Consider the following 121,896-nt stretch of genomic DNA (forward strand, 5'->3'; position numbering starts at 1 on the left):
AGAGCCCGATGCGGGGCTCGATCCCAGGACCCTGAAATCATGACCTGAGCCGAAGGCAGCGGCTTAACCCACTGAGCCACCCAGGCGCCCTCGATCTCACCTCTTGACTAGAACGTCTAGGAGGGCTGGGGTTTGGTTGTTTCATTCAAGGCTGTGCTTCCAGGGCAGGAAACAGCGCCTGGTACAAGGCAGGGACTCAACCAACTCCTGTTGAAGAAACAAATGAATGACTGAAGGAATGAGTTCTCCTTCCTCCTTCCCCTGTGCCGGTCCCAGGGTGGGGTCCCTGGATTGTGACCCCCACCAGACCCAGGGCCCTCCACGTGGTCCGGGGGAGCCGCTGGGCAGGCTCACGGGTTGGCTGCTCTGCGCACTGGGAGCCGCGTCTGGGCTGGGCTGGGCCGCCAGGTGCCCAGGGACCTCAAGCGCAGCCCCGAGGAAAGGAGCCGGATTCTCTCATCACGGAAGCGTTTGAACAACCGCACAGGCGCGGAGCAGCCGCCAGTGAAAACGCAAGCTCAGAAAACAGCGGCGGCTTCTGCAAATGAGAGGTTTGCGTTGTGCCCTGGACTTCTGAGCAGGCATGGCCGGCAAGGGCAGCAGGGTCGCAGGCGGGTTCTCCGGGAGCCGCAAGGGCACGGGTCCCACGTGCCGGGAGCAGGTCCTGAACTGGATCCTCACCGGCCCCCCTGGTGACTCGGAGCCTCTGGGAGCCACATGAACATGTCCTTGTAAAGTTTGTGCCACCACCAGTCAGGCCGGAGCCCCAGAAGAGCCAAGGCAGTGACTGAGGCCCCAGAACCGCCCGGCCACCGGACTGGCAGGTGCATGGGGGAGGGGTGCCGCCTCCAGTCTGTGGGCCCACGGGGTGCACAGGGTACCTCTGCCGGTCTGTCCCCCTGTCCCATTCTCTCTGCCCTCCGGTGCTGTCTTCAGGGAGGTGACCTTCCCCTCCCGGTGCGAATGTGCACTCCCGTCCAGGACGCACCTGCCCTCCCCGCCTACCTTCCCAAGTCCCAGAGCCTGGAATCTCATCTGCCAGGCCTACTTGGGTGGGTCCCCATCCCGAGCCCATCCTGTGACCCCGGGTCTGGGGTCCCCTTGGATCCTGGCTGCAGGCCTAGGGGTGCAGAGTTTACGTCCTGCTCACAAGCCTGAAATTGGGGGTGGGGGGTCTTCTCCCAGGGAGAAAAGTGGAGGTATGTGAGGGGGGTGGGGGAAGGAGGGGTCAGCAAATCAGGGGAAGCCTCCTGCCCCCAGCCCCAGGACAGCAAACAGGGCTCTGCATGGAGACTGAGCTGCTCCCGGCCCCACGGCTGGCAGAAAGCCTAGCGAGTGTTCACCAAGGCTGCCTGTCTGCCTGTCTGCCTGCAGGGTCCCTGTCCTCACCCCCTGGCTGTGTGGGCAGCAGCTGCTTCCTGTGGGGGCATTGAGGTCCTGCTTGCTGACATGGAGGTGAAAATCACGTACCACTGTGTGTGCCTGTGATGGTGAGAACATCACAGAGTCAGGAGGAGCCGCGGTCGGCTGCTCGGAGACAGTGACTCAACCTCTGGCCCCGGGGGAGTGGACGCGTGGTGCCTGGGATGGTGTACGGACGACGGTGCCCGTCCCTCTGTCCCAGCTGGGCCCCCACCCCATCCTCTGGGGAGCACGTCTCTGAGGGGTTAAAGGGTAACGGTTAGCTCATTCCCACCAACCAGAGGCAGGAAGCTGGGCTAGAGCAGCATCACCTGCCCTTCCCCCTGGTGGTGGCTGGGGAAAAGCCAGACTATGCTTCCAGTCCAGGAAGGACCAGGAGAAAGCAGGGCCATGGGCAGGGGCAGAGGCAAGGGCAGTGCCTCGGGGCACAGAAGCTCGGGAAGGCGGGTGCACGAAGAGGATGAGGTCTCTCTACTTTCTGTGGCCACCCTAGACACCCTCTGTGGGGCGACGAGGGGCACGAGCAGGTCCCCATGGAGACGGACACAGAAGTGAGCTCCCACGTCCCGGGGGAAGGGAGCGCGTAGGGCGTGGCCCTGCCGTGGGCACCTGGCCCCGGGCCCTGGACGCAGGCAGAGAGGGGGTTAGGAGCCTGGACGCCCCAGGACGGGGATCAAGGACAGACTTAGCCAGAGTCCGGCTCTGCTGACGCCCCTCCAGGGGCACCTCACGTTCAGTTGCTGGGCGCCGGCTCCATGGGAACAGAGCCTTAGCAACTCCCACACATGTCCCCGTGGCACAGGTGGCATTCAGGAATTCAGCTTAATTTAGGAAAGGAGTCTCCTGGAGAGTCAGAGTCTAAAGCCACGTTGGACGCTGGGGCCTGAGGGTCCAGAACGGGTCATGACAGAGCAAAGTGGGTGAAATCGTGTGTGGGATGGGCAAGGAGCAGGCCCTGAGCTCCGGCCTCCCCTGTGTGGTCACAGCAGCCTCTGTGGTGGTGGGCGGCGGCCAGGACAGAGGCGCCCTGAGCCGTGACGCGGGTTACACTCACACAGTCCCAGACCACGGCTGCATGGGGGCCTGGGGCTCAGCACGGCGGGACCGCAGGGACTCCTCCCACCCACGGGTCAGGGTCCTCAGTGCGTGCCTCTCTCCCCCTGGCTTATTTGTGCTGTAGCCCCGGCCTTCCTCCTAGACACATGGCCTGTCGTGGACAGTGTGTTGCCCACTTGCATGATGACCCCAGGGCCTGAGGCCTTCTGGGATGGACTCACCACGTGTAAGTTGTGCTTCTGAGCGTTCGCTGCTGTACGCGAGTCACGTGCACTGCACTATCATCTCTCCTACGAGGTTGTTGGCTTATCTGGCTGAGAACAGTGCTTCTACAAACACGTGGGTTCTAGAGACCATTGAGTGGACGTGTTGGCTCTCTGTCCATCTGTCCTCAGACCGGGGTCCAGCAAGATGAACGGCAGTGCTCAAATGGGGTTGTTCTTGCTCAGCTGTGGGTGCACGCACGCGTGTGCGCGCGCACACACACACACACACACGCTCACACTCATGCACACATATGCACACGGTCCATGGCTGGATTCCACCCAAAGGCAAGACAGAATGACAGGAGAGTGAGGCCTCACCTTTGCCATGGCTCTGATCCGTTTCAGGCCCCTCCAGGATGCGGGTCCCAGACCTGTGCAACCCCGCCCTCTGGGCCAAAGCAGGCGCAGGCTCTGGGGTCTGCCGGGGGCATGCCAGGGAGGAGGGGCCAGGGAGGGGCGTCTAGCCTGGACCAGAGTGCTCGGGCCCACAGGTGTGACAATGTCACTACCTGAGCTGTGACCTTCGGGGGGACCTGAAGATTCCAGGGAGACATATTGGCACCCATCACCCCACAGGGACTCAGGGTGAGCTGTGAACCTCAGAGCATGGCCACAGACACATTCCCGCCAGGCTGGAGAGCCCAGCTGGACGATCCCACACCCTCTAAGAACCCTCTTGCTCTGTGAGGCAAACCCACAGATCCAAACGCATGACTCCAGAAAGAAGCCAGCCCCCAGCTGTATCTTCCGACACTCCTGTCTTCTGACACTCCTATTCCAGCTCTAGGAGGCAGGTCCTTCCCCTGCGCCCCAGTAGGAGCAGAGGGGAGATGGCGCTGGTGGGTATGCTCTCTGCCCCCAGGATTCACAACGCCACAGGGGCTGTCTGGGTGTGACCCGATGCTGGGCATATTGCTGGGCGGGGCTGTCCTGTGTCCTCACTGGCATGTGCCCTCCACTTCAGCTGTCTTGGCACATAGCGCATAGCGCACACTCAGTAAACTTGTGTCAGGGACAAGCCAAGTGTGGCTCCCTCCACTTAGGGTGTGCAAAACCCAGGGTCTCTGCCTTCTTCCAGCACCTGCCCTTGATGGCTGCAGTGCTGGGGCTCGCTAGACAGACTCTCCTGAGGAGCCAGAGAGCTGGTGCAGGGAGGGGGTGCAGCCGCGGGCACTGAGCACCAGGCGGCCTTCAGTAAAGGTCACTCTCCAAAGTTGGCACCTGCGGCTTTCCTTTCCCTGGGGGCTGACCCTCTCTGCCGCCAGCAGCTCTGGTGTATATAGGGCCCTTGCCTTTTCCTACACGTGAATGCTGTGACCTGGGTCACCCAGCAATGCCCAGCGTCCCTGGCCACCGCGTTATTTGGGGTTTGGGCATGCAACCTGATGCGGACCAATCAGAGTCCTATTCGGGCAGTTGCAGGAGCTATTGGACGAGTCGGGGGTCTTTCTGGAGAGCATGCGAGGTTGGAAGGCCTGAAAGGCTGGTGAGGTCACAGCGGGAGGGGACCTTGGGCTGTCGGGGACCGTGCGGGGCCTGAGGTTGAGGCCCACAGGCGACAAGAGGGAGGCAGGGGAAGCTTCCTGATGGCGCACGGCGGGCCGGCCGCAACACGCAGCCCTTCCTTCTGCGCCGCAAATGCCCCTCACCCGCCGACGGGGAGCCAGCCGGGCTGTCCCCCAAGCGCAGACCCTCAGCCTCCGGATGGCCGCGCTCCGCACTCCGGCCGTGCTTCCCGCCCCCACGAGGCGCCCCGGAGTGGGGTCCCCGAGCGCAACTCCCCCGGCGCGCGCCGGGTGTGAAAAACCCAACACCTCGGCGGCTGGTAAGTGAGGGTAGGGGAGACCCCACTCGGGTCGGAGCAGCCGGCGGAGCCCGGTCCGTGTGGGCGGGGCTCCGCGGACGCCCCGCCCCGGCCCGGCCCCGCCCACCCGTCGGAGGCGGCCCGGCCCCACCCCACGCCCCCGGGAAAGGGCGGGCCGAGCTCTGGGCGGGGCTGTAAGTGACAAGTTTGTGTCCTGAAGGGGGTGGGGAGGGTCTTCCCTGGGAGGGTCCGGGGCCGCCTTGACGACCTCGCGACACGCAGCGGGGCTGGGGTCCCGCGCCCTGCCTGCAGGTGGATGCTCGCCGGTCGAGTGGGCCGCGCCGGGTTCGGGGCTCCCCCGCGAGGAGCCGGGACCCGCGCCCCCGGGCCTCGCCACCGGGCGCCGAGCCGCGTGGACCGCCGAGGGTCGCGGCGTGAGAACGCCAGCAGCAGCCCGAGTCCTCTGGTTTAGCCAAACCCGGCGAGCCCCAGCCCCTGAAGACCGGCATCCGGAAGGGGGTCCCCCGGCTCCTGGAAGGGAGCACTGGAACGGGGGCGCCCTGCAGGTCCTCGCTGCCTGGGGAGCGCCGAAGCCACGCTCACCTCCAGCGCGCTTCAAATTGAAATGTCCCCAATTGGGGAAATATTTATTTGCCAATGATCAAGGAAATGTCACAGAAAAATCTGTTCAGTTGCGGAAAATGGCCCGGTCCTTGGCGCTGACCCCAGGAGGCAGGAGGAGAGCCGGCCCTGAGCACCGAAGCTGTTGGCGCCTCCATCCTGCCCGCTGGACCGCCAGCGCTTCCTCCCCTGCCTCTCAAGTCCTGTCCTCTGGGGGCTTCCTCCGGGCTTCCGGGAGTCCCTGCCAAGTGATGGCCGAGAGACGTGGTTTTGGAAGACGGGCCGCCCGCTGCTGTGCCCTGTCCTGCCTCAGGAGAGACAGACCACAGACTAGACGGTGTTCTCGGAGGGACCTGCCAGGTGAGGGTGAAGGGGGGGATCTGGGGACAGGCAGGGGATTGGGGGATGGGGGAGAGACACACCTCTAGCTGTCTCCCTCTGCCTGTGCCCAGAGAAGTACCCAGTGAGGAAACGGCCCTAGGTCCTTCCCAAGACAGCTCCTCTCTGGACATGCTGGTGACACCCAGGGCCTGCTTTTTGCCCGTGAAGTCGTCCACCCTCATGGTGAGCTAGGCCATCCCGGGCCCTGTGTCTAGGGACCCTGAGGCAGCTCTGGTTAGGAGCCCACAGTTAGAGGAGGCCCCTGCGGGAGGAGTGGGGACTGCAGATCTCCCAGGCCCCCAGGGCGGCCCCGGGGCGCTGACAGGACCGGAGGGCATAAAGGAAAGGTGGGAGGTGGAGCCGGGACCCAGGAGGGGACGGCAGGGAGCTCCCAGGAGGGAAAGGTCCCAGCCCCAAATTCAGAGTGTGAGACCGAAGGCACATTGCATCTTCCATAAACTGATCTTCTACTTCAGCCCGTGCAGCACGCGGTATCCATGGGCCGGAGTCCTCTGTGACCCATCCTCCCCCGCACTGTCAGGGGGCCTTACCCCCACAAACGGCTCTCTGATCCTGACAGCACTGAGTGCCGCTTCCCTCGAGCGACAGGAAGGAGGGACTCCCGGGGTATGTGTATCCATCACTCCAGGAGGAAGAGCTGATTCCAGGGCTGGGGCAGGAAAAGGGTGAGTGGGGAGGATCCCGCGGGGCCAGAGAGGGATCCCCGGTCCTGGCAGGGCTGAACGCATCCCCAAGCTGACAAGATGCCCTCCCCCCGTTATTTTTGCATATTAGGGTATGTTTTGTTTACTTCCTCCCCAAATTAAGTCCCATGGTTAAATAGAGTGCCAGGGGGACCCAGGGCAGGGACGTGAGCCAGAGTGAGCTGCTGGCCTCGGCAGAGAGAGTCTGAGCACGAACGCGCTTACACACCTACATCTATAGCCGCACATCTTTTTCTACAGATGGTAGCACGCCTCTGGACATTTCAGATACATCTCGAGGATCCTTCCGCGTCCTGAGGCTGCAGCGCCCTCGCCATGAGGAGATGGCAGAGCCCCGCTGCGCAGACGCCCCACAGTTCAGGTGGGTCCCTAACAACAGACGTTTACTTCAGCCTTTTGTCCCGACAAATAAGCCCACAATGCATGTCCTTGCACAGACGTCCTTGTGCACATTAGAGCATTATTTGTAATGCATGCTTGGAATGCTCGGAGAATATTGCACAATAATTTACTTAATGGAGCCCTATTTTTAAACATTTAGATTGTCTCCAATTTTTCCACCATTATAAACAACACTGCTATGATCATAAATCTTGGCACACACTCCTGATTACTTCCCTGGGATGAATTTCTAGAAGGAAGGCCTGGAGTGCTTTCAACCTTCAAGCTGCTTCAAGCCCATTTTGCAAGGGCTGAGTCAGGGCCGCCCAGGCTGGTGGAGCAGGCTGTGCACTGCTCAGGATGACCAGGAGGGGGCACAAGGGGGCTGAGGAGGAGCCCATGGTGCACAGGCCAGGTAGCTAGGTGTCCCCTGAAGCAGGGCCTTTTCCTGGTCTGCACAAGGGTGCTGTGGTCAGCAGGGCCCTGGCTGAGCTGCCAGAGGCAGAGTCTGGGTCACAGAAGCCCTGACTGAACCACCCACCTCAGGGACCAGACAGTCAGGGTGTGGAGTCAGCTCCAAGGACTGTCCAGTCTCATTCAGGTGACTGCATCGTCCCCGGTGAGAGGCTGTGTCATAGCTCCTGTCATGGTCCCCTGGGACTGTTCACCACCCGCAGGAACGGAGTCGCCCACCCGTCACCAGCTGACCGATGCCCGTCTGGTCCTCAGTGGACACTGTCCCCTAGATGCTCTGGTCCCTGGGCTCTGGAGCAGCCCCGCCCCTTGGGAGCCAGGCCCAGGCTTGTGCAGAGAGGCGCCCCCCACCCCGGCTGACCCCATGGCTCTGGTGCCTCTGCCCCGGGAGTGGGCAAGCCAGTCACATGGTCTGGGGTCCCCGCACTTCACCATTTCACTGCGAAGCTGGGCCCTCAGTAGTGACTGTGGTCATCGCAGAGCAGGGCCTGGCCGATGGAGACGGGCTTTGGGCAGGGTATCTTCGCAGACGATGCTCCACACCAGGGGCTGCCCAGTCCGTAGAGACAGAGAGATAGAGACAGACGGAGAGACACAGACTGAGGGACAGAGAGAGAAACACACACAGGGACAGAGAGAGAGGAAAGGAGGGACAGAGACCGAGAGACACACAGAGAGGGAGGGACAGAGAGAGACAGAGAGAAAGACAGGGAGAGAGGGGGGTAGAGACAGAAACAGAAACACAGATGGAGAGACAGAAATTGACAAAAATAGAGAGACAGACACAGAAATGGTGACATGAAGCCCTTGTACCACGTGAGGGCATCAGACCCTCTGAGAGGCCAGAATGAGAAGAGGGGGGCCGGGGGCGGGTGTCAGTGCTGGGGATGCAGTCGTGCGCTGGGGATGCAGTCTGCTGCCTGCCCCCAACACCCAACCCCTGACTCCCCGTCCAGCTTCCCAGGAGGCTTTGAGCTGCCACAATGGCTGGAGCGGGGAGAGACCTGTGCCTCCAGCAGGTGGTGACCAGGCACTGCCCCACACTCCCAGAAGACCTTGCAGCTGACCTCTCCCAGGCTACCCACAGACCCCTGAGGAGCAGGGCTAAGGAGGGGAGGGGGGAGGACTGTGTCCACGGGGACAGCCACCCCTTGGCCCAGAACAGTGTCTGCAGGCCGGAGCCCTGGCCCAAAAGTCTAGGTAACTCTATTCTTCGAGATAAGTTTCCAAATATTTAAATACTGCTTTGGATTTAAAAAAAAAAAAAAAAATCCTCTGTGGACTTTGACCCATCCCCAGCTGAATACAAAATTCAAGGAGAGAATTTACAGGTAGACATCTGTACTCCAAACCCCACCTGTGTCTGGGCCCACAAACCTGCACACCCAGCTCAGGCCTGTCAGATCCCTGAGTCCACTGATCCTCACGTCCGTACGCTCTGCTCCGTACCAGTGAGGCACCGAGGGTGGGGGTGAGGGGTCTTGGTGGGCTGGGTGGAGCCCGGGCATTCGGGGACATTGACCAGGGAGTGCTGGGGTGGGTTTTGTCCCAGGGTTGCCCAGCCGACCCTAAGGACCCTATGGCAGGGCCCTCAGAGAGATGGGAAGAGCCCCCCCAGCCAGCATTTCTATGCTGATCAGCCTCAGGCCTCACGCCTGGACCGCTCCCCGCTCTTCTGCATCTGGGTCCCGTACTGGAACCCCGCGGGCCCTCACCAGTTGACTTTTCCGGATGCAGCCCACCCCACACCGCCCCCGCAGGCGCCCTGGCTGAGTGCCATCACACCGCCTCTACATCCCTTCAGTGGGAGGACAATGGTCCTCAGTCACATCGGCCGTGGGTGGGCCACCCCTCCTCCAGGGGAGTGCATCCCGGCGAGGGCGCCCTTCTCAGTGCAGGCCTAGGGACAGGGAGGACTGGCGGCGCTCAGGCTCTCCCTGGAGTCTCTCCACTAGAGCCTCCGCTTTGAAACGCTATTGTGCATGTTCAACCCCCTCAAAAGCATTCAGAACGGAGACTGCAAAGTGCTGGCCTAAGGGAAAATGCTTTATTGGGTCTGCTTTTTCTGACTTAAAAAGGGCGGGCACATAAAGGCCAGACTTTCAGCTTCCCCCAGAGCCCCTGGGCACGGGGGCAAGGGTCCTCAATTCTAGAGAGAGGTGCTCCCAACCCCCCCTTCTAGCACTGAGTGACCTCCTGAGCATCACGTCTGGCCCCTGTAAGCACCTGAGTTTAATACCCGTGGTTGACAGGAAAAGATCATTTTCAGGACTTAAAACACTCAGGTTGCCTCAGGGAGACGGAAGGACAGGGAACTGGTCCACAGCCGGGTTGCCAAAACTGTATCTGCCCCTGGTGGAAGCAAATCACGAAGTGCTGGGCTCAGTGTTTCGGGGAAAGACAGCGTGTCACTGCTTTGCTTCCGTCCCTGATCTGGAGAAGAGGTTTGGCTGTGGTGTGGGCTCGGCTGAGGATGTCCCTGAAAGAGCTCTTTGAGGCCACCATTGCCACCTGGTCCTTTGCAGGTTCACTTGACAGAGAGCAAAGGTAACCTGGCAACAGCGGGAACGCCTCAGTGCTACCAGTTACAGACAGAGTCCCTCCCCCCAACCCCCCAGGGAAATGGTCGTGGCTCTAAATAAATTCCCCGGCCACAGCTGAGGCCACGTGCTTTCTGCGGTGGTGCGGAGCAGACATTCACCGAGTCATCTGCACGCCGGCGGACCCTCGGTCTCACCCCATCCCCCGTCCAGGTTTCCAACCTCGACACTCGCCTGTGCCACAGAGACTAGAGGATGACTGTGGCGGCTGCCTGATCGGAAACAGGGTCACCTGGGAAATGCCCGATGACAGAACCCCCTGGTCCAATCCCCGCCGTGCGAAAATGCCAGGGGAACTGCTCCCCGAAAGGCAGGTGTGAGCAGGCTCACAGCAGCGCCGTCTGTAAGACCCCCCAAATGCACACCGCTCCAATGCCCAGAAACAGCACAGTGGATAAATGAATGATGCTGTTACCGCGACCGGATGCTATCCAGCAGTGAGACAGAAGAGCCCGGAGAAGAACCCGTAGGAATGACTCGCAGACATTATCAGGACCAAGACACCAGATGCTACAGCATTCCGTTTATCTACAGTGTGAAGACAGGCAAAACTCAGCTACCGTGATATAAAACAGGGGACTAGTTCATTTCAAGAAGGAAGCCAATCAGTATATCCTGGTATATGGAAAAACACTGTAATTTTTAAGAGATTTGAGGGGATACTTCACCAGAGAATAGACCTACATGGCTGACAAGTACATGGGAAGATGTTCAGGGGCCGGTCGGCGAAGCGTCTGCCTTTGGCTCAGGTCATGATCCCAGGGTCCCAACTTGAGCCCCATGTCTGCTCTCTGCTCAGCGGGGAGTCTGCTTCTCCATCTGTCCCTCCCCCTACTGGCTCTCTCTCCTGTTCTCAAGTAAATAAAATTTTTTAAAAAATAGATGCTCAACCTCATTAGTCACTAGGGAAGTACAAATCCAAACCACAGGGGTTCACACCTGCTAAAATGGCTCAGACAGACAGGACGGACCACACCGCAGGCTGTAGGCATGCATGTAGTACAGCATTTGTGCAAGACTTTGGCGGTTCCTCGAACAGTTACATATGGGGCTACCACCATATGCATTGATTTCTTGAGGCTGCTGTAACGAACAACCACATATTCAGTGGCTTTAATGCAACACAAATTTATCATCTTGTAGTTCTGGAGACTGCAAGTCCAGAATGAGCCTTCAACGGGCTCCAATCCAGGTGCGGGTGGGGCTGGTTCTGTGGAAGCCTTGGAGGGGGGCGGAATGCTTTCTGCCGCTCCCTTCTAGAGGTTGCCACGGCGCCCAGCCTGCTTGCATTTTCCCGTGGTCTGCTCCCCCGATGTGCCCATGGCCACCTCCTGGTTATAGAGACCCCAGCAATCACATTGCACGTCCCCCCGATAATCCAGGCTCCCCATCTCTAGACCTTCAACTTCATCACACCTGCAAAGCCCCTCAGCCATCCGAGGCCTCTTCACGGAGCACGTGCATAGGCTGCTGCCCTCCGTGTCTAAGGGAACAACTTGGCCGGAGTTCAAGGCAACGGAAGACACGGGACAGCCGCGATCAGGGATCCACGGACCACACGTAGGTAACCACGCTTCTGTCTCTGAAGGCCTCCGGGGCACCCCAGGCCCGGGGAATGTCTGACCCAAATTTAGCCTGATGGCTCAACTGAAATGCCAGTTCGGGAATGGTGCTCGGAGTCCAGCCCGAATGCCACGCCAACCAGTGAGTTAAAGTATGACCGGGAAGAATTTGGTGAGGAGTAAAACACAGTCTCCTATCTAGTCAGCGAATCGGTGTGATCGGTAAATGAAGGTGACCGAAGCCGGGGTGGGACACGGCAGAGCTGCACGAGGCTGGCCCGCCTCAGAGCTGAGCACACGCCCCAGCGGGAGCAAAGATGCTTCCCAAAGGGCTGCCCCACGACGGCCCGGAGACTCTCACACCGAAGGGACAGAATGGGGATGACATGGGCCAGAGCAGGGGGGTCAGACGGGGCTGCTTATTTGGGGGGTTGTCTTGTGGCGGTTTCTGAGCCTAGCAAACAGCATGGGCCGGGGTGGGGGGTAGATCTGTGCATTTGGAGTTCGGTGTGTTGTTACTGCCCTCGTTTTGAAAGAGTGCTTTTTTCTTCCCTGAGCTTTCGAAGCTTCTGGAAATGACACAGTGGGAAGACAGAGAAATGGTCACTAAGGGCAGAGCATGTGGTCTTTACCATCAAACCTCCCCAGCCGATGCACAGGCTACCGTCTTCAGCACAACCCGGCTTCATCTTCAGACTCGGGTTACAACGCCGGCTTGAGGGGCGTCTGGGTGGCTCAGTTAGGTAGGCCCCTGCCTTCGGCTCAGGTCATGACTCCAGGGTTCTGGGATCAAGCTCCACATTGGGCTCCCTACTTGTTGGGGAGTCTGCTTCTCCCTCTCCCACTCCCCCTGCTTGTGTTTCCTCTCTTGCTGTTTCTGTCAAATAAAAAAAAAAATTCTTAAAACCAAAAACACACCGGCTTAAAGGAGGCGAGTCTGGGTTACACGGCACCCGAGACGCCGGCTATCACAGACACGATGACAGAGCTGGGCGGACAGAGACTGCATAAAAAAACATCTTGGGACGCCTGGGTGGCTCAGTTGGTTGGACGACTGCCTTCGGCTCAGGTCATGATCCCGGAGTCACAGGATCGAATCCCGCATCGGGCTCCCAGCTCCGCGGGGAGTCTGCTTCTCCCTCTGACCTTCTCCTCGCTCATGCTCTCTCACTGCCTCTCTCTCAATAAATAAATAAAAATCTTTTAAAAAAAAATAATTTAAAAAAAAGAAAAGAAAACATCCTAAGAAAACCCTCCCTCTGCTGTGTCCCAGCTGCGCAGGCGTTTCAGATGTGCACTCCCAGCTCTGAGCCTCTCAGCGACTGGGGCTGTGAGCGCCTCGCGGCCACTCCACCGCGGGCAGAAGCGCAGGCTCCGGGAGGCCCCTGCCTGTCCGCAGCCTTGGACGGGCCCACGAGTTCTGCACGGTGCCTTCTTCAGGAAGAGGCTGTGAGAAAACAAAATTCAACTCGCCAAACCCTAAAGGTCTTTCTGACTTGATTCAAGGGTTTGAGACTCGGGCGGCATCCGGCCAGCAGGACAGGAGCTCCGAGGAGCTGAGCGACTTTCACAGGCAGAGGGAGCAGGAACGAGGCCATCACCACACAGATCAGTGGGTTTCTTGGGCACCCAGGAGTCCCAGCCAGTAAAGCGTCCAACTCTCAGCTTCCGCTCAGGTCATGATCTCAGGGAAACGGGATCGAGCCCCACGTAGGGCTCTGTGCTCCAGGCTGAGTCGGCTTGGGATTCTCTGCCTCTTTCCTTCCCGCTCATCTCTCTCTCTCTCTCCAAAATAAATTTCTTAAAATAATAATAAACAAAAATAAAAGCAGTCTGGTTATGGCGACGTTACTCCCTTTTGGGGGAAGGCAGGGGTCTAACAGGACCCAAGCAGCGCTGACCAGGCTGTCCTGACAGACCGGCTGAAGAGTCCGTTTCTGGGAGGTCTGAAACTGTCATTGTCCTGGTTTGGGGACCTGAGGCTCGGCACACATGACTCCCCCCAAGGCCCACTGCCTTCTTTGTAGCACAGCCTCGTGGGGACTGAGTGGGTGACACAGATGCTCCGGGGTGAGGCAGCCACCAGTCCTCTCGTCAACCACTGCCTTGGGCCCAATGCTCCAGGGGGCTCAGCCCCTGCTTCCACCCGGCTCCAGCCAATGGTGGCACCACGTGGCTGTCGGAGGGCAGGAGGAGGGGGCAGGCCGTGGGCTTTCTCCATCATCAGATGTGGTTTCTTCCTCAGTTCCTGCCTCCAGCTCCCGCAGGGGCCCCGTCTGGGCTCCAGTGGGGGTCACTGCTGACCTATTCCTCCCTCGGAGCGTGGCGGGGGCTTGGGGCTGCCCGGCCCAGCGGTGTGCAGCTCTCCCTGGGACTCTACTATGTGCTCACTAACTTCCCTCCGTGGAACCGCCTGTTTTCCGAACCGAAACCTGACTGACGAAGCGCTCGGCGACACGCGCTCCTGTTTTCCAGCCAAGCACTTGCAGATTCACAGACCGGACGCCCCTCTGCAGTAATTATGTTTACGTGCTTCCCCCTCCCACTTGATTACACATTGAGCGGGAATAATGTAAAACGCAGCTGCTGGGGCTGGCTGGGCCTCCCAGCACCCATTCTCTGTTAGCAAGAGAATCTTCCTTTTATTCAAGAAGACAAAGCACCTCGCTAGAAACCCCGCTCTCCGCACCATCCGGCTCCTGGAGGCCGCCGTGTCATTTGTCACGGAACAAAATTCCCAACCAAGGACCCCAAGGAGGGGTCATGGATTTTTGTTGCCATTGGGATACAAATCCGTGTTTTCTGACACCCAGTGGGTATACGGGCAAGGTGGCATGACTGGTTCGCTTTTCATCACCCTGAACCCAAACTGGGACCCAGGGCCCGTCACTCTGACTTACCGCCTTCCTCACAGGAGCCCTTCCACGTGTGTAGAGATCAGATCCCACTCAGCTGAACAGAGCGTAAATGCAAGACAATGGACTGTCACGAAAATCTAGACATATGGACCCATTTCCTGTGACTGTTGACTTCCAGCCTCTGCCTGTCACCGTGCGTGATCTTAGGACAGGCATTCCCTCTGCCTCCCTCAGACCAGCTGTGACTAGTTAGCATGCGGGCGGGGCAGGGGACCCCCGGCCCGCTAGGTTCTTAGTCCCACAGATGAGGAACCTCCGCAGTGGGGGAAGGAGCTGCCGTCCTGCCCCAAACCCACTCTCCCTGTGAGACGCCGGCTGTGTCCCCGACACGCACTCCCCTGTGGGAACAAAGCTCACATAAGCTAGCGACAACGCCCCATCACAGAACAGGAAGGCGCCTTCCAGAGAACACAAGCAGCTTCCAAGTGTTTACAGCAAGCCCCCATAAGAAGTACGGTTGTGTGTGTGTGGGTGCAGCTGAGATTAAAATATAGAAAGTAGTAACAACTTACAGCCGGGATGTCCTTTTTCCTTTTTAAAGGCGTTAGAGAAAACGGCACTTGACAGTTTTGATCACCCACACAGTGACCCTCCCCCAGCTCAGCAACGCAAACGGGCATCTCAGGGTGACCAGGCATCCTAGGGTGACCGTCTGCCTCCCCCTCCCCCGCTGTAACGCCTGTAACTCCACTTTGCTTCTTTTTAACCTCACCAGCCACATACACACCCCTAAACACTACAGGGGGATTCCGCCTGTTTGCCTTTTATGCATGGAATCGTGCATGTACTCCAACACGGTCTGCACTTTTCTACCTTGCCTCCTTCGTTCAAGATCGTTTGCAGGGCCCACCAACGCTCTTGCCGACAGCGGCAGCCCGTCCCCCTGCGTTACATCCCATCACGTGTCTCCACACCCCGCAATTTACTCATCCCTTCTACTCCTGATGGACACGGGCTCTTCCCGGTGTGTGGCCACTCAATGAACGGCACCAGAAACATCTGTGTCCAGGGCTCCTGCTGTGGCTGTAGCAATAGACAAACTAAGGAAACAAATAAACAGAATAAAAACTGAATAAACCAAACAGAGGTTTTATCCACTTAGACCGCGAGGGGCAGATGAAGGTGCGCACTGCCGCCCGCCCCTACCCACTCTTGCTCACGTTGGGGCTTACATTTCTGGGGTCCAAACGGTATCCCACTTGCATTGCCCTGACAGAGATTAAGTTCCTTTCCATGTGTTTATTGTCATTTACGTGTCCTTTTTAGAAAAGCCTCTGTTAATCTTTCACCATTATTATTATTATTATTAAGAGAAACACTGCACGCACCAGTGCGCAGGAGGCAGAGGGACAGAGGGCATCTCAAGGAGATGCCCCGCCGAGCGTGGAGCACCAGTGCAGGGCTCGATCTCACGACCCTGAAATCATGACCTGAGCTGAAACCAAGTCTCAGCTGCTTAACAAACTGAGCCACCCAGGTGCCCTCACCCATTTTTTAATTATTTTTCTTACTGATTCATACAAGCTCCTTACATATTCTGCACTTCTGTCAACTGTAGGTGTTCTCCCCTCTCAACAACAAAAAGTCCTAAACACAACATTGGCAAATCAAACCCAGCAATATATATATAGAATAAAATATCATGACCAAGTTGAAATGATCTGGAAAACTCAGGGTTACTTTAACATTAGAAAATCAATGCAGGGCGCCCGGGTGGCTCAGTGGGTTGGGCCTCTGCCTTCAGCTCAGGTCATGGTCTTGGGGTCCTGGGATCGAGCCCCACATTGGGCTCTCTGCTCTGCAGGGAGCCTGCTTCCTCTTCTCTCTAACTGCCTCTCTGCCTACTTGTGATCTCTGTCTGTCAAATAAATAAGTAAATAAAATCTTTTTTAAAAAACAAAGAAAATCAATGTAATTCACTTATTAGATTGAAAGAGAAAAATCAAATAATCATCTCACTGCAAAAAGGGCATTTGATAAAATTCTACCATCTTTCATTAAAATACACACACACACACAACCTAATGAACTAGGAATACAAGGGAATGTTCTTCTGATAAAGGGTGGTCTCCAACAGCCCTGACCCTGAGCCACACTCAACAGTAGAGGTGGTAAAACCTTCACACTGAGATCAGGAACAGCTGAGCATGTGCACGATGTCCACGTGTCCACCGTCAGAGCAGAGGCGCTCATGCTACAAGGCGGGGTGGGTAGAGAGAGAATGGAGGAATGACTGGATGGCAAAGAGAGGGTAGGGCCGGGAAGAAGCAAAGTGGGCATCAGTCACAGACCATATGATTGCCCAGCTCAGGAATCCAAACCAAGCTACAGATAAAGAGTAAGAAAAAATGACGCTGGACAAGGCAGCCAAACACACCGTCTTCTCTGCAACAAGCTATTTGCAAGTGGGACTTAAAAGGGATTGCGAGTTTGCGGAGTAAACACTGACAGAACTTTCAACAGATGCATGCCTAGTAGATTGCAGGAGCAAACATCAAGGTGTCAGCCCTCCCCGGGCAGTCCCAGCAGCAACACGTGGAGGCTTCTGGGAAGAACTGGGCAAGCTAATTCTAAGATTCACTTGGAAATGCGGAAAACCAAGGGGACTTTTTCTTCGTGTTTTCATGCTGGTTACGAGCCTCTAAATGGATTCCATAGGCAGCAACGGACTGCGGCCCACAGTTCAAACCCCACTGAACCGGTTCAACAGCTAACCTCCTACGTCCCCCAACACACACATGCTTCAGCGCTTTTGTTTGAAAACACACTTGGGGCAGAATGGACATCCCCGGCTATCAGCGCTAAGACCTCCAGCAGCTTTCCAAAGGACAGAGTCCTGTCCTGTCCCCTCTTTACAGAGAAGAGAGGCTCAGAAAGAACGGAACTCAAAATTCCAGTGGAACTGAAATCAGGGTTAGAAGTGCAACCCAGGTCTTCAAAATCCCATGCCAGGCTGAAAAAGCTATCCGCACACGGTCTGAAGGCTTCCAGAATCCCTACAGGTCAAAGGACCATAGAACTTTGGCTGGGAGCGTTGGGCCTCACCCAGCTCCCTAAACTCCAGGAAAAGCTTGAAGCAGAGCCAGCATCCCACCAGACCTACAGGCGCCTAGGGCATCCGGTGGGACTTACCGAGCAACTGAGAAAGCCCACGATATGCCCCCTCGGTGGTAGCAAGGCAGCCTTGAAGAGCCAGACAGGACCATGGCTCTGTCATGTTCATTCCACAGACAGAAATCCATGCTTGGCCAACTGTGTGCCAGGCCCTAGCCCAGGAACTGGGGATGCTCAGCAGAACCCACAAGACTCCTGCTCTCCTGGAGCCAATACTGGGGGGAGCTATATGTAGGACGTAATGTGAGACGGCGGTTGGTGCTCCAAGGGCAGATCAGCCCCAAGAAGGGAGGACCAGTGCAGGAAATTCTTAGTGTGCACACCTACAGCCAGGCTGAAAAAGGAGCAGAGTTGGGACCTGGATGGGAAGCCTGGCCCAGACAAAGCCAGAAGAGTGACACAGCCAAAGAAATCACAAGAGCAAAGGCCTGAGGTAGAAACTGCTCGTGGCTCAATTTTTAAAAACCCTATTACCGTTTATACGCATTACCTTATCTCAACCTTATGAGCAGAAAGAGCTGTATTTCACGGACAAGAGATGTGGGCGGGCGGAAAGAACATCTACTTCACTGCCAGATGAGGAACAGCTCGGTCAGTGCTCGGGGCCCCAAGAAGTGCTTCTGCACTCCAGCCGCTGGGCAGTCTGCCCTGAAGGTCTAGACTGGACTGGAAGGTGCCACTCTCCTTCAGAATACACAGGTGGGAAAACCCAGGCCCAGGAGGAACGCTCTCGAGTAGCAGTCACTCCACATCCAGGTGGCTGGTCTCCCAGAACCAGGCCCTCTGTACCAATCTCGACTACTTTTTTCCCCACATGAGTCCCCAGACCCTGAAGCCGGGTTACCGGGAGGGCCTTCACGGCTTGCTAAGTAAGCCCTTCAGTTTCTGCCACGGAAACATTCCCAGATGGACGGGACCCAGAAGTTACCAGGGCCTCAGAAACCTGGAGTGACTGCCCTGGACAGGGCAGGGCCTTGCCCCCAACCCCGGGTCTCCCCAGCCCCCAGCCTCAGAGCTCCCTGGTCCCCCAGCTCCTAGCCTCAGAGCTCCCCGTCCCCTGAACCCCAGCCCCCAGGCTCAGAGCTCCCCGACCCCCCAGCCCCCAGGCTCAGAGCTCCCTGGCCTCCATGCCCTTGGCCTCAGGGCTCCCCGCAGCCTCTAGCCTCAGAGCTCCCCGGGCTCCCCCAGCCTCTACCTTCAGAGCTCCACGGTCCCCCAGCCCCAGCGCTCCCCGAGCTTCCTGCCCCTCGGCCCCTCGGCCCCCAGCCCTCCAGCCCAAGAGCTCCCCAGCCCCAGAATCTCCCGGTCCCCCAGGGCCCAGCCCTCGGCCCCCACCCATGCCCCAGCAGCGGGTAACCAGGAGACCTCGCCCCGGCGCAGGGAGGGGCCGCCCCCGAGAGCCGCGCACTGGGCCTGCGCAGCCCCCGCCCTCCTTCCGCGCAGCGCCCGGCGGGCCCGATGCGGGTAGCGCGTAATCCGGCGCCGCGCTTTCGCCACTGCTCTGGACAACGGTCTGAGAAAACGAACACCACACACGCGCTATCCTTTGAGCACATCAGCTCCTGCCGTGGCGACGCCTCCGAACGCAAAAGGCTAGAACCGAAACACTTCCTGGCGCCTCGAACGGCTCCGAGGAGTAGCGAATCTGCGGAATCTGCTCGCCGGAAGTAGGGCTGCCCTCGCCGGAAGTGGCGCTTCCTCCATTTTGTTGCCCGCTATGGCGGCGGTGTCGAGTTTGGGGCCGGGATGCGGCGCTTTTGACTGAGGGGGTAGGCCGGGCGGAGGCATTGGGGACATCCGCGCGGCGCAGAAGAGGACCCGCCTGGACGCCGGAGACGCTGTCATGTACGGCGCGAGCGGAGGCCGTGCCAAAACCGAGAGGAAAAGCGGCGCGAAGGAGGAGGCCGGGCCCGGCGGTGCCGGCGGCGGGGGGACCCGAGTGGAGCTGCTGGTCTTCGGCTATGCCTGCAAGCTGTTCCGGGATGACGAGCGGGCGCTGGCCCAGGAGCAGGGACAGCACCTCATCCCCTGGATGGGGGACCACAAGATCCTCATCGACAGGTCGGTTCCTCCCCCCACCCGCCGGTCCTCCCCTTCCCTCGCCCGCTTGGTTTCGTCTGATGTTGACGTGATGGCCAGGACTAAAGAGGGGCTCTGGGGAGCCCGCGGGGACCCGGGGGCCCCTCCTCTGTTCTTCCGTCCCCCAGGTTTCGGAGGGAGGGGGACGGTGAAACCTGCCCTGAGACACTGGCTGGAGGCGCGCGCCGCGCGTGTCGCCGGAGGGATCGTCTCTGCCCCTGCAGCCCCTCGCGACCCCCCACCCCAGTCGCTGGTTCCGGCTGGCCCCTCGGCGCGGTGGAAGCGGCCCGAGCGCCGGCCTCTCCCGGCCGGCGTCCTCGCGGGGGTCGTGCGCTGCCTCCCTGCTCGCGGCGCCCCCGCAGCTCCGTGCGGCGGCAGGGCGACCCCGAAACGCGCACGCCGAGGCCGCGCGGTTAGCAAACCTTTGGGATCCCGAGAGTGAGGCTTGAGCCTCGTGTGCCGCCTGCGCCCTCCTTGTGGAGCGCCGGCACCTGGCCCGCATGACATTTGAGTCCGCCGGCCGCCTCCTCCCCACCGGGACAGTCTGGCGGAGTGACTTGGTTCAGAGCGAGGGTGAAGGTGCCCGTCCGTTGGAAGCCGGTTGACTTGGGCAGACACTGGCTTTGCTGTTAGAGATAGTGTCCTTAGGGCTGGTTTCACGGTCTCTTAAAACCGAAGGGTGGAACTGGGACGCAGATGTGTTTCTTTTCAAATCAAACCTGCTTTAGGTCATCGCCCTGGAGGATGTTTAGCCCCTTTGGGCAGAGGGGACCCGGGACTGGGGATTTCTAAAGCTGTTTGGTTTGAAAAGGACGGCATTACATGGTGTAGGGGTGTTTGCTCCCCCCCCCCCCCCCATATTTTCAGTCCCGCTTTCCTTCTCCTCCTTGGAGTTTTGGCTTGTTGGTTTGGTTTTTTGCCGGTTTGGCAACTCTACGTCTGGGGCCCGGACTGAAAAGCTAACGATGACCAGCCATTTAACTGTGGAATAGTGTCTCCGAGTGAAGGAAGCCCGTCGTTTGATTAAAGCTGGATTCTGCCAAGCCCTGGGACATGACTGTAGGGATGACCTGTGAGCTGGCCAGAATGGACACATTCATGACCAAATAGGCCTTTTTCCATCCCCGACATTGCCGTTTGGAGTTAGATCTAGACAACAGTGACTCTGGAAGGGAGGGTTGCCGGAGCAGGTCTGGACCTGATGCTCCATGCTCTGCTCAAACATGCTGTGCCTTTAATCCTTAGTTTCTGTGATCGGTGTTGCCTGAGTTGTCAGGCAGCTCCTTTTCCAAAGTGTTACAAAGTGTTACTTGTGATACTTATTATTAAAGCTTGGAAAGCAATGAAGTCTGAGCTCCTTATGCAGTTTTCGGTATCATTCTGTACATGACTGGAGTGAGGGCTTCCAAAACTAATGGGGAGCAAACGCTACACATGTACATGTATAATATTTTCAAATAATGATCTACATTTGTAAGTTAAGGAGGTTTACAGCAAAGTAAAAATAATTTTGAAATTTAATAAAGTGCAATAACTTGGCTACTCTGGAATTTTGGCCTTTTTTTCTTGTAAATGTCTTTTTTTTTTAATACTTTTTGGTCCACATTACAAAAGTCAGCATTAAAAAGTCAGGCAGACTTTTGTTTGTCTCTCTCTGTTTGTTTTTGCAAGCCTAAATCTGAGTGTTTCTGACTCACTCGTTTATTATCTGATACTGCACATCAACAGCGGCTTCCCTGAATCTTTATGTTAAAAGCATAACAAAAAATGCCCTTCTTATTCCTAATTTGGCGACAGTGCCTGTTGGTCCATGCACATAAACATGGATGCGTCTTAACGTATGTGATTCCCTGGGGGTGTAAAGTTTAGAAGAAGATATTTATACTGCACCTGCTAATAGTTTTGCTCTGTTTCCAGTGAACCTCCTTAAACTGCACGTATATGTCACTGTTCCTATGTATGTGTGTCTCTCTATCACGTAACCCAGCACTTATTTCCTCAGCCAAGTGGCTAGGGGGCGAGCCTAGCCAAGATTTTACCTCCCATGGACGCAAGTTTCTTTGGTGAAGATCTCTCCTGAGAGTTCGGGACTAGCAGAAAGAAGCGAGGAAATTTCGACCGTTGGGTTCTTACGGATAGGTATTTATGTATTCGGTTTGTGTGAATGTAAGCTATGATATTTGACTTCTCAGAAAAAAAAATTTCTAGTTTTTATTTTTTTGCAAATGGCATTGAATGGTTGACCAAATCATAAACGGTAAGCGCTGCCAGTGAAGTGGGCACCATTTATGCTGTTAAAGGATTGTTTACCTTTAATTATAAGCCTTATCATATCATACAAAGGAATTTAGACTTTGTTAAGATAACTTGAGTTTTAAAAGTAGGTGAGATGTGACTAGCCAAATTAAATATAAATCCGACAAGATTCTTTTATGTTTGTTTTAATATTTTTATTTCTTTGTTTTAATTGGTAAGTATATATGTGAAACATCCCACACGAACCAACCTAGACGTTAACTTCTTCCCAGTGACCAGCGTGTTCATATTACAGATATGATGGGCGCGGTCACCTGCATGACCTTTCTGAGTACGATGCTGAGTATTCCACGTGGAACCGCGATTACCAGCTCTCTGAAGAGGAGGCACGAATAGATGCCCTGTGTGATGAGGAGAGGTATTTAGCCTTGCATACGGACTTGCTTGAGGAGGAGGCAAGGCAAGGTACTGCTCAAGAAAAACTTACTTAAGCAACAAACTTTTTAAAATTTTTTAAGTATTTAAAATTTACTCCCATTCATTTTTTTATACTCACTCTTTCTGATATTATCTTGACAGTACCCAGTGGATTGGAAAAACAGGAGTCTTTGCGTTCTGAGAGGACCTCAGGATAGTTTATATATAGAGAGCCACAAAGAATTTTCCCAGCTTTTGAGGGCAGACTGGGATTTGAAAAAACAAAAACCAAACTCTTTAACTGTTCTTCTTTAACAGTATCGTATAAACTAAAATTGATGTTCTTGTCTTTGCCTTAACAATCTTTAATACAGTTCTTAATCCCCAAATTTCTCAGCAGGAAGAAATTTTCCACAAAAGACGTGTATTCTGCTATCTGTGGTAAACGTGTACTGGCAAAAGTACATATTAATAGATGTGAGGTGTGAATTTGTAAAAACATGTTTGCCTCCAAAAGAGGCTGAAAAAAGTGTGTTGTATGCTTTACTGATAGCCACAACTTTAGAAATATGTAAAATTTTTCTCAGTAAGTTTCCATTTTTGTTAATAAAATTCTCATTTTTATTCAAGAGGAAGAATACAAGCGATTGAGTGAAGCCCTGGCAGAGGATGGGACCTATAACGCGGTGGGCTTCACCTACGGTAGTGACTACTATGACCCGTCCGAGCCCACAGAAGAGGAGGAACCTTCTAAACAGAGAGGTGAGGGGAGAACACTGCGCCAGGTGACGTAGCGTTGGCGGCTACGGTATACGCAGTGGGAAAGTCTTCAAGGTTCGGGTGCGGCCGCTGAGTACTTCTCACCTCACGGTGACGCAGGCACCATTAGCAGACGCCTTCTCGGAGTAGAACAGAGCTAGAAGCCAGAAAATTAAGTGTTCTTGGAGGTGGAAACTGATTGCAGGCTCATGTCTGCATTAGACCTCATTGCCTTTCATAGATTTTGCTTGGACTCCGGTAACTGGAAATGACTTACTCTGGAGTCTTTGTTCCTTAACTCATGAGACCCGGTGATTTGCCCTCGGGGTGTTGAGAGAGTAGAGTAGGCTGTAACTGCCCTCGAGTGAACCCCGTTTCCTGTGCCCTCCACACCTGAAGTGACAGCTGGTCTCAGCAGAAGGCTGGCTGTGGAGTCGCTTGCTGCTCAGCGGGGAAGAGCCGGAGGACCCTGCCAGTTGGACTCAGTAGGACCCGCAGCACGTGCGCCCGTGCGGTGGTACGCAGTCATTGTGATGTGAAATGGGACACTTTAAAATCCTCCTCTGCTGCTTTAACTCTAGGAACTTTGGAAATTAAAAAAGAGTGCCCCAAAGTAGCTGGACTGTGAGCACAGGAACATATACCCTGTCGCTTCGGTAGACTCTGAGAGCACCGTTGTCACAGCCTTGTGCAACGATCAGACACTAACATCGATAATGACAACGTGAGCCGGAAACTGTAAGGCTGGGTCACTGTGTGCAGGACACTCTTTAAGGGGAAGGAGAACTGTGTGGGGCACCAGCTGGCTCTGTCCATAGGGCACGTGACTCTTCATCTCAGGGCCAAGAGTTCAGCTCCACGTTGGGTGTGGAGCTTAAAATAAACAGATAAAAACGTTAAAGGGAAGGAGAACTTTAACATTTTGAATGTTTAACTCTATTTGAATGTTTAAAATAATGAACTAGAATCACATCAACCAGGGCTTTCGTGTTAGGGCTAACACTTGGTTGTTTGGGACTTAATTGGTTTCTCCTTCAGTTGCAAACCTCCTCACAGGTCTAAAATAGTTACGACCGCTCCGTGATGCACCATGGTCTGCCCAGCCTGGTGCGGCCGCCTGGGGGCTCCTGCAGCCTTCAGTGGACGCGCCGGAGGGCGGTCTTGCTTGGGTGCTTCCTTTTTGCCCTTCCCCTCCTCCTGCTCTCTGCGTTGTGTGCAGCGGTCACGGCTGTGTGGCTGTGTCCGAGGAGCTTGTGATAAGACTTTACAGCTGTCATGGAGACTGTGATCAGTTCAAGCCTCCTTACGGCATTTCGCGCCCTCAGAAGTGAGGACGCAGTGGGAATGTTCTTACAGGTCCAGAAGTAAGCGCTCGCTCCTTTGTCCACACTTACCTCTGCTAGAGTTCCGGATAGTAGATTCCGTTTTGTTCCCGAATCGTGTGCATTACGTCTGCTTTAAACACGTAGTGTTTTTCATCAGAAGGAAGGAATATGCACTATATAACTTTGTACCTGAAAAATGGAAATTTATAAAAGCCAAATGTCATTTGCAAGGTCAAGTGACAATCTTTGGAAAAATCCATAATACTAATTTCTTAACCTTCTCTATTAGAGCTGTGCACACTGCCACCATCGCCCCAGCCCGCAGGTTTTGTCAGAGAAGTGCCATGGGGTCACGGCCACACTGGTTTGTTCACGCAGCGTCTGGGCAGCCTCTGTGTCTCAACTGCAGAGTCGAGTAGTTGGCCCACAGGGCGCGTGTGGCCGGAAGTGAGCTTACCGTCTGGCATTGTCCCGAAAGTTGCCAACCCCTTTTTCACATGTCGGATATAGTCTCAGTATAGTTCAACTTCTGTATAATTACTGAAATTTAAGAATTTCAGTGTTATTTAGTTTGCCCTCGAAGTTACAGTATGCTTTCTCTTAAACATAAAGTTCTCTGTGGTATTTTATAATTTGTTTTCCTTTCTGTAGTCGTCCTCAGGACTTTGCCTTATATGCTGATTAAATTTTTTTGAAGATAGATTTATTTGAGAGAGAGCACTACAGAGCATGTGCCTGAGCGGGGCGGGGTGGGGGGGCACGGGGAGAAGGAGAATCTGGAGCCGACTTTGCCGAGTGCAGAGCCCAGCCGAGGGCGGAGCCCAACTCGGGGCCAGATCCCAGGAGCTGAGATCTGGCCCAAGCCAAAATAAAGAGCCAGCGCTCAGCGGACAGAGCCACCCAGGCGCCCTGCTGATCAGTTTTTCCAGTGAAAGTCGGGCCCATGTGAAACTTACCTCTCGGCCTTTTGTGCTTCGCTTATGCTAATGCAGGAAAACGCCACACATACCTGCACACAGTAGAATTCAGGTTGGTGCCCAGTACCACTGACAAGTTCTACTTCAGTGCTGCATTATTTAAAAAAAAAAAAAAAAAAGTTGGTTTTGGTTTTGGTTTTGGTTTTGTTTTGGGGGGTTTTTCGGTGCCATCAGCAGGTCTAAATATTCCTTAATTTTCAAAGTTACTCTGTCGTGCTGGCATTCTGGGGACACATGAAGCTTCATGCTGTAAGCTGGCGGCGGCGGCTTTGTGTCTGTGCACCATCCCCTCTTCCTCCCGCATGGCAGATTCTCCTTTTCCCGTTTTTTTTCCCATCATTATCAAAGATCTTTTTTGTGAGAAAAGGGGATTTGAATTTGAATCTGAGTATTGCAACGGCTGTGTGTTGTTCGGTGCTACTAAAGCCATTTTTCTGTAAATTAAGGTGTGTGTAAGGACAGAGCAGCCCGGTGTGACCTCGTGTCCCACACAGCTCTTGATTCAGGCTCCGCTACTCCGGGAGCAGCAGCTCCAGGCTCAGGGAGACTGTGAGATTTGAAGTTGCTCCTTGACGCTTTGCAAACCAGGGTGTCCGGTGTCCTGCAAACACACTGGGCCATTTGGGCCCTGCTGCCGGGCTGCGGGGCTGCTGATCGCACGAAGCGATCAGGTCTGAGTGTGTCTCTAGTTCTTAGGGGAGAAGAAGGCTGCCTAAGCAGAAACAGACGGGACGGACGGTGTTCATCCGCCCGTATCTCATCAGACTAGAATTCCCAGGTTTTTAGGTACAGTGAAGCCTGCTTATAAGCCCTCCTTGGCTTCGTAGAAGAATTAGATTTGATAGGAAACCTTCAAAATTGTTCATCTCATCAAGAAACCACATGTGGTGGATTTTTTTTTGTTGTTGTTATTGTTTTGTTTTGTTTTAAGTTTATTTATTTATTTATTTGTGAGAGAGACACAGTGAGAGAGAGAGCATGAGAAGCAAGAGAAGGTCAGAGGGAGAAGCAGACTCCCCATGGAGCTGGGAGCCTGATGCGAGACTCGATCTGGGACTCCGGGACCATGACCTGAGCTGAAGGCAGTTGCTTAACCAACTGCCTGAGCCACCCAGGCACCCTGGAAACATTGATTTTGGTGAAGATTGCATGTTTAATGGTTTTTTTTTTTTTTTGGCAGGAAAACCTAAGTGTGTCATGAAATCCTTTATAATGTTAGCTCTGATAAGTTTTCCCTTAGGTTTTTGTACATTTCACTATGTCCTTTCAGTAGTGATCCCCTGAGAGATTGTGAGATATGCAGGTCCCCTCTGATTCAGGAGGCTCTGACAAGCAGTGTCCTGTGTGAGCCACAGCGGATAGAGCTGTTTGTAGATGGAAATGGGAAAGAGGCGTCTGGTTATTGATGGTAGGGAGGTGGTTTGCGTGTGTCGAGAAGTCTTGCCCATTACTCTTTTTTTTTTTAAGATTTTATTTATTTATTCGACAGAGAGAGATCACAAGTAGAGAGAGAGGGAAGCAGGCTCCCTGCTGAGCAGGGAGCCTGATGCGGGACTCGATCCAGGACCCTGAGATCATGACCTGAGGCGAAGGCTGCAGCTCAACCCACTGAGCCACCCAGGTGCCCCTTGCCCATTACTCTTAAGGGCCCTATGGCTTGATGGTGAAATCAGCGTACCATCTGGAGGTCGGGCACCCGTGCTGTGCTGTCTCCCTGGGGATCCCACAGAAACAACTCAGAGGAGGTCTTAGTGCCACTGAAACACACAGATCACAGAGCTGGGAGCGGGGAGAACTGACTGCAGGCTGAGCGCTCGCTAAGCAGGGCGCATTGTGGGGAGATGCCTGGAGCTGGGTCTCCGGGAGAGCTCCGTGCCTCAGCGGCCTCATCCAGAGGGGGTTTGTGACGCCCAGCGGGCACATGCGGGGCGGGAGAGGAGACGGGCGCGAGTCTCTAGAGGTGACGATGCGAAGGGGAAGAGCCAGGGAGCAGTACTCACTGGTCCCTCTGTCGCTGCTTGCCGTTGGTGGCTGCCTTCCTTCCTGGTCGTTGTTCTGAAGTTTTATATTTTCTTTTTATACAGAAAAAAATGAGGCTGAAAACATAGAGGAAAACGAGGAGCCTTTCATTGCCCCCGTGGGGCTGAACGTGCCGCCTGACGTGGAGCTGGTACGTGTGCCTCCTGTCCCGGTGCTGCCCATCGTTCCCGCTGTGGGTCAGGAGCGGGGGGCACAGGGAGCCCGGCCGCAGCCCTGACGGCTCTGTAAGGTCGCGGTGCTGTCAGATCTGTGCGTCACGGACACCAGACCACACCCTGTCCTCCTCCGAAGAGAAAGGGAGGAATTCTAACCCAGAGCATCAGGGATTCAAGGAGCTGGCCCTTGGGGGCCGTAGGGCTAAGCCCGCACATTTACCAGAGTGGAGGAAGCGAGTCAGGGTGAGAGCGAGGAAGCCGTCAGCCACATTCAGGCCCAAGAACAGTCTCGATCACGGCAGTGTGGCTTGTGGGGAAGTGGCTTTGTCCTGACATTTGCCAGGGTGGCTTTGGCGGGGTCTTAAGGGAAATGCCTTTACCTTACCTTGCTGCACTTGTGCCCAGGCTTCCCGTCCCTGGGGACGAAGGCCCAGTGGCATCTCCAGGCCACCTGGCACTCCGGAGGAAGCCTGGGCGGAACTCGTCTGGGCTTGAGTGCTCTGCAGCTTGAGCCTGGCCGAGCGGCGCGGTTCACGCTCCCCTCACGCCACTCTTCCATCTGCGTCCTGAGGGGTTCAGGCTGGGTTACGGTGGGCGTCCCTGGGCGTCTCCTACACTCCCAGCCCTGCACTGGCTGCTTTGCATCTTCTGTGTCATGTAATGCTAACGGCCCATACGCTAGCTGCTGCGCCTGGCGCCCTTCCGCAGGAGAGGACTGTGGCCGTGGGGGGGAGGGCCGGGAGTGTTGCCTGGGCGCACTCCGCAGGGGCGGGGCGGGGGGATGATGTAAGTGTTCCGGGTGGTTTTTCCCGTGACATTTTTGTGACTGCATTTCTAGTGGCATGGACGCAGGCCTGCCGTGGTTCTGAGCCTCTGGGTGCATGGGGGGCCGAACTCTTGGTGGAAGGTTCTAGCCCCTGTTTTCACGTGTGGATGGCAAGTGGCAGAGCCTGCATCCGTCCCGTCCTTCATTTACACACTCACACCCTCCTCCTTCTCAGTCTTCGTGCAAGGAGGAGTGGAAATATCTGCCTTTTTTTTTTTCTTTTTAAGATTTTATTTACTGGGGCGCCTGGGTGGCTCAGTGGGTTAAGCCTCTACCTTCGGCTCAGGTCATGATCTCAGGGTCCTGGAATCAAGCCCCACAGGACTCTGCTCTGCGGGGAGCCTCCTTCCCCCTCTCTCTGCCTGTCTTTCTGCCTCTTTGTGATCTCTCTCTCTCTGTTTCAAATAAATAAAATTAAAAAAAAAAAAGATTTTATTTATTTATTTGATAGATCACAAGTAGGCAGAGAGGCAGGCAGAGAGAAGGGGAAGCAGGCTCCCTACTGAGCAGAGAGCCTGATGTGGGGCTGGATTCCAGGACCCTGAGATCATGACCTGAGCCGAAGGCAGAGGCTTAAGGCGCCCCATGTCTGTGGATTTTGCTGGCAGGAATTATCGTATTTGTTTCCCCGTTTCCAGTGTTCAGCTAAAGCTGAATGTGCCAGTTGAATGTCGGTTATCCTGAGACTTACGTTACTGGGCTTCCTGTGTGTGGTTCTGGGTTATATTCCTTCTTGTTCTGGAGTGTGCTATTTATTTTACATGAGAGACCCATTAAAAACAAGTTGGTCCCTTACCTATATTTAATGCTGAAAGCTTTTATTTAAGGTTGACTATATGGAATTTTATTTATTTTTATGTGAAAGTTTATTTTTAAACTTTTATGCAGATATAAATGTGGAAGTATAATAGAATTTATTGCATTGTTTACTTTCTATTAAAGTATTTAATGGCTCTGCATTCTCAGCCAGAGTAAGCGTCCCTAAGCTGTTTAATGGTCTCCTGGAGCTAAAAATAGTCGCTACCCTTTGGAGACCAGAATAGTAATTTGCCTTCTTGATGTTGAAGAGTTTCTTGTGATAGTATCGCAGAGCGGCCTCTCAAGTGGGACATTGTTTGATTCTGTGGAAACCATGTCTGAGCACTGTTGGGGCACTGCTGGACAGGGTCATCCCTTCGTACTGGCGTCAGGGCTTGGGGGCAGCGGTTGGTGGTCTGTGACTCACACTGTGATGTTCGGGGGACGGTGTGGAACACGGGGTGCTTGCAGGGGGGCTTCTGGCCTGTAGGAGGGGGGAGCGGTGCTGCCTCTTTGCGCGGGGGCCCCTCTCTCGGTAAAGAAAGCAGGCACTTGAGTATTCTTGATGCTGAAACTGGGCTTTTGGAGGAGAGCCTAATGACGGGATCCGTGGGATGTGTGAAGAGTGAGTAGTTAGAAATCGTGGCACTTGGGAGACAGATGTCGGTGGGTGTTCGAGACAGGCCGAGGCTGCTGGTGTCCTCCACGAAACCCCAGCAGCCCTCCCAGCTCCACATCCCACCAGGCCCCTACAGTGACCTCCCAGCTTTGTTTTAGCTTTTTCTGGCGAGTCTATGTGTGTTTTCTTGAGTTTCTCCCTTGGTATATAGCCTGGCGTCGTCTGTCCCAGGGTTGTGTTTTCAGCCTCTGTCCCCTTCTCAGGGACCCGGATGCCCATCTTGGTCACCTCCTGAGCTCTCCGTGTGCCTGGTCCTGATTCAGGGTGTACGCTGCTCCCACCTGCTCGTGTTGAGTTGTGTGCCCCCACACCTGGCGCACACCTAGAGCTCCGCTGGGAGTGGGGAGGGAGAGTTGTTCTGGTCAGCCACGGGGGCTGGAAGTGCTGCTGCCCCACAGATCCGGTCAGAAGTTCTTTCTGGGGGAAGCATACTCATCTGAACACACTTTATGAACCAGAGGAAGAACAGGGCAGGATTCAGTGTGTAATTGCCATCATGCTCAACATTTCCCCCTCTGGGTGAGGGCCGTGCGGGGACCGTTGCCGACCGCGTGCTCTGTGCTTTGCTCCTGTCCTCCGTCCGCGCAGCACGGGAGCCTGGGCAGTAGATGCGCTCGGCCGCCGTGCACTGGAGACACGTTGAGGTCTAGAGGGCTCAGAGCTCTGGCTGATGGGTGTTGAGATTAGAGTGTTGTTGTCATGAGATTAGAGTGTTGTCATCATAATTCAGCAGTTCTGTCACCCCAGGATAGGGGCGGGAAGCATCCTGTGGAGTTCTTGCCTTTTCTTTGGGATCAGTAAGGACTGTTCACGTGTGATGAGTGTGCCCCGAGTGCTCCGTGCCTGTGTGTTCTCCGAGCACCTTGTCTCCAACATCTGTCTCCTCGCAGAATGTAGTTGTGTTTGTGGAGTCACACACGCCACGAGGTCCCATTGTAGCCCCAGGATTTTGAATTTTGTTCTGGAAGTCCCTTCCCACTCCTAAGATTTTAAAAATATTTTCCTGTTTCCTGCTGTTGCATTTATGGTTTTGTGGGGTTTTTTTAACAATTGAATTGTGACTTGATGTAGTATTTATTTTGGGCTGTGAATGAAGTGGGCATTTGATTCTTCCTTCCCTGATCACAGCAGAGGAGAGGGCCAGCCCGGCCACCCCGGGGCCCACCACTGCTCACCCTGCCTCGCCTTCCCTTGCCACCCCATCCTGGTCCCTCTGCTTTTCTGGAGCTGTTGGGAGACCTGACACGGGCGTGGGCTTTCTCACCTTCTTCCATCTCCCACCGCCCACCCACAGTTTTTGGAGCTCTGTCTGTAATCCGGGAGGAGCGAGGAGGCATGAGCCTATCTTCTTGGGCTCGGGCACCTTCTTAAACCAAAGGCCTCCCTGTATAAGACAAGCATTTCCCCCTTTATCGTTAGTTTTTGTAACATCGTATACGTGTGTAGGTCCTTGAAATCCCACTCTGTGGAAAGGAAACTCGTGGTATAAATGGGAAAAGACCTGCGTAAGGACAGCGACATGAGGAGGGCCGACTCTTCCCACCAGGTGCGGCATGTTACCCACTTGCTCTGGGAGCAGGCCCAGAAGTGCGCTCAGCACGGCTCTCTCTGTAGTCACTGGCTCTGTGGCCGCGTCTTTTCACCACGCTGTTGTGCCATGAATAGGCCTCCTTTTAGGGATTTTAAACCAGCAGCTTAGTGTGGTTGGCGGAGAGCGCCTCTCCACAGAGGCCATTGTGGTTTCCTTTCAAGGTCACTGTTCTGAATTCACTGTTAATGATCGACGTGTGCGTGGAACACAGATCCGAAGATTAATTCTGCTGTTAGCACGAGCCATTGAAAGTCTGCCTCCGGATCCCTACTCCAGGCACAGTGGGCCTGTGACGTGGAATCTAGTTTATTTTGGGAACAGTAAATAACTTTAATTGTAGGTACTTATCCTATTTAAGTGTGAAGGACTGTATCACTTCAGGCATTAAATTTGAGAATTAAGGCGTTTACATTTTATGAAGGATGTGGTTCTGGAATTACAGAAAGCATCTTGAATACTTAACTGCCCGTTTTTAATGGATGATTTCCCACTTTATTTGCATGTAATTTCTAAGTGTTAATCTCTTCGTTATTATTAAAAGTATTTTTGGAGTGTGGCTTTCAGTGTCTGGTCTGACGAGCTCCATTGGTGGGTGGGAAGTGCCAAGCGTGTCGTGTGGTGGAAGGAACTTCGCGGCTTGGGCAGGAAACCGGTTGGCACGGTCTGATTCCTGGTAGTGACCTCACTTGGAGGCAGCAAGGTGGTGCCCTCTTTTCCTGCGGGTGAGACAGACCCTCCCTGTTGTGGCCAGACCGTGCCCACGTGGTGTGGGCATGAGTGAGGTGCAGGAGCAGGTGAGCACATGGGGGTTTCCTCAGATGCCCAAGAAGGCTGCTTCCCAAGCTAGGAAATCTAGTCCCAGCTCAGAAGGTGAGAGGAGTGTTGTGTAGAGCCTTGAGAAACTGGGTGAATGTGTACACCCTGCCTAGAAACATGCACATGCCCATAATTTGCATACAGCTTCTGAGGGTTCACAGCCTCCAACCCCATCGTGGAACCTGTTGAATGTGGAGGTACAGTGAGTTGGTATAAAAAAGGTTGCCTCAAGGCGTACCTAGGTGGCTCAGTGGGTTAAACCTCTGCCTTCGGCTCAGGTCATGATCTCAGGGTCGTGGGATCGAGCCCCACATCGGGCTCTCTGCTCAGCAGGGAGCCTGCTTCCCCCTCTCTCTCTGCCTGCCTCTCTGCGTACTTGGGATCTCTGTCTGTCAAATAAATATTAAAATCTTAAAAAAAAAAAAAAAAGGTTGCCTTCAGTTCTGCTCAAAGCTGGAGTGGCCTGCCTTGGTCTGTGAGTTTTCTCCCTGTGAGATACTGCAGAATCCAGAAACAGACCAAAGAGTCGTGGAACCAACCAGGGGCTGTTCAAAGGGGGCTCTTCTGACCGAAATGGGTCTCTCTCTCTTTTTTTAATTTAAAGATTTTATTTATCTGAGAGAGAAAGTGCAAGTTAGGGGAGGAGCAGAGGGGGAGGGATGAGCAGACTCCCCGCTGAGTGCAGAGCCTTCCGTGGGGCTCCATCCCAGGACCCTGAGATCCTAACCTGAGCTGAAGTCAAGAGTCGGCCGCTTAACTGAGCCATCCGAGTGCCCCTTGAAATGTCTCTTCATGTATTTGACAGGATAACGAGGTTTTTCTTCTGTTTTAAGTCATGTGGCCAGTGAAAAAGAGGAAAAATTGATCATGTGAATGTGTATGTTTTTCCATAGCCACCAACAGCCAAGATGCACGCTATCATTGAGCGCACAGCGAATTTCGTGTGTAAACAGGGAGCACAGTTTGAAATAATGCTGAAAGCCAAGCAGGCCCGAAACTCTCAATTCGACTTTCTGCGCTTTGACCACTACCTCAACCCCTACTACAAACTCGTCCAGAAAGCCATGAAAGAAGGACGCTATGCGGCGCCGGCGGGGGACAGACCCGAGGAGAAAAAGAGTACGTGCGACCGCGTCCCGTGTGGGCGGGGCCGTGCCGGGGAAGAGCCCGCGCTGCAGGGCTTCCAGAATGGTCACGCGGCCCACACTGTGGCGTCCATCAGACCCGCTGCTGGGGTTTAGGGTGGGGTGAAGCTCTCCTGGAGGAAACCTTGACAACACACTAGATTCTTAATTATTTCCAGAGACAGTGAAATATAATTAAATATTGGCGCTACCGGAACACAATCATCTGGGTTGGAAATTTTTCCTCTCATTTTGGCTGTTTGACGTTTCCCAGAGAAAAGAGGAGATCTGCCTCCTGGGATGGCTCCCGCCGTACACGCACACGCGGCTTTAGGGCCTGAGGCTAAGTTACGTGCGCACAAAAATGGAAGTTAGTTCTACTCTCCCTTTTTTATTCGTGTCTACCTTAAGCTGTTGTTTTTATCAAATACCTCAACTGGGAATTCTTACCACAAAGGCCAAGTAACTTTTGCATAATGTTCAGGGACAGCAGTCTGTCTGTACACGTCTGCTGAGGAAGCGGGATTTTCAGATCCATTTGTACAAACCTTGGTTACGGATCCCATGTTCTCGCATCTGTTAGTTTTCTAAAGTATCTGTTGCCTTGTTCTACCTTTCATCCATCAGCACGTTTTGCCATTTTCAACGACCCTAGACTAGGGGACGTTGGACGGCTATGCTGGGTGGGCCCGGGGCGCACGCCTGTCTTCGTCCCCCGCTTTCCACAGAGTGCGTCGGGCGGTAGTTCTGCGGGGGCTGCTCCCAGCGGTGCTTTCCAGGTGGAGAACTGCCGCACGGTTGCCTGCAGCCCCGCCTCTGTCTGCTTGAGTGTTCGCGTCGCGTAGCTGTGCCCTGTATCCCCCCACACACCAGAATCTTGAAACTCGCTTTTGCTTTCCAGAGTCGGGGGTCAGCTCTGATGATGACGATGATGAAGGAGATGGGAGTTACCTGCACCCGTCTCTCTTCGCTTCCAAGAAGTGTAACCGCCTGGAGGAGCTGATGAAGGTTTCGATCTTCTGTGTTTTTTATGCCATAACAGAACTGGTGTTAGTCTAGTTTTGGGAAATCTCGAAGCGGCCATTTTTTTGCTATCTTACTTTATCATCATCAAAGTCTGTTTTGCATTTTTGTGGTTTGCTTGGTGGCTCGCACTTTTATGGGTGGCAGTACGGTCGTGGCCATGCTGCCTTCCTTTCCCGAGTGGTTACTAGAAGGTGGAAGCCATGTGTTCCCTCGCTTCCCCTGGGACTCAGAGGAGCCACATAGAGCATGGCCACGGTCATTCGGGCTCTCTGCGTGTCCTGAAGCACGTCCACCATGCTCCGAAACACTGTGTTCTGGGGTTGAGTTGAGCCTTCTTGGCCACAAAAGGGTTCCCCCTGACTCTGGGTACGGGAATGATGTGACCACACATCCTCTCTGTCTGCAGCCTTTGAAAGTGGTGGATCCGGATCACCCCCTTGCTGCGCTGGTCCGTAAAGCCCAGGCCGACAGCCCCGCTCCCACCCCCCCCTCGGCAGACGGCAGTGCGCAGCCCTCCCAGGCGGAGTACGCCGCTGACTGTGAGTACCTCACTGTGCGCCTCCTGGCCTGCGGCCTGCTGCACAGCCAACCCAGCCGGGCCACACGACAGCCGTGCATGCAGCGCGGGGCCGGTGGAGGTGCTGGGAGGACTCGGTCCCTTGGGTCTTCGTGGGTAGCCGTCCTCAGTACGTGGCCTCATCCTGTCGTGCGCCCCTAATGGTGACAGATGGCTGCTCTGTGTGCAGTGTCAGCCGTGCCTTCCAGGGAGGGTGAAGAAGTAGGGCGAGGGCAGAAAGCAGGTGTTTGGGGACTGTGCCCTTCTTGGGAGGGCGCCCCGCCCCTCCCATCCAAGCAGCCATGCCTGGTGCCTCCCTTTGACCCTCACAGAGAGGATAGTGTCATGTGGTCTCCTGGCCTGCAGTGGGGGCTGGAGTCCGACATGCCACGGCCCTAACTGAAGCCGAAGCTCTGTTACGAAGCCCAAGGAGCGTGGACACTGGTGGGCTGCGGCGCTGTCCGCATGGCTGCTTTCCTGCAAGAGACTGAGCCGAGCTAGCGTGCGGTGTGCGCCTCAGCGTTTTGGCTCGTACGTTCCCTCCTGTCCAGCCTGCTTGCTGGCCTTTCGTCTTCTTAATCATCAGAAGATAATTAATGGAAGGCACATCTTGAGGTTCTGTTCTAGTAATCATTTGAAAGTATTGGAGCTCGGTCTCTTTTCCGACCTTTTTAAAGTTACTAGGAAGTTAACAGTGAACGAGGGCAGAGGCTTCAGGATGGCTGTGGGGGTTCGTGGTCTTGCACCAACAGCCGATTGGGTGATCTATCCCTAAAGCTCATCACAGTCAGAGGGCGAGAGGTCATCCAGAGAGTAATTCTCTTTGAAGACATGGGCTGCTCATTATTTGAGTGTCTGTATGAAAGAGTAGCCAGAGCCCCTGCGCCCCTGTCCTGGCGCGGCCCGCGGCTGTGTGTGACTGATGGGCTGAAGTGACATCTGCAGGCTTTACAGGTCAGTGACTTGAGGGAACTTAATGCGCGTATCCTGAAAGAGCCTTGTGAAGGACTGGGGGTTTGCAGTGCTCACGGCGGGGAGTGCTGTGTGGACGACAGGGCCCCATAGGTGAGTGGGAGCCAGGAGTGACCGTCGAAGTTGACTGAGTGGAACATCCCTCGGCTTCCGCGTTCTCCTGTTTCACACCCGTCGTCGAACTTGTGCAAGTGAAACCCCTTGTCCGTGTGCATGCACTACGCCTGTGGAGCTGTCCAACTGTCTGGCACGGAAGAGAGGAAATTCGGGGGCAGGGTGACCATCACCAGCTCGTCACTCTGTGTCACGGAGCACGTACTGTTCAGTCGCGAGGGTGGTGGCGGGCAGCATGTCCGCTGCCCCCATGGCATTGGGTTGGGGGACCCTGCCACACAGCTGGCCCAGTGGCTGCTCTGTGGCTTAGGCTCCCTGTGGGCTCGCAGAGCCCCACTGATGCCAGTCCCTCCTCAGACAAACAGCAGGTGCACCAGGTGCGACTCCCTGTGGGGGCCCCAGCCCCCCCCCGGAAGTTCTCCAGCAGGGGGCGCCAGTTAGCGTCCGCCTCCTCATGCCGCGCAGCCTCATGCGGCTGGTGTCTGGGACTCGCGCCCCGTGCTCAGCCTCACAGCTCAGCTGTCTAACCCAAGAGCTGAACGAACAGCGCTGACAGGACCCGTGGCAGCTCACAGGTGGATCGCGGCTGTTCCAGTCAGGGACTGGGTGCCCGAGTTTGCAGAGAGGCAAGACATCTAAAACGTTCAGGTGAACTTTCTGGATTTGCAGGTGTCGGCAGTGAGATCATATTTTGTAAAAATGCAAGGCAGGCCAAGAAAACACATGGCCCAGTGGGTGCTGCTTGTAGACATCACCTTATGGGCCGCAGGCGCGAGGGCAGCAGGCTGTCCCAGAGCTGCTCTAGAGCCTGTGCTCAGCAGAGGTCAGGGCTGCCTAGAGGCTAGGGAGGCAGACTGAGGTGTCTGCACTTCAGGCAGCACCTTGTTACTGAAGTGAGAGCCATCCCGTCGACGTGGGGAGGCCAGAAACTGGACAGCAGACGGTGTAGAACTGCACGCCTGAGCGTGGGCCCTCTGAAGCTGGGTTATGCAGAGGGAGAGGGGCCGTGCCTAGTGGGGACAACGAGAGCATCAGCCCCAGGGTCGCCGCAGTGGCCACGGTCCAGGGTCCAGTGCTCGTGGGGTGAGGCAGGAGGCCTGGATGGCTGGACACACCGATCAGTTTCCGGAAGAGCCCCAGCACAAGGACGTGTGAGCACCTGTATTCGGGTTTTCAAAGATGTTTGTTTTCGTCTGTAGATTCTATGATTATTTAAAAAAAAAAAATACAAAACAAAAATATGAAAGGTTTGAGAAGGAGGTGCGGTGAAGGGAAATGAGTCTGGTCAGGTAGTCCGTGAAGTGTTACAGGGGAGACCTCTTGGTGCCTGACGAGGTGGTGGTTCACACCGGCTCTGTGCTAAGAACCGGTCTAGAAGTGCTGCCTGCAGACCTGAACCATCTCATGACGAGGACACAAGCTGGGCCGTTGGCCAGTCGCCTGGGACGGTGTGCCGAGCTGCCCCCCTCCGCACTGGATGCCGTGTGGTGAGGGGCGCCGGCACCCAGAGCAGAGTTTGGGTGGCATCTGTGATGTGACGGCTCTCACGCCCCGTTCTCTTCCCTGGTTCTGCCCCGTCTTGTAAGCAGTTGTCCTTCCGTCCATTTGCGTAAATTTTAATTAAATATGTCCTCACAGTAGCTTCTGTGGAAGAAATCACTTCACAGGAGAGCTCTGTTGGGCAAACAGGCCCAGACTGCCGGAGAGGAGCCTCCCGGCCCTAGGGTGCAGCGTGTCCCGTTACCGGCTTGCCCTGCACGTAAACCAGGGGCGCCTTCTGAGTGTTCGTGAGCCAGAGCCCTGAGACCCACGCTCAGACGTGGGTGGGGAAGGAGGTGCAGACAGCCTGGACGAAGGGGGTCCCCGGGGAAGAGGCCGCCTTCTACCCAGCAGCCTGGCGGCTTCCAGGCGGAGGTGCTGCGTGGACAGCTCTCCGCGAAGTCAGCAGACTTTAACCAGTGAAGGATTCTGTTCTTAAAGCCAACAGATGACTAGATTCTAAGAGAAAAAAAACTGAGTGAGGAAGCAGAAGGGTCTAGCACACCAACAGCTTTTATAGTCAAATGGGAGAGAAAAATGGGCAGCAGAAACACAGGCTGCCGTGTGAGTAATTTAGGGAGGTAACATGGCCACCCAGTTTTTTCCAAGGTTTCCTCTCGCGGCTCTCCCGAATGGCATCGATCCTGCTGGCTCTAGAGCCCGGTCCACGGGGAGTGCGAGCCAGGGTCGCCGTCACGCCAGACCGCAGCGCACATGTGCAGGATGCCAGACGGTCGTGGGCCCTGGGCGGCACGCGCGAACACAAGAAGTGTAAGCCTTGGGGTGCGGTAAGGGTTTCTGTGCTGTTGAAAGTGTTATTTGACATTAGTGAGCTTGAAATCCTTCGTGATGGGAGAAGTCACCAGAGAAGCCATGCTGGTGGGACCTGCGCCGCGGCGGGAGCGAGTGCTGGTGGGCTGGTGGCCTCTGTCTGCCTCGGACCCGCACGGGGGAAGGGGCTACGGGAGTGTCCTCGCAAGCCAGATTTCTAGTGCTGGTGGGAGACTGACATGCCCCGTGTGCCCTTGGGAGAGGATGTCCTCTGGAGAGGACGGAGGGGACCCAGTCCGTGCACAGGGGCAGGGCCAGGGGTGGAGCAGGTGTAGAAGGAGAGAAGCGCCTCCAGCAGGTCAGCTGACCTGTAGGAGTGGGGCTCCGTGGGGACCCACTGCATCACCCACCGGGCTGTGCCTCTTGGACTGTGTTGGTGACTGTCCCCTTCCCAGAAAAAGCACAAGGACGGGTGCGATGATTCTGTGAGACTACCCCAGCACCCCGAGGGGCTCTTGCAGGCCTGTGCTGTTAACACGACGTCTGAGCACTGTCAGCTCTTCCCACAGGAGCCTGGGGCCCACGGGGCCCATCAGAGCAGGAGTCACCAAGCTTTTCCCATTCTTCCTATTAGCTCGTGATCAAGCATCCCCTCAGGCCATTGCTTGGGATTGACTTCTTTCCAGCGAGAGATTTTCCTGGTTGGAGGCATCCTTGGAAGAAAATCGTCTGTTTTTGTTTGGAAAGAATTCTTTCTAAAAGATCCTTAAATAGAGACGTGTAAAACTAACAATTCGCTTGTATTAGCTTGACAGTCATTCTCTGTTATTTGGTTCTCTCCTGCTATTTAGCTGTAAATCTTTGCTGAAGAGGGTCGTAAATACAGTTAATTATGCAGGAAACAGTGATACTGAAAAATTGCCCACTGGTGGTGCATGCAGTTTTTTAAAAATAAAATGCCAACCCAGTTTTTTCATGTTTCATTCTATAAATAGCTGAAGTGAAATGAAACCGTATTGTGTGGCTAGACTAGATATTTTCTTGTTTCTGCTATTTTTTTAAAGTGTGATTTTGCTGGAGTTGTTCATAGCATTTCTTTTTTCCTGCAAAATCATGACCTTGAAGTGCTTTGTTTACCTTTGAAACCCTTTTTTAAAAAAATGCCTATATTGTAAGTGAAGAGAAATGGAAGGAAGCAAGTAAAGATATTACCCAGGATTCCACCACCCAGAAATAGACATTTTTACCATGAGGCAGCGTCCCTGACGCAGCGGGAGACACTGACGTGAGTGTGGTGAGGCGAGGGAGAGGGGAAGCCCCCAGCCGGGGCGCCAAGATGAGCTCCGTGCCGAGCAGGGATTAGAAGGCTGGACGTCCAGACAGAAATACCCGTGTTAAAGTGGAAGTGAGCTTTTTAAATTTTACTTGAATTTAGCAGAAGACCCTATAATCAAAAACCAGAGGGAAGTGGTTGCTGATTTTTCAGATAAAAGTTTGTTCCGTACATCAAGAATTTTGTTCTGGAGATTAGGGGAACATTTAAAGAGATCGAGTTTGTAGATTTTTTTAAAAGCTCTGTTTTTATCTTAGATGTCCTTAATTAACTGGGAAACTGGAGGGAATTAAAATACTCCTAAATCGGGGCGCCTGGGTGGCTCAGTAGGTTAAGCCGCTGCCTTCGGCTCAGGTCATGATCTCAGGGTCCTGGGATCGAGCCCCGCATCGGGCTCTCTGCTCAGCGGGGAGCCTGCTTCCTCCTCTCTATCTGCCTGCCTCTCTGCCTACTTGTGATCTCTCTGTCAAATAAATAAATAAAATCTTTAAAAAAAAAAAAATACTCCTAAATCCCTTCCCTTTCCACCCCCAACTCCGGATTTTCAGGGAGCCGTGTTTGTGTTGTGCTGAGAGCGGGAGCCATGCCGCTGCTCGCTCTGCTGCCCTGGCCCTGGCCGGCTGGCCTCCCTCCTGAGGGCTGGGCTTCCGCCGGGGCGTCTCTGCGCATTCAGGCCTCGCGGGCCCATGTCGTGAGGGTCTTGTTCATGCGTTCTCACGTGCCCAAGAAGTGCCCCTGCCCTGGTGCAGACAGGAAAGCTGGTCGGGGTGTACAGTTCTCAGACAGCGTCTCCCTTCCCCACTTTGTAAGCCAGCATCCAGCCTGGTCTTTCCTGGCCCAGCCGGCTGCCGCCACCGACCCGTCATGTGGAGTTGTTAGCTGCTTGGCTGTCACGCGTTGCCCCTGGCCGCCATTCTCGGAGCTTGGTCACGTCGCTGAGCGCCGTGGCGGAGAGAACCATACGCGGTCCCATTGCCTGGAGCCCAGGAGCGCTGCCAAGAGGGGCTCTGGACTTGGACGTTGCTGGGAAGAGGAAGGGGCCGGCCACTCCCCCACCTCGCCGCCAGGGGCCTGGCGTGCTCTGGCTGGATGCCTGGTGACCTGGCGCACACTTCCCCGTTGTCCTGGAGAGAGATTCGGAGATTCGGTTTTGGGTCCTGGAGGCTGTTTTTCATTGAGTCTCTCTCATGGGTCCATCCATCTCTGTCCGTCTCCTTCCGTGTCGGTGACCAGTTTTCTCACTCACACCTCTTCTGTCCGTTGCCGTTTAAAATGTGTTGGTTCCGGAAAGGTGTGGTTTGGGGCCTGCCATTCTTGCAGTGCGACAGTGCGGTCTGCAGACTTGCTGGGAGGGTCCTCATGTCACGTTTTGGGTCCTGCAGGTCCCCAGTCTCTGTGGGCTGAGCACCGGTGGGAGGGCGAGGGGATGTGGCTGAGCTGCAGCAGACCGGGGTCACGGGTGCCCAGACTTAAATTCCAGGGGGCGTTTGTGTCTTGAAACATTCTGTTTTGTTTTCAGCGGCTGAAATGCAGAACCGTCGTGAGTTCTCCCGGGCTGCACGGGAGCGGCTGCAAGCCCAGTTACCCAGCCCCACTGGGGCCGTGTCCGGCGCGGGCGGCTCGCTCCCCTTTCCTTTGTGCTCTGTCGAATTCTCTCTCACCAGATTCATCTGCGGCTCCGAAAACTCCCAGCTTGCTTGTGTGCTGTTTTCGTCCAGACTGGTGGTCGCTGCCGGGCTATGGGGGCCGCACAGCTCTGCACCCATCCTGGTCGAGTCCTGCCCGCGCCGGCAGCTCTGTCCGAGCCTTTTACCCGACGCCGTGGCGCTTCCTTGACACCGTTGCGCCGCCTCCGAGACCCTTTGTCTTCCTTTCCAAGTGCAGCCTTCTCCGGAAAGCCCGTCTTGGGCTCTCCTGTGAGAGCCCCAAAATGCCCCCAAGCAGGTGTGGAGTGGCTGAGCCCCGAGTTGGCAGGCCGTCCCCACGCGCCTGCAGGCTCCTCCACCCGCGGTTCAGGTCCCGCGCTTGGGCTGCTCCTTCTCTTCGCCCAGAACACTCTAGAGCCTGTTTCGATGTAACAGGCTGCAAACCCAATACCGTATTGAAAACTCAAAACTTGCTGTGTGAGGGTCCCTGATGAAGGCTTTACGTAGTGGGTGGAGACAAGAAGCTTTCTAGAAGGTGTTATTTGCCAGAAAGAGAGCGATGGCTTTCAAGCACTGGCGGAACATCCCTGAGTCCTGTATTCCTAGGGCGAAACTGATGGGTTTGGGTGGTTTTCCAGCTGAACAGACAGCATTCTTTGTCACTGCGGCAGCCGTTCAGATTTTCACAGTCTAAGGCTTTGGTGACTGAGACAAGTCTCCTTTTGTTTTGTTTTGTTTTTTTTTAAACATTTTATTTATTTGACAGAACACAAGCAGGCAGAGCAGCAGGCAGAGAGAGTAAGGGAAAAGCAGGCTCCCCGCTGAGCCAGGAGCCTCATGCAGGACTCGATCCCAGGACCCGGGGATCTTGACCTGAGCCAAAGGCAGACATTTAACCCACTGAGCCACCCAGGCACCTGTTAAAGATTTCTTTTTTTAGATTTTATTTATTCATTTGACAGAGATCCCAAGTAGGCAGAGAGGCAGAGAGAGAGAGAGAGAGAGGGAAGCAGGCTCCCCGCTGAGCAGAGAGCCCGATGCGGGACTCAATCCCAGGACCTGAGCCGAAGGCAGAGGCTTTAACCCACTGAGCCACCCAGGCGCCCCAAGAAGAGGTAGTGTTGTAGAGTTTTATGTTACCTGGTGAGATCACCATGAAAGTTACTTATTCTGATCCTGGTCTGTCAGCTCTTAACTACCAGGGAGGGCCAGGGAGGGTCGTGATCCTGCTGTGCCCGCCCCCGGGGCCTGTGCAGTCACTTCTGTTACCCAGTGGCTCCCCCCTCACCTCCCTGCCCTGCGCCCTGAAGTCTCGCTTTAGCTTGAATGTGTAAAGGCACCTCATTTGTGATCTGGGAAATTGTCTGCAGTGTTGCACGTTTGTGTGTTTACTGGATGGCTGTGAACCCAACTTGGAGATCAGACCCCCGAGTGTTTGCGAATATGCCTCCCATCCTTCCCCACAATCCACCCGTGTCTCAGGAACCCCTGAACGTGTGGTCGCAGAAGGGAAGGGAATACAGAGAAACCCAGATAATGGTGGGCCTGAAGACAGTTGTTACTCCTGTGTCTTTTCCCCATATGTTTGAATATACTTTTGAAGTTATTAACCGCTGAGGTTAGAAGATTCCGAAAGTGTGACTTTTGAAAACAGAAACAAATATTCCGGTCTGTGGAGGGGAGGGAGGTGTAGCTAACGTGAATGAAGCTGCCAGGTGGGAGGCCCGCAGGCCGGGTCCGGCGCTGCCTGGGCATGTGCGACCAATCTTTACAGCCTGCTTTGAACCCCAGTTAAGTGAAATGTCATTCTTTGCGAAAAGACTGTGCTTCTTCCCATTTGTACACCTGTATGCCCCAAAAAACCACTCCGGTATTTTTATTATATTTGGAATTTCATCAATTAAAAGATGTGTGGGACTTTTTCTTATTCTCTGAGTATATCATGCCCCCAGTTTTGCCTCTTGGTCCACAAGGAATAATATATTTACTGTCTGGCTCTTTGTAGGAAACATTTGCCAACTCCTGCTCTATCCCAGAATTAGTGAGAGACCTTACTTGAATATAAATGTCTTCATTTTATTGACTTCTTTTTATATGAAAATCCTACACAGCAAAGACCAGTTTTGGCAAAATTCAGCTGTCAAGTATGTTGTTTGTATTCCTGGGAAACGTTCTTACATCCTGTTGATGCAGATCTGTGTCTGTAGCCCCCGCTTTCTGTCTTTTTGCCGTCGCCCCTGGGCTGGGCAGCAGACATCTTGAATCCACAGCTTCTGTGGCAGGACCCCCGACTTCCCCTCACACCCCCAGTTTAGGCCAGAGTCTTCTAGTCCCTCACACCCACGTGTAATCACATTGTATGCCCTTGGGGACCTCCGTCAGGATCTTCCCCCCCCAAGTCTGGCGCTCCTCACCAGGTCCACTCATGGTCTCAGCCGCTGACTGTCAGCAGCCTCATCTGCCGCAGCCCGTGGTCCTCGTGCTGCCTTCCTGCAGCCCATGCAGCCAGTGTGATCCTGAAGGTGAACCCCGTGTCATTATCTCTTTACTGAGAACCTCCTTGTGATTTCCCATCCCAATTAGATTCCAGAAACCCACCTCCACTGCCCCCCAGTCTGCTCTTCCTGTTCCTGAAATGTGCCTTTGACCACAAATCTGACCACAGGGCCTTTGCACGGGCTCCTCCTTGGCCTGAAACACTGTCCTCTCAGGTCAGACCTCCCCTGGCTGTGCTGACAGTCTTCCCCAATTCATGTCCTTCTCACAGGGTTTCATGTTGTCTTGGCCATTCTCAGAGTCTGAGCTTACTTTGTTTCTCATCTGATTTCCTTTATAGCCTCACTTGAAGCAGCAGGAGGGCAGGACTGGTCTGTCATGGATATCGCGGGGCCTCCAGCCCCTAGACTCCTCCCTCCTGCGAGGACGTATTTAGTAATGATGGCTGGATGGACACACGCAGTAATTCCTTGACGAGGAGTAGGAGTAAGGCTGTTTCTGGGCCACCTCCCTGGCGTTCAGGGGGCGGCGGAAAGTCAGAAGCTCGTTATCTCTCTGATTGTAATTAAGATATTTTTAAAATTATTTGAGTCCAAGTAATACACTTTGAAGTCATGTAACAAATGCTTTTTCTGAGAAGCATTTGTCGACCCCCCACACTTGTTTCACAGTTCACTTTCAGCCGTTTGTCCTTGCGCTCTTAGTGGTTACCCTGTGCCCCTCAGTCACGGGTCCGTACTGCTGGTTAGACTTTCCCGGTCATCTTCCTGCTGGTACGGGTGGTAATTGAGTTCATTTGTGCTCCTCTCACACCCCAGATTTTACTTACCGTAAGTGTTTCGTTTCTGGTTACTTGTGATTTGAACTGATAGATTAAATCTACTTTATAATTGAAATTCACAGAAGGATTCCGAAATGGCTTACTCATCAGTCTCCTCCCCTGACTCCTCTTAAGTTTGGGGCCTGTCTTTATGGCCTGCATTCACAGAGCCCCAGCTGTCAGGTGCTGGAAGCCGTCGCCCAGACAGAGCTGCCATGACTGCCCGGCCCGGCATCCGCGGGGCCGCCGGGTGGTGGGCTGCCTCTCCCGGCACATCGTCATTTCAGACGCAGCGGGTGACCTGCGGGCGCTCTTGGAGCGGTGCGCACTCCGGTCTGTTGCGGGTCATGCTTGGCGTTCCGGGGACACCCACGGCTGTTTGCTGAGCCCCTTCGCCCCCGCGCCCATGTGAAGGGGCTGTGCTTGCAGCCTGCAGCCTGCTGTTCTCTGGCTTCTTGCCGATGGCCCGGGTCACTGCCTGAGCTTCCTGGGGTGCGGGAATGCCTTACTCCTGCACTCTTGGAGCTCATGCTCCAGTGGCGTACGTGGGAAGGGGTACGCGGGAGCAGAGATATTTTAGTCCTCAAGTGTCTGAAGGTCCCCTCATTCTGCTCTTGCATGTGGTAGTTTGGACAGGCCTAGAACTGTGGTTGGATACTGTCCCTCCAGCTTTGGAAGATTTGGGCCTCCGTGTCCTAGGGGCCCTTGGTGCTGCTGAGAAGCCTCCCGCCATCCCACATCTCATCCTGTGTACGAAACTCATGGTCACTGAGCAGATGGGCACTGTGCTTGCGCCCTGCTGGGATTGGCAGTGAACAAGGTTCCTTCCACCGTGGAAAATCGTGGAGACGGAGTGCCTGAGAGCAAGTCACCGTGCTGGTGGATGTCGTTGGGAGGCTCTCCAAGCCAGAGGCCTGGGGAAAGTGGAATGGGAGAGCAGTGGGACAGGAGGCAGGGAGTGTGGCTTAGGCCCAGGTGGGGAGAGGGGAGGGTTTCGGGGTTGGGGGTGCGGCTCTGTCTGGTGCAGGCAGTGCTCCTAGAGCTTTAAGCAGGGGCCTGGGGGGGGCAGGGAGCAAGTGGTGCAGCTGACCTCCAGCAGGAGGCACTGCCTGAGAGAGTGGCTGTGCCGGGAGGAGGCAGGGATCCAGATCTGGACCTGAGCGAATTGTTTATCAGACGTCCCAGTGGGGGTGTGGAGTGGGCGGTTAATGTGCAAGGCAGCCCAGAGCTGGAGGTAGGAATTCTGGAATCCTCAAGCACACAGAGGGTTGAAAGCCACCGAACTCACTAGGAAGGTCCCCAGGGTGCATGGGGAGGACCGTCCACAGGACCCAGACTTGGACGGGTGAGGCGGTTCAGTCCAGGCCCTGGGGCCGCTGGGCACGCTCCAGCCTCCCGGCTTCTTGTGTGTCAGGTGGGTTGGTTCCACGGCACTCAGTGAAGCCGTTTCCATGCTCAGGGCACACGCACGCTGTTGGTCTTCCCCGGACTGGCTCTCAGACTGGCTCATGTAGAAGGGCTTGCTCACCAGTCCCGCCCCTGAGCCCTTTCAACGCCAGGTTCTCTTCTGGAGTCAGATGTGTATGAGATGAAGACCACATAAAGTATCAGAAAATTGACTCTGATTTTTGCGGGAAGCCAGCTGACTAGAAGAGCTTTGGAAGGGAATTAGGTGTGTTGCTCTGCCCCCCGCCCCGCATTAGGATGCCCCATCCATCTCCGAGCAGCTGCGGTCTGGGAAGGAGGGGCTCCCGAATGTGCCTTACACTCTGAAGCAGCTGGATTTGTTTTCTGGCAGCTGTGTCTGCCCTTAGGAGATGTAGGTGCCTGTGCAAACTTCTCTCTTGGATTCATTTGCAGTAGGCATTTGTGGCACCCCGGATGCTGATCAGGCCATCCACATCCAACTTCCTGTAAAGCCCACCCACCTCCCAGAAATTCGACGTAGAGTGTGGAGAGCAGCGAGCCTGGGGAGGTGTGTGATGTCCCTGAAGCCCGGTGTAGGAGAGCGCGGCTGCGGCCGTTCGGAATGCCACACCCCACCATGACGACGCGACCGGGAGCCTAAGGGAGCGTGGTGTTGGAGCGCCAGGCCTCTGGCTGCCCTGCCTGTGGTGTGGTCCAGCGATTCTCAAAACTGGGTGTTGGTGACCGTCTCTGAGTTGGGGGGGAAGGCATGTGTACAAAAAAAACCACGTGCTCTGACGGCTGTTTTCAGGGGTCTGTAGCGTCGTCGAGCCCTGGTCTTCCAAAAGCCTCTGTATCATCTAGTGAGGCCGCGTGTGCACATAAGCAGAGCATCTGGGAAGGCTCCCGGCCTGGCTCTCCGCTGGCTGCCCACTGGCTGCGCTCACGAAATGCTGGGCGCGTGCCTGCCGTGTTGCGCGGCTGTGCCCGCTGCCTGCCGCTACCTCGGATCCCGTGGTGGTGGGACAGAGGAGGCTCGTGTGTCGGGCTGTGGGTCACCATCACCGTCACACCCAGCCCCCAGAGCTGGGGGAAAAGGACAGAAAGGACCCTCTTCTGAGGCGTTTCGTCCCTATAATCCTCAAAGTGAGGATCCAGCTGAAAGGGGACCCGTTACACCCGTGTGGCACCTGCATCCCGCCTGGAAGGCCTGCTGGCCAGCGAGCCACCCTGCGTCTCACTAGGCGGCGGTGCAGGCTGGCTGGCAGCATTATTTTTAGGTAAACGGAGATCATCAAGCTCCTGTCTGCCTTTGCCAGACTTTGCTGGAAGGCACGCTGCACGGCTGTCGAGAGGGTAGACACTGGCTGCGCAGGTGGCTGGGGACACCGGCTCAGCGGGACCCCCTGTTGTGGTCCCCCGCGGACCAGTCCAGGGCGCAGCAGGTTCCGGCGTGCTCTCATCTTCCCGCCTCTTCGTGAGCTCCAGGGTGCTCTGAGAGCTTCCACTCTGTCTCAGGCAGCATCTCCCCGGGTTCTGAGCATGGGTCCGTGAGCAAGTCTGCCGGCTTGCCAGCAGCAGTTTTTAACCCTGGTTAAATCTAACATGGTGGATGGTTCAGGAAAGTCCTCTGGACTGATGGCTGGCCTGCGTGTAAGTACTTCCAGAGACATGAGGCTCAGTTTTGAAAACCATTTGCTGATTCCTGTGAACATGAAGAATGCCTCACCTACACTGGTAGTCAAAACTTGTAAACTCTTCTATTTTTATGCGTTCACATGGCTCATTGGTTGTGGCTGTGACTTAAAATGTACTTTGGCTTGCTTTCGGGCAGGAGGCTGACTGTCCCAGACAAGAACGGAGTGTCTGTCCTTCTACTGGGACGTGACATTCTGGACTTGGTGGTAACAGGGGTCCCGTCCCCTCCGGGAGACCATGGGCTGCATACGGGTATTCTCCGAGGCAGGTCAGGGTTATGCTCTGTTCTCGCCGATGCCATGGTGTCTCCTCTGTGGGGTGGCTCTGCCTGGGGGCTGAGAAGGACCCGGTAGCATGACTGCCTGAAGGCGAGTGGGTAGGGACTCTTAACTGCATCTTGCAAGGACAGCGTATCTGACAGAGGCGCAGGCTGTGTGCAAACGCCTGGCTTGGTTAGGAAAAGCTTCCACTGGAACCGCTGCGTCCGTCTGTCCATCTGACGAACACCACGTGCTCCGTGCTGGGGTACAGAGTGAACGTGCCTTTCCAGCCGTCCCTGCTGCTCCTGCCTCCAGCTAGCGGCCTTGGATGGGCCCCGCCCACTGGATCTGGGGCCGCGTGCCTGACTGTGAAAGCTCAGGGTGTCGTTGTGAATGTGTAACCGTGGTTGGTGTGTGGCATTGAGAGAGGACAGCAAGCCCAGAGCTCATGCACAGCTAACAGCGCATCACTGCCCGTGGGCCTGCAGCCCGGTCACCTGTGCATTGTTCCAGCCTTGTAGGAAGGCAGGGGCTGAGCTGTCCAAGCGGCCGTCTGCTGCTGTTTCCCGGCAGAGCACCCGTCACTGGGAATGGGGGTCGAAGCGTCTGCTGTTGATAAATGCTCTTATTAAAAGTGAATTCATTGGGCACCTGGGAGGCTCAGTTGGTTGAGCGACTGCCTTCAGCTCAGGTCATGATCCTGGATTTCCGGGATCTAGTCCCGAGTTGGGCTCCCAGCTCCTTGGGGAGTCTGCTTCTCCCTCTGATCTTCTCTCTCATGCTCTTTCTCACTCATTGTCTCTCAATAAAAAATAAAAATCTTTAAAAAAAAAAAAAAGAAATGAATTCATTGAAAATCAAAATAAAATTATTTTTAAGGTTTTGGGGTTTTTTTTGTTGTTGTTTTTTTTTTGTTTTTTTGGAGAGGGATTGAGAGTACGAGAGAACATAAGCATGGGGAGCGGCAGGCAGAGGGAGAAGCAGACTTGCCGCGGAGCAGGGAGCCCAGTGTGAGACTTGATCTCAGGACCGTGGGATCATGACCTGAACCGAAGGCAGATGTTAAACAACTGAGCCACCGGGGCGCCCTCAAAATGAAATCTCTAATTGGAAAGATCTTTTCACCATTCTGCAATGAAAAGGAAATTAAATCTTGGTGTAGTTGGAGCCATTTGCATATCTGTAACAGGATTAGAAATAAAATTCTTAATTAGATCATTGAATCTTCTGTGATTTAGCTCCTTTTCCAAAAAAATTTTTCCAAAAAAATGGTGAATAAGCTGATAGGACTTTTAATTATTGAAACAGTTGGCTGCTTCCCTACAGATATTTGCACATGGGCCCAAAATACATAGGAAACTGCCATGCGTCGCTGTCTGCGATGGCAGGGAGCCCACGACCTGTGTCCGTGGGGTGTGGTAGGCCCACTGCTGTGCATCTGGGGGGTGGGGCGCGTATGGTCATGAGCACAGAAGGCGTCACAGACATGGGAGGGAAGCGCAGCTCCCCCAGAATAACCAAGAAAGGAGCCCAGCGCTCAGCCACGTGAGCTCATCGGCCTGGTCGGCACCTGCTGCCGGAGGGGGGCTTCTCATCGGCACGTTCACCCTCCGCTGTCTCGTGTCCCCAGGCGTGTGTCCTAGCATTGCCTGCTTCCTCCAAATCGCTGTCCCCTGGACTGCCTGCCTTGCATTAGAGAAACCTCTAGAAAACGGTGCGGTTGCTGACGGCTGGAGTGACGTTGCACCTGTCTTCCCACAGCGACCGTGGCCGCCATGTACTACAGCTACTACATGCTGCCTGATGGCACTTACTGCCTGGCGCCACCCCCGCCGGGGGTCGACGTGGCCACTTACTACAGCACCCTGCCTGCCGGCGTGGCCGTGCCCAGCTCCACCGGGGTGACGACCACCGCCCCGCCGCCCCCCGGGACCACGCCCCCGCCCCCCCCAACCACAGCAGAGACGAGTAGCGGGGTGACCTCCACCATCACCACAAGGTAGGCCCACTTCTGCCCGTTGCCTGACACTTCTGGGCTCTTGGTTTGGGGTCTTCAATCTGGGTCTCTTGTAGGGTCTCTGTCGCCTGAGGGTTTAAGTGTCCAAATACCAGAGTTACGGAGTTGATAGTGCAACGGAAATCAGCGTGACGTAAACACTTAGAAGATTGACTCCCAGTGACTGCACATCACCCCCAACTCTCACATCCTCAGCACCCCACCGCCCCCCATAACTTCTGGGTCCTTAACACCCATGCCGCCCTGACCCCCCCCGCAGCTGGCCTTTCTGATGTTACCATCTCAACTGGGCAGAACTTCATAAAGTCAGGCGGAAGGGACACTGCGGTTATGTGCGGGAAATACAGGATTTTATAAAGTTGACCGAAGTGACTCCCACAAGCCGTAGGCAGGTGGGTGCTGGCGGCCGGGCCAGCTGGGCATTGAACAAAAGCAGATTAGACCAGGAACTGGGACCCTACACCTGTCTTATGTCAGCGTCCAGGGTCTGCAGAATGGGGGAGCGCACTGTGGGCGCTGTGTCAGGGGCCTGGGTGCCTGTGGTTGAAATTGGACCAAACACTCGGGTGTTTCTGCAAGGACTTCCCTTCCGATCGTGCTGAGAAAGGGGGCATGAACGGGCGTGTTGAAGTGCATGTCCTCTGTTTTAACGTGAAAAAGACTACGCGCGTGACTTATTCTTGGTTGCTTCTAAGAGTTGGCTTATCACTGCAGGGAAACATTAGGGGCAAAAATGAACCTGTTTTCGTGATTTTAAATCTTATTTTCCACAAAACCCCATTTTTATCATTGGCAAATGATACTTTGGTCTCTTTTCAAGGAACTGACTTTGTAGTTGAAGTTGTGCTCAGAGCCTCTGTTGTGTGTACGTGTGTGTGTGCGTGCGCATGTGTCCCTGGACGCTGAGAGCCCCCCCACATCGCACTGGTTGGCCGCCTGGTGGTCTCGGGGGGTCCCTGCGCATGAGTGTGACGAAGCTCTTCTCCGCAGTGCACTTGCCCCCGTGGCGGCCATCATCCCCCCGCCCCCCGACATTCAGCCCGTGATTGACAAGCTGGCAGAGTACGTGGCTCGCAACGGCCTCAAGTTCGAGACCAGTGTTCGTGCCAAGAATGACCAGAGGTGAGGGGCAGAGCGTGGGGGTGGATGCGGGCACGCAGCGTCTTACGTAGCTTGTTTTTAGTCTAGCTATGTGAATCCTTTTAATGTTTTAATCCTCACGTGTTTACATAAATACGTCTTAGAATTACCTTGCTTAATTACTTATAGCTGTGTGGTGGGTTTTTGTTTGTTTTGTTTTGTTTTTTAAGTAAGAATGTTGAAGCTACCTAAAACAGGCTGGAGTTCCTGCTTTTCGAGAATCTGCCATTTAGGGGGTGGGGACTGGTGAAGTAGGTGTCGGGGAGGAAGGCGGGCGCCTGTGGTGATGAGCGCCGGGTGGGTATGGAGGTGTTCGGTCACTACTCCCGGCACCTGAAACAAACGTCACACTGTACGGTAACCGAGTGAAGGAAGATAAAAACTGAAAACGTACATACACAAGGTAGAAAAAGTGCCAGGTTAAAAAAAGACGCGTATTTATAAAGAAACACAAAACAAAGAACCAGGGAAAAGAGTCTGCCATTTAATCAAATAACATTCCATGGCTCGGGTGGAAGCCGTCAGCACAGGGTTGCACTTACATGTCATCCCCTGACCACAGACCAGCATCGGACTTCCTGTGCGTCTGTCTCCCATGTCCAAGAAGTAGGTAGGATCTGGCCATCCTACTGCTCACGCCTGTTGCCATAACTGGCTCGAGTTAGTCGTTGGAGAGTATGTGACGGCATCTGCTCACGGCGAGCCATTGGTAGGTGCCCTGCGTGTCCGCAGAGCTGACTTGTCCTGGTCTCTGCTCCTAGGTTCGAGTTCCTGCAGCCGTGGCACCAGTATAACGCCTACTACGAGTTCAAGAAGCAGTTCTTCCTCCAGAAGGAGGGGGGCGACAGCGCACAGGTACCCGTCTTCCGGGGGTGGGGGGTGCTGCAGGTTCCCATCTGCGGGGGCCGGGAAGGCCAGGGGCGCGCAGGTTCCCGTCTGAAGGGGCCGGGGAGACCGGAAGCCTCTGTGTCGCTGCTGCCCACATGTGGGAATAGTTTGTACTTATTCTCAGGACGTAGTGAAGGGCTCTCTGGCCGCACTCTGTCTGGGAGGCTTGTGCTCAGCCTGCGCAGTCTCTAGCTTTTCCTGCCTCTCAGAGTGGAAGCCTGTGTTTGGCATCCCTAGAAAACTTTGACCCCGGGCAGTCTGTGGATGATCAGCGTGTTCTAAACAAAGAATCCTGGCTCTTGAAGCATGTAATGTTTTGGTTGGCTGTTATTTTTAACAGCTCTTGGTGGAGGCCATGTTCCCTATTTCTTTTGCATTAAGCGACCGTCCATAGGTAAACTAGAAGCATGTGGGCTCCTGGCCGAGTGCTGCGCGGCACTGTCCACGGTGGGGCCTTTATCCTGGGGGGCAGCTGGCCGTGCCGCTGCGTCCCCCTGTGGGACCCTGAGGCCCGCTGGATGCCGCTCCCCCGTCCTTGTGTGCTCTCTCCTGCTCTGCTCCTCCAGTTCCATGGGCGCCCTGACGTTTTGCTCAGACCTGTTTGGGTAGCTGATGTAGGCCTTGCTTCTTGTCAGTGGCTTTCTTCAGGCTTTTCTCTGTAATTGCTCCGACTGAGCAAAAACGACTCGTGTGCAGCGGACGTGGACCGCCTGGGGTCGAAAGCCTTCTCGGACACCTGTCTCCAAGGAAGAGGCAGTGCGCCTTGGCCCCCAGCGCGGCATTAGAGCTTCGAGAGGCAGCCCGTCCTTCCGCGGGGAAAGCCTCCTTACGCTCCCCTCTGTGTTGTTTTGTAGCAGAAGGTGGCGAGTCTGAGTTTCAGAATGGAGTCTGTCTGTCTGTCTGACCAACCCCGGGCGTCTCTCACGGCGCCGTTGATTGCCACGTTTCATCTCTAGGCTGCGTCCGCAACGGAAGAGGCTCCTGCGGAATCTGCTCCTGAGAAGCCGAGCGACGGCGGGGAGGAGGGTGTGTGTGAGGACTCGGCCGACGCAGGAAGAGGCGGCCCCCCGGGGAAGAAGGAGGCGTCGTCCAGTAAGACGGTGGCGGATGGGAAGCTGGTCAAAGGTAGGTCGCTGCCAGTCCCGCCCTCCAGACGAGAGGTCGCGGCAGGGGCCAGGGGAGGGGGTGAGGGGGTCGCCACTCCTGGGAGGTCGGTGTCGTAGATCCCCTGCCTCGCAGCACTTTCCCCGGCTGGGGCGTGGGGCCATGTGGATAGGGGCTCAGCCGAGGCGTAGCTTTGTCCTCGTTCTGTTCTGGCAAGTTTAATGGAAAGGTTCAGCATAGTTCCCGGATGTTTGGCCCCTGTTCGGACTCCCGCAGCCACACTCACGTGCGGACTCTGGTACCAGTGCGTTTAGTTGATTCTGGGTCCTGAGGCCGATCCCAGGCACCCTCCGCTACCTCCGCTTCAGCGGCTCTTATAGTCTCAGCAGGAGTTTTCCACCTGCTCGGACAGACGAGCACAGAAGGAGCCAGTGTACTAGGACGGGGTTGCAGAAGCCGCGCACGTGCACCAGCAGGCAGCTCAGTTTGGGTCAAACGTAGGATGCTGCAGTGAGTCCCACCTGGCTGGGATGAGAGAGGCTGCAGAGTACCAGGCACCCCAGGGCAGGGCCGCGGTCCCCGGCAGAGGCTGTGCGGCCGGAGCTGCAGGCAGGCGCACACAGGAGGCGAGGTCGGAGTGGAGGGTGGGTCCTAGGGGAGCGGCTTGCGCAGCAGCCCCAGCCAGCTCGTGGGGACCCGGGACTTGTGTCATCTCAAGTGCCGCGTCAGAGGAATGAGTGCAAGTGGGTGACAGTGGGTACCCCCAGCGGGGGGGATCACCTGGATGCCGATGGGGCTGGGGCGGGCTACAGAGTGTAGGAGAAGGTGGGGTGGGGGGAGGGGCGAGCTGCGGAGGCAGAGGGTTGCAGGACTGCAGGAAGGCCGGTGCTTTGCCTCCGGCTGCCGTGTTGGGTGGGGGGCGGGGGTGATCTGGAGTAGCCAGCCCGGACGGACGGCTGACCGGGGAAACTCAGCATATCTGAGCCTCTCCTCGCACGAGTTTGCTAAGCACACGTGTTGAGTTGCTCACCCTTGCCAGCCACCTGCAGACTCTCGCTGAGATCACAAAGGAACGTAACAGCGAATAAAATCAGTCTTGCCTCAGAAGTGCGGGAAGGTATTCACTGGTCAGTGTACCTGGAATTTACTTCACAGAGAAGAGAAGAACACCTTGGGACTCCGTGGTGGTGGTGACCCCCAGGCTGTTGCAGCCTCTGCCAGCCAGAGAGGCGGTGGGTGGGAGGCCAGAGCAGCGGGGAACGTGGTGGCAGGCGGCTTGCCCCTCAGCCACGGCTGCCCCCACACCACCACGAGCACACGGCCCGTGCCTGGGACAGTGCGGCTTGGAGCCGCAGAGCCCACGGGTGCCAGGGAGGCAGCGGGACTGAGCACCAGGGCCTGGCGCCGCCGGTAGCCTCACACCTGTGGGAACGGCCAGGAGACAGCCTCCGGATGGTACAATGTGATGAAAGCCTCAGGAGCACAGTGGATGCAAAGACGGGCTGAAGATGTTCTCAGATTTACAGGGGAGGAGACGGAGGTGGCAGAGAAGAATCTGGAGGAAGAAAGGGGCAGGTTGTCCCCAGGCAGAAAAAAGGACGATTGGCCCGTCACACCCACGTCTGCTGCAAGGAGAGCCGATAAGGGGGTGTCTGGAATTCTGAACGGAAAGTCTTCCGGGTGCTCCTGAGCTCAGAGACTCTTAACAGATGCGCCAGCATTTCCGGAATAGTGAGTCAGAGTCAGTGCTGCTGATGAGAATGTTTCTTTTTCTTCTTTTTTTTTTTTTAAGATACTTTTAAGTCCTCTTTACACCCAATGTGGGGCTTGAACTCAGGAGCCCCAGAGATCGAGTTGCACGCTCCACTAACTCAGCTGGCCGGGCACCCCCGATGAGAATATTTATCAAAAAAATATCAAATGCAGCAAAAATGTCAAACAAAAATTTACATAGCTTTGTATGCTTATGTTGGTAAAGAAAACCTGTGACAGCCATTCAGCTCAAACCTCGAAAAACTGGGTGGCTCAGTCAGCACACCATCTGCCTTCTGCTCAGGTCATGACCTCAGGGTCCTTGGATTGAGCCCCACTTTGGGCTCCCTGCTCATGGGGGAGCCTGCCTCTCCTTCTGCCTCTGCCCTTCCCCCTGTTTGTGTGCTTGCTTTGACAAATAAATGAAGTCTTAAAAAAACGAAAAAACAACCCAGAAGGAAAGCATTCAATGCATCTGAGGACCTCGGGGGTGGGGGGTGCAGCGCGAGTCAGCAGAGACCAGCGAGGATGTAGGGAAAGGCCGGTGAAGTGCACCGTTTTGTCGGCGGATACACAGCAGGCAACGGTGAAGAAAAGCACATTTTCGAAGTGCACGTGAAGCATACATGTAACCCTAAATTCGAATGAATTTGAAAATAACTGAAAACATGGTCTAGGAAAGTATTAATCACTGCTATGGTGTCGAGAAGAGGCAGGTGTGATGGACGCACGGTCTGGAAGAATTTCGGGGACGGCACCGGTCCACGATGTCCCAGAACACAGGCAGCTGGCAGGACCGCATCAGGTCAGGTTTGCTCCCGCAAGAAAGAGGAGCCTGGCCTCCCAAGGAGTGGGAATGCAGGGCGGCCTGGGGCCAGGTGGGGTCTGGGAGCAGTCCATGGGTGCTGCCCTGGGTGGGAGCCCACGAGCCTGGCCACAGCAGCTGATCCCCGGTTGGTGTGTCCTGGGGTGTAGCTGGTGCGCTCCAGTGCGACTGACTGATGGCTGGAAGTCCGGTCCCCCGTTACAGAAAACAAGTAAATATGACTGCTCCTCCACATCTCACAACAGTAGTTCCAGACAGATTATGTATTTAAATGTAAAAAAATAATCATGAAGGGGGGGCGCCTGGTTGGCGCAGTTGCCAACTTGGCTTTGGCTCAGGTCATGATCTCACGGGTCAGGGGCTGTGCTGTGGGCACAGTCTGCTTGTCCTCTGCCTCTGTTCCTCCCACTGCTCCTGCACACACTGTCTCTCTCTAATATAAAATACTTTTAAAAATAGAAACACGAAGATAGAAGAAAATAACGTCAGTTTCTTTTTCATAATCTAAGAATTAGAATAGACTTTCTAGAAATTGAAGCCATAAATCCTAAGGAAGGTAAGGAGGTCTGATGGGGGCAGGACCTGAAAGAAATTAAATGACAAATGTCAAAATGTTGGTGACGGTTCACATGGCCGGAGAAGGGGCATTGTGCACACTGTGGGAAGAGCTCAGTGACCAGTGAGGAAAGACAGCGTGGCAAAGAAGTAGTAGACCAAGGACTCGGCAGATCGCTCACCAAAGAAGAGAAAATGATGGTCAGGAGATACATTTTTAAATTTTTATAAAGTGTATCTGCATTAACAAGATGCTGCCTTTTGCCTCTCAAATCAGTCAAGTTATGCATAACGCTCCGAGAGGGAGAGGCTCAGGGCAGCAGGAGCCCTCACCGTCTTTGCAAGCGCACATGGGCGCAGCTCCTAGAACAGCCACGTGCTCACGCCCGACACCTGCGGCTGGGCCGGTGCCCCGACCGAGTGCTCCCTGCGGGGCTCGTGGGCTCGTAGAGGTAAACCCTCAGACGTAGTCGTGGGAAACTGTGAAATACATTGGAACGTCCAGACCAAGAAATGAAACTCCGGTTTTTAAAAAGGATCTCTGCTGCCACGGGAACATGGCACAGTGTGGCTCCCCGAGTGGAGTGGGCTGCAACGCTCGAGTGTGGCCCCAGGCACGCCTGCGTGTCTGTGCCACGGCTGATCTTTCGTTTTGTCCATCTGTGGTGTCAGTTTTCCGTAGAGAACGCAGTCCATTCGAAGGCTGACATTCATAACGAGGCTTGGCCCCTCACCTGCGGGGGCGCGCCTGTGCAGGATGCAGGCGTGGGGACTGTGTGTGCCACACACGCACTGACCGAGCTCCCCGGCCCGGCTCCCAGCCGCCTTGGCCCCACGCCCTGCAGCCCAGGGTGAGCGGGCTGTGGATACACGATGCGAAACCCGAAGAGTTGTGGAAGAGAGAGGCCAGGCGGGCGTCTGTGAGCTGGGGCTGGAGGAGGAAGCAGCAGCCGCGCGGAGGCGGGGGAAGGGAGGCTGTGCCCGTGGAGGCAGGGCCGGAGCTGCTGCACCCTTGCCGGAGGGGGAGCCGGGCCAGGTTCCCTACGTGAAGGAGGGGTTTCCGGTCCCCTGCTCCCTGGCTCAGCTCCTTGGGAAAGTTACTTGGCCTTTGTAGCCTCGGTTCCCCACCTATAAGCAGGAAGCCCAGCAGTATCCCGGACGGGGCTGCACTTTCGTGAGGTGAGGCCCGGGGTTGGCCCTTGTGCCGTTGCGGACTTGCTTCAGCATCTGCGCCAGTAACTGGGCTTCTGGCCTTGCGTTTCACACGCATACGTGCCGGGGTCCGTACACGTTAGCATAGGAAGTGTTCCAGAAGCGGGTATTTTAAAATACGGCGTTTGTTGAGGGCTGGTTTATTCAGTCTGGAGGAAGAGATGTTTTGAGAATCGTTAAAGTTATCTTGGAATGTGCTGCTGTAGCCCCAAGTCCGTGAGGAATTTTGGTTGACATTTAAGTGACTATTCTGCCTTTTAAGGTCTCTTGGCTGTATGTTGTTAAGGAGATCGTATTACTATAGGTGGTAAAGAGTAATATTAAGCTTGTTTTCTCACAGAAAATGTCAGGGTGTATAGATGCAGCGTGCCATGATGAGTGCAGCACCCCAGTCTCCCCGCTGCCTTCGCGAGTCCCCGACATCGTAGCCTGTCACCCATAGATGATTTAGTGTGTCTGCGGAAGAGGGGACTGTGTAACAGTCCTGCGGTTAATGTGGGCTCCCCTAACGAACCTTTGTCTTCGTGGCCCCTGTGCAGGGTGTGTTGTGCATGGGGACAGGCAGTGTGCTGCGGATTTTCCGGGGGACTCACCAGCTGTGCCTTTCGCAGCACGTGGCATGTGACAGTGCTCTAGCCCGAAGCAGTTGTGGACAAAACGTGGTTATGTGGCAGACCTAGGGTGCTTATGTGCTGCAGAGCTTCCGCGGTGTAGAGCCGCAGAGTGCGGACGGTGGGGCCCTCGGGGGCCAGCTGGGCCCCTCCCTGCCGACCCACAGACACAGCCCTTCCGCAGCCTGCCAGGTTGCATAATGGAAAGTCTCAGGTGCGTCCAGAAGATGAGCGTACCTTCCCGGATGCGCTTCCTGCATTCTCCGAGTCAGCGCTGTGTGCTGCACTTTCAAGTTTGCCTTTGCAGGGGCGCCTGGGTGGCTCAGTGGGTTAAGCCTCTGCCTTCAGCAAAGGTCATGATCTCAGGGTCCTGGGATTGAGCCCCGCATCGGGCTCTCTGCTCAGCGGGGAGCCTGCTTCCTCCTCTCTCTCCACCTGCCTCTCTGCCTACTTGTGATCTCTGTCGAATGACTAAATAAATCTTTTTTTTTTTTTTTTTAATTTCCCTTTGCTGTGGTTTACTTGAATGTCTTTCATTAGGTAATGATTCATGGGGTGTTTTTGTTTGTTTGTTTTTAAAGATTTACTTATTTACTTGACAGAGATCACAAGCAGGCAGAGAGCAGGCAGCAGAGAGAGAGGAGGAAGCAGACTCCCCGCTGAGCAGAGAGCCCGATGCGGGGCTGGATCCCAGGACCCTGAGATCATGACCTGAGCTGAAGGCAGAGGCTTTGAGCCACCCAGGCACCCCTGATTCATGGTTTTTAAGAGTGAAGTAGCGCAGTACAGTCAGGCAGGTGTCGTTGAAAACCCCCTTCACCGTAGTGTCCGAAGGGGCCAGGCACCGCGAGGGAGTGCTGTGTGGATGGGGACAGGGAAGATTATTTCCTTTCGGGCCTTTGTGTTTCTCTTAGTAAAATTTGTAGATACTCTTGGGGAGAACATGGCACCACCTCACATTTTGTGGCGGCCTTAGAGTAGTCAGACATCACGTCTTACACGAAGCAGGGGTGTGTTAAAGTGTTTGCTGAATGAGGCAACCGGGCCCAGTAACTTTTGCTTTGTAACAAGAGGCTACCTTATAGAGTGGGGTTTTTTAGAAGTACCTTTCCTTAGTCGAGTCGCATCATGTGCCTATTTGTCCTACACAGAGTCAGCCTTATGCTGAGTCTGGGAAGGGAAGGAGAACCCTGAGAGCGACTGACCCTTTATAGATGCGGTGACTCTGACTCCCCTCGGTGCCTGCGTCCGAGCGCCCCGTGGGCCAGCCCAGCCCCCCGCATGCAGCGTGCATGTCAGCAGCCCTCTCTGACCATGCAGGCACTGCCCGCAGCCCTGGAACCTCCCTCCATGTAAGAAGTGGCTCCACTGGGGACGCTACCCCACTGGCCGATGCGCTTGTGGATGGTGGGGCCCCTGCGGGTTTCTGCTCTGTGCTTCCAGATACCTAAAAGTCTATCACCGTTTTCACTTTTCTCAATAGCTTCATTTGCTCCGATAAGCTTTGCAATCAAGGCCAAAGAAAATGATCTCCTTCCCTTGGAAAAAAATCGTGTTAAGCTAGATGATGACAGTGATGACGACGAAGAAGGCCAAGAAGGCCAGGAAAGTTCCAGTAGTGCCACGAACACGAACCCAGCAGTTACCCCGCCCTGTGTAGTGGTTGAGGAGAAGCGGCCCCAGCTGACCCAGGAGGAGCTAGAAGCAAAGCAAGGTTTGTCCATATGTTTTCAACTTCTTGAAGGAAAAAAGTACGTAAACACAAGCTTAACCCGCTCAGCCTGCAGGACAGAGACTGCCAGCCGGGACCTCTAGCCTTCAGACCCCAGAACCGCAGGGGTCTGGTGGGGGTGTTGTACACGAGGAAAGTTCTTGGTTAGAGCAGTGAGCACTGCTCTTCACTAAGCGGCAGACACAGCGCTCCCACAGCGTGTTTCCAGAGTCTGCCCAGAGTGCTTTCGTGGGGGCAGGAGGCCTGTGCGCTCTGACCACAGCCCTGGGCCGAACACTCGGCCTGTGCTCCCTGCTCGGACCCTGTACCAGACAAGGAGATGCCCTGCCGTGGGCCCATCCAACCCTTCAAGGTGACACGGGCCCCGGCCAGGCCACCAGCTGCTCCGGCACCACCAGTGGCATTGGTGCGGGTGTCCCCCTGCCTCCCACCCGCCCCCAGAACACACCGTGCTCTGCACTCACATAGTTAACGCCGGCGTCAGCTTCTGGCTCTGCTCCCCGGGGTGTACGCTGCGCTTTCTGTACGCGCGCGCACAGGTGAAGCCACATTCGTAGGAGGATGCCTCGCTCAGACCTGGCCTGTGCAAGTCCCTGTCCCTTGGCAGGCTCGGCTCTGTGCGTGTGCATCTGATTTCGCACCAACTGCCATAAACCGAGCCACGTGTTGGGAGTAAACCTTGTAGCGCGGCATCCCTGGCCGGGGTGAGTGGCATTCTGAGGTTTCCCTGATCCCCGCTGTCCCTGCTGTGCGGTCCCATCAACTTTGTGGCTTTGATTCTGAAGGTGAAACGTTAGAAATACTAATAATAAGCATTTGGAACTAAGTCTCTCAAAATTCAATTTGCTTGATTCATCTGTCTAGAAATTTGGGTTATGTTAATCTTTTAGAAAACTGCATTGTATTTCATGACCCTTTCACTGCCTGTGAAAATCAGAATAGCCAGATGTTTGTAAAAGACCACGTGTTGTGAACATTTGCTTTCTTCTGTGTTTATTCCTTAAGCAAAGCAAAAGCTGGAGGACCGACTCGCGGCCGCGGCCAGAGAGAAGCTGGCCCAGGCGTCTAAGGAGTCGAAGGAGAAGCAGCTTCAAGCAGAACGTAAAAGGAAAGCAGCTTTATTTTTACAGACCTTAAAAAATCCTCTGCCAGAAGCAGAAGTCGGAAAAGTTGAGGAAAATCCTTTCAGTGTGGAGGTGAGTTGAAGTTCACATCAGCATTCCGGGCAGAAGTGGGTGAGTGTTGGCCTCCTGCCCCGGGGGGCCCAGATCTTGTGGCCGAAGCTCCCACCAGAACCCCCACGGCAGGTGCCAGGCACGGTCACAGAGACTCGGGCCTCTCTCCCCAGCTGGGAACCTTTGCTCTCCCGAGCACATGAGGCCGCCCGGGGCTTCCCTGAGAGGGACGTGCGTCCGCCTGGGGACACACTTGGCTGGAACAGTGACTGCTCGGGTTCATGTCAACATCAGCACTTGAATTCGAAAGCAAACTCAGATGTCACGGCCATGACCGGCCCTCCATGCTTCCTCCACCCCATCCCACCCCGGGCTCCGGCCAGCGCTTCCCATGGTCCCCAGCCTGTCTTGGAGAGGCCTTTCTCGGTGACAGAGAAGGTGCCCTGTGCTCTTGATCACCCGGACGTCTCTGAGAGTCCAGGGCCATGACTCCAGATGGATTTTGGCCACATGTAACCGCTGGGTATATTTGTTTTCCGAGGAAAGCCTTACGGTGAGTTCCTGGCTCCTGCCTCCTGCTGCTGGCCAAGCCCGCTGTCTCCGTCAGGAGTCATTCTGGGGCTCGATCAGGGAGGGACAGAGGCCGACATGCCTCTGCTGGGACGGTTGCAGCTCGCAGGGGCCGGGGAGCTGGAACTCTCCCGGCGGGGGGCTCGGAGCGGGCTGTGCGCACGTCCTGTGGTCCCTGCCGTGTGAGTGCGGAGTAGATGGCGTAGTCTGTGGACATCTGCATGTGGGGCTGTTGAAGCCGATTTTGTCACGTGGCCATAGCTGTGCTTCCTGACAGCGCTGTGCTTGAGTGAAAACTTGGTCACAGCCAGAATTGCTCCGCATCAGTGTGCCCTGTTCCCCAGTCTGCCTTGTGGCCTCCCCCCGGCAGCAGAATTCCTCCCTATAGACGCGAGATAGGCTTCAACTCGGGGTTTTTTCCTGTTTACCCATGCACGGCGAGTCCCACCTTTCATGTTTTCGAGCGTGTGTTCTGAATCATAATACATGGAAATGAGTGTTGATGGTTCTTGTTTAAATCACTGGGTCATTCCCCTTGCAGACCTAGTGGGAGAGATTGTAGCTCCCACGCTGTTTCAACAAAAATGTAACAGTAGTAGCAGATGGTAGTAAACGTCTTTAATTGCTTTGAAACAAAAATAATTATGTTGGCAGTTGTCATAAGTGAGATTCAACGTGAAAGTGTAGCCGGAAGCAGCTTCTGGAGATGGGTCAGCCTGCCTTCGTGGGCTGCGATGTGCACACGTCACTCGCCGCTGCTGGCACAGCGGTCCCCTACCGGCCCGGGTACGGCCCTCTGGCGTGCGGCCCCCAGGTCTGTGTGAGCCGCCGTGCGCAGGGCAGCTGGGGATGTCCTCTGAGGGTTTGGCTTGAGACCCCGCAGGACTTTACGGCAGCTCATCTGCTCCGACTTCCACCATAGCACCACGTGCACGTGACACAGACCGTTCACGTGCAAGGGCAAGGCACTGAGGAGAGCACACGCTTCCCTTCCCGTGTGTTCCTGTTTCGTGATTCGCAGGGAAGTACTAGTTCTTACTCACTGCAGTTGTTATTGTGTAAAATTACCATACCTACAACTGGTCATCTTAATCCTTTCCGAGCACGCCATTCAGCGGCACTGAGTACACTTCTGTCGCATGCCGCCGTCCCCACCCTGCACCGTCAGGACCCTGGTACAGTCCCGAAGGAGACTGCCCCGTGCACCGCTGGCTGAGGGCCACGGGCGCCCATGCCTTCCGTCTCCATCAGCCTGGCTGCCCTTGGGGCCTCGTGGAGGTGGGGTATTGGTGCTTCCAGGACCAGCTTGGGTCACCTGTCATGATGTCGGTTTTTAAGCTGAATCATAACCCATTTTATGTGAATGCTGTGTTTTAGTGCTTATGTATTCTCAAGGGAGAACAATCTGTTTCTACATGGAGATTTAAATGTCACAGTCCGGAGGGCCCTGGTGGCTCAGTCGTTAAGCCTCTGCCTTCGGTTCAGGTCATGATCCCAGGGTCCTAGGATGGAGCCCCGCATCAGGCTCCCTGCTCAGTGGGAGTCTGCTGCTCTCTCTGCCAACCCCCTGCTTCTGTTCCTCCCTCACTGTGTTTCTCTTTCTGTCTCTGTTAAATAAATTAATAACGAGGGCGCCTGGGTGGCTCAGTGGGGTAAGCCTCTGCCTTCGGCTCAGGTCATGATCTCAGGGTCCTGGGATCGAGCCCCGCATCGGGCTCTCTGCTCAGCAGGAGCCTGCTTCCTCCTCTCTCTCTCTGCCTGCCTCTTTGCCTACTTGTGCTCTCTCTCTCTGTCAAATAAATAAATAAAATCTGTTTTTTAAAATTAATTAATAAATAACGATTTTTAAAAATTTAAATACATAAATGTCTCAGTCCTAGGACCGCACCCTGTGCATTACTGTGCGTGCCGGGCTTTTCACCCCGCAGAGCTCTTCTTTGTGTCCATCGGGCTTGTGCTTGTGCGTGTTTATCGGGTGAGCGCCTGCTGCCAGCCCATAAGTTGCCCCAGCCTTGGGCGGATGTGCAGCTGGCCCGGTCTTAGCACTGTGACCGTGCTCCCGTGTCCTGCGCACTCACTCCAGTGAGTGGAGCCACAGCATGGGCCCCTGACCTTGGAAATGGCTCCTAAATCTCAGGCACTACTAAGTGAGCCCCTGACACGATTGTGGCGGGTTTTGTCTCTCTCCGGGGGCTGTGAAAATACCCAAGTGGGTACTGGCTGTCCGTGGGCTCTGGCGGCTGTTGGTCTTGACCGGTGAAAAGATGGCATCTGTTCCATTAGTTCATATACGTTAGCTGTCCTGACACGAGTGACTTCCTAGGGGCTCCTGGTGTCCTGGCCCCTGCCGCCCGAGGGCCGCCTCCATAGCCTGTCCACGTGTTCTCCTGGCTGCCAACCTCTCGCTGGGGATGGCTTTTCATCAGTTTCCCTGATGGTTTTCCTCTTTGTCCGCCGTGGCCTGGCTGCCTTGGAATTTCGTTTCAAGAGCGTACAGCTAGACACGGTGCGTGTCGCCAGGTCCCTCACCTTCCCACTCACTGTAGAGGCCTCCTGGAGTACATGCCTGCTCCATCCCCCCGCTGACCTGCGCGTCAGAAGGGGGGGTCTTCTGTGACCGGGTACAATCTCACGTTGTAGAGCAGGATTATCGCCGCGGGCAGGTGAGGCAGTATGTTGTGGAGCAGTCTGTAAGGCACAGAAAAGCACATACGTGAGTCCTTGGAAATTCACGGACGTGGCTCATTGTGGGGTGTGCACTTGGTTCAGAATGCAGAGGAACCAGTGACCCTAAATCTGAGCTCGTTTGCATTGTCACGTGATCATTTGTGCGGTAACAGCCCGTTTCAGGACACCTTCAGATGCTAGCAGTTTGTTCAAGGTAATGGTCCTGCCGAGTTTGTGGGGCCGGCAAGCGATTGCAGGGACGCGAGACTAAAAACCAGCCTCTGTTGGTTGAGCCTCTGTTGTATTCAAGGCGCCAGCGCACCTCGGAAGATGAATGGGGAGCCTGTTTCTTACCCGGTGACGGCACAGTCGCATCTGTCCCCCAGGGTGGTCCTGCAGGGCAGCTGAGCAGATGAGTGTGTGGATGTGCCTGGGCCTCTGGGAGGCGGAGATGGCGTCTAGGCCGGGCTTGAGGAGCCTTGGTCCTGTGAGAGGTGACCCCGTAGGGAGGGCCGTCTGGGGCCAGGGATGCGCAGGGGCGGGAGGTGGGTGCAGCAGCCATCAGCACCGCCCTGGGGTCTGCAGGAGCAGGTGCGGGCAGGGTGACCTGCTCGGCCGCTGTCTGCCAGAATCAGAGGGACGCGGACGAGGGAGAGCGCTTCCACGGGAGGAGTGTGCGCTGGCCGCTGTGTCGGCGGGAGCCTTGTGCGGGCCCGTGAGTGACCGGGTGACCAGCGGCGCCCATGCAGCAGAACACTCAGAGAATAGTGTGGGCGCTCAGCTCCGGCTGTCGGATTGCGTGGGAGGGGCCGTGCGGGACATGTGACTGGCGGGAAGGAAATGGAGATTCAGACGTGGTTTACTTTTTTTTTTTTTTTTTTTTTTTTTTTTTAAGATTTCATTTATCTGGCAGAGAGCGCACGCACGAGCTGGGGGAGCAGCAGGCAGAGCAAGGAGTAGACTCCCCCTGAGCAGGGGGCCTGAAGCGGGGCTCAATGCCAGGACCCCGGGATCATGACCTGAGCCGAAGGCAGGGGCTTCGCCGACAGCTGCCAGGCACCCCCAGACGGGCAGCTGCAGAGGACGTGTTTCAGTCTGCAGCGTCCAAGTCACCGTCGCACCTTGCGACCTGTGCGGGGTTCCCCCACTCTGACAGCTGACGTGGCCTCCCTTCCCAGGGGAGGTCATGTCTCCCAAGTACCTGCTCATCTGCTTCTGGGCAGTTCCTCTCCCCACGGCAGGACATGATAGTTGTTGGGTTCGTGCCAGCGTGTTGGCAAGTTCTTCTTTGTGATCAGAGGACGGGCTAGTGTCATTTCCCAGTGTCCTAAACTGGGGGCACTAAGGTTTCCCAGAGTCCCTCCTTGAATTCTCCCAGTGCCGCTCAGACCTGCCCCTGCGCTCCCCTCCCGGCTTCCGGTTTGTGCTTCGCCCATTGTTGCTGGAATAGTGACCTTCCAGCCCAGGAAGGCAACTCTGCTCATTCGCTGTCTTCCCATCGGCCTGTCCTTGATTGTGGCGGCAGAGGGCTCGGCCAGGCGCCGTCGGAACCCAGAGTGGGGCGTGGGGAGCCGCGGGAGTCTGTCTTCCAGGCTGCTGGTACGTGCCATTCGAGCGGGCGAGGTGGTGGAGATTCTGGTTAAGGCAGAAACAGCATTTGTGTGCAGGGGTGTTTTCAAGGCGTGCACTGTCCTACATGGTAACCGCTAGCCGCCCAGAGTCATTAATTTATCAAGTTAAATTTGATAAAGATTAAATGGGGGTGCCTGGGTGGCCCAGTCACTGAAGCACCTACCTTCAGCTCAGGTCACTATCTGGGCCCCGTGCCGGTCTCCCCGCTCCGGAGGGGCCAGTGCTCCCTCTGCCCTGCCGCCCCCGACTCGCACTCCTCTCCGGCTCTCTTTCTCTCAGTCGCTTTCAAATAAGTGGATAAAACCTTTTTTAAAAATTAAGTCAAATTCTGGGGCGCCTGGATGGCTCAGTGGGTTAAGCCTCTGCCTTTGGCTCAGGTCATGATCCCAGGGGCCTGGAATCGAGTCCCGCATCAGGCTCTGTGCTCAGTGGGGAGCCTGCTTCCTCTCTCTCTCTCTCTCTCTCTGCCTGCCTCTCTGCCTACTTGTGATCTCTCTCTCTCTGTCAAATAAATAAATAAAATCTTAAAAAAAAGTAAAATTAAAAAAAAAAATTAAGTGAAATTTAAAATCCAGGCCCCTAGCCACACCGGCCACACGTGGCCAATAGCTGACTGCCGTGCACGGGCCACGGCTTCCGTTGTTGCGGCCAAGCTCAGAGGATATGGCTGGCCAGCTGTTGAGTCTATCTTCTAGTGGGTTGAAAGTCCAGCTTGTTGCGCAGTCAGTCTCTGATGGCACAGGGTCAGGAACCGACCCCACTGCCCCCACGTGGCTCAACAAAACCGGTAGAGAGCGGCACTCGTGTTCTAAGGTGGGAGCATGGTACAGTCCCCTCGGAGATCAAGGATTCACCTCCAGGCACAGCGTCCCCTGGCCAGCTGCGTTCTCAGCCCTGACTCACCTCATCACCCACTCGGACCTGAATCCTGGACAGCTGGACCGGACTCTTGTGCTTCTCCCTCCGCATGGCACAGTGACCGGGGAGTTGGGATGTTCTGGTCTGTCCCCTGCTCCGGTAGTGTGTGTGTCCTCTGGAATTCATGGATTGAGGGGGCAGGAAGGGCTGTTGCCCACACAGGCAGTTTGCTCATATAGGGGAGCAGATGTCTACTGCACTTGTCCAAACATTTTGCTTACATTTTCTGAAAGAGTTTTATGGCCCAAGTCGTTATTGTACGTCCTCAAGAAACTTCCCTCGGTATCCCTTGAATTTCCCTGGCCTGTCTCGCTGTGTAGCAGGAATCCCTCCAGGGTAGCTGAGAGGCCAGTGATGCACACCTGTCCCTTAGCAAGTGATGGGACACCCCTAAGTGGCCTTCGGGTACCCTGCTCTTGTGTTTGCACAGCCAGAGCCTCTGGCCTGTGCCTGCTGCACCAGAAACACGTCCCCCCGCCCCTGCCATCCTGTCGGTGCGGAACGGGCATGGCCCCAAAACCTCCAGGTGGCATGTCTCTGAGCTTGGTGCTGGCACCTGCTCGTGGGTAGGGGCGGGGTGGGGGGCACAGCCTGCGTGAGACTGTGATCAAGCCTGCCCTTCTCCTGTCCTGGCATGTCGACCGGGCTGTGGGCGGGTCTGGGCGTCTCTGCCTCCCGAGTGTGCAGGGTGGCACCGCTTCAGAAGCGACAGCTCAGGCCCCGGCAGCAGGTGGGGATGAGGCCGAGGGAGGGGTGTGGCTTTAGTTGGAAGCACTGTCCCCTTATCCAGTGGGCCTTGTCCACGTGGACCACAAGGACCCAAGGAGAGGACAGGAGCAGTTGCAGGATTCCGCGGGCCCTGCCCCGCAGACGCTCCCATCCCTCAGGCTCAGCACCCCCCTCGCGCTGTCCCCAGAGCATCCCAGCTGGGTCCTTGGATGCCCCCCATGTTCAAATGCAGAGTGGCGGGGCGTCCCAGTCTGTGTGGTGTTCAGTTAGAGCGCATCAAGGACCTTTCTCGGGGACAGGGGCAGGCAGCACATGAGCTGGGGTTCAGGTTCAGGTTTGAGTCGGTTTGGGGTTTATTCTGGTTTGTGTCTGTGAACTTGGATATTTTACACTATGATGCAGGCCATCAGTGGACGTAGGGTTACCACCTTATTTTTAAAGGCTGAGCACTGTTTCACTGTCCGGCTGCACCACATGGGACCAGTGCCCTGGAGGGTCATTTGCATGGTTTGCAGGTCGTGGTCGTTCCAAAGTGGTGTGGCATGGGACCTTGGGTGTGCAGCGTGCACACTTGGCTCTTCAGAAGGAATTGCTAGAACTGGCATTGCCCTGGATGAAGGTTGCAGCTGACGGGCTCCCTTGTCTTCGTCCACCTGTGGACCTTCCCGCCGTGGGGCCTCGGGGTGCGTCACCTCCGTGTGTTCCGCGTGGGTGCTGGGCTTTATGGTGAACAGTGTGTTGAGTGCAGGATCGCGCTGGATCAGCACGTGCCGACCAGCTTGTGCCCGTGGGGCTGCCTGGATGAGGACTGCCGTGAGAACCGTGTTTTCCCGCTAGTCCTGAGGCATGACTGGTGTATACATGCACCATGCACAGGAGGTCGCGGCGTGATCACCGAGGTGTGTGTGACATGATGGCCACGAGGGTTTACTTAACATCCATCAACTCAGGCACAGGAAGGAAAGAAGGAAGACTTTTTTCTTTTGACAGAGTTCTTACAATCAAAGAGGAACCTCTTAGTTCAGGTCTTCCTTCAAAAATTACTTTCAGATTGGTTTAGAGATTCATAAAAGCCCGATGCTGGAGGTCTGAGAATCTCTCGGTCAGTGGAAGGTCGCGGTGATTTATGAAAGCCCAAGCACGGCTCTCTGCCTGCCTCGGTGTCCTTGCTGCCACGTTCCCTTGATGAGGTCGAGTGCCGCCGGCTGGGCTGGTGAACGAGCAGAGGCTGGGGAAACTGTCGCGTATACTCCTGGCATCTGCCACTTCCCCGGAGACCAGGGCGGTGTTTTAGAGCCATAGAAAAGGACGTGCTCCCTTCTGAGAGGTGTTGGTGCGTTAAATGGTATGAGGCCCCAACGTTGAAATTTTACATGTGCGGTTTTGAAATGTCCTACTTTTCCTCTTAACATCCCAACGTTTGCTTCTGTCCCCAGGAAGCCAGTTCTGTGCCCTGTCCGCTACTGGCCGGAGGCAGACCTCTGCCCACTTCAGACGTTAAGCCCCCGGAAGGGCCCTCCGGCAAAAGTAAGGACCCCCCGAGGGAAGAGGAGAAGGAGAGGAAGAAGAAAAAGCACAAAAAGCGGTCTCGCACGCGGTCGCGCTCCCCCAAGTACCACTCGTCCTCCAAATCCAGGCCCAGGTCCCACTCGAAAGCCAAGCACTGTCTCCCCAGTGCCTATCGGACGGCGCGCCGTTCCAGGTGGGTGTGCGGGGCGCCCGTGGCGCGGCACTGCCGCGGGTGCTGGGTCCTCCTTCCCCAGAGCGACCGGGCCAGCGGGGCGAGCACAGACCTCCTGGTGGCTCACCTGCAGGTCCAGCTTGCAAACCCCAATGACATCTTTCCAGGTTGTCTGGGAGTTTGATTTCTAAAGCTACAGCCAGGTTTTCTAAGAACAGATCTATGTAAGTTTTAGCGGGCTCGTTCAGCATGTAAAACGCACAGGGTGGGGTGTCTCGTTCTGTCCGTGTGGCCTTTCCTGTGCTAATTGCCCGCATGCGCGCTGTGGCGGGCTCGGCGCGGCTCCTGCCCGACGCCCACGCGGGCGGCACCTGTGTCTTCTCTCCGTCCGTTCACCCTTCTGCCCGCCTACAAGAGGCGCCCGTGACCGCTGGGCGAGAGAGCAGGTCACAGAAGGGCCACAGAATTCACTGCCCGGTGAGCAGTTTTGTCTGAAACAACTGCAGCAGCTTCACAGCCCTGCATCACGGCCTGTCGCTCGGCATCGAGCGGAGTCCGCCGGCTTCCTCTCGGGCGCGGCGCGCGGCCTGCGGGGACCGCGTCTGTCCTCTGCAGCGGGCGCGCATCCGCCTCCTTTCCTGGAAAGCGCACGCCCGGCGCGTCCTGTCTCAGACACACCCGCCTCTGGGTGCGCCCCTGTTTCTAGCCCCACCAGACCTCGAAGGCCTGACAAGTGTGGCCGCAGTGAAATCGGATTTTCCCCACGTAAACACGTTTGCTCCTCGGCTCTGTGCAATTCTGGTCGTTCTTCAGAAGTTCCATCTCGACACACACACCCCCCACACACACCACGTGCACACCCAGGCACACACCCACGCACCTTCCTGTTCTTTCATTCGACAAACAACTTTGCTGATAGAATTTCAATTTTTGGAAGCTCCCTGGAATTTGTAGGTAAATACCAAAATGTTTTAAAGGTTTTTTTTTGAGAGAATTTCTTAAATGGTGTTATGTAATGGACATAAGTCCCGTCAGCCCACAGCAGCCCTCTGGGTAGTAGCGCGCCCCTGAGCTCTCGTCTGGGGGACTGGCGCGAGCCGCGAGCTGTGCCCTGATCCCGAGTGTTCCGCGCGTAGAGCGCCAAGTGTAGCCCGTCCCCAGCTGTGGGGGCGGGGGCGGGGGCGGCCGCCAGCGTCTCCCCAGCTTGTTCTCATCACAGCTGCGGCGCTCGTCTGACTCTCAAGAGTTGTGAGTTCTGTTTTATGTGCTTTTTAATTGACCATAATAGAGTAAGGCATTTTATATGTCATTTAATACTTTTTTTAAGGTTTTATTCATTTGAGAGAGAAAGAGCACACGAGAGGGAGCATGAGCAGGGGATGGGCAGAGGCAGAGGGAGAAGCAGGCCCCCCACTGAGCAGGGAGCCCGATGCGGGACTCAATCCCGGGACCCTGGGATCATGACCTGAGCCGAAGGTAGACACCTAACTGACTGAGCCACCCAGGGGCCCCTATTTTAATACTTTTTAAATAATTGTTTTTGGTTTTTATTTTTTGAGAGAGGGAAGGGAGGAGCAGGAGGAGAGGGAAAGAGAGTCCCAAGCAGGCTCCACACCCAGTGCAGAGCCCAACACGGGCTCCGTCTCGCAGCCCCCACACCGTGTGACCTGAGCTGACTGAGCCACCCAGGCGCCCTGAATCATTGTTTTAGAAAAGATTCAGAGTTACATACTTTGATCTGAATATATTTTCTATTTTTCTGAATGTTCAATGCTGACAAGTGCAAGAAGCAAAATCCTAATTCTTAGTGTGCAACCTTGAGTTATAAGAAAAGAGTTAAAAATTTTCTGCTTTTGAGTTCTGCGTTGGCAGAGTGCCAGCTTCACCTTAATTTGACCCTCAGTTAAAATTACCTGTCACCAGAGCTGATTTTTTCATGACTCAAGCTGTTCTAGTTGTGGTGGCCGAGTGTCTCCATGCTCCTTCCGGCTGACTGTGGGTACGTGGGCTCACTTCGTCCACTGGGGCAGCCGGACCCTCCGGCCTCTGGTTGGCAGTTCATGGGGTATCAGGGCAAAGTGCACTTCGTCATAAAATCAAAATCATATCGTGACACAAAGCCCTCCAAGTGTTTGGTAATCTGTGATGTTTTGCCTTGAAAAATCAACGATGCTTTTTGAATCCAGACCCCGCCAAGCTCGGGGCTGCAGGAGAGACCAGCTGTCCGTCGGCCCCGGGGCCGCTCAGAGGAGATGAGACTCATGCCAGTCTCGGGGGGAGTCCTGCCCGGGCGCACGGCTGACAGCCTCACGTCTGCTTCATTTGGGAATGTGGCATGTGTCCCCGGGCAGTCACCCCTGCTCCCAGTCCAGGCTCTGCCGGCTCAGATGACCCCAGTGGGTTTACACTGCAGCAGATTTAAACCAGGAGACACTGGTGTTCCCAGTAATTGAATCTGGATGTGTGAAAAATACTTCAGATTTTAACCAAATCCTGAAGTTGCTAAAGACAATGTCATCGTTAACTGTCTTTTCAGATAGCGCTACCCTTTGCAGTAAGGGACCTGTCAGACTGTTCCTGGGCCTGACGCACGACTTGATTATTTTATTTTTTATAAACTCTTATTTTTTTTTTTTAATGTATCTGACAGAGAGACCTCACCAGTAGACAGAGAGGCAGGCAGAGGGGGAGGGGAAGCAGGCTCCCTGCTGAGCAGAGAGCCCAATGTGGGGCTCGATCCCAGGACCCCAAGATCACAACCTGAGCCGAAGGCAGAGGCTCAACCCACTGAGCCACCCAGGTGCCCAGCAACTTGATTATTTCAGAAAGACTCCTGCTACCAGTGCTTTGTAAGGCGTAGAAGGTTAGGGTTAGAGGCCCTTTCCCAGCCCCCGTGATCTCCGTGTGAAGATAGGTGGCGTTCGCATGCCTCCGGTCCGAGTACGCAGCTCGTTGAAGCTGTAGGTGGCCCTGGGTCTCCAGAGGCAGCCGAGCCATAGAGTAATCTTGAGCTTTAGACATCAGTATGTTGCTTCTTGGAAAGTAGAGCGATTACCGCGCATAGTGCTTAGTGTGTTTTAAATCAGCATTAATTGAAATGTATGATTTTTTTTCCTCCTCTTTTTTTTGTGAGGATTTATTTATTAGAGAGAAAGCACTCGCAGCTGTGGAGGGGCAGAGGGGAGGGAGCGAAACAGCAAGCTGCACGCCCGGCCAGAGCCCAACACGGGGCTCAGTCCCACGACCCTGAGACTAGGACCGGAGAGAAAATCAAGAGTCAGAGGCTCCACCGACCGAGGCACCCACGTGCCCCTCTCTGCTTTCTGCTTCTGTCTCACCGGGTTCTCTGCCGCAAATGGAACAAAGTAGTACTCAGGTCATTAGTGTATCGCCTAAAAATTGAGCTTTGTTAGTTAGGTGTTGTTAAAATCTTGTAAGACTCTAAAGCTTGAAATGAAGCTTACTTGAAGAACGCTAGAGAAGATCCCCTTCGGCCTTTGTTCCGTCGGCTCGTCAGTCAGTATTTAAGGGGCGGCCGAATGGGGGCAGGTTCCGGGTAGAACTCTGTGCCCCCAGTATTGGGGGCAGCATCCACACAGTCCCCAGCTCCCTCCACACTTACGCTTGGGGACGAGCTAGGGATTAGAATGACGTTTTCTTTTCTTTTCTTTTTAAGATCTTTTTTTATTTATTTGACACAGAGATCGTAATTAGGCAGAGGCAAGCAGGGAAAGAGTGGGAGGCAGGCTTCCTGCTGAGCAGAGAGCCCTATGCGGGGCTCGATCCCAGGACACTGGGATCATGACCTGAGCCGAAGGCAGAGGCTTAACCATCTGAGCCACCCAGGTGCCCCTAGAAACACGTTTTCTAAGTCAGAGTTAATATTTGGAAACAGCTTACGCCAGCAAAATTGGGGTAATGGTGGTCGTTCATACAAGCTCCTCAGCTGCACAGGGTTCGCAGGAGGTGGCGCTCAGTGCTTAGCATGCGGGTGAGGGCCAGGGGTTCCCCGTTCTGTGGAGCCGACCCTAACCCAGCAGATGCCTGGGGGCTCTCTGCATCCGCAGCGATGCAGGGACAGCTGGTCCCTCGGGAGCTGCCTGGGCGGAGGGTGGAGTGTGGTCAGCTGTGGGAGCTCTGCTGCCCCATGGCCCGCCAGGAGCTGCTCCGGAGCGGTGGAGGCACCGGGGCGGGGGTGCTTTCAGTGGTTAAACGCAGAAGGAAAGAAGCTTTTTGCAAACAGCACTGTCATTCAGGTGAAGAGCCACGTTCCGCCACTATCTGAAAGACTGCTATTTATGAGCCGCAAGAAAAAGTGTCTGAGCCCCGTCGTGCGGGTTATTTACTTAGAAAACAGAGCTCCTGTTTCTGGCGTTGTTGTGATACCAGTATTAACGGCCTCATTAACAGAATTAAAACATCAGTGCTTCTTTCATTAACATAAAACCTAAGGGGGACTCAGGGGGCTCAGTGGGTTAAAGCCTCTGCCTTCTGCTCAGGTCGTGGTCCCGGAGTCCTGGGATCGAGCCCCGCATCGGGCTTTGCTCGGTGGGGAGCCTGCTCCCTCCTCCCCTCTGCCTGCCTCTCTGCCCACTTGTGATCGCTGTCAAATAAATAAATAAAATCTAAAAATAAAGAAATAAAACCTAAGTATCATCTGACGAAGCTTACTGCCCTTGGTACTGAGCAGGCTACTTTCCCAGATAACTCCACATCTACTGGGGACAGCCACCTCCCCTCAGAGACCTGGAATGGTCACTGCAGAGTGGTATTGTATGAGAGTTAGGAGTCCACAGGCACTAAAAACGAATGCACGTTTCCTGATTATCAAGTGTATCGTTCTCTGTGTGAGCATTCCACGGGTATAGAGGTCTGGTTACGCAGAGCTTTCTCTGGGGCTCTGGTCCCACCCCAGCTGGCACCCTGAATTCTCAGTGCAAAGTGTGTGCCTTCATGTTGCGGGCCCTGAAGCCCAGAGTGTGGCAGGGCCACTCGCCTAGTGGGAGCACCAAGCACAGCAGCTGTCAGCAGCTCCTCTCCCTAACTCCCGGAGCTCTTTGGAGGGGAAACCCGGTAAAATGTCGAGGTGTCTGATGGACCTCACCCTCGTAGTTTGTAAATATTGGGAAAGACCGTCAACACCATTTTGTAAGCCAGAACACGGTGGTGCTGGTGATGGTTTACCTGGGGTTGTTCACGGCGGATCTTTCAGGAGTGATGCAGGGTTCTCTCTGGGACGCAGGAGCCGGGACCGTGATGATAAGTTGATGTTTGGAACAACAGTGTGTGTTATGGGGGGGGGGGTGTAATTAAAATGATTTGGTGTGGAATCCTTTATGGCAAAATCAAACTGCTCTTTATATTATTTTTGAATGGGTTGTCATAGAAACAGAATGAAAAGAAATTGGTTTTTTGTCCAGATTTCTGCTTACTCTTTGTCTTCTTAAAACAGTAATTTCACTGAATGAACAAAAAAGGAGAATCCTAAACGTGTCATTACAGAACCCTCCTCGGAGGGCCTTGACCCCCGGTGTATGAGGGTCTGGAGTCCGTGCTCCAGGCACTGGTTGCCTTGAGTGGGCGAGGTCACTGCCCAGATAGAGCGAATGTCTCTCCAGGAACCTGAGAAGGAAGAATGAGATATTTTAAAGGACGGTTTTAATCCAAGGCATCTCCCAAACGTAAATTATCTTGAGAGGCGTGTGCTGGGAGTTGAACTGCTGTGGCCGGCTCAGCATTCACGCCGCGAGGCCATGCAGTGGGTGTGAACAAGAGGGGGTTCCAAGTAGCGGCTCTGGTTCGTTTGCTTCTTCCTGCTGCCAGTGTTCAGAACCAATAGAAACAGCTCGCCTGAATATCAGCGCTTTTCCTTGTGTCATTTGGATCGAGGGGTCTGTGAGCTGCAAATGGTTGAGGGCAGGAAATCGCAGAGGCAGAAGGAGCACGCGAAACCGCAGGCCTGAGTTGGCCATCAGTCACCCGGTCAGCCCTGGAATCCGGCAGCATTGGTGCTGCGGGCCGTTCGGCCCAGCCTCGCGCGTGCCGTGCCCTGGTTATGTTGGGCGGCAGTGTGCTGAGTGTTGTGGGCAGAGCTTGGACTCTGTTCTGTGTCAGTGGAGTGAGGCCGGGGAGGGGGCTGCTACTGTGCCCCCGAGAAGCACAGAGGCAGCACCTGTCAGGCATCTGCAGACCCAGATGAGGCCCATCACGGCCTCAGCATGGATGTGATCGCCTGCCGCTCACACGGACTAAAACTCCTCTGTTCCTCTGCCCAGGTCACGATCCCGATCCCCTCGGAGAAGAGCACACTCTCCCGAGAGACGGAGGGAAGAAAGGAGTGTCCCCACTGCCTACCGGATGAGTAACAGTCCAGGCGTCAGCAGGAAGCGGACCCGGTCCAGGTAGGCGACTGAGTCCATAGACCAGTCTGTGCTGCCAGGAATGCAAACGTGTGTCCAGAGGGCTGGCACAAGCCAGGGAGACCTCCCTCGCAGACACTCAGCCCCTAGCAGCTCTTCTGTTCCTCCTGGAGCTGGCTGCAGAGGGAGCGTTGTGTCCCTGGGGTCGGGGTGGCATCGGGCAGTGCCCAGCACCAACCCCCAGGGTTTAGGTACCCTGCCGGACCCGCACACACGGATAAAAGGAGAGAAGTTTGAGTCCCAAGTGAGTCCCTGCCACTCCCGGGCTAGCAGGTGCTGTGGGCAGGACCACAGGGTCCTCCCGGGCTGAGAGCAGAGAGGGCTCCACCCTCCGCCCTCTTGACAGCTGTCACGGTTGCGGGATGCTAGAGAGACCAGCTGCCGCGTCCGCTACGGTAGGCCTCTCAGCTGGGACACCTGGCCCCCGGCCTCTGACTCTGGTCCGCCAGCGTCCCCAGCCCCTCCAGTGAGAGAGCACCACCACATGTCACAGCACGGAAAGTCCCGGCTCCCCGCCTCTGTGACGGGACACGTCTGGGCCATGTGGGCCCGTCTGGGGCCTGCTGGCGCACCTGCTGAGCATGGTGATGGACGGGGCCGCCGCCGGGTGTCTCCGTCTCGGCCGCGGGGCACCGCAGGGGCATCGTCTCGCATGGGGTCTGCCACCCCCGTTGTTCCTTGCTGCCTGAAGGGAGGAGCTCCCGTTTCTCGTGCCGTTGCATGGCAGCCCGCCCGGGCCCCGGCTCAGGAAGCTGGCGAGGAGCATCGCTCTCCCTGTGGCAGACCGGCCCAGAGGAGGCGGGGGCAGGGCGCTGTGCGCCTCTTTCCTCCCCAGTTTCGTGACTGCTTCCGCGTGTGAGTTGGGACACTTGGGGTTCCCGAGCCTCCCAGACGACACCCCTGAATGACAGGTGTCAGGGGCCCTGCCCTCCCCAAGTCCTGCCTGTCTGTGGAGGACACAGGTCGAGCAGCCTCGGGGCCCCTTTGCAGCGGGGCTCATCGTGGCTGCAGCTCTGGAAAGACGTTCTCACGGGGAAGCAGGCCTGCAGTGTGCTCGCTGGCGAAGGGTGATCTTTCTCTGGGAGCGGCGAAGTCTGCGCAGGGGCGCAGGCGGCAGAGCCAGCAGGTGGGCTCGCCCCGCAGGCCGAGTGCGCTCCACCCAGGCCCTGCTCCCGCGTGAGGCGCCCGCCCTGGCCGGACCGCGCGACGGGCTCCAGGTCCACTCCCCGCTGTACCCCTTCCCTCGTCACTGTTGAACATTCGAAATTCATTGTCACCTCCGCTGTCTGTAAAGGGCATGATCTAAAATTAATTCCTGCAACAAAAGTTCTCTCCCCACAGAAGTATTCTGGCTTTGGCCTCAAATTAACCTTTGCGTTGAAGGAGCCGTCTCAAGAGAAGGCAGCGGTTCTGTCAGGAATCGTGGGAACTTGTGTGATCGCTGGAGCTTTAATGAGTCGTGCGAAGCAAGTGAAGGCTCCACCGACCGCAGAGCCGCGCTCCCTGCCCGATCGATCGGGTGGGATGCCCCCGAGCGCCTAACACTGGGCGGTGGGAGGCTGTGCCGGGTCCAGTAGGGCCAGGATAGGGCACGTGCGCAGCCGCGGGTCCAGGCCCTTGAACCCAGCAGTCACCGCTCCCCTGCAGCCTTGCACGCAGAGCGGGGTGACGCTGCTTCTTTTCCTTGGGGGCAGGAGGCCCGTTCACCCCCCGAGTTGAAGGATCATCTCTACAAGCTGATCTCGGAGTGCCCCCGTCGCTGACTTCTTGTTTCATAATTTTCTTGGTTTATTAGATAGTTTTACACTCACCGTTGAAAACAGTGCAGGCAGCGTGCGTGTGCGCGTGTCAGCCCGACTGAGCAGGATCAGCATGGTTCCATCGGCCGCCTCTCCTTCCCTCCCGACCTCTCCTGCCCCTGCCTGTGTGTCCCGTACTTGGACTTGCCTTACTGCGTGACCGTGGCTGGGTTCGTGGGAGACATTTTGGCAGGAGCACCACAAGAGTGACATGTCACTTCCTTTGTGTCACACCAGCTGCCTGTCCCATTGTCCGTGACGCTGCAGCCCCACACAGGTCATCAGGCGATGGCACCGAGATGCCACGCAAACACCCCACTGGCCTTAGCGTTCACGGACACAAAACTGGTTCACACACTGGTCACGGCCAAGTGGTGCCTTTCAGATTCTGTCTTCTTCTCTACAGAAGACACACGCCCCTCGCTTTTGTGTCATTGTGGACTTCGGGTTTGGGGTTTTGCGTTTTTGTCGGTGCTACGCGAATCCATCACCAGTGTTGCTCTGACAGCAACGTCCGCCCCACATGTGGTCCCATGGTTCTTGAAGCACTTTGTTGCTTTTTGGCCCCAAATATTCCAGGCCTTGTCAGTGCTTTCCCTGCCCCAGCATGGGGGTCCGCTGTTTGTCCAAGGATCCTTGGTTCCTTGTACTGAGCTTTTGAAGATCAAATTCTACTCTTTTTTTAAAGAGTAGAATCTGTGCGAATGGCCACATCGTACCACGGCACACCTCGCAGGGTCCCCGTCCTCTTATTAGATGGAATAGTACGCGGTTGCTCGGGCTGGTTGGCCATGGACCGCTTTCGCTTAGCGCCGCACCGGGCACATCCGTGAGCATCGAGTGACACCCGCTGTGGCAGGCTCTTACACGCTGCGTGTTGCCCGTCCACAGTAGACTTCGTCAGCGAAGGCTGTGTGTCTTCATTCCCTGGGGCAGGATTGCAAAGGAAAGGGAATTAAAAGCCAGGAGAGGACATAAGGCAGAACCTTAAAACTGCTTGAAGAGGGGCGCCTGGGTGGCTCAGTGGGTTGAGACTCTACCTTCGGATCAGGTCATGATCTAAGGTCTTGGGGTCAAACCCCGCATCGGGCTCCCTGCTCCTCAGGGAGCCTGCTTCCTCCTCTCTCTCTGCCTGCCTCTCTGCCTGCTTGTGATCTCTGTCTGTTAAATAAAGAAAGAAAGAAAATCTTCAAAAAAAAAAAAAGATTCTCTCTCTCCCTCTGCCCTGCCCCAACTTGTGTGTACGCTCTCTCATGTTCTCTTTCTCTCAAAAAAACTAAGTAGAAGGGGCACCTGCATGGCTCAGTTAAGCCTCTGCCTTCAGCTCAGGTCACGATCTCAGGGTTCTGGGGTCCAGTCTCCGCGGGGAGCCTGTGTCTCCCCCTGCCGGCTCTGCCTGCCGCTCCCCCACCTTGTGCTCTCTCGCTCGCTTGCTCTGACACATGGAAGAAGACAAAATAGTAAGAAGAAGAAATAAAATACTTGAAGCAACACTGAGAGAACTGGGGACAGGCAGACAACCAGACCGTGCAGACACGGAAACCGTACACAGCCGCTCGCTACCTCGTCCACTGTGCTGTTGCAGGAGGCTCTGGCAGTCCCCGGAGACTCAGGTGGCGCAGACTATGTTCCCTTACCGTGTGGCAGCAAGTCTAAAAATCTATAAAAAGATACCTGGAAAATCCCCAAATATTGGCAATTTAATACATTTTTAAATTACCCGTAGGTCAAAGACAAAATCACGAGGGAAAAAAGAAAATATTTTTGGGGCGCCTGGGTGGCTCAGTGGGTTAAAGCCTCTGCCTTCAGCTCAGGTCATGATCCCAGGGTCCTGAGATCGAGCCCCACATCGGGGGGTCTCTGCTCACAGGAGCCTGCTTCCCCCTCTCTCACTGCCTGCCTCTCTGCCTACTTGTGATCTCTGTGTGCCAAATACATAAATAAAAACTTAAAAAACAATAAATAAAGAAATCAGGAAAATAGAAAAATGTATATCTTAAAATTTGTGTGGAACAAAAGAACCTGATTAGTCAAAGCAATCAGAAAAAAACAAAACGAAACAAAGTTGGTGGCATCACAATTCCAGACTTCAAGCTCTATTACAAAGCTGTCATCACATGGGGCGCCGGGGTGGCTCAGTGGGTTAAAGCCTCTGCCTTCGGCTCAGGTCGTGATCTCGGGGTCCTGGGATCGAGCCCCGCATCGGGCTCTCTGCTCAGCAGGGAGCCTGCTTCCTCCTCTCTCTCTACCTGCGTCTCTGCCTACTTGTGATCTCTATCAAATAAATAAATAAAATCTTAAAAAAAAAAAAAAAAGCTGTCATCATCGAGACGGCATGGTGCTGGCCCAAAAACAGACACACAGATCCATGGAACAGAACAGAGAGCCCAGAAATGGACCCTCAACTCTATGGTCAACTAATCTCCAACAAAGCAGGAAGGAATGTCCAGTGGTGCTGGGAACACGGGACAGCTACGTGCAGAAGAATGAAACTGGACCATTTGCTTACACCACACACAAGAACAGACTCAAAATGGATGAAAGACGTCAGTGTGAGACAGGAAGCCATCTAAATCCCAGAGGAGAACACAGGCAGCAACCTCTGACCTCAGCCGCAGCAACATCTTCCTAGAAACATCACCAAAGGCAAGGGCAGCAAAGGCAAAAACGAACTACTGGGACTTCATCAAGATCAAAAGCTTCTGCACAGCAAAGGAAACAGTTGACAAAGCCAAAGACAGCCGACAGAATGGGAGAAGATATTTGCAAATGACGTATCAGGAAAAGGGCCAGTATCCAAAATCTGTCAAGAACTGATATAATTCGGGGCGCCTGGGTGGCTCAGTGGGTTAAGCCGCTGCCTTCGGCTCAGGTCATGATCTCGGAGTCCTGGGATCGAGTCCCGCATCGGGCTCTCTGCTCAGCAGAGAGCCTGCTTCCCTCTCTCTCTCTGCCTGCCTCTCCATCTACTTGTGATTTCTCTCTGTCAAATAAATAAATAAAATCTTTAAAAAAAAAAAAAAAAAAGAACTGATATAATTCAACACCTTCCTCCCCCCCAAAAAAATAATCCAATTTAAAACTGGGCAGAAGGTTACCATGGGGCTTGGTGAAGCATCTGACTCTTGATCTCAGCTCAGGTCTTAATGTCTTGACCTCAAGGTCATGAGTTCAAGCATCATCAGAACCACAGTGAGGTCGCACCTCACACCTGTCACAGTGGCCGAAACTAACACGACAGGAAACAAATGGCGAGGATGCGGAGAAAGGGGAACCGTCCTGCACTAGTGGGAACGCGCGGGTGCGGCCACTCTGGAAACCAGCATTGAGGGTCCTCAAGGTGTTAAATAGAGAAAAAATTACAAGCCGGGCCATCTCATTATTGGGTATTTACCCAGAGAACATTAAAATCCTGACCGGAGGCGACGCGGGCACCCGTATTTATTGCAGCAGTATTTGCACTCGCTGAACGAGAAGCAGCTCCCGCCGGCCGATGCGTGGATGAAGGGGGCGCGGCCTGTACTGGGGAATGTCGCACGGCACAGCCGGGAGAGAGCAGTGAACTCCTGCCATTTGCAGTGACATGGGTGGGGCTACAGGGTGTTGTGCTGAGCGACATAAGTCAGAGCAAGAGGACTGCCACAGGATTTTATTCGTCTGTGGAATTGCAGAAACGAGCAGACCCACAGTGCAGAGAACAAGCGGGACGCCGCCGCCGGGGCCCAGGAGGTCATGGGCTGGAGGCGTCCTGGGGACAGAAGGCCCAGCACAGGGAGTCCGGTCAGAGTTGTTGGTGACAGAGGGCGGCTGCACGTGGGAGCACAGTGTCACACACTCGCGTGGGGGCTGAAAACCAGCGTAACACTGTGTGTCGTCTGTACGTGGCCTCTTCTAAGGAGAGGAGTGGAGAGAGTAGGAAACAGACTAACGGTAAAACTGAATAATGGTTCTTTGGAAATGGTCAAGGGGTGCCTGGGTGGCTCAGTGGGTTAAGTCCCTGCCTTCGGCTCAGGTCATGATCTCAGGGTCCCGCATCGGGCTCTCTGCTCGGCGGGGAGCCTGCTTCCTCCTCTCTCTGCCTCTCTGCCTACTTGTGATCTCTGTCTGTCAAGTAAATAAATAAATCTTTTTTAAGAAAAGAAAGTGGTCAAAAACCAATGTCTTCCTTTAGGTAGATCAAGAGTGAAAGAGCCGACAGACGTTAAAAGAAGAATATGGAAATTTGTTTCTAGTTATTTTGGCAACTTGGGTGAAATGGACGAATTCCTGAAAGATACGAGTGACCGCGCTGTCACCAGAAGAAATAAAAATTCTAAATAACCACGTCTGCCAAAGAATTTATGTACCATTTAAAACCACCGGACTCCAGGCCCAGATGGTTTCCGTCGTTAAATTCTAACAAGTGTTCAAGGGCGAGGAGAGACCAGTTTATAGACCATCTTGAAAGAACACGGGAACACTTGGCAGCTTACAGTGCGAGGCTCCGTGGCCGGCGGGCGTGTCGGGAGGGGCGTGCACATGTGCAGAGGGGCGTGTGTGTTCACAGACCAAAATGCTCAGGGACAGAGGTGGAGAGACCTACGGGGCATCTGCAGTCTGCACCCAGCAGCGTAGTGCAAGGAGATGCGTCCTGACCGAGTGGGTCTGTCTGAGGACTGCCAGGTTCGTTACGGCCCACCGGCGACCCTGGTAAGTCACTGTTCAGAGTCAGGGAGGAAAGTCCGAGCATGTCCCGGCAGAGGCAGGAGAGCTGTGGGACACACGCTTCACCGTTCACTAAAACGAAAACAAGGAGGGGCTCCTGGGGGGCTCAGATGGTTAAGCATCTGCCTTCAACTCTGGTCATGATCCCGGAGGCCTGAGATCGAGCCCTGCTTCGGGCTCCCTGCTCAGTGGGAGCCTGCTTCTCCCTCCTGCTTGTGCTCTCTGCTGCTATCTGTGTCACTGTTTCTCCCTCAAATAAATAAATAAAATCTCTTTTAAAAAAAAAGAAAAGACAGAAAACAAGGAGACACAGCCCTGAGCAAAGGGAGTCGGAGGAAGCCTCTGGCCGGGATGGGGGCGTGCTGGCCGCCCCCAGGACCAGCAGCCGGCCGCAGCCGGCCGCCGAGACAGCGGGGAACACGGCGGAAAGGCAGGAGGACTGGAAAGGAAGTGTTTCCTTCTGCGATCCAGCCTGGAACGGGGGGGAAGGTGACCATAGCCATACCCACATCGACTTCTCTATACCGAAGGCTGCCAACATCTTCGAGAAATCTAAGAACCGGAAGTACACAGAGAGCCCGTGATTGTGGATGGAAGGTCGGTGTCCCTCAGGTTTCTTCTCCCTGAACTGACCTGTCCACACCGTGCCGCCCCGGCAGGACTGCGCGGGTCGACGGGACGCTCGTGTGCACAGGGGGACCTGGAGTGGGCGCCGCGGTCTCCCAGAAGGGCAGGCTTGGGGGGCGCTCCCTGCCCGCTCCCGGGGAGGCCGCGAGCTGAAGCCCTGAAGCAGCAGGGACACCAGCGAGTCGGGACGAGCACTGTGCCCTGGACCTCGCTCCCGCAGGCACACAGCTGAGCTCGGGGAGGGCCCGGCGCTCCCGGAAGGGTCTCCGCCAGCCGAGAAGCCCGCCCGGAGGGAGGAATGCTCGCGGCGTGTGTCTCTGCCAAGGGCCCGTGTCCGTTAGAAGCAACCTAACCAAGGAGCCGGTGGTGACCAGAGTTCATGAAACAGTCCACGGACGCGGCCGAGCGTGCTGGCCTCGTTCGGGTTCGGTGCGGGGCCGCAGCAGGGACCGGCGAGGGGGTCATAGGGCTCCGGGAGCAGCGGGCCGCTTCCCAGGACACCGACCGAGCCCTGGCCCCACTGCCCCGCGGTCCTTCCCACCGCTCAGCCTCCAGGAGCATTTGTCCTCGGGAGGACCTGATCTGTCATTGCCACAGTGGGCAGCAGTGCACACATCTGTGCCCGGGAGAGAGCACAGTCGTGGCAACAGGTCGCACGCTCCTCGGCGCGCCCGAGTGTCCAACGGCTTCCTCAGTGTGCACGCGTGCCTCTGCGCAGGAGCCCGGGGGGAGCCTGGGGGCAGCGCGCACGGGCATGTGGACAGGCCGTGGGGTCCCCAGGTGGGGAAGGGTCCGGGAGCCGCTGTGCCTTTCAGAGGCGCCGAGCAGAGTGGGCCTTGTGGGCTGGCCCTGGACTCGAGCTCGTGAAGACACGCGGGTGCCTACCATCAGGAGTCCCATCACCCACACGTGGGCCCGTGGGAGGGTCTCACGACGGCACTGACCGCACATAGACTGTCCAGCAAGTACTCGGTCGCCTCTCAGTCACTTGTCTGTCACGTGTGCGGGGGCACAGTTTCCAAACAGCAGTGACCATCGTTTCCGGAGGAAGCAGGCCAAGAGCAAGGCGGCCCGGTACCCGTCTGGCCTCCCGTGTATGTTCTTTTCCCTCCTGAAATGTCCTCTGGGGAGTCACGGGAGGGTCACGGGGCAGTGTGTGCACTGGAGCTTTGCCGGCTGGGGCGTGGGGAGCAGGCTGTGTCTGCAAGGGGACGAGGGACGGAGGGCCCTGGGGGGGGATGTGGGCTGAATCAGCTGCTGGGTGAGCAGGGACGGGCCCTGCAGTCCCAGGAGCGCAGGGCAGGGCGCAGGAGCGGCTGTCCGCGCGGCCCCGGCTGGGACCCTCCCCATGTCGCGCGAGGAGTGGTCCTCGAGTCTGCCTATGGGCAGGCGGCGTGAACGGCACTTGGTGACTCTTCTTCAGTTTTTTAAATGCAGATAAAGTGCTGACCGTGTTTCAAACCCCATAGGCCTCTTGAAATGGGGGACAGGCCTCCTACTGGGGAGGGAGAAGGGCTTCCTTCCTTCCGTGTGTGTGACTTGCTGCTTCTGTCGGTTGCGAGCTAAGTAAAACGTGCACAGCTTTCAAAAGGAGTTAGCCGACCCCACCAGCTGGCCCCGGGAAGACGCTCGAAACCGCTCCTCCGGAGTCTGCTGTGTCTTGGTCTGAAGCCACTTTCCTTGCAGAAGCCCCCACGAGAAGAAGAAGAAGAGGCGCTCGCGGTCCCGGACCGAGTCCAAGGCTGGGTCCCAGTCGGCATCCCCGAGCAAGCAGGCCACACGTCGGCACACGGCCCACTCGGCCAGCATCTCTCCCGTGGAGAGTCGGGGCTCCAGCCAGGAGCGCTCCAGGTAAGCCCACCCTGAGCCCAGCCCGGGCTCCCCGCACGCGGCTGCTCGGAACTGGGCTCAGGCCTCGGGAGTGGCAGTGCCCGGGGTGGGCCGGCCGCCCCCCCCCCAGGTGCTGGCTAGAGGCCTCCCCACTGTCTGATCCGCTGGGAAATGGTGCCTGGTGTGACCACAGCTGTTCTGAAAACACCGACAATGGCGCCTTTGTCCTCAGCAAGGGCCGCCTGGGGCGGGCGTGGCCCCAGCTGCAGAGCCCGGCGTGATCCCAGCGACGGCAGGCGTGGGGGTCGGTGGTGAGCGGGACCCAGCCCAGTCACCCCACTCACCCCAGGCCACAGGAGTCGGGTTGAACACCAGAGTCCACAGCTGACGTCACGGGAGCAGCCTGCCGGTGGCACGGGTGTATGTGTCCTCGATGCCGTGGCCGTCAGGAAGCATCTGCTAGATGCCCCTGCTGCCCGCCCACCCAGAGCTGGGCAGGGGCTCCGGAGCCGGTGGCTTGGGAGCGGGGCTCTGTCATTGTTGGTTACGGACCCACTGCCTGCGTCCATGTGGGTCGCGGGCCCCGAAACCAGAGACCGGGTTCGTAGGTAGCAGGCCTACAGCCAGCTCCCAGGGTGGGTCGTGACCTGAGACGTGGCTCTGCAGGTGCAGGTTGAAGTGTGTGTGGCGGCCACTGAGGCCAGAGTCGGGCACATGACCTGGAGCGCATACCCCACGGGGTCGCCAGCCCGAGCGCCTCCAGCTTCCGGCACTTCTGTCCTGTTCCCGTCGTCACTACCTGCGGCTCACAGGGTGTTCACGGGAGATGCTCTCGGAATTAGGCTGCAGTTTACAAAAAATTTCAAACATCTGTAACGTGAAACATGAACGCAGAATACGTATTTGTAACATTGGCATCTTTAAACACGCTAGTAACAGTGAGTGACAGCACGTCCGTTTTTCAAGTCTGTGATCTCTCTCTGTTCACATTAGGGGAGTTTCTCAGGAAAAAGATGGCCAGATCTCCTCGGCAATTGTCTCCTCCGTGCAGAGCAAAATAACTCAGGTAAAGTGGCACCCCCTTCTCTGGGAGGCTGGCTTTCCCTCGGCACCCCCATCTCGCCCCCACCGGTGGGCCCTGACTGACGCTGGAGGGCTGTGGCGTCCCCAACCAGGCCGTCCCACCGACGGGTTTGTGGGGCGCTTCTGTACCCACCGTCCACATGCTGGGTCTGAGCGGGAAGCCACAGGGACCCCGTGCATTTCTCCGTGCAGGATCTCATGGCCAAAGTGAGGGCGATGCTTGCCGCTTCCAAGAACATGCAGACCAGTGCCTCCTGAGACACGGGCATCGCGCCGACCCAGTGCCCGGGCTGCGGGGGCTGGAGAGCCAGGACGCTTCCGCGCGCACAGACCCATCCCACGCCATCCGCATTCTCCCCCAGGACCCCCCTGGGCAGTTGGTGGTTTTTGTAAATTAATTTTTGATGACATTTTCAGTTTAAGATTTTTGACCAGCAGTCTCTTACCTGTATATTTGTAAATAATATCATGTTTCTGTGAAAATGTATTATCAAATAAAATGGGAGGAAAACACCTTTTCTAGCTAGCGACTGTGGCGCGGTTTCTTCCGTGTTTGGCTGTGAGTGCGGTTTCACCATTTGTCATCTGTCCCGGGTCTCCTGTCGGGTCCTGACACAGGCGGCGGCCTGGCGGCGATGGGCGGACACATCCCAGCCCGGGCGGCAGGAGGAGCAGGCGCCTGCAGTCCCTCCTGAGCCGCCCCCACGTCCTCTGCGGAGACCACGCGTCTTCACCCGAGCCCTGCGCAGCTCAGCCCCCCGGTTCCTGGCGCTGGGCAGGCATCCCCCTCGGGCAGGAAAGTGCAGACTCGCTGCCTCGCCCAGAGTCTCAGGCACTGTGGGTGCCAGCAGGCCGGGTCACGTGGGAGGCACTGTTCCTGGTCTGATTTTAGTGAAAACACCAAACACAAAGGCTTACCGGCAGTGGCCCGAGGTTCGGAGTCGTGTTGCCGCGGTCTGCTGCCCATGCGTGCGCCTCACCCTGCGGCCCAGTCCCCGGGGTTCCGCCTGCTTCCCCAGAGCTCCTTCTGCCCCAGGTGGTCGGGAGGGGCTGGCAGCGGGTCTTTGGGGGCCCCCAGCCTGGGGGACGGGTGCAGAGCAGAGGAGGAAGCCCCCACTCAGGGGGTGGTCCATCCAGATGTGTGCGCCCACTGGCCCGCGTCTGGACACGCACCGCTCAGCCTCACATACTGCTCTGGGCTCCATCTTCTGAGCCTTCCAGATGCACCACGGTGGCTCACAGGGACCACCCGCCCCTGCCCCATCCTGTCTCACCAGTCCTGCTGCTGTCCCCCACGGGAATGCGCCAGGAGTCAGCCTGCGGCCTGCCGGCGGCTTGACCTGCAGAGCGGGTCCCTGGCTGTGCGAGGACGGTCGCAGCTCTGAGTTCGATGGGAACGCGCGCTGCCCGGAAGGCTCTTCCCCAACCTGTGTGCCCTTGTGCTCCCTCCCCAGGGCGGTGTGGCCTCAGACGCTGTCTGACGTGTCATTTCTTCATCAGGGGTGACGTGGAGGAGCTTCTCTCAGAAACATCCACTTAACGTTTTCTTCTGCCGAGCAGGCCCTGTGCCTGGGCCGCCCGTCGCTCAGCGTCTGCCTGCATCCCGGCGCTGCAAGTGTCCCGCTGAGTCCTTTCTGCGCCGTTTATTTAAATAATTTTTTTCTGATTTGTCCCTTGTTTTCGGTTGCAGGTCCCCTGTTTCTGTGCAGACATCCGCTGTTTGTTTTCCTCGTGGCCTCGGGCAGGCCCATGCTTTGTTCCCCGTTCCTTGTCCACAGGCGCCCCTTTACAGGGGCCGCGTTCTTCCCCTTGAAGGAGCCGGAAGCGAGTGTGGATGGGGAGGGAGCCGCTGGGGCCCGCACAGCAGGACAGCCGCGGCGCTCAGTGTGGGCCCCGTGTCCCCAGGGGTGCCCGCGGTCGGACCCCATCTGACCCTGTGTGTGGGAGCGCCACGGGAATACCCTGGCTTTGCGTAGACGCTAGCAGCGTGCCCCAGAGAGCCCACCTGACAGGCACGAGCCGTGGGGATTGTGCTTGGGGGCAGCCACACAAGGGGACATGCGGAGAGCCCCCCCCCACAGGCCTCCTGGCCCCTCCCAGGTCCCCTGCTGAGCCTCCCCGGTGTGTTGGCTGCAGGGCGGGTCCCGGGACAGGGGCTGTGTGGTGGGACGCATCTGACAATCTGCCACCGCTGAGCCCGCGTGCCAGCTCCAGGCGGTCGTGCTCTGTGGGACGGGAGAGGTAGCCACAGCACCCCTGCCTCCCGGTCTGTGCCCCCCGCCCAACACACTGCCTTCCTGCTCCAGCGGGACGGCTTCCACGCAGTCCGCCCGGAGGACACTGCCATCGGCGTTGGGTCAAGAGTTTTTTCCATTTAGAAAGATTGTCTCATGATGAATTTGCGGTATTTTTACTGGATTTTTAAAAATACTTGATTTATTTATTTGACAGATCACAAGCAGGCAGAGAGGCAGGCAGAGAGAGAGGGGGAAGCAGGCTCCCCGCTGAGCAGAGAGCCCGATGCGGGACTCGATCCCAGGACCCTGAGATCATGACCTGAGCCGAAGGCAGAGGCTCAACCCACTGAGCCACCCAGGCGCCCTTTACTGGATTTATTTTCAAGGCTCTTAAAAATGGGCCAGTAAAATTGTTCTCCAAAACCTCCTGCTGCCTGTTTGCGGCACGGCCCGATGCTCCGGCAGATTTCCGGAACAGTCCGGAGCTGCTAGGAAGGCCCCTGACGGAGCGAAGGCCCCTGAGCTGCGCGGGGCCGGCGGGCGGTGGGAAGGCGGTGGGAAGGACCCGGAACACGGGTGCTCCAGCAGGCGCTTTCCAGCAACACTGGGGGGTTGGCGTGAGCGACCCATTCACCCTGGTGCACCCTCCCCGTGCCCCTGCACAGACACGGGCAGACCTGCTCTTGGCTGCCCGGACCCTCCTGTGGCCGTCCTCACACCCGAGGGGGCGCGTCACCCGCCGGCGTCCTCTCCGGCTGGGGTGAACGTTGCCTCAGAGCGATTTTGTATCTGACCGTGAACCTCTCCCGTGGTGTCTTCTTAATGAACGTTGCGGCACAGCTGTCGACGCGCGTGAGAGCGAGGGCCACCCAGCACAGCGCTCTGCGGTGGGCCTGACCCAGCGTGGCCCGTGCATTGCGACGTGGGGGCTGGAGTGGGCCGCAGCCTGCAGATCCCCTTCCCTTCTGCCCGCCCCCCACCGGCGGCATCTTCAGTCCTGGGGCTCGAGCCCAGTGCCGCAGGACCTCCCGCAAGCGACCCCGAGCGCCCCAGTGGCTCCTGGGGCCCAGGGGACGGGCAGCCGTGCGAGCCCACGGATCCCGGGAGCGGCAGCCCTTCTTGGGCTTTTCCAAGGGTCAGGATCCAAGCTCTGGCCCAGGCTTCCAGGGGGCGCGGCACAGCACAGCCCGCAGGCGGGAGCGGGCGAAACCCGTGGGGACAGGCCAGCGCCCCCAGGACATTGGGCGCTGCTGTCCAAAGAAGGTGGGAAGGACACAGGCTTCCAAGAACCAGCGGTTCAGCCCCGCCATCCAAGACACCAGAAGGTCTCCACGAGCTGCTCAGCCTTCACAGGACGTGCCGGGCGGACGGCCGACACCGTCTTTCTGCCTTAAGCAGTGCGTGAGGTTGGCGTCAGGTGGGCTGTGCAGAGAAGGCGGGCGAGGGGGCGTCTCTGAGGCGCTGACACCCGGACGGCGACCTGCTAGAGGTAACGCGGCCCGGTCCGCAGGGGTCCGGGGCGCTGCGGGGTTCTGGGCTGCTGGTGCAAAGGTCCTGAGGTAGGAATGTGCCTGAGTGACAGGGAGAAGCAGAAGGGCGGGGGGTCCAGCTAGTTTAGGGGAGAGGGTGGGGATGAGGAGCCTGGCCAGGATCCGCAGACCCTACGAGGAGCTGCGATCTGTCTCCTGAGTGCAAGGGGACGCCCCTGACAGGTGAGGCAGAGGGCCCCACCCCTGCTCACGTACGGAAGGCAGCCCTGACTGCGACTAAGCAGGGCAGGGTGTGTGCAGGGGCAGGTAGGGGGTGTGACAGTATCCAGGCCACCGTCCCAAACCGCAGGACCCCACTGTCTCAGCTCTGGGGTTTGAGGTCCTCATGCGGGCTACACGGTGGCTCCCACTGGGTGCTCTGGGGGAGATGCCCCCGTGGCTGCTCCCTCTGCTCACCCTTCTCAGGACACAGTCCTGCACTCGGGACTCCCCCCCCCCCCCCCCCACGCCGGGGAAGCCGGACGGTCCCCTCTTGGGATCCTTAAGTGTGCTTCGGTCTGCAGCGCCCTTTTCCCAGATCAGCTCACGTTCGCAGGTTGGGGCGGACGTAAATCTGGGGGAACACCATTTGCCACACTTCAGGGGCTCAAACCCCGAGACCCCAGAGTAGTTGCTGTCGCTCCCAGGAGCACTGGGCTGAGCAGGGTGTGGGGAGAGAGTCGCCCCGCGCCGCCGTGCTCCTCCAGGCGCCAGTTAGGAAGCGCCTGTCGCGTGGGCCTTGTCTCCAGGCCCCTAGACGACACCCCCAGACCCATCTCCCTGGTCCCCAGATGACAACCCCCGAGCCCGTCTCCCCACCAGCACGGTATTCACTGGACGCTCGTCCTGTCGCGTGCCCTCAGTGGAACAGCGGTGATCTGTGTCGCCCACAGCTGGAAACCAAAGGCGCACCCTAAAGCAGCGTGTCCTGGCTGGCCGCAGCACTCTTGCTTCTGGAAGCCGTTCGACATCCCCGCGCCACTCAGACCTGGCGGCCCACGGAAACTTGGCTTTTTTGCGGCTCCCCAAGGTGCAGCTCATGCAGCGGGGTCCTGAGTGCAGGGGTCACGGGACAGGGACATGCATCTCTGGGGCTTGGAGCCGCCCTGACTACTCCTTCCCTGGGGGCTAGCGCACCTGCATGCCGCCCCCCCCCCCGCTGTTGGATTCCAGAACATTCCACCTCCCCCAGAAGAGCAGTCGCTCCCCACCCCTCCCCCAACCTCTGCTGACCCGTCTGTCGGCTGTGGACATGTCACATTGGCCCCACCCATGGTGGGTGCACCCCCTCCCGGGGGTCCATCCACAGGCCGGTGCTGTTTGCGCTCTGCGGGCCTGAACGACCAGCAGAGACCCTCCCGCTCTGTAGCTCCGCGGTTCTTTTTAAATTGGGGGACGTCTCGGTTCCCCCCAGCGGAGGGTGGCCGCAAGGACCCACCCAGTGGGGTCCAGGCCGTGCGGAGGAGAGTTCGGCCTGATGCAAAGAGGGACTGCGGAGCTCCTGGGGGACACGGCCTCGGCACAGGGACCAGCCCCGGGGCAGAGGTGTGGCAGGGCATGAGGAGCGGGCTGCGTCTCCAACGGGGACCCTGACTCCCACGGCCACCTCACCTGAGCCCTCTACGCCGGACCCCACTCCCTGACCTCATACCCGCCCTCTGGGCTGAACCGGCCCCCACTCCGACCCCTGTACCACGGCATGTGACTGCGTGCGCAGGGGGACAGGTGACATGCGGTCCCCCAGGCCGGCCCACAGGACTGAGTCCCCGCGGAGAGAAGAGCAGGACGCAGACACGCACCGCACCGGGGCAGGATCCCTGAGGACGGGGAGCCAGGACAGTGCCTGCAGCCCTGGGGGGTGCCGGGGAGAGGCCAGCCCACCGCTGGGGACGGAAGCTGTGCGGCGCCTGGACGGGGGCCCTGCACCTCCGGACAGTGGGAAGCACACACACAAATAGTGGCCGGTGAGGTCGTCCCCAGGGCGGCGGCGCACGGAGCTGCTCTCACGCGCCCGGGCTCTGCGCCGGAGCCGGAGCAAAGGTGGGGGTGGAGGGGCTGGGACCGCCCTGGTCCCGGCCAACCCTGTCCCCTCCCCCTGCCCCTCCCCGCCCCTCCCCCACTCGCCCTCTCGTTCTCCTCCCCTCCCCCCCTTCCCCCTCCCCCTCCTCTCCTCTTCCTGCGCTCTTTTCCCCCTCGGCCTCCCCCTTCCTCCCTCTCGCTTCTCCCCTCCCCTGCTCCCCCTCCCCTCTCTCCCTCCCCGCAACCCCTGCCAGGAAATGTCTCGCTTGAGTGGGCAGAGGGACCCAGCAAAGCCGGCCCCGGAGTCATCACAGGAGTCCGCGGCCCATCTGCTCGGGAAAGCGGCCACAAAGGCGCGCTCTGTCGGGAGCGAGGGCAGGGCCTCCCTGGGACGGGAGTCACAGTTTCAGGACCTATTTTGATTTTTTTTTTTTAAGGTCTATTTATTGGGACGCCTGGGTGGCTCAATCAGTTGGGCGTCTGCCTTCGGCTCAGGTCATGATCCCCGGGATTCGGGGGTGAGCCCCGCGTCCAGCCCCGCCTGGAGTCTCCCCCTCGGTTTCCTGCCCCTCCCCCACTCGCTCCTTCCCTCCCCCCCCTCCCTCCCTCCCTCCCTCCCTTTCTCCTGGGCTGTCTCTCTCTCAAAGAAATGAAATCTTTAAAAGAAAAAAAAATCTATTAAATAGAAGGTGCATGCCAGTGCGTGCTTGCGCGAGAGCGGCTGGCGTAGGGGGTGCAGAGGGAGAGCGGAAATCGGGGGTCCACGCCTAACCGACGGAGCCCCCCACGCGCCCCTTAAGGACATGTTTTAACGTCGCCTCCCCCTCTGATCCCACTGCCCGGCCTCCTCCCCCTTGGCTCCTCTGACACAGAGGCTGCCCCAGGGCCTGGGCACGGGCTGTCCTGCCTCAGCTGAGCGACCATCCATGTCCTGTCGCTGTCCTGCCCGTCCCCACTGCCACCCTGTCCAACAAGTAAGGGTTCGCGTGGCCACCGTGGCACCGAGCACACGCTCACTGCTCACTGGTATAGACACAGTCGGGCTCTCACGGCCCCGAGGCCAGCAGACGGAGCTAGCTCAGCTTTGCCGGAGTGGAAGCAGGTGCCCGAGGGGCTCCGGGGCTACTGGCCGTCAGGGACGCTCACATCCCCAGCTGCTGGCTCACCCCGGCCACTGCTTCCTTTGTCCCGTGACCTGCTGCCTCCTGTAAGGCCACTGGTCATGACACTGGGCCACCAGACCCTCCAGGACAGTCGGGGTTCATCACGGGGTTTGCAGCCGATTTGGCCACATGAGGGACATGAGGGACCGCGCTCTGGGGTCCTGGGGGTTGGGACAGGGCATCTGTGTTCCGCACTTTGCCTGTGTGATTCGTGTCCCCACACAAGGGCAGGGCCTCAAGGCCCGAGCCCCAGCGTCCTGCTAGAGTGACGGCAGGGGTCCGGCATAAGGGCGCCACCTCCCCGGGAAGCCCCGGTCTTGGAGGAGGGCCCCTCCTTGAGTAAGTCTGCCTTTTGCATCCAACACACGTAGTTAACACTTCTCTTGTTCTCACTTTACTGATTTTCAGTTACACAAGCAAACCAGAAATAGCTGCTCCCGGTAGGAGGGTAAAGCAGGCTGAGAAGCTAAAGGCCTTGCCCCGCCCCCAGCCGTGTGCCCGGACGAAGAACCCGCCTGGGGTGTTAGGAACGGGCAGGGCAAAAGGAGCCCCTGAGAGGCAGCATCCCTGGAGGGGGCAGGTCACATGCGAGGGCCTGGGGCATCTCCCAGCGCCACTCCTGGGCCTGACACTCCGGGCCCCGGGCCGAGAGTGGCAGGGGCAGCGCCCAGTGGAGGACATGGGTAGAACGCGGGCCTGAGGCTGCTCCCTGCCCTCCTGCCTGGAGTCCTCACCGCACGCTGGAGTGGGTTCTCTCCAGAACTTTCCCTCTCACACACACCGAGCCCAGGAAAGCTGCAGCCTCCATCCGTCCAGCTCAGCAAGCCCCAGGGCTGTCCCTCCTTGCAGGACGCGGGCGGTGGGGGCAGCCCTGAACCAGTCGTGTGGCCCAGAGACGGTAGGGAGGGATGGGGCCATTCTGGCTTCTATGCTCCAGGCGGGGCGGCTGGGGTCTGCATCCCAAACCCCTGGGCGGACAGGGCCCAAAGGGAATTTTCTCAAGGAAATTGGAGATGCTGACACCAGAGAAAGGGAGACGGATGGCAGACGAGGCTGCACAAGAGCTGGGAAGGATTATATCCTTATATGTGCTTGTTGTTTTGTGGGGTTTTTTCCGACTTCTTTTCCCACACTTGGTTTTTTTTCACTCAACGAGGTGTGTGGGTGGCCCCGCTGGGGCACCCCATCTAGTCCTTTCTTTCTGACTTCCAGGTAGTTCTGTCTTCTGGGTGTGTCTGTCCCGGGCACCTCCTGGGTCTTAGAAGAGGCGCCTGTTTCTCTCGCGGGATACACCCCCGCGCCAGCCATCACAGATCTCAGGGCAATGCCCTCAGCCACGTCCTGGGCCACAGCCGGCACAAGCGACCCAACACGCTGTCCTGCGTTAGTGGGTCAGCCCTGCGTGGACATGCGGGCAGCTTCTGACGGCGAACTAGTACGTCCTGCCTTCGCCTTCCCGTGCAAAGATGGGAGTGTTTCTCTAGGGCAGACACCAAGAATGCTAGCCAGAGAAAATGTACTTTTTAAATTTTAATAGCTGTTCCCTGATGGCCTTCCAGTAAGTCTGTACCCCAGCCCCACCCCCATGGCCCCAAAGCCTCCACTTCCCACACCCTGGGTGCACAATGATCTATCACTTTTCCAACATCACCCATCCGACAGTGAAAAGTGGCTGTTCATCGGTGCTTGGATTCTGTTCATGTTCAAACGCCAGAATTCAGTGGCAGCCTCAAAGAGGGAGCAGCAGCTGGGGTGGCGTGGCCCCCGCCATGAAGTGACACCCCCCCCCAAGTGTGTCCTAGCCCAGCTTCCTCAGATCTCGCCGAGGTCGCCAGCCACCGTCTAAACCCCCCTAAGGTCCACACTTATGTTTGTGCTCCTGAGGCCACGGTCACAGCTACCTCTCCTCGCACCAACTGGAATGAGCCCCCACCCCGCCCCAGCATCCTGCTCCAGACCCTCAAATGCAGGAAGAACCCTTACACAGCGGTAGACTGCTCCCGCCTCCCTTTCTGAGCTCCTTGATCCAGCCCTGCCTGCCATCCATCTTCCTTAATCTGACTGCAGCACCTCCAGTTTCCTTAGGAAACCCCCTCCTTCCCATGGGCTACACAGGCAGGTCAGCTCATTTCCATCACCCGGCCACATGGCTGACTCAGGGACAAACACAATCCACATCATCCGTGAGGGATGGCCCTGGGTCTGTGGCTTGTGGGTCTGTGTGGCTGGGCTTACACCATGGCAAGGATGTTGGCTGAAGCTGCCTGGCATCATCTTGGCTGCCGTTCAGAGAAACCTTGCCCGAGAATGAAGCCAATGCAGAAATGGAGGGAGGAGCTGAGTTCTGATCTGGCCCCTGTGCAACCTGATTCAGCCTTGCCTGCCCTCCGTGTGCTCCGGGCTGTCCCAGCCAAATAAACCCCTAAATTTTCTTTCCTTGACTAGAACCAGTTTGAGCTGGTCTCTGCCACTGGCAATCAGGTTGTCCCGATGCACATGAGCAAAATTTGGGGATGTGCCGGTGAAGGGTCAGTGTGTGCGAGGCTGGCTGCCCGTCTGCAAGGGGTCTCAGTCCATCAGTACAGAGCTGTTCCGAAGCAGGTGCAGAGTCTCCTCGCTCCGAAAGGGGCCACTGAGGCTCTAAGAGTAACCGGGAGGGAGGGTGAGGTGGGGTTCTGCCTGGAAATCAGCCCTCGCCACACTCCCCAGACTGGGGGATGGGGATCCAGCGGAAGTGCCTGGACCTCAGGTTCCCTCACCTAGGGCCTCAATTTGACAGCAGCAGCGGGGACCAGAGGGTGAAGGGGCCGTGGCTGGGAAGCCGTTGTAGACCAGCAGGATGAGAAATCTCATGGGGACGTTTGCATCTGAACTCTGAATCTTGCAGCATCCCCCCCGCCCTGCAAATCACTTAATTTCTCTGGACCTCAGTTTCCTTGTCTGAAACATGGGAATAACCGTTCCCATCACACGGGGTGCCGTGAGAAGCCAATGAGATGATAAAGGCGCCCGGCTGGACATGGCCCCGCGCAGTCTGAGCTCCAGTAAACGTCAGCATTCCCATCCTCCCCCTAGCCCAGACCCCAGGAGACTCGCGCTCCGACAGCGCCCCGCCCCGCCCCCATGGTCGCCCCCTCCCAGCAGTCACCCCTTTCTTTCGCGGCTCAAGGGCTCCACCAGGCGTCTGCAGGGCGTGCTGCGACTGCCGCTTGGGGTGCCCAACCGTGACTGCGAATCCGGGCTCCGGGTCTGGGTCCGGGTCCGCGGAGCGGGCGGGTGGGCGGGGAGACCGGGTCAGCCCCCGGGGGGCGCCCCGTCCGCGCACCGCCCGCAGCCCCGAGACCGTCTAGGGACACTCGGAAATCTCCTGCCTTCCGGCCGCTGCAGCCCCAGTCCCCGGTGCACGCGCGAGGCATGGGGCGCGGGTGGGGTCCGAGCACCAGCGCGGGACGCGGGGCCTTTAAGGCGGTGGGCGGGGCGAACGCTACCGGTGGTTATTAGCATATATTAGCATGCCCCGCCCCGCCGCTGGGAGGCGGTGCACCGGGCTCGGGCGGGCCGGGAGCGGCGCGCAGCAGAGCGGGGCGCACGGGCGCGGGGTGCAGGGGCGCAGAGCCGCGGAGCGGGGCGCAGGGGCGCGGGGAGCCGGACGCAGGGGCGCGGGGAGCCGGGCGTAGCGGGGCGCAGGAGCGCGGGGACCTGCACTGCCGCGCCGACGGCCCCGCGAGCGGGATGGGGAGCCGCGCTGCCCCCGGGCCCGGCCCGTCGCCCCCCCGGCCCCGGCTCCCGCCGCTGCCGTTGCTGCTGCTCGCGCTGGCGGCCCGCGGGACCTGGGGCGCGCCCGCGCCCCGCGCGGAGGACCTCAGCTTCGGAGTGGTGAGTGCGCGGCTGGCGTACGGGGTCCCGCGGCTGGGGAGGAGCCGCCCGGGCCCCTCGGCGCCTGCCGGAGCTCGGGGAGCCCTGGACCCATTTCCTCGGCGGAAAGCTGAGGCCGGGGCGCTGGCTGAGCGGCTGACGCGCGCGCACCCGGGGCTGGGAAAGGGGCGCCGCGTGCCTCCCCGGCCCCTGGCGCTCGCCGCGCGCCGCAGCCGCGGGAGGCAGCGGAGGTTGAGGCTCCCGGCCCGAGCCTTTGTGCGCGGCTTGGAGCGGCCCCGAAGGGGGACCCCAGGCGAGTGGGACAGCCGTCGCAGCCGCCGGAGGCTGTGCGCCCCGCGTGCGTTCCCAGTGGGAGTGGCGGGGGGAGGGGTGCGCACCCACCACCCAGGAAAGGTCGGGGCTGCGGAGTGTGGGCGCTCCGGAAAGCCGGTGGCTCTCGAGTTTGCTCGGTATAGGGTGTTGGGGAGCAAGAGAAGCGGCCCCCTGCCCCCGCTGGGCATGCATCTTGGCCCTGTTCCCTGTACCCTTCCGCCTCCAGGGCGGCCAGCCTTGCTCGGCCGCCCCCTTGGCCCCGTCTGAGCTTGATGGGGTCCCCCGTCCATTCCAGGCTCTGAGGCGGCCCCACCGCCGTCCCCAGCGCCCTCTCCCGTAACACCGGCTGTCTCCCTGCCTCGGGAACCTTCCTGTCTCCCTGCCTTGGGAACCGTCCTGGGGGCGGCGGCAGTGGCCTCTTCCCGCACCCTTCCCCCAGTCAGACTCCTCCGGACCCGGAGGATTGAGCTCAGACTTTATGGGTCGCCGTCCCCAGGTTCGAGAGGCCAGGGAGGGCGCGAGGGGCCGCTGGATCCGAACAATTTCTTCTGGGGCTCCCGCCCCTGCTGCTGCCCTCGCTCTGCCGAGACGCGGGGATGCGACCGGGGGCCACGGCCTCCCCACCCCCGCACAAGGCCCGCAGCGGTGTCCTGAGGGGTGCTGGCCGGACCCCTCTCCCAGCGCCGTGGGCACTTGCAGGCTGCAGGCGGGGTTCAGGCAGGCGGGGGCATTTGGATGGGGGCTGCTGGGAGTCATCCGCAGCTCCGTAGACTTGGCAGGACTTGGCCACAGGTTCTGGCTGAGAAACAGGCTGGGGCCACCCCCGCCCAGCTGGCCAAGTGCTCCAAGCCATCTGGGAGGGCACAGCCACGGTCCCTGCAGCCGGCATCCAGATGCCTGAGGGACCCCATACTGGGCTTCCTCCCAGCCAAACTGCCCTGAAGTTGGGGTGCCTCAGTTCACGCTCTCTGGGCTCCTTTGTAGCTGGGGGCTTCCTGGACCCGCTCCTGGAGCGCTTGATCAGGGGGGCAGTGGGTCTCGGGGTCCTCTCTCCTGCCCAGAGGGGCCCTGCTCCGGAGGCTAAGGAGGACCCACCTCCATCCCCCATCAGTCGGGACGCTAGTGCCTGCCGGGCCAAGTTCATTTCCCGGATCCCCTGCAGTTCTCAAGTGTTTCTCTGCCTGCCGAGAGACAGCGGGTGGGCACACTCCTCCCAGCCCTGCCTGGGCACCTCCTCGTCTCCCTCCCTGGGCTCCCCAGAGCTTCCAGGGGGATGGGGGGCAGGCAGTCCTGGGCCGAACTCTGGGGGGTGCACTGAGGGGTGGGGGGATAGGGCTCCTCAGCCTGGAGCCCCAGGGACAGCAGGGCCCCGGCATCTGGCCCTGTGGGGAAACAGCAGAGGGAAACAGCGGAGGCCCCCACCCAGGGAAGGCAGGACTGTCCCTCCTGGTGTGGCTTTGCCTGCCCATCTCCTGCCCACGTTTGTGGGTGGAGGGCGGCCTCTGGCGGCCTTCTGGGGAATGACAGCTCAGAGCCCCGGACCCAGAGGTGCAGGAAGTCTGGGAGGCAGAATTTATGGGGAGGAGGGGGCTCCTTCCCGTCCCCTCCGCAGACCAGCCCCCCCCACCCCCCCACCCCGCCCCGGGCCGGGCCCACTGACTCTGCACATTCAGATCTGGGGCTGCCAGGGAGGAGAAGGGCCTCTTTGTCAGTGTGACCAGCTTCTGCCCGAGGTGAGCCCAGCGGGTCTGGAGCCCTGGCTGGTGTCCGGGACAGGCCGGCCTGCCCAGCACCCCCCTGGCTTTGGTGGGAGGACAAAGACCTGGATTGAGTCCTGCTGTGCCCAGCCGGGGCCTTCCAGCGCAGGACAGAAGAGTGCGCTGTGCTCCCCGGGGCTGTCCACTTGGAGTCCTGCTGGGTCCCAGCTTTTTGCTGTTTAATTTCTGGGTAGGTCGTAGCGTAGCACAATATTCGGGCCACACGGAAGGGCCCGCGGGAGAAATCCCATCTTCCCTGCCCTCCCTCTCTTCCTGAGAATCCTTTTGGAGGTGGACTGGGCACTCAAAAGGACATGGGGACCTGGGGCCCTAATCTTTGTGGGTGACGGGCTGCTGCCCGCTGGGCCGCTGCCCACTGCTCCGCGCCGGCTGTTTTCCTTTGGAAGCCCATTCGGTGCTGGGATGTCTGGGGCTGCCCGTGCTCGGGGCTCAGCCCCGCTCGCTTCATCCGGACGTTCACAGCCTGCAGCCAGCCCTGGGCACAGACGTGCAGGCCGCCGCTGCTACTCTGCCAAGCCGGCAGCAGTGCTGGGAGCACTTGGCACCTGCAACCTGCTGATGAGTGAGACCCGGGCCTGGGGGGGGCGGGGGGCAGTGTGAAGGGGACGCCCTGCGTGTTGGCAGTCCCATGGAGTTTCTGCTCAGCTTTCTGCTTGTAGCCACACATTTCCCAGGGCCCCGAACCACGCAGCATCTTGGCGGAGCTTGTGGTTGCTGAGTTCTGGGGCAGGTGGCCGGTGTGCGGCTGAGAATGGCCAGGAAGGGACAAGACCCTCCCCTGGCCCAGGAGGCCCCAGGAGGCCCCGTGGGAATGGGCAGGATGCGGCTGGACAGTGGCGACGCTGGTCGCCAGCCAGGACCTCGGAGCGAGTGTGAGCCCCGTGTCCCCCTCCTGGCCCAGGGGCTGATTGCAGCAGGGGTGACGGTCACCCTCACCAGGGGCCTCTGGGTCCCTACTTCTCGGTTTCGGCACCCAGGGGTGCCTGTGGGCCCTGCACCATCGGGATTGAGGTCACAGACCTGGCTTGGAACAGGGACTGTCCCTGGCACACCTCAGCGACAGACACCTAGGCCTGGGCCAGACTGTACTCACCCCCAGGGCAGAGAGCTAGCCTGCTTTTGTCCTGAACCTTGGAGAGGGAAAGCTCCCGCCAGCACCCCTGTGGGAGGTTGAATTTAAATGTGAGGGACCTAAGACGCCCACCCCAGCCCTCCCAAGCACCGCCCCCCCAGGCATGCCCCCCCACTGTCTTTGGGGCCTCAGGCAGGTCTGAAAGAAGTCTTTGTGGGGCTTTTGTCCTTCAAGCCAGTATCCTGTAGGCAGGGCTGTGCCCTGGGGATGGGGACCAGCTGGCCTGGGGACTTAGGACATGTTTCCTCTGATGCGGGCCCTTGACACAGGGGGGTCTGGACCCAGCCCAGGAGCCCCAGGCTCCTGTCTGTGAGCCGGGGCTGCTGAGTTGTTCTGGTGAGGCCTCTGCAGTCCTCTCCACCGCGCTGGCAGGGAGTAAGCGGCCTGTGTGTAGGCGATGGGGGTGGTGGAGTGAAGGCTGCACAGGATTTGGGGCTTGGCAGGGGGTTTGACACCTTCCAGGGGTGTGTGCCTTCCAGGGGTGTGTGCTTCTTGCCTGTCGGTGGTGGTGTGAGTTTCTAGTGAGATGCTCTGGGTGTAGGGTCTGTGCTTTGCACACGGAAGATGAGGCATCTGCTCCCCATAAGCGGAGAGCAGTGTCCCCCGTGCACTGTCCAGCTCTCAGGAGGGGCAGAACAGAGTGGTCTGGAGGACTCACAGCCCGACTTCCCCACTAGCACAGACTCAGGTCCCACTCCTTCCTGGTGGCCAGCTTCTGTAATCTGCCTCCCTCCTATAATCCACAGAACTCCTTTCTCTGTGGAACTTCCCAGGTTGCTTCCTGCCTCAGGGCCTTTGCATCTGCCATGCCCACCTCCCTGAACTTTTGTAGGGTTTGTCACCTGACCAGCTCCTCATCTTCCAGGTCTCAGCCTGCTGTCAGGCTGCCAGACACATCTTCCCGGGCCGCCATTTAATTAGTGCCTGCACCTTGTCACATCCCCTCCTAGCACAGAGGTTATGGGAATAGGCTCTGAGGCCAGACCCCCCGGCTCCAGTCCCAGCCCTGCCCCGTGCTGCGAGGTGACTGTGGGTGCGTGTCCTAATCTCTCTAGACTCTGTCGCCATCTGTAAAATGGGGATAATGGTGCCCGCCTCACTAGATTCATTGAGCAAGTCCTCACATAGTGTCTGCTGTGCGCCAGCATGGACTGGACACGGCAGGCGATGGGCCCCGGCCTCGCGGAGCTCTGCCCGGAGGGGCGTCACAAGCACTGAACGGTTCGCGAACGGAGTTGTTCTCGGTGACTGCTGGCTGTTGGGATCACTTCTGCTACAGATGGTCATGCACGACACGTCCCAGTCCGGTGTCACTGTTGCTGTTTGCTTGCTCCGCGTTATTGTGTCCTAGGACACTGTCTGGGCCTGGAGCCCTGTCTGCAGGGTGGGCTCTCCACGGCCCTCGCTGTCCCCAGGGTGCCCGGCCCCACCTGCGCCCAGCCTGGGAAAGACAGATGGCGGGACAGGGAACGGGGGGTGGGGGCTGTCTGGGAGGTACCTAGGAGCATCCCCACGGGGAAGACACTGAGATTGACACTGGGGCTTGGGTCCCCGGCAGCCTCCCGTCATCAGCTCCCGGAGGAGGACAAGCACCGGGCCCGTCTGAGGACCTCTCGGGTCATTCCCCTTCAGGATCTATAACGGGCCCCGTGGCAAAACAAGCCAGACAGGGACAGCGCCAGACCACCTCTCCGGGCTCCGCTGCTGGCTGGACATGTGACGGGGGTGGGGGCGCACGCCTCTCGGGGGCTGAGTGGAGGTGGTGGGCACGCTGCCCCCCAATGGGTGCCACGTGGAGGTGCGCCGGGCGGGCAGTGAGCTGGCACCATGTGGGTTCCGGCCGGGCTCTGCTCTGCATCCTCTGAGTGTTGGGGGCCTGAGGGTGCTCCGAAGCCACTGCCTGCCAGCCCCACGGCTCCTGAGCCACACTGCGGTGGGGAGGGGGTTTGGCATCGGCACACAGCGCAGCCCCACGGCAGCCTCTGAGCCTGGGTTCCGTCATCTGAGCGGAGCCCCGAATGCTAACGACACCTGCTCTCTGTGCCCCGCCCCCCAGAGGCTGGGGGTCCAGCTGGAGATGGGCCGTGCAGGGGAAGGACCCACGGGTCAGCCATCCACGGCCCAGCCATCCACGGCCATGGTCCCTGGCACACCTACAGGCTCCCAGGCCTGGCTCCAGGGGATCATGGTCTCCTGGTCACCACAGGCTTTATAAAGGCCCCCACCTGCGACCTGTGTGTGCGGACGACAGCGGCCACATGGCGGGCCAGTGGGGAGGGCCACACGAGACCTTGCCCACAGTAAGCACTTCTTGTTTGTGGGCATGGTGAGTCACAGGGCAGCGCGGCCCAGTGCCATCCCTCTCCAGCAGCCCCTGGGCTGGGCTTTCCCGGTGCCCACCTGCTGCGGCTGCCCTGGGGCCAGGGCGGCACTTCCCTGCGACTCTGAAGAGTGGGGAGGGCAGTTAGACCCGTTGGCGATGTAGCTGGACGCCCAGTATTAACTGTGATGAGCGCACAGGGAAAGATTAAAGCCCAGAGGCCTGGGGCCGCGTGGGCGAACCGGGAAAGGCCAGCCTGATGTACGTCTCCGTGTCCTGCCAGGGCCTGGCACCAGGCACCATGACCCCAGCCTCAGTTTCCCCGTCTGGGTAATGGCTCAGCTCAGGGGTCCCTAGGAGGAGGCAGAGCTCGTCTCCTCGGCTGTTGGGGATCCTCCCGGCTGGGGCAGCAGCTGCGGGGTGGGGGCACCCCTGCTTCTCTTCTCCCCTCCTCTTTCCCTCCTGTCCCCACGGCCTTCTGGAAGGTTCACCTCCGCTGCTGCAGCCTGGTTGCCCTGGAGACGCGGTCGCCGTGGCGACGGCGCAGCAGAGGGAGGGGCCGCCTGGGCGTGCACCCCGCGAGCTCGGGGGCGACTGGGGGGTGCCGGGACCCCCGGGGGTGGGCTGGGGACGGGATCCTGCGGCGGGTGCCCCCGAGGAGGAGGCTGGAGCAGCCTCTCGCCCCTGCTGCGACCCCCCCCCCGCCACTCCCACCCGAGAACCAGTGCAGCCGGCCCGAGGCCCGGGTTAACGCCCCTGCCGCTCGCACCCTTAGTCTCCCCGCCTCAAAATGCAGCGCTGCTGCCCCAGAGAGAAAAAGGAAGCGGGGCCATTTGGGAATTTGCCAGGCTCCTCCCCAGACAGGCAGCCGGCAGGTGGAGGCAGCCGGGTCTTAGCCGCCCCCTCTCCCCGAGGACCTCTTATTGCCTCTGCAGGGGCCACTGAGCCTCCCCGCCCTATGGCTTTCGGGTTCCAGACACTTGGGCCTCCACCGTGCACTGGCCTGGGCAGGGACCCCACGGGCTGGCAGGCCCAGTGCCATCCCCCTGGCCACCCGAGGGCGCAACGGCCACCAGCGTCCCCCCACACCCACCAGGGGCTTATCCTGCTCTCAGATTCCTCCTTAGGATCTCCCCTGGCCAGCTGGTGGGTGCTCCCACCTCCCACCCTGCACTGTCCAGGAATGGACCCAGAAGCCTCCCCCCCAGGACTGCAGGAGCCTCTGGGGGCCCCAGGGGGGAGACAGCTGGGGCTTCAGACAGGACTGCTCTGTGATGCTGATGTCGTCAGGAGGGCCCACAGTGGGGGGAGGTGGGAAGTGTGATTGAGGGCACGGACACCCCCAGCCCTTGCCTGCGGGTGGGGGCTCCCTAGCCAGCCCCTCAGGTTCGGCCCCATCTCAGGGTCCTGCACTACGGGGGTGCCGCAGGCTGCAGTGTTCCCAGGGCTGGGGCAAGTGGGGGTAGCCACTGACCTTGGAGGCAGCCAGCCCTGTCCAGGGCCGTGCCTGCACTCAGCTGCCCCTTCTTGTGCAAGTTAACCCAGGTTGGCCACTTGGACTGGCGGCTAAAACCTGCTTTTCATCATTGGCAAATGTTTCAAAACTGCCTGAAGTGCTCTTGGCTTCTCTAAGCCCGAAAATGGGAGTCTCCTGCCAGACTTCCCTGGAGACCCCGGGAATGGGGTGCCAGGACTCCTTCCTGAGCCCCACAGAACCCTGGGGGAGGGGACGTGGAGACTCTCAGTGCAGAGACCCAGCTCTTACCTTGACCCATGTGCCAGCCAGCCGGGGCAGGGCGGTGGGGGCGCGGTCCTTCTCTCTCACGCCTCAGCCCCAGCCTGTCAGAAGCAGCTGGCCTGGGCTGGGAGGGACCCTTCCCCAGTGAGGAGGGTGGGGGCTGGCACCCTTGCTTGGCATCCAGTACGGCAGGAGACTCCTGAAGCCTTCCTGGAGGAGGCAGCCTTGTAGTGTTGAGCAGCAGGGCTTTGAAGTGTGTGTGTGTGTGTGTGTGTGTGTGTGTGTGTGTGTGTGTTGACATTCAGAAAGAAAACTGCAAAATCACAAGTTTCAAATATATGTGAAATTTTTCCCAAAAACGTGTGTAGCCTCAAATATACATGTTTTGTGTCGAGTATCTGATGCCTAGCCAGGTACTTGTCACGGGACACGGCCCGTCTTGGAGCGAGATAGATACGCTTTAATGTGTTCCCAGTGATGTGCAGGGGGTCCTCCCAAAGGAAGAGGGCTGTTGAGGGATAGCAAGGATTTAACCCTGAGGAGGGGTAGATCTTTGGGCGGGGTGGGGAGGTGGGCCTGTCTCAGCCGATGCCCACCTCGTCGGAGCACAGGGCATCACTCCTCGGGCCCCTCTAATCAGGAGCGTCTCCTGATTTCTGTCCATCAAGGACCAAGTCACCGTCACCGCTACCCAGTCCTGTCCGACAGTTTCCGAGGGCCCCAGGTCCGCACGGTCTCTAAGGGGTCTTCTGTCAGGACTGGCGGTTCTGGGCCAATATGGGTTTGAGGGGTTAAAGGAACAGAGAAGCCCCGGAAAGACTGTGTTTCCTGGAAAGAGAGGAATCTAGCTGGTTCTCTGCAGGTGTATGCAAATTGTATGCAAATCATGGAGGTGGCTCCTCCTGGACCATTGAAGCTCCTGAGAATTCTAGGAGTGTGGACTCCCACCCATGGAGCACCTGCTGGGCCCCCTGTGGGGGCAGAGCCTCTGGGCAGGGGTCCTACTGGCAGGGGCCGCAGGCTCAGAAGCTTCTGGGGACCCTGCAGGTAGCTCACACGTAAGTGAGGCACCAAAAAACAAAGAGGCCTGCAGGTTGCTTCCTTTCTTGGAGCCAGACCTGGGAGGGGAGGGGCTCAGGGAATTCCTGCAACCTTGCCCCCCACCCACCTATGGGTCCTCCCCCACTGGGGAGCCCACCGCTGTCCACCTGGCCTGAGACTTTCATGTCACCTAGGCAAAGAAGTGGGTGTGACACCGTTTGGGGTTGAAGCTGAGGCTGCCCCAGTGAACGGTGTCAGCGCCGCCCTTTGTCCCCATCCCCCCACAGGGGTGACGGTTCTGAGGCTTGGGGAGGGGGCTCTATTTGTGTCCATGGGGAAGGGTCACCTGCCATCCCTGCTTCCTGTTTGGCTCAGGGGACTCCGGTGCCAGGGCACTTTTTGTCAGAGCCGTCCCCTGACAACGCCATGTATGCGGTTTAGAACACCTGCATCAGGTGCCGCTGTGAGCACTTTCCGTGTTCTAACTCATGGCACCCTCACATCCACAGGCAAGGAGACCACCCAGGGGGTTGAGGGACTTGTCCCAGGTGCCCAAGAAACTGGTGGCCCAGTGGGATTTGCCCCCAGACAGTCGGGCGGCTCATGACCAGATTCTTAAAGCCGAAGCCTGAGCCTACTATCCTTCTCAGTGTGGGTTTCAGACCTCGGGTCCTAGACTGTTGCCTCCCAAGGCGGCTCTGGGCCCGAATTTGGCACTTGCCACATGTAATAACCTTTTTATAATTTCACTTTCTCAAGTGTGCCCTGGGTATGTCCTGGCTCAGGAGAAGTGAGGTGGGATGGGCTGCCATGGACAGTCGTACAGGTGGTGCACTGCATAAGCTCACCCCTTCTAAGGGGCATCAAGTTTATTTAGATGTTTTTCCAGCATCTGTCCATAAAGTAACTTAAAGAGGGGGCACGAGGTGCCCTGTGGGCTAATGGGGGGCCGGGGCCGGTGATGATCAGGGCGGGAAGAGGCCTGCCCCTCACCTCAAGTGCAGGCAGCTCTTCTTTTAGGACTGAGCCTGCCACCTCCATGCCTCACTCTGTTCTCTGCTCTCAGGAGTGGCTGAGCAGGTTCGGCTACCTGCCCCCTGCAGACCCCACAACAGGGCAGCTGCAGACACAGGAGGAGCTGACCAAGGCCATTGCGGCCATGCAGCGGTTTGGAGGTCTGGAGGCCACCGGCATCCTGGGTCAGTCCTCCAGTGGTGGTGGGAGATGGGGTTTCCCCTGACTGCCCCCCCGGCCCCACCCTGGCTGCCCCTTGGGACCCTTGGCCCTCTCCAGCCTGCCCGTGGGGAGTGGGGTTAGGGCTGGGCCCGCTGTCCCTGGGGACATGGGATCCCCAGCAGGCTCACCAGCCCCAGATGGGGGTGCAGTGTGGGGAGAGTGTGAGCCAGCTGTGCCCAGACACATCTGCATGCTGTCCAGCAGGGTCTCACATGCTTGAGCCCATGGGGGCCTAGGGGGCCAGCTGTCGGGGTGGGATCTGCCCAACCACAGTCCCAGTTGATTCTTGTCCCGTGCAAGTGGCAGATCTGTGCAGCCCAAACTTGCAGCTTTCCACGGGAAACCAGAAATCTGGGGTGTTTATGTGAGCACACCAGTTTTTACATGTTGGCAACAAATCCCTGGCTTGGAGAGCCCCTTCCATGGGCGGAGGGAGCGCCTCTGTGCCCAGGCCTCAGAGGAGGCGTGAATGTCCGTGTCACAGCAGAGCTGGTCAGGTGCGTGTGCTCTGAACCACCAGGAGCATCGGCCTGTGGGATGCAGGTCGGGGCCGTGCTGCCTCCCACGGCCAGGGCCCCGCGGCAACCCCTCCGATGGGTCCGGGCACTGCTGTGGTTAGTAAATGCTTTGCGTGGTCCCTGTCCTGGTCGTGGACATTCCCCCGACGGTGAGGCCTGGCACACTGGAGCCCCGGGTAGGGAATGGGGAAGAGGGCCTGAGCCTGGTGCCAGCTCCAGGGGACCTGACCTCCAGCTGCCCCCGCAGACGAGGCTACCCTGGCGCTGATGAAGACCCCGCGGTGTTCCCTCCCCGACCTCCCGGCCACAGCCCCAGCGCGAAGGAGGCGCCAGACTCCAGCTCCGACCACGTGGAACAGACGGAGTTTGTCCTGGAGGTGGGTGAGCTGCGCCTGCCGGACCCTCTGGGGCCCAGTGTGGGAGGCTGGCCCCTGTGAGCCAGGCTTCGTGCACAGGGGGTGTGTCCTCAGTTCCAGAGGCTGGAAGCCGGAGGTCTGGGGGTCGCGGGGCTGGCTTCTTCCGAGGCTCCATGGCCGGCCGTGGCGGAACCGCCCCCAGCATCTCTGCTGGGTGCTGCTGGCCGCGTCCGACCCACCGCGGCCTTCTCCCCAGTCCCGGCATCCCCCACCGTGTCCTCTGACTCACCCCGTGCAGGAGGCCTCGTCTCACTCTTAACTCCAACCGCAAAAACCTGTTTCCCAACAAAGCCTGGGTGGCAGCCCTGGGGAAGGATGTGGGTGCCCCCATCGGCCCGGGGTGGGGACAGGGCCTGCACCTGGTGGACAGACCTCGGTCCCTGACCCCACCCCCCCAGGGTCCGCACGTTCCCACGGGACTCGCCCCTGGGCCGCGACACGGTGCGCGCGCTCATGCACTACGCCCTCAAAGTCTGGAGCGACATCACGCCCCTCAACTTCCACGAGGTGGCGGGCAGCGCGGCGGACATCCAGATCGACTTCTCCACGGCCAACCACAACGACGCCTACCCCTTCGACGGCCCCGGCGGCACCGTGGCCCACGCCTTCTTTCCTGGAGACCACCACGCCGCGGGGGACGCCCACTTTGACGATGACGAACCCTGGGCCTTCCGCTCCTCAGGTATGTCAGGCTGAGGCTGAGTCCCAGGAACCCCCCCCCCCGGGTTAGAGGCCCAGGGTAGGAAGAGCCCCCACGGCCCAGAGCGGCGTGTGACTGTCCTGCACAGGGAGGCCGCTCTCCCCCACCCCCATCCAGATGTCTGGCTGATGTTGGGCTCGAGGTGTCTCCCTGCTGATGGGCTGAGTGGGCTGGTCCTTACCCTGGGCCCAGCTTCCAAGAGGCGGCGGAAGCTTGCAAGCCTCTGTGGGCCTTCACGCGCTCGTCCCCTCGCTCCCTGAGCCCCACCCGCCCTGGAACAGGCCCCCAGGGCCAAGGTGGGCAAAGGGGCAGAGCCCCGTGGCCCAGGGCACGGATATGCGCCCAGAGATTGGGGCCGCTGTGGAGTCAGTCCACACTCTGGCCTGGGGGGAGCCAGTCCCAGCCTGAGGAACCCGCAAGGACCCCACAGCGCCTGTGGGCCCTTTGCATGGCGGGAGCTCGGGCCCAAGAAGCCCTTGTAGACCCATGGAGGGCCTTGGCACGAACCAGGACAGCGAACCCCTCACATCACCGCCCCCATGGGTGCCCCTAGCCTCTGCACGAGCTTGTCCTCCTTGTGGCCTGGCCCGGCTGGCCGTGCCTCCGCTGGCCCACTGCTCCTTGTGTTCCCAGATGCCCACGAGATGGACCTGTTTGCGGTGGCTGTCCACGAGTTTGGCCACGCCATCGGGCTGAGCCACGTGGCGGCCACAAGCTCCATCATGCAGCCCTACTACCAGGGCCCGGTGGGCGACCCTCTGCACTACCGCCTCCCCTACGAGGACAGGGTGCGGGTCTGGCAGCTGTACGGTGAGTCCTCTCCCAGAGTCAGCCACGAGAGTCCCCAGGGATGGGGACGGAAAGGCAGGGGACCCCCAGTGCACAGAACGCCCCAGGAGGAAGGCATTTTCCGTCTTGTCCGTCCACGCAAGCTCAGCGTCTACACTCTGAGTGGCGCATGTTAGCTGCACCCCCGTGCATGTGGGTTGAGGAAACGGCCTGTCGCCGGGCTCCCTGGAGGCGGGGCCTGCAGTCCTGCTAACAGAGCTCGCCCTGGAGCCTCTGAGCCCCGGGCGAGGTCCCAGGCCGGCCCCCAGACAGCTGTTGGCGGAGACCACGGCGGGCACAGACGACACCCCAGGCCTGTACAGACCACACGTGTGCCTGGCGGCGCCCCGTCTTCACACTTATGAGGGAGCACCGGCCACCCCCACTTAGAGATGGGAGGCCGGGTGGCCTGTGGCAGCCGACAGAGCCTGCCTTGGGAACCTGCTCTGCTGCGGACGCGTCAGGAACTGGCACGGGAGGAGGCCCCAGCCTGCCAGTCTGGGCCAGACGGGGCTCCCATCCCCGTGTGCGGCTTTGGTCTCCCTGCCCCGACCCCAGTGTGCCCCCCACGCCCCTGCACCGTGGCCAGACCCTGCTCCCCTTCCTGCTCACGGCAGCCCCTCCCGCACTGCCGCGAGCTCCCCAGCGCCCTCCACCCTCTGTAGCCTCTGGGCTTCTCCTACGAGAGTAAAAGGTACCCCGTTAACCAGTCGGGGCATACAGGTCGGTGGCCTTTACCACGTTCACAGTGTTGTCCATTTGCCACTTCTGCCTGGTTCCGGAACATTCCTCATCACCCCTGTTCCCCCCTCCCCCACCCGGCAGCACCGACCTCCTCTGTTTGTGTGCACGGCCGTGGACTTCTCACACAAATGGAAGGCACCTGCGTGGCCTTTTGTGTCGGCTTCTCTCCCTGAGCGCCCTGCTCCCCCGGCCGCCCGCCGCCCGCCACGTCCCACGCCACCGCTTCCTTCCCTCGGTGGTCGAGCTTTCTCTGTCCACTCGAGCTGGTGGACACGCGGGGCGTTCCCCCGCTTTGGCTGCTGTGCTCGTTCACAGACGAGTTTCGGTTGGAACCCTGTGTTTGGCTCATTGGGTTCTCTCCCCACGAAGGGGTCGGGGGGACGACCTCATTCTGCACCCAAGAAGGGGCCTGGGGGCGTAGAGGTCAAGGAGCATTCCTGGGGACCCGCATGTCTCCTACTCGTGCCGCGACGCTCTGCGTCCTGCGCACGGGTCGGGCCTGCCACCCAGCGGCCGCAGTTCCGTACAGGGGTCCCGGGGCGCGGGCGGGGTCTGCAGGCGGACTCCCAGGTTTAATGCGTCCCCCTGTCCCCACAGGCGTGCGGGAGTCTGTGTCCCCCACGGCGCAGCCAGACGCCCTGGAGCCCGAGGAGCCTCCGCTCCTGCCCGAGCCCCCCGACAATCGGTCCAACTCCCCGTAAGCCGTGGGCCCCTGGTCGGCACACCACGGCCGGCACCACCCCTGACTGTGGCTCAGAGCCTCCCGGCTCTTCTGAGAAAACCACGGCTCTGGGGGCCGCGTCCCATTCCTTAAACCCCAGACAGCAGAGGGGCACCTGTTCACCCTGACTCCGGGCAGCAGAGGTGGTGAACCTCTCACCTTTACCGCAGATGTGCACCCTGTAATGCTCCCCGATGCCCCGCTCCCTCCGCACTCTGGGCCCCGGAAAAGGGGTGCAGGCTGTGGGTTTGGGGTTATTAAGTGTAGTTGACACACAAAGCTCCCTTTAATTCCCTTTTCTGTCTTGACACACACCATCGTCCTGCACCTCCGAGCCCGCAGGCAGTGACGTGGGGGCTCTTTCCGGGGCTCAGCCCAGCTCCTCAGAGCAGCTCAGGAAGGGGGTTCCTGCCAGCCGGCCTGGGTCTGTGCCCCAGCCCCCACCCCTTCACCCCTGCCCCCAGCCCCAGCATCCCCTTCTCCCCCACCCACCTCTCTCTCCCCCAGGCACCCCTCCCGCTGCCCCTCCCCCAGGCCCCTTCCGCAGGCCCCCGGCTCTCTCTGCCCCCAGGCCCAGGAAGGACGTGCCCCACCGCTGCAGTACGGACTTCGATGCTGTGGCCCAGATCCGCGGGGAGGCCTTTTTCTTCAAAGGTAACCACCACCAGGTCAGGCGCCCAGTGAGTGGCTGACCAATGGAAGGGTGGCCCCCTCTGTGCAGACGCGGGGTGGGGGGGCGTTCTGCAACCCCACGCCCTCCCTGTCCCCCCAGGAAAGTACTTCTGGCGATTGACACGGGATGGGCACCTGGTGTCCCTGCGGCCCGCGCAGATGCACCGGTTCTGGCGGGGTCTGCCGCCGCGCCTGGACAGCGTGGACGCCGTGTATGAGCGCGCCAGCGACCACAAGATCGTCTTCTTCAAAGGTGGGCGGACCCCCACCCGGCGCTCTGCCCGCGGGGCTGCTGGGGCCTGGGCCGTGCCCCGGGAGCCCTGCGGTTTGCTCGGGGCGGGGACAGCTCACGCACGGGCACAAAGCCTGAGTGTATTTACTGAGCACCTACTGTGTCCTCACATGCTGGTGGCCATGGCTGCTGCTGGGTGTGCAACACAGGCAGGGGTCCCCCCTCGTGCCCGCAGCAGGCGATTGGCACCTGCACGTGATGAGGGCATTAGGGTCAGGGAGAGCTGAGGGAACAGCATTCAGGTAGAGGGAATGGCCAGTGCAAAGGCAAGAACCATCCTGCTGGGCACCCAGACTCCCAAGGAGGGGGTGAGGCCAGAGTGGGGTGCGGGAGCCCAGAAGTGCAGGTGTGCGCCCACGGGGAGGGAGCTGGTTTTGTTCTCTGCACGTGGGAGCCCCGCCCAGGCCCCACACCTTCCAGGGCTCCCCGTAGTTGTGGATGACGACGACACGTCTGCTGCCAGCTGGGTGTTGCCCGCCCCGCCACGCCCCACTCCCTGGGCAGGGTTCCTTGGGCTGAACTGGGGAGGCACTGCCTGCTCTTGGGGCATGGACTGGATGCCGGGCCTGCGGCAGGAGTCCCACGGGTGTGTGGGCACCTCGGGCAGGCTGCCTCGCTGTCACACGTGTGCTGCCCTGTGCGCTGTGCTCTGGGGTGAGCCACTCCACTTCCCCGGGCGGAAGCCACGCTCCTGCCCTGACCCAGGCTATCCAGCCCAGCTCTGTGCAGGCTCCAGAGGCTGACCCCTCCCCAACTGGGGACCCCCGGAGCCACATGCCGTGGGCCCCCTGACTGGCAGAATCTCTGCTTCCTGGTCCTGCACCCCAAGGCCACGGCAGGGAGTTGGGAGCTGCAGGAGACGGTCTCCTAGATCGGGGTTATTTCTCAACATTTGAACATCAGGAGACCCCCGTGGCACCAGCGTCCAGTTCTCAGACGGTGTGGCCGCCTGGGGCCAGAGCTGAGTGCAGGCCAGCGGGGCAGATGGAGCCGGTCAGCTGCGCGCCCCCTGCCCTTCCCGTGCCCACGTCCCACCGAATGGGGAGAGGAGCCGCGAAGGCCCGAGGCCCCAGGCCCGGTGCTGACAGGACTGGTTCCTTCTGAGGCTGTGTGGGAGACTGTCCCCCGCCACCTGGCCCTGCCTGTGTCCCTCCGGGCTCAGTCCCTCTGTGTGTCTCACTGTGTCCTCTCTGTCGCGTGCGTCCTCTCTGACAAGGACACCAGTCAGCGGATGTGAGCACCCCTTGACTCCGGCGTGACTTCACTCCTAACTAATTTCACCTGCAAAGACCCCGTTCCTCCGTGAGTCTGATGCCGAGGTCCAAGTGGGCGTGCATTTGGGGAGCCCTGTCAACCCGCCGCAGCAGCTCTTCGCGCCTGAACGGGGGACCTGTCTCTTTGAGGAGGTAGCAGATACTCCACACGTTTCTCGCGCTCCTGCCTGTCACCTGCCAATGCCTGGTTGGGGCTGGGCAGCTGTCAGCTGTGAGCTCTCGGGGTGGCCGGTCCATCCCCACCGGCTCCCGTGGGTCCGGTCCCCGTGTGCGGGGTGAGTCGGGAGCCAGGCTCCGGGGGGCTCCCTGTCGATGGCCCCTGTTATTTCAACCTTCAGGAAGAGCAAAGCCAGACAAAGGGGACTCGCCGCCTGCAATGCCGTCGGCGCTGCCTGTTGGCCTCCCTGGATGGGGCCTCGCCTCTCAGAGAGAGCGTGTGGTGCGCGTGGGGGGCCGCGGGGCGCGCCTGCTGCTCCTCCGGGCGGACAGCAGCTGCTGCGCGCTCGGCTGTCCCTTGGCTCACGGCGCCGGCGGGAGCTGGGAGGTGACTCCACCGCGCTACGCGGCGATCTCGGACTTCCCGGAACGTTGCAGAAACAGCCCGCGAAGGCTGCGCGCCCGTCATCCAGCTTCGCCCCGGGTTCACATTTTACTCTGCTTCCTTTCCTTCCGACGGACAGTCCCGGGCCCGTGTTTTCCTGAATTGGTAGGAGGGAGCGGCCAACACCGGGACCCTTGACGAGTGTCTGCCTGCCCCCGGGCATGTCCGTGGCGTCCAGACCGTTGCCCCCCGGGCAGGTCACCCGGCAGCTTCTCCTGAGCGACTTCTGCTCTCGCACGTTTCCGCAGGAGCCTCGAGGACGGATGTGTCCTAGGCCGCCCCGTCCGCAGTGGGGGCTGTCCGGCAGCGTCCGCTGCGCCCACCCGGGCAAGCGCACCCGCCAGGCTCAGCCGTCCCTCGTCCCGTGTCTCCTGCCCTGTGCGTTGTGGGCACAGCTGCCCTCCGTCCCCCTCAGCTGTAGGGGAGCCATGGGGGGGGGTCTACTTCAGGCGCCCCCTCCCCACTCAGGCAGTCCAGTTGTCTCCTGTCTCTGGCTGAGGATTTTTTAAAATTATGCTTTTAATTGTGGTCAAAAAAAAAAAAAAGAAGAAGCAGCAGCCCCTAAAGCTTTATCATCTTAACCATGTCCACATGCCCCTTCCCACGGAGTGCAGCCACCACGGTCCACCTCCAGCACGCTTCGGTCTTCCCAGGAAACACCGACCCCCACCCCCGGTGTCCATCCTTTTCAAGGTGATCTGTCGTGTGGTCAGGCCACCTAGTGTGTGTCCACCGCCCACCCGCGGACGCCTGGGGTGCTGCCCCCTCTGGGCGGCTGTGAGGGACGCTGCTGGAACGCAGGTGCGCACGGACCCCCTGAAACCCGCCGCGGACTCTTCCCGCATCTACCGGGAAGCGGGATTGCTGGAGGCTCTGTGTGGAATATTTTGAGGACCGTCCAGACCTTTTCCCAGCAGTTACATTCCAGCAGGGCGTGCTTTCTCCACATCCTCCGGTTCTCATCCTCACCTCTCCAGTGACCTCAGGCATCGACCCATGTTGCCTTGTGACACTTTCAGCATCTTCCTGGGGGAAATGTCTGTGCTAATCCTTTGTCTGGCAAAAGGTTTTTACCTGTTTTCTTCCCCGCCCGCCCCATGCTCCCCGCTCCTTTCCTGCATATGGAAGAGCCGCTCACCGCCAGGCCAGAGGGGAGAGCTCGACGGGCAGAACAACGTAGTGATACTTCCCGAGCACAGTCAAGGATGTGCCCCCCACAAATACCCTAAACCGTTTCTTTTTTTATTTTTTTTAAAGATTTTATTTATTTATTTGACAGACAGAGGTCACAAGTAGGCAGAGAGGCAGGCAGAGAGAGAGAGGAGGAAGCAGGCTCCCTGCTGAGCAGAGAGCCCGATGCGGGGCTCGATCCCAGGACCCTGAGATCACGACCTGAGCTGAAGGCAGAGGCTTTAACCCACTGAGCCCAGGCATCCCTAAACCGTTTCTTTTTAATTTGACATATGGAATGCAAGTTCTTGGTGATTTCTAAACGTCTCGCTTCTGTGTGAACGCAGACAGAGGTGCACCGCGTGTCCGTGTCAGGCCCTGACCAGTGGCCTTCCTGTCTCTGCCTGCAAAGACAACGCCCCGCCAGGTCAGAGCCCCCCAGGTCAGAGCCCCCCGGCCTCCGGGGGTCGGGCCATCTGTCCCCTGTCTGTGGAGCGGGTGCCTCATCAGCACCCGGGCCCTCAGGCTGCCGGCAGGTGGGCCGAGCCCGTGCCGGGCGCAGAGCAGGTGCTCAGTAAATACACGAGAGGCCCCGGGGGCGTGGTGGGGCCGGCGATGGCACGGGGCTGGCGACAGGGAGAGGAACGGCTGGAGCCTGCGCCCCGCGGGGTGGGCCGAGCTCTGGCCCACGGCGCTCTCTCTCACCCCCAGGAGACAGATACTGGGTATTTAAGGACAATAACGTAGAGGAAGGATACCCACGGCCCGTCTCAGACTTCGGCCTCCCGCCGGGCGGCGTCGACGCTGCCTTCGCCTGGGCCCACAATGACAAGACTTATTTCTTTAAGGACGAGCTGTACTGGCGCTTCGATGAGCACACGCGGCGCATGGACCCCGGCCACCCCGCCCGGAGCCCCCCGTGGAGGGGCATCCCCCGCACCCTCGACGATGCCATGCGCTGGTCTGACGGTGAGCCCCACGCAGCCTCTGTCTCCCCGCTGGCGGAACGGGGATCAGGGCAGGCTCGTTGGAAGCCGGCTCATGCACCTATGTGCCCCAGGGCCTTTGCACCTGCCCCGCACCCCGCAGACACAGCCCGGTCACCTGCTTCAGGCCCGTGTGGTGCAGCCCCGCCTGGCAGAGGGGAGAACACATCTCCCCTGCACAGGGGCTGCTGATGGGGCCAGGTGCTTCCTTTCTGTTCTCAACGCTCTGTCTCCAACACCTGGAGCGGCCTGGCACATAGTAGGCCCTCAATACACATCCCATAAGAGAGCGAGCGTTCCTCTCGCCTATCTCCCTGCCTCCTGGCGGGTGCCCCAGGCTCTCCCTGCGAGGCCCCGGCTGGGCTGCCCGCAGACAGCCACCAGGGCTGAGACAGACCACCGTGGAAGACGCCTCTCCCCCACCTCCTCGCTGGCCTGCGCTCGGCCTCACCCCTGCGTGCCACGGGGCCACAGCTCACAGTCTCTTCTCCCCCAGGTGCTGCTTACTTCTTCCGTGGCAAGGAGTACTGGAAGGTGCTGGATGGTGAGCTGGAGGCCGCCCCCGGGTACCCGCAGTCCACGGCGCGGGACTGGCTAGTCTGCAGAGACCCGCAGGCGGACCCGGAGGCAGTGGGCGGAGAGGCCAGGGCCCACGCCCAGCCGGGACAACACGGCCAGAGCCGCGCCGAGGACGCCTTCGAGGTCTGCTCCTGCACCTCGGCCGCCTCTTCTCCCGCAGGGGCCTCGGGCCCACTGCTGGCCGCCTCGCTGCTGCTGCTGCCCCCGAGCGCCCTGTGGACGGCAGCCCGGGCCCTGGCGCTCTGACCGCCGCCGGCCTGCGAGAGGGCAGAGGAGGCACGGCTGGGGTCTCTCCGAACGTGGGTGATGCCCCCACCCCTCCAGTGGCCGGACCAAGAGTTCCTGCAGCGCCACACGTGGCCTTGGGGCCCCAGCCTGGCAGAGAAGGACGCACTGCGGACTCCCAGCAGAGGCCACCGGGTCGCACCACGGACGCCCCGCGTGTTGCGAAGAGGCCAGCAGAGGGCGCTGCCCCTCAGGCGCTCGGCCGGCGCGGGTGCTGACTGCCGGCTGTTGAGCTGGGGAGACTCGGCAAGGCAAGGCCGGCCAGGCCAGGCTGGGGACGAGAGCCTGCCGCTGCACCACCAGGACGCAGTGATGAGCCCGGGGACGCGGGGCGGGGACGGGCGTTGGGTGGGCCTGGGGACCTCAGCCTGTGCGGAGCCAAGCTGCAGCCGTCGCCAGCACCAACCAACCTGGTCTGGCGCCCCGACTGCGGCCGCTGGTGCTTCCGCCCACCCCTGGGGGCTCTTGTCCACCCCCGACTCCTGTTCCTGTGGGCCCGCAGCTGCCTCCAACCCACACGTGAGCTCCCAGGATGGGGCGGAGGCCGGCCCACTTCTTGACACATTTCAGACAAACATGACCTCTCCCTGCTTCCTCCTGGCTCAGCCTCGGCTCCCTGATGCCCTGCAGGCGGGAGCCGCAGGGTGAATGTCCTCAGGGCCGGAGGGGCCATGCAGACTTGGCCCCAGACCCTTCTGCCCTTGGAAGGGGCCGGAGCTTCCAGGAAGAGGCCTGTGCCGTGCCCATGTCCTCGCTGGGGCTCACTGACCCCTTCCTGTCCAGCACCTCCCGATCCCCATCCCTCGGGCCTCACACCCATTTCCCAGGCAGGGGAGTTGAGGCTCAGTCCCGGAACAGGAGCCTGCCTCCCGCAGGCAGGTCTCAGAGCTGGGGCTGCCCGGGGCTCGCTGACGAGGCCCCTCCCTGTGCGCTTGCTGCTCTGCAGCGACGTGCAGAACGAGACCTTGCCTGTTCTCGGGGAGGCAGTGGGACACCGGCTGCCAAAACCAGGGAGCAGGAAATGCACGGAGGCGGCTGGGCGGCCGGTCTGGGGACCGCCCTCTCACCTGGAGAGGCCGGGAGAGGTGCACCCCACAGTCAGGAGAGAGGCCTGGGACGGGTGTGGCCGGCTTACCCCAGCCGCTCCTCCCGTCGTACCCAGGCCCGCCCAGGTGTTGGGCCTCGCCCCTTCCCCAGCGAGGGGTGGTGACCCCTCTGATTCCAGAGGCGCCCACAGGCCTGAGGGTGGGTGCACAGAGGCCCTGCCAGGCCCCGTTAGAGCGAGCACCCCGGGCACTGGCATGCCCGGGACCTGGTAGAATGCAGATTCCCAGCCCTGCCCCCCGCGGTCGGAGCACAGTGGGTGCAGCGGCCACGCGTGTTACCCCCAGCTGGGTGGCGCTCTGCTCTCCTGGGGGTCGGGAAAGCCTGAGCAGGATGGGCAGAAGCAAAGGGAGGAGCCGGTTATGTGGTCAGAGGGAAGAGGCTGGCCAGGGAAGGAAGGTGCGGGGGACCCAGGAGGGCAGGGCCAGCCCATGGGGGTTCCCTCCCTGCAAAGGGGGGGGCTTGTGCGGTCCCGCCCCCGGAGGCGCAGCTGCCCCTGCCCAGCGGCTGGGGCGCTCCAATGGGGTCCCACTTTCCTCCTGCAGCTTTGTGGGGGCCCACTTTGCGCCCACCTTGTGCTGTTGGGGCAATAGCCCAGAAAGGGTCCCCAAGTCCCCAGGGTGCACAGCCGGCAGGGAGCAGGGGTCTTAATGCAGGCTGTGCTCCTAGGCCTGGGTTAAAGACAACTGCTCTTCACACTTCCCCGCCCCTGCCGTGCTGCGTGAAGAAGTAAACAGGAATGTCCCAGAATGATGCTGCCCACACAGTCTTTCAATTTTAGGTGAGTCACCATTTAGGCACCCAGACATTTTGTGTGGAATTAGGGATTTTTCAGCCAGTCTTTACCCAAGCTGTGCTGGTTCTGTGCAGGGAAGCCGTGGCCCCCCCAGGGGACCAGCAGCCCTGTGACAGGCCCGAGACCCCTCTGAGAAAGGCCAGAGGGCAGGCACCACAGCGGCGCGGACAAAGACCCCCCTCGTCCCACATGCCAGGCCCAGGTGCTGGCCGGCCTCCGTGTGCGTGGGTGGCAAGTTCACAAAACACACCTGCACAGGTGACTTCAGGGTCCAGAACACAGCGGTTCTGGCCGCACAACCCCCCACCTCGGCAAGTGGGGAAACAGAGGCACAGGCACAGCTCGGCTCAGGCGGTGCGGCAAGTGCCACAGACGGGCCCACATAGCCAACACCGCTCTAGAGGCGGGAATCCACCGGAGACAGGTGCTGGTGGCTTCTGTCCCGCGCATCCTGGCTCACGGACGTCATATTCTCGCTGTGTCTGTGGGGAAAGAGCGGGTCCTGAGCTCTGTGCGGGGACACTGGTCCACGGGGGGTCCACCTCTGGGACCTCATCTAATCTCACTACCCAGGGGATCCTGCCTCTGGGGGCGGGGTGCCCACCGGAAGACTCCAGGGGGACACAGACATTCTGTGGACACACGTGGGAGCGTGGGCCGCAAGGCCAGACTCCGACCTCGGCCGCGCTGCGCCCTCTCCCGCCACCTCCCTGGGAGCAGGCTGTGGGGCTCGGGGGGCTCCTCACCCCAAAAAAGAGTACGGTGGTACTGACCTGGTCCTGTTCTGCACTTTACAAATACACACTCATCTGGATCCTCTTCATGTCGTGTGGGGAGGGCGTGTGGTCGCGTCTCCCTCGGGGAGGGGCTGCGAGCCGCCGGGGCTGGGCTCTGGGCGAGGAGCCTGGGAGTGGAACCAGGGGACGTGCTCGGAGCTAATCCACGTGGCTCTGTCTGGTGGGTGAATGTGGGGGCGGCCATCGGATGTGCTTGGGCAGTCCGCCCCACCCTGGGGACCGAACCAGCAGCCCCAGCCCGCCATGTGCCTGCAGTGGGGAACCTGCTGTCCCTCCCTGAGCCTACGAAGGGCGACAGGAACCTGGTGCATCTGCGGGGTTGAGAGGGAGGCATGGCACACAGACCCTGGCACCCACCGCCCTCTCTCCACAGGCATCTGCCCGATGCCATGACCGGTTGCCATATCTTGGGGCTCATAGCAGCAACAGGACTCCTGTCCTGTGTCCGGATGTCTCTGGGCTCCACAGAACATTCTGCCCTGGCAGCTGTCCAGACTTGCAGCCGGGCAGTGGCTGAGCCCAGGGGCCCTCCACGGGCCTTGGGTCCTCGTATGGCGGCAGGTGGGGGGACCGCATCACTGCTGTGACCTTGTCTCCGAGGTCAGGTGGGCTCGCTCCTGCCGAGGTCTCTGGCCGCCCTGAGCCACAGGATGGGGACAGATCCCACCTCTCCAGGTGACTGAGTGTCCGTCCACATTCTACAAAAAGCACAGGAGACTCAAGGTCTTGTGGTGGGCAGCTTGGAAAATCCGACAGCTCCCACTGCATAAGGGAGACCCCAGCGCCCTGAGCTGCTCTGAACGTGGACTTCCAAACACGTTTTTGCTGAGAGCCCAGTTTCGGGAGTCTGCGGTGCGGACGCAGGAGGAGCCAGAGGGGACCTGTCATGCGGTGACCCCCTTACCCCCCCTCCAGGCTGGGGCAGAGGAGCCTCACCCCTCAACCTCCTGGACGCGTCTGTCACTCAAAAGCATGAACCCATCTCAGGCCTCTGCCTTTGCTTCTGCAGCTCCCCGGGCTCTCCCTGGTCCTATAGAGGCCCCTACAGGCCTGTCTTGGTCCGGGAACAGGACGGGGGGTTCCCACCAGACGGGTCCTGGAGGGTGAGGACCCGTGACCCTGTCCCAGGTATGGACTTGGTGGGGAGGCCCGGCTGAGCCCAGGGTCTCGGGGTGTGAGAGCCACGTGCTGGGGGGCGGCCTCGGCTGTGGAAGCCAGAGTTGTGGAAGCCACGTCTCCGCACAGTGATCCGGAGCATGTGCCCAAGCTAGCCTCCGCCCGCGTGGATGGAAAGGGTGCTTCTGGGGTTTGGAGCTGGGAAAGCAGGGCGCCTCCTCAGGCAGACGCTTGACTGACCTCATGTGGCCCTACAGCAGCGGGCAGGTGAGACGGAGCGGGGGCAGCCCAGCACCCTCTTCCTCAGAGTCCCCAGGCCGTGGAGCAGCCCCAGCAAGGAGGCAGGCCCTGCGGGCACACTCAGCACAGCTGCCGGCCATCCCCGACACCCCCAAGCAGGAGAGCTGATCTCCAGGCTCCCCAGCCACAGCTGCAGCCCATGGGTGACTCATGGCCTCCGCCTCTGGGCATGACAAAGGACCAGGAGAGGGTCGGACAGACCTCATCCATGCATCCTACCCCGCACTGGAGACATGTGGCAGAGCCAAGGCCCTATGGCCTCACGCAGAGCTGGCTGCATGGCTTGGGCACACACCTCCCCACGTCCATCCACTGTAGAGGCGCTCACGGAGCACCCACTCCATTCCACGTGCTGTTCCAGGCAGTCCCCATGGGCAGCTCCTCCTCCATTGGGACCTGCTGCCAGGTGGGGCTCTTTGAAATCAGCATCTGTCAAGGGCTGTCCGGGGCCCATGGGGGGAGGGGCGAATCAAGGCGGGCTCTGAGGGGTGCATCTCCTCAGGATCGTGGATTGGCATCTTTGTAACGTCCCTCCAGTTCCATCCCCAGATGCGTCCCAGAGAGACTCATGTGAGGAAACAGGAGTGAGACATGAACGTGCAAGTCTGGATCCAGCTGTCGGGCCATGGTCAGAGCAAAGCAGTTTCCAGGATGGAGCTGGCGGGGAGGGGGGGGCAGCCTGGGCAGCAGGGGGGGGGTCGGCCGCCCCACACGCGGCCCGAAACGGCGCTCGTCCACACCACGGTGAACAAGAAAAGCATGTGCGACACCCTCCCCGTGCTATTGTTAAAAGACGGTCAAAACAGGGAAAATCATGACTCACAGAGCTATAAAAACCCAAGAGGTGTTAAAGATTTTGCTCAAGGAGGGAACCAGGCAGGTGTTAGGAAGTTGAGAGAAAACTTGAAAGACACCCATACGGAGGAGAAGTACTGAGACAGATAAGTGAATGGAAGAAAATCTGGGATTTCCCGTGGGATTGGAGGGGAGAGTGCGGGAGCCCGGTGCACAAGGAAGAATTTGCTCGTCCGTTACATAGCTTGCGGAGAATTTTCGAAGACAGCTCGCTGGCTCAGGAGGTGGGGGTGGGTACTGGCATAGGTGCCCCATGGGAACCCCCAGGGCAGCCCCCGGACTCCCCGGACGGCTCCTCTCCTGGGCGGGCCACCACAGGCCCCAAGTCTCAGGAGGATTCTAGCCATCAGCTCGTTGGGTCTGGGTCTCTCATCCGCCGACCTCTCCACGGCGGAGAGGCATTTAATCCAGTTAGGATGATGGGTCTGCGGGGACTCTGATGGGATTGTAACCGGGCCGGGAGGACCTGGTCAAGAGGCGCTGGCTCCGTCTCCCTCTGTCTTCCCCGCTGTCTGCCCTCCTGCCTGTCTCCATTGTTCCCACGTGGATCTGCTTTGATTCCTCTTTCTCTAGGAACGTTTCCTGGTTACCCTCTGACCTCCACACACACCTTATAGTCGCAAAAGTCTATTTTAAGCCGAAAACTTATGTTCAGCCACACACGAAACCCGTCTGCTTAAGCTCCCTGTCCCACACACACCTTTTACGGTATTTTGGTCACAGTCTGTATCTCTTCCTACTGTGTGTATTTTAACATATTTATTAGTCATCATTATTTTTATTTTTACTTTTTTAAAAGATTTTATTTATTTATTTGACAGAGAGAGGTCACAAGTAGACAGAGAGGCAGGCAGAGAGAGAGAGGAGGAAGCAGGCTCCCTGCTGAGCAGAGAGCCCGACGCGGGGCTCGATCCCAGGACCCGGAGATCATGACCTGAGCCGAAAGCAGTGGCCCAACCCACTGAGCCACCCAGGCGCCCCGGTCATCGTTATTTTTAATACTGTGTGTATAGCTTCTGTACTAGGATTCGAAGGGGCCCTCGAAGGGGCCGTTGCCATCGTCCGGTATCGCCTGTCTATAGAGTCACCCGCACGGGTGAGCTTCTCACTTTCTTGGACTATTGTGTTGTCTTGTTCTACACTGTGACGCCAGTTTTATAGAACTCACAAGCAAGCAGACCTGGAAAATACATCCAGTTAGACACCCAGACAAACCCATACGGGTCCGTATCCCCTATGTGCCCACAGTGCTTTGCAAACCCCGGGGCATGGGTGCCCCTGATGGA

The 121,896-nt window shown here is 58.2% G+C and overlaps 2 protein-coding genes across 4 annotated transcripts; both read left to right on the forward strand.

Annotated features, from left to right (window-relative positions):
* The first annotated feature begins 19,006 nt into the window (after positions 1–19,006).
* On the forward strand, positions 19,007–86,001 carry LOC101687336 (splicing factor SWAP). Of its 3 annotated transcripts, none has more exons than XM_004779559.3 (18): positions 19,007–19,385; positions 21,955–22,124; positions 22,707–22,838; positions 27,222–27,307; positions 32,936–33,161; positions 34,068–34,174; positions 34,599–34,731; positions 49,566–49,803; positions 50,812–50,943; positions 51,723–51,816; positions 52,806–52,974; positions 59,393–59,623; positions 60,647–60,837; positions 68,769–69,034; positions 75,289–75,414; positions 84,249–84,413; positions 85,386–85,458; positions 85,668–86,001. In XM_004779559.3, exons 1-18 carry the CDS (start codon positions 19,168–19,170, stop codon positions 85,731–85,733), a joined length of 2,823 nt encoding a protein of 940 aa, XP_004779616.2. In that variant the 5' UTR covers positions 19,007–19,167; the 3' UTR covers positions 85,734–86,001. The 3 variants fall into 3 exon arrangements, with proteins under 3 accessions (XP_004779616.2, XP_044943575.1, XP_004779617.2); XM_004779560.3 differs by having other exon boundaries at positions 19,246–19,385; positions 21,955–22,077; XM_045087640.1 differs by lacking the exons at positions 68,769–69,034; positions 85,386–85,458; positions 85,668–86,001 and having other exon boundaries at positions 84,249–84,386.
* Positions 86,002–96,022: 10,021 nt separating this feature from the next.
* Positions 96,023–116,242, forward strand: MMP17 (matrix metallopeptidase 17). The gene is made up of 10 exons (XM_045087641.1): positions 96,023–96,299; positions 105,687–105,819; positions 106,622–106,751; positions 107,189–107,472; positions 108,124–108,300; positions 109,660–109,759; positions 110,355–110,437; positions 110,556–110,708; positions 114,504–114,761; positions 115,275–116,242. The coding sequence occupies exons 1-10, from the start codon at positions 96,156–96,158 to the stop codon at positions 115,601–115,603; spliced, it is 1,791 nt and encodes a 596-aa protein (XP_044943576.1). The 5' UTR covers positions 96,023–96,155; the 3' UTR covers positions 115,604–116,242.
* Positions 116,243–121,896: the final 5,654 nt, after the last annotated feature.

This window comes from Mustela putorius, unplaced genomic scaffold (assembly GCF_011764305.1).
Source record: "Mustela putorius furo isolate JIRA1106 unplaced genomic scaffold, ASM1176430v1.1 tig00001433_pilon_pilon_pilon, whole genome shotgun sequence".
Classification (NCBI taxonomy): domain Eukaryota; kingdom Metazoa; phylum Chordata; class Mammalia; order Carnivora; family Mustelidae; genus Mustela; species Mustela putorius.

Bases quoted from the DNA above. Each gene is read 5' to 3' on its own strand.
- MMP17 (XM_045087641.1), top strand. From the start codon at position 96,156: ATGGGGAGCCGCGCTGCCCCCGGGCCCGGCCCGTCGCCCCCCCGGCCC. The intron at 96,300-105,686 runs GTGAGTGCGCGG...CTCTGCTCTCAG, and splicing joins AGGACCTCAGCTTCGGAGTG to GAGTGGCTGAGCAGGTTCGG. The intron at 105,820-106,621 runs GTCAGTCCTCCA...CTGCCCCCGCAG, and splicing joins GGAGGCCACCGGCATCCTGG to ACGAGGCTACCCTGGCGCTG.
- LOC101687336 (XM_004779559.3), top strand. From the start codon at position 19,168: ATGTACGGCGCGAGCGGAGGCCGTGCCAAAACCGAGAGGAAAAGCGGC. The intron at 49,804-50,811 runs GTAGGCCCACTT...TCTTCTCCGCAG, and splicing joins ACCTCCACCATCACCACAAG to TGCACTTGCCCCCGTGGCGG. The intron at 52,975-59,392 runs GTAGGTCGCTGC...TTTTCTCAATAG, and splicing joins GGATGGGAAGCTGGTCAAAG to CTTCATTTGCTCCGATAAGC.